This window comes from Rhipicephalus microplus, chromosome 4 (assembly GCF_043290135.1).
Source record: "Rhipicephalus microplus isolate Deutch F79 chromosome 4, USDA_Rmic, whole genome shotgun sequence".
Lineage (NCBI taxonomy): Eukaryota > Metazoa > Arthropoda > Arachnida > Ixodida > Ixodidae > Rhipicephalus > Rhipicephalus microplus.
This window is the reverse complement of record NC_134703.1, coordinates 41,924,540-42,068,718: the sequence shown is the minus strand read 5'-3', so window position 1 is coordinate 42,068,718 and position 144,179 is coordinate 41,924,540. Positions and strand designations below refer to the sequence as shown.

General features: G+C 45.1%; 6 protein-coding genes and 1 pseudogene across 12 annotated transcripts in view; 3 read left to right on the top strand and 4 right to left on the bottom strand.

Moving 5' to 3' along the window:
* Positions 1 to 9,321, bottom strand: part of LOC119171917 (uncharacterized) — a 54,009-nt gene extending 44,688 nt beyond the window's left edge. For 3 of the 4 annotated variants that reach the window (XR_012894881.1, XM_037422804.2, XM_037422807.2), the window contains exons 1-2: positions 9,009 to 9,320; positions 4,650 to 4,868 (exon numbers count right to left, since the gene is read on the bottom strand). Coding sequence is in view for 3 of the 4 variants with exons in the window: in XM_037422804.2 (XP_037278701.2) it covers positions 4,650 to 4,868; positions 9,009 to 9,059 (270 nt within the window). In the remaining variant the exon portion in view is untranslated. Of the gene's footprint in view, positions 1 to 4,649; positions 4,869 to 9,008 lie in introns of all 4 variants that reach the window. The other variant, XM_037422805.2, reaches the window with a different exon arrangement.
* Positions 9,322 to 9,679: 358 nt separating this feature from the next.
* Pp2A-29B (Protein phosphatase PP2A regulatory subunit A) lies at positions 9,680 to 17,916 on the top strand. 3 transcript variants are annotated; one of them, XM_037422802.2, is made up of 8 exons: positions 9,680 to 9,858; positions 11,406 to 11,496; positions 12,958 to 13,058; positions 13,911 to 14,291; positions 15,023 to 16,032; positions 16,764 to 16,855; positions 17,340 to 17,367; positions 17,458 to 17,916. In XM_037422802.2, exons 1-8 carry the CDS (start codon positions 9,775 to 9,777, stop codon positions 17,519 to 17,521), a joined length of 1,851 nt encoding a protein of 616 aa, XP_037278699.1. In that variant the 5' UTR covers positions 9,680 to 9,774; the 3' UTR covers positions 17,522 to 17,916. The 3 variants fall into 3 exon arrangements, with proteins under 3 accessions (XP_037278699.1, XP_037278698.1, XP_037278700.1); XM_037422801.2 differs by having other exon boundaries at positions 17,337 to 17,367; XM_037422803.2 differs by lacking the exon at positions 17,340 to 17,367 and having other exon boundaries at positions 9,681 to 9,858.
* An 8,097-nt stretch (positions 17,917 to 26,013) lies between these two features.
* On the bottom strand, positions 26,014 to 46,849 carry LOC119171915 (vacuolar protein sorting-associated protein 26C). 2 transcript variants are annotated; one of them, XM_037422799.2, is made up of 8 exons: positions 46,692 to 46,849; positions 45,145 to 45,438; positions 43,465 to 43,545; positions 43,026 to 43,100; positions 40,519 to 40,599; positions 37,965 to 38,061; positions 36,639 to 36,764; positions 26,014 to 26,113 (listed from the first exon to the last, which is right to left on the bottom strand). In XM_037422799.2, the coding sequence occupies exons 1-8, from the start codon at positions 46,743 to 46,745 to the stop codon at positions 26,031 to 26,033; spliced, it is 891 nt and encodes a 296-aa protein (XP_037278696.2). In that variant the 5' UTR covers positions 46,746 to 46,849; the 3' UTR covers positions 26,014 to 26,030. The 2 variants fall into 2 exon arrangements, with proteins under 2 accessions (XP_037278696.2, XP_037278697.1); XM_037422800.2 differs by lacking the exon at positions 43,026 to 43,100.
* Positions 46,850 to 51,317: 4,468 nt separating this feature from the next.
* On the top strand, positions 51,318 to 63,324 carry LOC119171914 (L-asparaginase). The gene is made up of 10 exons (XM_037422798.2): positions 51,318 to 51,533; positions 52,416 to 52,533; positions 53,610 to 53,721; positions 55,659 to 55,784; positions 58,244 to 58,327; positions 59,016 to 59,142; positions 59,395 to 59,507; positions 61,244 to 61,429; positions 61,987 to 62,100; positions 63,012 to 63,324. Exons 1-10 carry the CDS (start codon positions 51,371 to 51,373, stop codon positions 63,126 to 63,128), a joined length of 1,260 nt encoding a protein of 419 aa, XP_037278695.2. The 5' UTR covers positions 51,318 to 51,370; the 3' UTR covers positions 63,129 to 63,324.
* Positions 63,325 to 65,401: 2,077 nt separating this feature from the next.
* On the bottom strand, positions 65,402 to 80,446 carry LOC119171913 (L-asparaginase). Its single transcript, XM_037422796.2, has 10 exons — positions 80,224 to 80,446; positions 76,332 to 76,449; positions 74,549 to 74,660; positions 71,624 to 71,749; positions 69,560 to 69,643; positions 69,311 to 69,437; positions 68,974 to 69,086; positions 67,030 to 67,215; positions 66,331 to 66,444; positions 65,402 to 65,664 (listed from the first exon to the last, which is right to left on the bottom strand). Exons 1-10 carry the CDS (start codon positions 80,384 to 80,386, stop codon positions 65,548 to 65,550), a joined length of 1,260 nt encoding a protein of 419 aa, XP_037278693.2. The 5' UTR covers positions 80,387 to 80,446; the 3' UTR covers positions 65,402 to 65,547.
* Positions 80,447 to 90,902: 10,456 nt separating this feature from the next.
* LOC142814347 (uncharacterized) lies at positions 90,903 to 92,214 on the bottom strand (annotated as a pseudogene).
* LOC119172619 (uridine phosphorylase 1-like) lies at positions 92,213 to 107,414 on the top strand. Its single transcript, XM_075893037.1, has 8 exons — positions 92,213 to 92,268; positions 93,108 to 93,249; positions 93,828 to 93,989; positions 95,157 to 95,274; positions 97,451 to 97,521; positions 98,478 to 98,619; positions 99,737 to 99,883; positions 106,997 to 107,414. The coding sequence occupies exons 1-8, from the start codon at positions 92,213 to 92,215 to the stop codon at positions 107,158 to 107,160; spliced, it is 1,002 nt and encodes a 333-aa protein (XP_075749152.1). The 3' UTR covers positions 107,161 to 107,414.
* The last annotated feature ends 36,765 nt before the right edge of the window (positions 107,415 to 144,179 follow it).

Genomic DNA, 144,179 nt, shown 5'->3' with positions numbered 1-144,179 from the left:
GGCGGCGCAGAAGAAATTTCAACTGATGCAGCCGGCTCTTGCACCTGCAGTGACAAGTGAGGGCGAACATTTTTCGCTCGTTCAAATGAACATCTTTAACGTCGTGCTCAGCCGCACAGTGTGCAAAGAATGTTTGAAAGATGCTATGACTGTCCGAGAGAGCACCAAGCTTGGACTTGCAACAAAACTTGAAGTCGTGTGCGCCTCTTGTGGCACCGTCGATAAGTTATGGACATCACCCCACAAAAAAGACACGCAGGCTTTCGATGTAAATGTCCGCGCCATAATGGCTATAAAGAAAATAGGCAAGGGGCAAACAGCTCTTAATGACTTTTGGGCTGCCATGAACGTCTCTTACAGAGGTCTTCACCACAAGACGTTTCAAAAGCACTTGAAAGAGACGTTCAGGAAGCCAGAGGCCACCGCTTTGGAGAAGTTTTATGCTGATTCTGCCACAGCAGTGATCAAAACATATAAAGAAATGGATCCCAGCTTCTGCAAGGACATCACCGTAGTGTACGATGGCACATGGCATAAGCGGGGTCACAGATCACACATCGGAGTGGGATCGGTAATTGACTTCTTTACAGGTCTCATCTTGGATGCTGTAGTTCTTTCAAACCACTGCCTTGGATGCCAAACAGGGCCCAAACCTGGAGATGCAGCATACGAAAGCTGGCAGAAGCACCACATTTGCCAGAAAAACACAGACGCAAAATCGGGAAGCATGGAAGTGGAGGCAGGCTTGACTCTCTTTGGGCGGTCTGTATCCAAGCATGGCCTGCGGTACACCACTCTTGTGTCCGACGGAGACAGCCGTACCTTCGCTGCCCCCACAGAAGAGAATGTGTACGGGCTAGTGCCAATTGTAAAAGAAGAATGTCTGAACCATGTTCAGAAAAGAAAAGGATTGGAAGTGCTCTTCGAAACATTGTGCAGAAAAGTGATAAGCCACTGAGTGGGAAGGGGAAGCTGACTAAAGCCCTCATTGAAAAGCTGACAGCATATTATGGTTGGGCCCTGAGAAACAATTCAACTGACCTAACAGCCATGCAGCGTGCAGTGATGGCAACATATCACCACGTCACATCGACTGACCAGGACCCTCACCATGAACTTTGCCCAGAGGGGGCTCAATCGTGGTGCCGCCATAGAGCTGCAGAGGCAAAGCGTGAGCCACAGCCAAAACATAAACACAGCCTACCTGACTATGTCGCTGCAGCTATGCTGCCCATCTACGAAAGTCGCTTCTTCAGCGCTGCCTGGGAGCGAAGACGCAAAATGCATCAGAATCATTCCACTCCATTCTGTGGTCTCTGATGCCAAAGGAACAACACTCATCCTTGATCGCGGTAGAAACAGCACTGCATGAAGCAGTGCTGCGCTACAATGCCGGCTGCTGCAAAGCAACCCAAGTGATATCGGACTCCATTGGACTTCAACCAGGTCATCTGGCCATCCAGCGAGCTCGTGAAAAAGACGCTTTACGCCTAAAAAAGGATTCGAAAAGACACCAAGAGAAGATGGAGGCCAGGCAAAAGAAGAAAAGAGTGCGCCAGGACACTTCTAGCTACTGTGCTGGAGCTTTTTGAAGAAAACACGTGTTTTGAACTTTCTCGGCCTGTTTTCTCAGAACGGATTTTTTTGCTAGTTGTGGTGCTGAGGAAAGCAAGAACTTGAAAACCGTTCATCAGATTTGTGTGCCGTTTTTTTTATTCTGTTCCTGAATGACCTTGCAAGGGCGTAACAAGCTCCTTTTTTTGAAAATTGGTGCTGTTAATTTATAATAAACAATTAATTTTTGATGAATCTGGTCATTACTGGTTACATCAAATTCAAAGTTTCGTGAAATTTTTTTTTGGGGGGGGGGGGGGGGGAATTAAAAAAAACGGCTTTGTAGCGCCCTGGGATAGCTATCAAGGAATGACCACAATGAATTTCAGCTTTCTACCATGTCCTGGGATTTCTCACGACTCTTCCTCAGGCACCCATGTGAAGCACCCAGTTAAACCTCAATAACTCTGGAACTAAAAAACACAGCTTCGTGAAACTTAGCAGTTGTGCTAGTTTTATTGTAGTGAACAACCCCTGAAAGTTTCATCCAGATATCTTAAAAAATAAAAAAGTTCGGTCTCCAGGGTAGCCTCCCCCCTTAAAGAACTGCCGTCATTTGCCGCCATCTGTTATGCCGCTGTAGGAAACGTTTATTATTGACCTGAAAACTGTTCGCAAGTTAGCCTACTTTAGCCAATGATTTTCTGTAAATGACCTTGCAGTCAATTCCGGCCTTCTAATAAACTTTGCATAGTAAACATGAAAACCTTTTATCAAAATGTCTTGGATGTTATTTAGTATCTCTGTACAATGGAGCTAAAGATAATGTAAGCCAAGGCCTGCTGTAAGTCAACATTGCAATAATACAAAGCAAGTGTAGAGGCTTATCATGCATCGTGTGTTATTGCAGCTGGTTTGAAATGCAATGTGCGCATTTATACAGGCTTCCCAAGCAGGCAAGTATAGTATTTCCTCACATAGTAAGCGAACTTTTGTTCCAGAAAATCCGGCTCCAAGTTCGGGGTGTGCCTATTATGCAGGGTAAAATTTTCCAAAATTTTATTTTCAACTACAGCATAGACAGTCATATTGCAAGTCACTGAACACACAAATATCCATGCTACAGTCGAACCAACCTTCTTCATAGGCTATGCTAGCTGCCTAGATTAAACATTATCACGGTCGAAATTTTGTGCGCTGAATGGTACCAATCATTCTTGGTACCTCATATGCAATACATTGCAGTTGAATCGCAAGTGCTACGAATCGAGGATTACAGGTGCCACTCATGCCTCCTCTCCTTCAAGTAGAGCCACCGCAACGAGTTACTTTATTCTGTACAAAATTGCAACTTTGATCACCCATGACTGCCACCATAAGGGAACAAACGCTGTTTAGGCCTAGCCTATGGTTCGGCATGTTGCTACAGGAAGTTTGTACAAGACAGCATGAAGATTGGGCGTCGAGAATATCGCACTCACCAAAAGCAGTGTGCATGATACGATGTTTAGATTGGCGGCACAGAAATCAACGACCACAAATGTCCGCTGAGCTTGTGCAAGCTCGTTTAGTGGCAGCAAAAGTGAAAGCTCGCGTAGGGAAACCAAAAAGCTTTAAAATTTGCAAACGAGGTAGCAAACGCGACAGCGCTTTTCCTGACCAGAAAATGAAAGTGTACTTGACGAGGATTTCATACCACGCTTCATTTAGAGTCACGCTGGCACCAGTGCCAAAGTTACTCCGACGTCCAGGCAACTGCTCTTCTTCCTCACTTGGCGAGCCTGCACAGCTGGTGCAGTGCTCCACAGTCTTTTTTTTTCTTTTTCCTCGCTCCATTTAACGTAAGAGAACGTCGAATTGCAACTGTGCAAGTACGGTACACAACTACTGATGATGGCCAAGTTTGGGGTGTGCATTATATAGAAACAAATCTAATATCTCACGACCAAACTGGGGATGCACCTATTATGTGAGTGCACCTATTATGCGAGTAGATACGGTAGCCCTCATTTAACTTGATTGCTCTGCATATTGCTACAAAGAACCACTTTGCTGAAGACACTACCGAGTTCAACGAGCTGTTGGGTGAGCCTCGTCAGGAAAATCGCAAAGTAATTTTTGTCTGCTTGAATGGATATAAATGAGAACAAGTTTATAACTGATTTAGATCCCAAAATTGATTAGCTTTATATAAATATAGAGCATGACTGACTTTGAAACAAGTCACCTTAAATTAAACACAAATTCACAATAATCACAGCAAAACGCACAAGTCAACATAACACCTTCACTTTCTTTCAATACAATACCTAGTGCACCAAGATGCAGTTGTAATAAATTCAGACATTTATGGACAGTCCATCACAATTCACACCCGAAGGAGACTTGGCTTACAAATTCATTGACAGGTCCCTTTAAAACTCTTACTTCTGAAACCATACGTACTAAATTAACATGAGACCAGATGAAAACAAAACAAATGTCCACTTTCAACATACTTTCTAATGCAGATCCTGAGCATATATAAACACACCTCTGAGAATGTAAGAGGAAACAGCTGGTTGAACGCTAGAAGGTAAATAAGCACGAGTGGTCTAATCTAAACAATCAAGCTATTAGCATGCAATCAGTTTTTTTTTATGCAAGAGCGAGCTTGAATGTTGTATTTTCTTTTTATCTAGGAAATAACAGGCATTTGGCTGAGACAACCCATGTCTATTCACCTTCTTTCTTTAAGCCGGTTGTTTCCCTTGCAGTTTCAGATGCATGTTTATATATGAACAGGATCTGCACTAAAACTTGCTGAAGAGTTAAAAGTAAATGCCTGTCCTGCCTTCATCTGGTCTCGTGTTCATACAGTGCACTGCACTATGGTTCTTGAAGTAAGAATTTTTAATGGACCAGTCAATGAATTTGCAAGCCAAGTATCCTTCATGTGCGAATTATGATGGAGTGCCCATAAATGTATCAAATATATGCTCAGGACCTGCAACAAAATCTTGGCTGAAAGTACGTGCTTAGTTTAGTGCACTAGGGCTTTGGATGTGTGATGAACCACCAACACGCTCGAATGTCCTCCCCATTTCAAAAGTCACCTGGGATGGAGATGGCTTCATAGGAGTCGCAGTTTCACTGTCTACTGTGGCCTCAACGGCATCGCCGCCATCCCCGCAATCCTTAAACTGGTGTTCTACTACTCCTACGATAGAAGGCAGATTGGGGGGGTTTGGAGGAGGCGCACGTCTCCGTTGCTGGATCTGGTCCAGTGCTGTGCGCAAAGTCCGGTCGCGCTCCTTCACCAAAGATGCTTCCTCCTGCGCCAAGAGCCACCAACATGAATGCCACAACTGTTACCTGTCTTGCCATCCACAAAGCCCTTACAATGGCCAAAAGGTGGCCCACAAGCATGGAAGTCAAAAACTTGCCCAGCTCTGAGGCCATAGCAAAAAAAAAAAAATGGCATGAATGTTTTATTTGTAGACTTGCAAGATTTAGCGCTAGAGACACAGAATGATCTATCTCAGGAGTCCTGAAATCACTTACGGTTACAATTTTTTCTCCTGTGAGGATTGAAGGATTGAAATATCAGCTGATGTTGTCACTCTATAATCGCCTCGCCCGTGTCTCATATATTGCTCATTTCTTAAAGGGCATTGACATATAATTTTGAGAAACATATTGATACTTATCCCCAGAATGGCTGAAATCTAAATGCAGATTCTGGGATAGAAAGTTTTCGTTCCAGTTGTTTTAACACATGGTGTCCTAATGAGAAACTTCACGAAAAAATACTTCAGACCAGCTACATCTGCGTAGCTGACAAACATACCTATTAAAAGAATAAAAAAGATATGAGTAAAAAACAGTCAAATGTGGGCCGCAGGTTTGAGGCCCCCCTGATCTATCCAATGTAGTGCTTATGTTTAAAGAAATACGCCACCTCCAGCACCAGTGCATCTGGAATGGCGGCGCATTGAACCAAAGTGGTGTATGAGCACAGTGACGTACCGCTCTTACTCCGTTTCACAGCACGGCAAGAGCGCGGTGCATTCTAGCAAATGTTGCAAAGCAACCTGTGATCCTCCATCGCTTCACTACGATGTGGCTGCTAGATGCACTGGCTGTCTATGGAGCATGGCCACATGGAGCCATGTTCCCACCAAGACTGGAAAAGCCTGTACATTATATGTTGCAAAAATATCTAGTGTTTTACATTCCAAAACCACCATATAATTATGAGAGATGCTGAAGTGGAGGACTCCAAAAATTTTGACCATCTGGTGTTCCTACAGGTGTAGTGACATCGCACAGTACACAGACCTTTTTTTGCCTCCACCGAAATGTGACCGCTGCAGTCAGGATTGAACCAGCAACCTTACACACATTATATGTTGTATCACTTGTAACCACATGAAACTATTAGCAATATTTAAATTACCCCGTATGTACACAAATTGGCGCATGGGCTGAAAAACGTAGGCTCAATGTATGGTGTCGACGTTCTTTTTTTTTTTTTCCCCCAAACATAAGGTAGGTCGCATTTGCCCGATGGTTGACATTGCACTGAGGAACAAACAGGCCAAAAGGAAGATGCGCTGTGAATCATATGAACAAGTACATCGCACGTGTAAAAAAAAGCTGTGCATTTAACTCCATTATCGTGTGGTAGGGAGTACGTGGGACAAACGCAACTTACTATGTGTGAATGTTCGTTTAAGGGAGCATGAGTTATTTCTTCAAGGGATCGCGCCACTTCATCTGCCGGAAAATTGCAGGTCATGCGGTTGTCGTCCCATTTTTGAGAGAACCACCATCATCTTCAAGCATCCTAACCAGCTAACTAGAGAAATCGCTGAGGCATATCATATAAAGCTTAGGGGTAGCAAGTGCGTTAGTGAACCATCCGTCACACTGCATGAAAAAGAATTAAGTTATTTAGGCCAAGCTTGTTTATTGCCATGAGTGTGATAACGCTACCTCGGTGCACCTCGTATTCTGCGCATGTTGTGATGTAGGCTGCCAGTACCTATATATATATATATATATATATATATATATATATATATATATATATATATATATATATATATATATATATATATACTTTTCACCCCGTTTTTTCCAATAAACAACAATTGTGAGTCAGTGCCTCTTTTCTTTCTGTTTTACTCCTTCCCTGTCCTGTATTTTTTCTGGTGTTGCGCTGTAAGTAAGTTCACAATGGATTACCCATTTCATTTTGTGTAGTTGAGTATGTGATACTGAATTGGTCTTGTATTTTCCAAAGTCGTGTACTATCTGTTTCCAGAAACAGTGCAGCAGTCCCTCATTGTGGTGTCTTGTAACTGTAGGGGGCCGATCAATCTTTCAAGTCGCAGTTGCAGCTTTTTTCCCCAGAATTTCGCAGCCCAGCTGAAATGAAACAGACCTCACATGTACTAACTCTGCAAAGAAAAGAATTTGTAAGAAAACTTGAAAAAAAGGGTCTTGGTGGTCACAGACGATTCACTACATTGTTTGATTTGTGGGGTTTAACGACCCAAAACCACGCTATGATTATGAGAGACGCTGTAGTGGAGGGCTCGGGAAATTTCGACCACCTGGGGTTTTTTAACGTGCACCCAAATCTGAGCACACGGGCCTACAACATTCCCGCCTCCATCGGAAATGCAGCCGCCACAGACGGGATTCGATCCTGCGACGTGCGGGTCAGCAGCAGAGTACCTTAGCCACTAGACCACCGCGGCAGGGCGATGATTTACTACATACCACATAGAATTGACTTGTGGTGTTTAACATCCCACAAGAGCCTACAACTTTTCAGTTGTAATTGCATACAACTTTAAATGTCAGCAGCATTTCCTCCTCATAGTCATGTGCACTCCAAAGTAAAAAATGGACTTCGTTACAAAAGTTCACGAGTGCTTTAGTCCAACTTTATTCATTTTAGTGCGTGTAATACCAACTTCAGAGAGTAAAAAGAAAAAAAAGAGACAGTAGAAGGCAGTTTTTAGAAAAACACCCTGAATAAAAGAGATCCCTTCATTTCTGCCATATACGCAGTGTGTCCGAGACTTGTTTGGGTCTTGCAAGGGATAACACTGGATTCAGGCAAAGGCCGCCAAATAGGCCTGCGATAGATATCCTCCAGAGTTGCAAGAAAATTGTTGGTTTGGAAATGCAGGTGATATCCAAAATCCAGTCGGGAGCATGTTATGGACGTCCATAGCAAGTCACTTTTGTCAGGGTGCAGTCATTTCAGAATTCTTGCTGAAATATTTCGAGAAGCCGAAAATATTAATTTCTAGGTAGTGTTTATATTGCCGGCAAAGTATATCGACCAACCGGGTGACAGAAGTTCTCTCCTAAGAGAGTTTCCAGTGACGTTCTCTGAGGAGTGTGCCGAGGCTGGTCTGGTGCTGCCAAACGGTGAGGAGCTGCCCAAGCTAGAGGAATACCGCTACCTAGGCGTGATATTGTCCACCTCACAGAAGCTCGTCTCACGACCTGAAGCACACTTGAAACGAGCGGCACTGCGAACCAGCCGCATACTGCATGGACAATGCCTGTGGGGCTCGTTAGGTTAGGCTACGTTGCCTGTGGGGCTTGTTAGGTTAGGTTAAGTTAGGTGAGGGAGCCTCATGTCCTTGACAATGGTGATCAGTGTTGCGAAATGTCGGAGAGCAAAAATAGCTAAATGACGGCTTAAAGATAAAAATACAACAAGCCAGCATGACAGGCTCACCAGAAATGTGCCAGCAGATAAGTCGCATGGTCATGGGCAACCAATAAGGAAAAACTGCCGGCAACTTGTTCTCCGGGTTAATATGCCGGCACTATAGGCGCGGCCTAATTTCTAATCTCATTTTCCGCACTTACGGCAATACGTCGTCATAACAATAACATGATTTTACATCCACTTCGTTCACCTGTAATCACATTTTGCACTGAAAATAACTTGGCCGGTAGTGCTCCGGCATAGATAAGAAGCCAATGAACACACGCAATAGGCGTTTCACTGGACTTACCCGCGGCAGAACGCACCTGTCATGACGATAGTTATAGCACGAGAACAGAACGACGACACAGAGACAAGAAGGACACGAAGGTCCTTCTTGTCTCTGTGTCGTCGTTCTGTTCTCGCGCTATAACTATCGTCATGTCATACCAACTAGCCCAAGCTGCCACACTTCTAAGTTGCACCTGTCATACTTGACGACAGACTTCAAGAGGAAGCACACTGATTACCCAATAAAAACGGCAACAGAGAGGTGGCACTAATGGCAACAAAATGACGAAAGGCACTCGGCACTCGTTACACCGTTGTAGCAGGCATGTTAGCTGTCATCGAACACTCGCACATGGCACCTTTTTAAGAACACGGTTCCTCATCTCTTTGGCCCATGCCACAAGCCTTTGCGGCTTAGTTAAGCAAAGGAGACGGCCAAACTTACGTCTTCTGAGATGTTGTCGGCGCCGAGATCCGCACGTGTTGTCTGGAACATGTTTGCGTCGGCTCATGCGGATAGTATGTTGCTGTGACTAATGCCGGCGACGGGCTACTGACCGTTACCGCCACAGCAGCGCATACACGGATATTGAACGCGGCAGACCAACTAACCTTAATAACAGACCTACTAGTTACACTAACAGACGCTCCACGCCAACCCTTCCGACAAAGAAAGGCGGTTCCAGTGTGGTAACGTTCCTACACACAGCCTCAAAATCTAAACTCTATAAAAGAACAAAAAACAAGTGTCAGCTGTGGCTTGGCTGCGGTACTTACTTTGGTAACAATGTTTAAAGCCTAAATGCTATGATTTTAAACTTGTGCTTCAACTTTGAAAATAATAAAAATGAATTGCGCTTTTAACTTGTTTTATGAAGATTAGTTCAATTTTTTTTAAATGTTGTCATGGTTAAGTAAGCGGTGCCAACGTCTTACGCGGTTACGCCACGAATATACACCATAAAAATGAAACGACAATTTTTACGCTTGTATTTCTCTTTTTAAGGCGTATTTTATTATAAACTGTATTTAAATAAAAAAATATTTTACGTAGGAAAGCGTACGGATTGAAATGTAGCAGCAGCGATTTTCGTATTTGATTTGATTTCGCGTTTGTCTCTGCGGCAGCGCTGCTGTAGCCCGTAGCCAGCCGTGTGTGTAGTTTTCATTTTGATGCGGGTCTTGCCGACCTGCCCAGTTTTTGCGTACAAATGGCAGCGAGCGATACAAATACGGAAGACTCACTCTATCCAATCGCGGTATTAATCGACGAACTAAGGAATGAAGATGTCCAGGTGAGTCTTGTCGCCTTCACGCTCGGTGCTCTCGCTCGACTACCGTGTTAGTCCTAACCGATTGTATGGCGACGGCATTGCGAAGGCGGTGAAGTTGGTACTGCCCGAATGTCATTTTTCTTCTCTTTTGTGTTCTTTAGCGTTGGAAAGTACCGTGCAACTGAACTCACGAGTATCGTTCGAGGCGTCCGTCATTGCGTGGTTTTAACGCGAGCTTTGGGTCGCGGTGCTGTGTGTGCCTGTAGGCTGTTTTGACCACGACCGGGGTTTTGACGCTTCACTGCCTCGTCGAAGCCAGGGCATGAAATTTACCCCAGCAAAACAGAAAAATTTTGCTTAGGATGAGTGTGAAGACTAAAGCTTCATTAAATCACTGCAACTAAATGCGGTATTCTTTTAATCGACTCGCTTGTTCCAGGTGTAAATACTGAGCAATACGCGCTGTGGGCTGAAATCTCATTCCGCGAATGGCGAGTTAATCGATCATTCGACTAAGTTAGGTGCTCGTGTGGTTTGGTAGTAAATTGGCACTTACATTGCTAATAAAAAAAACGGATTTAAGCACTTTCCCACAAAGTTGCTGTAGGAGCGATTTGTTGCTCAAACGGGGTCGTTTTCGTCCGGGTGGAGATGAAGCTGAAATTGAACTTACGGAGCCATGTTGTGATGCTCAGTACTTCCTCTTAAAGAACATTGCCTTTCTTTTTTGGGGGTCTTGGTCAGATAAATTTGTGGATATGCAAATGCGCGTAGTGCGAGTGCCACCACAGCAACTTTTGTAAGGTGCTGAGTAGCGACTTGGTACTGCTTAAGACAGGGAGCCCTTGTTGTTTGTAACAAAGTACGTAAATCTCGCATAAAACCCGTGCGTAAGCTATGTGCACACATCGACGAAGCACACATTTTTTCAGTCATTTGGCCTTTCGAATTGTGTCATTTTTTTTTGTATGTGCCACAAAAGACACTTTTCGGATTAGCCCAGGTGTAAACATAACCATTGTATGTTTATGCATGAAAATAAACAAGACATCTATACATTCACATGTATTGTTAGCTCTCATGAATTTGCTTCATGGAAGCCTTGCTTGACAAAATTCTTACACATGCATTAAATTCACATTACGTTTTGCTTTATGGTCACCACTGACCCTGGAAGATTTATATTTAATGTCATTTTCTTGCAGTGTACCAAGCTCCTCTACCATTGCTCAAGAGCAAACTCTGCTTTAGTAGCATGTTGCATTTGCTGGTGTGTGCTTATGCAAATCCTTCAGTTGCATTCTTTGAGTAAACAGCACTATCTGTGAAGTCAAGGAAAGAAAAAATGGGGGGGGGGGGATGACTCTCTTGAGTCAAACGTAAAAGGAATTGGGCAAGATTGTTCATTTTGGATGATGTCAATGTTTTTCACAGTCCAGTCTTTGCAGTCTTCCAAAATTGCTCAACACATTGACAATGTAGCTAGAAAATTGCTACCAATGTGTTATTTGTGACATATCTGCCTGGTATTTACAGTGGGTAAAGCAGTTCATATTTTCTCATTTCAGTTGCGTCTTAACAGCATCAAGAAGCTGTCTACTATTGCGTTGGCCCTTGGTGTGGAGCGAACTCGCAGCGAGTTGATCCCTTTCCTCACTGGTAAATGGTTTTTCCGTGTGCATTCACTTTCATGCTGCTGGTGCCATTTCACTGAGGTCTTTGCGATTGTCCTTTGCTATATAAGTCGCAACTGAACTGCACTGTTTGCCGCTTTCAAGTCTCTCCACAAGCCTGGTTTTCAGAGCTACTGTGGTGTGGCCTTTAAATGGCAGAAGAAAAGTGTAAATTTAAGGACCGTTTTTTTTTTTTTAGGCACAATATTGATGAGAACAGGCAATAATGCACAAAGAACGCTCATTAATGTCTTTTGCAACTGTTCTTGGCTGAAGCCGCAGCACCATGGCAATGCTAGTTGTCGGGCTAAATATAACTTCTACTTAAGAAGTGCTTGTTGTGCTTAACATTTCTAATTGTTCTTAGCAGATGTCTCCTTAGCTGGAGCCTCCTTTTGCTGACATCGTAATGGCGGATAATGGTTTAATCTAGAGGTCACACGAGGACAGAGACGATAGGGACAAAGGACCAGCGCAGCTGCGCTGGTCCTGTGTCCCTGTCATCTCTGTCCTCGTGTGTGTACTGAAGCTTCAGTATGCAGCAAAACCAACTAGCCTGCCTTTCCATATCACTATTGGTCAGTTTGGCTCGTGGTTACTTCAAGGTGTTGGAACGTGGTGATTGCTTGGGTAGTAGGGATCGTTACTGCTTCATATAATTTTACTCATCACACTTTGATTATCCAGGCAGGTATTCTTTGGATCTAGCCACTCATATTAAGCGCATTGAACCCTGAAACTAGTGCCAATTTACTCAAAGTGCTTCTGTGTTGATTTTACTACAAAAAAACATCCAGCAGGAATACAACAAGTGTGTGATACACGTTGTGTTTATCTTTGCAAAGAGCTGTGGACCTTCTTGCATTGTGCGTAATGTAGGCTCGAAATTTTGTATAGGTTAAAAAGCAAGGTGTGTACATAACTTGAAATAATTCAAACATAACTGGTTGTTAACAGTAATTGTACTATCACAGTCAAGGACTCGCTAGAGTCTGGTGCCACATAAATTTCGCCCGCAGTTAGGCTAGATCTGGACTAAATGCTAAGCACACTGTCTACTCTGCAGTCGCAGCTTTAGCACATTTAGTCAAGGGGCAACGAGGAATGTAGCGCTGTAGCTCTTATGAGAGGTTTTGTCCCGCTTCAATGCACCACATGTCTGTCACTGCTGCTCGCATGTGGTGGCACGAACTCGCTGTCCGCTCTGGCTGCTCTAGGCATGATCAAAGGTAAACACAATCTCTTGTGTAGACAAAATTTCATTGTAGATGCTACTGTCTGCCGCATGACTCCCTGAGAGCATTTTGTTGGTAACGCTGTCGATCCCTCGTTTAATTCTTCATTAGTTAAAACAGCAGGCACCAGCTTTAAATTAAGCTCTTTGTTTGAGATGCGGGCGATGATAGCCCCGGCCTGAGGTGAGGGTGTTTCTTTTTTGGCGACGCAGACACCATCTACGATGAAGATGAGGTGCTTCTGGCGCTTGCTGAGCAGCTGGGCAACTTCACACCACTCGTTGGTGGCCCTGAGTTTGTCCATTGCCTTCTGGTACGTATTAGCCGTAGATCTTGTTGTTTTTTGCTGTTAGGCTCTGTTAATGCCAATTTAGAACTTTACTAATAAGTATATAGAAGGTTGTAGGAATTGTGTATTAATGTAAAGTGGCATTTATTTTCAGCTTTGTTTCGTCAAAAAAGTTGAATTAGCAGGTATAGCTTCTTAATTGCTAATGTTGCAAAGAATTGTAACATTCATTCATCATAGTGCCAAATTATTAGATAGTGCAACCTTTGTCATGGCAAGTTATCTTGTCATGTGTACTGAAATAGTTTATACCTTAATTACTTCAAAGTTTAAGCATTAATATTGGCACTATATACTCAATGCAAGATTGTGCACCGATTACATTATGGCCTTAGTTTCTTCGTGTAAGTTTGAAATGAATGCATACCTTCTGCAAGATCGAAACATAGGGCATTAAATTCATTTTTTAACCATACCGACATCTTTCTTTCATGCATGACATTCTTTGGTAGCAAATGTAAAAAAAAATGGAAGAAGTATGCTTTGTAGCAAAGCAAGGGACGAGGACAAGATAACAAACGCAGCACTTTGTTGTCTCGCACTGCTCCCACCCATGAATCTTATTGGAGTCATTGCTCTTACGAAGTGTATGCCTAGATTTTCCTGTTGTATACAGAGTGAAATTCTGTATACTCTGTGAATGGAAGTATATTAAATGGAATTGTTGCTTAAACTGCCCCCATGATTATTGGTTTTGCACTTGGAATTATGCACCCATGTTCATCTATCAGTCAATGAAACTCCTGTTAAAGGAAACACACCCAGCTCGTTTGAAGAAACGAATGACAGCAGGTCCGAGCCCGTGTGTTCTTGCAGCCCCCTCTTGAGAGCCTGGCCACCGTGGAGGAGACGGTGGTGCGAGACAAGGCGGTCGAGTCTCTGCGTGCCATCTCGCAGCAGCATAGCGCGGCCGACCTGGAGCAGTATTTTGTGCCCTTGGTGAAGCGGCTCGCCTCGGGTGATTGGTTCACGTCGCGCACTTCGGCGTGCGGCCTGTTCGCCGTCTGTTATCCGCGCGTGTCGCCAAACGTCAAAGCTGAGCTGCGCAGCCACTTCCGCAACCTGTGCCAGGACGACACGCCCATGGTGCGGCGCGCGGCCGCCTCCAAGCTGGGCGAACTGGCTCAGGTCGTCGAGCCTGAGTGGCTCAAAGGAGACCTGGTTGCCATGTGGGGCTACCTTGCCCAAGATGAGCAGGTACGTACTGCCTGTTATGCTGTTTGCAGTGGAATTTTGTAGCGTAGAGAGAAGAATAAGAAAAGATGCGCGAAAACAGGACGGCAGTTTGCATTTATCTCTTCTCGTCCTTGTTCTTTCATGCTGAATACCTTTGCTATGAACGAAGTGGCCACAATACTCTTCTGTTTTTGATGGCCTGCCGTGGTTGTTTACCTTTGACAGAGTTCTTGTTCTATTGTCCACTGATATATGCATACGTATGCTTGGATTTTGTTACTTTGACTCGGGTGTTCAGGACCTTGCAGTTCATAGCCATTCGCGGTATTTGGGCATATAGCACACCATTTTAGTTGGTGGCTTTCATTTTGAACAGCAAAGACATTCGTGGTATTTGTGCATATAGCTCACCATTTTAGTGGGTGGCTTTCGTTGTGAACAGCAAAAGAATTTACTGTTTTCATATTGCACATGCTTCAAGCCGTCCAGAAATATCGTAACAGTCACCGCCACTTGTCTACTAAAGTTATAGAGTAAATCTCGTAATATGTCTATTGTGCGGCTCCTCCTGTAGCAGCTTTCTGTTCTCATGAGTAACAGCATGTTTCTGGAAGGATCAACAACCCAGGTCTATGCTTGCATTTAGTGTCACTTAACATGTCCTTTGGCATCCCCTCCTCAATAAGCTCTTTTTATTTCACTGAAAGCGGGCTGGTGACTTTCTTTAAAACTGCAATGCCTTGTGCATGTAGGACAGCGTGCGGCTGCTGGCTGTAGAAGCTTGCGTGTCACTGGCTGGCCTCCTGCCACGAGAAGATCTGGAACCGCTGTTGCTGCCAACCTTGCGTCAGGCGGCTGAAGACAAAAGCTGGCGGGTTCGCTACATGGTAGCGGACCGCTTCACCGACCTGCAGAAGGCCCTTGGCCCCGAAGTGACGCGTGCCGACCTGGTCCTAGCCTTCCAGAACCTGCTCAAGGACTGTGAGGCCGAAGTGAGGGCAGCTGCTGCCCACAAGGTCAAGGACTTCTGCCAGAATTTGCCCCCAGAAGTGCAGGAACAGGTGATCATGAGCAACATCCTGCCCTGTGTCAAGGACCTCGTCTCTGATCCTAATCAGCACGTCAAGTCGGCCCTCGCCTCTGTCATCATGGGCCTCTCTCCAATCCTGGGCAAGCAGAACACCGTGGAGCACCTCCTCCCGCTGTTCCTTTCACAGTTGAAGGACGAGTGTCCAGAAGTTCGACTCAACATCATCTCCAACCTAGACTGCGTCAACGAGGTCATCGGCATCCAACAGCTCTCGCAGTCATTGCTACCGGCCATCGTCGAGCTTGCCGAGGACTCCAAGTGGCGCGTGCGGCTTGCTATCATCGAGTACATGCCGCTGCTGGCGGGCCAGCTGGGTGTGGAGTTCTTTGATGAGAAGCTTAATGCACTTTGCATGACGTGGTTGGTGGACCACGTGTTCGCCATACGCGAGGCTGCCACGCAAAATCTGCGCAAGCTGGTTGACAAGTTTGGCAAGGACTGGGCACAGGCCACGGTCATCCCAAAAGTACTGACCATGTCACGAGACCAGAACTATCTTCACCGCATGACCTGCCTCTTTTGCATCAACGTGCTGGCTGAAGCGTGTGGCGGCGAGGTCACCAGCCGCCTGATGCTTGCTACTGTGCTCGGTCTTGCCAGCGACTCTGTTGCCAACGTCCGCTTCAATGTTGCCAAGACACTGCAGCGCATCGCACCCCTACTGGACCCACCGTGAGTGTCCTTTTCGTGTTGCTGAAAGCATTGACGTGCTGCCATGTTAGTGGGACTAGCAGTTTCTCAGGGGGCCACATAGTAAATTTGATGCAGCTCTTGTTGTATGTCGGAGGCTCTGCTTTGTTGATGTGAGTGACATCTTGCTGCTGGGTACTATTGCACTGTGCTTGTGTGGAAAAAATTCTTGATACTCGCTCATTTCAGTGACAAACAGCAAGAGAGTTATACAATTGCAGCGTTCAAACCTGCCATTGAAACATAGGCAAAGCTGATTAGTTCGCAATTTGGAGCATCTCTTCTGTTTCTATACATGGGGCTTGGCAGCATATGTAGTCAAACATGACCACTAGAATAGTTTGCAGGTGCGTTCTACCATTTTTTAACAATATAATCTGCAGCCTGGACAGTTTTTGCCCAGCTGCATGTACAATCAAAACTGCAGTGTAGACTAGAAACCAGCCTTTAGTCAAAGCAAGTAGTTGTGAATGTGTCTCATATTGTGACGTGTAGAAAATTAATGTTCAGAACTTGCAATACCCAAGTGTGATATATTTGTATGCATGTGCTCAGGAACACAGATTGAAACCTACTGAAATAACTTGTCATCGAACTCTTCCTTTCGAGCTCATATGTATGTGTCCCTCACACCATTCAGAAGACTGTAAATGTTGAGAGAAACTATCTGTGCCTGTTGTGAGTCTGTGCAGCAATTGAAATATGTTTTGCAGGACACTGCAAGGCCAAGTAAAGCCCTGCTTGGAGAAGCTGAACACAGATCCCGACGTTGATGTTCGGTACTTTTCATCTGAAGCCCTGTCAGGTGGGTGAAGTGTTTGGTCCCGTGAAGCGTAAAAACTTAGAAAATTTGTTCTGCTGATCGGAGTGACGTTGTAGGATGTGCCGGCTTTCTATAACAAATCTAAAAATGGTTGTCATCACATTCAGTTCACTTAAGGATAGAAAAGTGTTGCATTGAGAACACTGTCGGGTTGAAGTGTGTGCGAGTGGCAACAATGGTGCATTGGCTGGCTGAACTTTTTCAAAGCTAGTTTCACATGTCTTAGTGGTAAATTTGGGGAGAAAAATACAGTGAATGATAAATGCAAAATGTGCTCCATCATATGTGCAAAATGTGCTCCGTCAATAGGAAAGTGGAAGTTGATACATGCCATCAATGTAAATCCAAATAGTGAACGCTGTGCTTTTAGACCAGGGTGTAGGACATTTCTTTCGCAACTTCTTAGTTTCCCGCAAAGGCACTTAAGCATGAAATACATGCAGATATTCTGAATAACTTTCAGCAGTGAAAGAAGGTGGACAACAGACCCAAAGGTAGGCTTGGAAATGTTGCTGCGGGCTGGGGTTTGTAAGTATGCCTACTAATACACGTTACTGTCTTGCGTTTTCTCATCTTGTTTGCAGTGGTGCCGTGAACCCGCAGCCGGCCGCAACTTCACCCACTCCCGTCGTAGCCAGTAAAAATTAAAAGTTTTGACTTGCAGCACGTGTACGCATGCACACACACACTCGAGTTACCAGTGGCAATCTGATGCTGCCCTGCTGGCCAGAGCACTGCAGCCTGTTTTAATGGCATGAGTGAGGACCTCTCTTTGGAAGGGCAACAAGCAGAGGGAGGGAAGGTGTCTCAGGAGTTTTCGTCACTGAGCTTGTGACGTGGTCGTTGTAAACTAGTAAAAGAAAAAAAAAATGCTTACAAGGCTGTGCTCCTTGTTTGCTTTATTTTACTTTCTTGTCCGCACCTGTGAACAAGGAGCTCACTAGAAGACAAGTCTCGGAAGCATTAACGAAACGTGATGTGTGGTTGTTTCGAGGTTTTTATTGAGCTTGTGGCGCAATCATTAAAGGACTACTACGTACTTACAGTGTTGCATTTGTTTTCGCACATTTGCAAGTGAAAAGTATAACTGAAGTTCCAAGGGGCATGAAGGGAAACTGTGTGTAACCTACAGCAGGTGATTCACAAAGTTTTGTACAACACATACCAAATTATCAAGCAACACATTAAGTTTATTGCATTATCAAATTCAAGATTAAAAAAAAAGGCAAAGAAATGTGAATACTGCTAAGATACCCTGCCGTTATTGTTATTAAAATTTTGTTAGTGTGCAGTAATTAATGCTGCTTCACCATTACAGAATAAATTCACTGCTATATAAAGCAACTAACTTGCCTATAGTATTTAGTTTAGGAAAACATGAATGGATACAATTTCTAATTAAAATATTGTTCAAACATTGCGATGGCTACTATGGAATTCATGTTTGGTTTCCGATATTAAAAGTATTGTGAGCATTATTTATGCGTCCCATCTTTTTATCTGTACATGCTCATCATCACTACTCCAATTTCGGTTGTGGGGCTCATACTTAAGACAATAAAGAAGAGTCTTAAGGGTCCTAAACGCTGTCTTACAAGTGGTGGAGAGTGCTGCCCAGTTCCTGTGTCCTCTCGCACACCCCCAGCGTCTTCTAGAACACATCCCTGGAGCTCCGTTAAGGCCGCCGCTTAAACGACCTGGGTTCGGTAATGTTGCAAGCTGACCAGCCCAGCGCGCCAGCTTCACCGCTGCCAAGAAACCCTTCTCAACTGGTCACCAGCCCTCAAAAGGATCCTCCGCTATTTGCAGGGCTTCCGGGTGAGGACGTTGAAGACTGGCTCGAGGAGTATGACAGCGCGAGTGCCATCGACAACTAGGATGAGCCTGCAAAACTCACCCACGTTGCATTCTACTTGAGCGGCGTCACAAAAACGTGGTTTTTCAACCACGCTACAGATTTTCCGACATGGCCCGCCTTTACACATCAGCTCCGCCACATTTTTGCCAACCCGTCAGTGCGCTCGGATATCGCCAAGAAGAGGCTTGGTGCACGTGTTCAACGCCCCGGCGAGTCTTACACTTCTTACATTGAAGATGTTCTCGCCCTCTGCCGCCGCATCGACAACTATATGGCGGAATATGACCGCGTGCGCCACCTGCTAAAAGGTATTGCGACTGTCACTTTTAACGTGCTTGTGGTGCAGAATTCCCAGACCATAGCCGATGTCGCTACCTGTCAGCGCCTTGAGCTTCAGACCACTCCGGTGCAACCTGATATTTCTGATCTGAGCTCGAGTCATGACACAACCGAGCTGCGTGCATTAATCCACTCTATCATCCGCAAGGAACTTCATGCACAGGCTTCACCTCGCCACCTTGACATTCGAACGGCGCCACCTGCTACTAGTCTACGCGACGTCGTGAAGGAGGAACTGTCCTTGATGACTGGCACACCAGTTCCGAGCTCGCATCCCAGGCCCATACCAAGTTACGCTCGCGTTGCTGAAACGACACCTGCACCCCACCAAAGAAAGCCTGGCCTCGATGACTGTCACACCTGTTCCGAGCTCATATTCTGTGGCCATGCCAACTTATGCTCAGGTTGCTGCTAAGACACCTGTACCCCAGCAAAGCCCAATGCAGCTACCAGCGCCCGGAGTGCATGGTTTGCTCAACTCACTCGCACTGCGACCATCTGCCCAGCCTTACAACGCCTGGCGCACTACGCGGCCGACTTGCTTCCATTGCTTACTTTCCTGCACACAGATGTCAGCGGCCACGGAATCGGTGCTGTCCTCTAGCGCGACGACACTTCACGTGAGCGAGTAGTTGCGTAAGCCAGCCGTACACTAACACCTGCGGAGCAGAACTACTCGATAACAGAGCAGGAATGTCTCGCTGTCATTTGGGCCATTCAGAAATTTTGACCTTATCTGTATGGATGCCACTTCACTGCGATTACCGGCCACCATGCCCTATGCTGGTTGTCCTCGCTGAAGAATTTGTCTGGGCGCCTCAGTCGCTGGATACTCAGTTTGCAAGAGTACACTTTTGACGTTGTGTACAGGTCTGGCAAACAGCATCAGGATGCCGTTGCTCTCTCTCGCTGCCCTCTGCCACTTTCATCTCCAACCACACATCCTCAACGCCCCTCAGGTGATCAAGCGGCTTCCTCTGCACTCACGTTATCACCCCTGGCAGTTGCTGGGTCGCTATCTTTAAACAGCAGCGCTCAATTTGCCGCGTGCCAACATGACGACCCCTACTGTAACTGTATCATCGGAACGGCTCACCTTCTCCACCTAATGCCAGACTACGTCGTCGGCTGCGGCAGTTCAAGCTAGAGAACAATGTCCTTCAGCGGTTATACTTAAAATGCGGATGGGCATCGGTGGGTGCCAATACTTCCCCGTTCGCTGCGAAAACAAGTTCTCGAAGCATTGCACGACGACCCGTCAGCTGGACACTTAGGATTTCTAAAGACCTGCAACCGCATTATGAGCTGTTTCTTTTGGCCTGGTCTTTCTACCTTTGTAGCTCATTATGTCGCTTCTTGCGCACTTCGTCAATGCCAGAAACGACCAACTTCAGCTCCTGCTGGCCTATTACAACCCATTCCATGTCCCGATTCACCTTTTGTCGTCAGAATAGACCTCATCGGACCACTTCCCGTAACGCCAGCGGGTCACCGCGGAATCGTCACAGCCATAGGCCACCTCACACGATACGTGGAGACCGCTCCTCTACGCACTAGCTCTGCCTCGGACGTTGCCGCCTTCTTTTTAGAAGCTATTGTGTTGCGTGATGGTGCACCTCGCACATTGTTGAGTGACCGAGGCAAAGTCTTCGTGTCCACAATTCTTGACGAAATTCTAAAAACTTGTGGAACAGTTCATAAGACCACTTCCCCATACCACCTGCAGACAAATTGTCTGACAGAGCGATTCCATCAGACTCTAATTTACATGATATCCATGTACATCAGACCGAACCACGATAACTGGGACAAAATCTTGCTGTTCGTAACGTTTGCACACAACACTGCTGTCCAGTGAACCACCGGGTATTCACCCTTCTTTGTCTACGGTCGTGCGCCGATATTCACTATTGGCGCCTCTTTCTTCAATGTAACGACAAAAACGTCCACGACTACGCCAGAACATTTGGTCTCCAGGCTCGCTGACACACGGCAACGTGCTCAACTCAACACGGAGGCCAGTCAACAAGACCGCAAGCAACGCTATGACAGCTTTCGTTGAGTTGTCACCTTTTGTCCTGGAGATGAAGTACCACTTTGGATGCCTGTTCATACACCAGGATTGTGTGAAAAACTTCAATCACCCTTTCTCGGACCTTACGTTGTTTGTGAACAAACATCTCCCTGTCAATTACCTTGTCACTCCCATCGAGGGTTCCTCGGACCGTCGTTACTGTGCCTCCGAGATAGTCCACATTTCACGTCTTAAACGCTTTGTTCGCTGTAGCTTTCCCGCCCAAGTCTCAGCAGGGCCGGCCGCTCCAGTGCGCGGGGAAAATAAGTGTGACCATTATTTACACGTCACATCTTTTCATCTATACATACTCATCATCACCACTCCAGCTTAGGTTGTGGGGCTCAAACACGGGACAATAAAGAAGAGTCTAGAGGGTTCTGGACACCGTCTTAACAGTATTAGCAATTGACAACTGGTTGCTAGTGGCCCACTGGCACCAGCCACAACATTTCATAGCTACAAAACTAGACAAATTAAACTTTCTTCCTTACGAGAATTTACTTATGGAAGCCGGTGGAGGAGGGTGCTAGGGAGCAGCTGCCCCTTTCCCCTCTCTTAACAGCAAACATATTCAAAGCACAGAAATCCGAGTTTTCTGGCTCCCCTGAAGGAACTTTGTCTGGTCACCCCCAGCAAAAACGTCCTATTGCCAGCCCTGGTGGCAGTAATTAATGAGAGCAAAAGATAAGATGTGTTGCAGTTAGGCTTGTATATATATCAAGGTATTTAGGCTTGTATATATATCAAGGTATTTGATTTTAAGTTATTGGAAATTTTAAAAGATTTGAAATTAACCAATAGGCGTACAAAAGTCTGCATATAACTCCTTCCCCACGTCTTTAAAGGGGACATATAGCCTCCTCGGTCCTAGGGTACCCAATTGGGTACCACTGTTTTAAAGGCTACAGATCACCACAATTCGATATCCACGTGTCCAAATTTGTCTTGCCACAATAAGCATGCATTGCTTTCGCTAAGCCCCAAGAAGTGGTGCTGTGTGTCCAGTCCGTGTCCAAATTTGTCTTGCCACAATAAGCATGCATTGCTTTTGCTAAGCCCCAAGAAGTGGCGCTGTGTGTCCAGTCCTATTCGGAAAACAGTGAACGAAAATAGCCGAGCATTGCACAAACGCTTGGCGGCGCCCTCTTCATAAGTGAAAGCCTTTTTTTCTTTAGTTGTAGTGTGAATGGCGTTTATTGTACATTCCTTTAACTATGGATGCCCTGAAGATCATATTGAAAGCCATTTCTGTCTGATACTTTTGTCGCACGCAATCATAGAGACTTCAAAAGTTCAGGAATACCCAAATGGGCACCATCACATTTTGCGACAACTGTTCAACTTTTTTGAGTTCATAATTTTTCTACGTTTGTTTTCAACGACAGGAAGCTAAATAATACAGTTTCGCAAAAGCTCTTTCGATTAGTGCAGTCTTGGGACTGAGGAGGATATACTTTCTTAATGGAGAGGAGGATCGCCTCCTTTCTGGGATGTTGCACAGGAGTACAAAAGCTGACGTTTTGACCTCGACAGCGCACTTTCGGGGGGGTCACGCATGTTAACAGCTCGGAGAGGACTATGGCGGCGCCCAGGGAGCCTTTGCCAAAAGGTGTGACTGCACTTTTTCAAGGAAAGTTTGCATTGATTCTTCCTCTAAGTTTACAAGCTTTTTATGCCAGCTTATGTGTTCTTAGCAAATTTTAAAATGTAATTTTTTACAGGTTCACTAACCTTCCACCTAAAGTCAAATGCTGTTACTATTTAATGTTGCTTGCACCTCCTTTGAACCAAGAAGTGTGACATTTGCACATGCCTTGGCAGGTCAGTTAGGTCATGGCAAATATGCTAATTTTTTTATATCTGGTATATACTCTAAATTCGACTTGAAGTAATTTGAACCAAGTGGCTATTTGCTTCCAACCTAAAATTTACTATTCGCACAAATCTAGTTGTGGTAGAAAATGTGGCTCTAAAAGATAAAGCCTCTGGAAGATTCTGCTTTATATTCCTACTATTCGTTGGTTGCTCCTTGTACAAGTGAGCCAGAACATCAAACCATCATTCTCAGCCTATTCTCTATGTCAACTGTAGGTATTGCCCTTTAATCTTCAATTTGTCCTGTCTTATGCGAGTTGATTTCATTTTATTCCTGCAACCTTCCCAATATCCCCAGTCTAATTCTCTGCCGATTTTTTCGGTATAAAGAGCATATAGTGGAACTTCTGGCTGCCTTCTGATGCAGAAGGGGAGTCGCACAACCAGAGCAGAGAATTTCTGCATGACAATGCTGCTAGAGCAGCACATCGCTATCTATTTAGGTTCTGGCAGTAGTGATGCTGGCACAGTAGGACAGCACTGCATAGGTTACTGACCCCACAGTGACAGGGCCAACCATTGGCCCGAGCAAAATAACTGCACTTGTGCAATGCCAGGCCGAACCTCATCTTTCCTGCAAATTGGTGTGATTAAGTCATATATCTGGTTTTACTACTTATATCATGGCAACTGGCAGTTCCACTTCAGCATTGCTTAGGTCAGAGATCGTGAATTCGCTTCAGCTAGCAGGCCGCAGCAGTGAAATTAAGGCCTGCAAGGGCCAGAATGGGAAAATATCAAGACAAGCAGAGGATGGGGAGGAGGGGGGGAAAGGCTAGAATAAATGTCAGCTAACAGTGACATTTGAAAGAAGATTGCCTTTCTCATATCTCATATGTGGCACTTTTGAAGGAGACTTGATGCCAGCATGCAAGGAACATATTGGTGCCGATTTCCAGAAGACTAAAATCTGGAGATGCCGATTATGAAATATGTGGCACATCCAGGTGGTCGTTAGCACACGGAGTTTGAAAGTGGTGAATTCAGCGTTTTTAAAGCTCTAAATCAAGAACAGGCAGGCTTATGTAGGTCATGTTCCTCTTTCATGGTGATGTATTGGCCCAATTGTTTTGCAGAAATGCTTAGCTATCATTTTATGTACATTTTTAAGAGCCTTCGGAGCGCTCGAAGAGGACGAGTGAATGTACCGACAATTTTCTTTCTATGGTTGAGTTTCAGCACATGGCAACCTTGCTGCCATTCTTGGCTGCATCTCGCGACTTTAACCAACCACCCATTTTCTGCGCATTAATAAATGACCTGTCCAGGTCCATATTGTTCGCTTAATATTGACTTGGAATGTCGGCTCCTCCTGTTTCTTTCCAGATTCATTCAGCTGTCTTCAGATTCTTTATCCTGTCATTTTCAGTTTCACCACACAATGAGTGGTCCTTAACTTTTTCTTGGGCTTCCTTGCTATTTTCTAAGTTTCAGTGCCAGTCGAGTTTTACTTTGCTTTACAGTGATGCATGAAATGAAAAACTAGCCTAGAAAATCAACTCACTTAGGAGCTTCATTTCCTAGAAAATCAACTTGACAGGGAGCTTCATTTCCTCATGCTATCTGAAGAATACGCACGTAACAACGCAAGATGTCAGATGAGAACAATGTAATATTAAGAGAAAGATTTTCTATGCCAATTATCAATGATATATTCTCAACCAAATTGACCATCCATTCTTAAAGAGACGCAATGAGTTGTTTTAGATTGATAAACTGCACTCTGAAAACTCTGATGCCATAAGTTTCACTGTCATAAGTTCATTAACAGCGAAGAAAATCGAGGTCGAAATTTCATTTTTAAATTTCTGACGTTAATACTCGCGCGCAGTGTAAGAAATTTCATAATCTATTTTTCATACTTTCATGACATTTGCTCGATGAAACTTTCTGAGACTTCGTATGCTAAGTCTATGGCACCAACAGATTACAATGTACTTCAATTTTATTGATTAGAAGCTACATAGTACCCAGTAGACGCCTTCAAAAATTGATGACGTCGCAGTGTATGGTGCGGGAATCTCGAGGTAGCATCTCCACCCACAGTTTCTTTTTGTGCGTTTTCTCACTCACCAAGCGTCGTGTCGCGGTGAGAGTGACGTTTTTGAAACAGTGAAATTGGTCATTCCTAATATGCAAAAAGGCGCTTTGCTCTTTAGCGTTGCTTTAAATGATTGTGTCATATTCATTAAAGGAACCAAAGACCAATTTTTATGGTGCCCGTTTTCTTTACCGCAACAAAAAGCTGACCAGTCGGAGTGTATGGAATGGTAACACAGAATACATCAGAGAACCTTTACAATCAAATTTTTCGATCTGGTGACCACGAAGTTGTCATGCTGCAAGCAGTGGGAGTTGAGCACGAGAGTGGTCAGCGTTTGTGCGTGGGAGTTAGCTGCACATGTGTGCACTACATGCGTATACGCTCCCGTTCATAATGTCCACTAGTTTCTATGAAGAAAGCACTGTTTTTCCAGCATGCAGCTTTTTTCGTTTTCTACGTCGCAGCAGCAGCACAGAATAGAGCAGAGGTGGATAGTAGCATACATGCCCTAATTTTAAGCACTAATTCTGGTGTGAATCAAAGCAATGGGCTATGTATAGCAAAATCAAAGACTCCATAATCCAGCTTCAAGGCTGCTCCATTAAGCTGCATGACATGCCAGCCTTTGTGATGCAATTTAAGCAAACAAATCCTACTTGGATTGTAGAAAGGATGCTTGAATTTGACACAGATGACATTTCTTTTCATTTCCACTAGGATCTAATTTAACACCCTGGCCATTTAGTAAATAGCTTCGCAGGTTGACACTGCTTTATACTTCATGTTGCACATTGGTTATGTCAGAGATCTGCAGTGGGTTGCATTTGGAGACCAGGAGGGCATTCTTCAGGCAATTTGCTTTGCTCTGTGGAGCATTTCTTGGCACATCACGCTTGAACTGAAAAGGCTGTTCACAGATGACATGAGTCAGTGCAGCTTGAAAAGTGTTTAGGTAGACCTAACATTAGAATCTAGTTAGTTTTATTGGGTAGTTCTCTGTCATCAGGTGGTCATCTTCAAACACCACCACGATGTTGACTTCAAACTCTGCAAGAACAAAAAAACGGCACAGAGTTAAATAGAAAAGGCCGTGTAGTCCTTGACTAATTATGCAATCCTTCGCAGCTAATGCTTCAAGGCAACTGTTATGCAGTACATAACAGGAACAATTACAGGCTTGCAGAATCAGGTCTGCTGTTGCTGGTGTCTCATCATGCCAAGGCTTAAGTGGAACGCTTTATCTCTAAAGGGGGGGGGGAATGGCGGTAGTACATGACCAATTTTGCCACACTGCTTATTATCAGAATTGCTTGAGCACCGACTGTCTCCTGTTATCGACAATTTCAGACAAAATTAAATTTTTCTAATGGACATTTAAATACCTCGAATGTGTGCAATAATCATAAGTGTTACTTTTACTAGCCGACATTTAAAAAACTATCCCTGGTCATCTAGATTGCAAATAGATGTCTGTCAATGTGTAGTGCTATGTAAAGGTATTTCTACTTACTATGAATTCTTCTTCTAGTTGCCAGTTTGCAAAAGTAATCGAAAGCCATAGTCTCGATAAGCCAGTTTTCTTTGCCAGAAACGCTAAAGAGACAATCAGATCGGTTGTGCCAATGAAGTCCCGAAACAATTCTATGTGTTGGAACAAGAGTGGCTGAAAATTCGCCATTTCAGCACACTGCAATCGCTGACAATGTGCAAGTCTAAAACCTTACAATAATTTGCACACTTTAAGAAAAGCAGCTAAATCGGTCTATTAGTGTTCCAGGGGACCTATGCTTCCAGCTTAATAGTCCTGCATGCCAAAATCTTTGAGTAGAAATGGACCTTTCCTTCAAGAGCAGAATGTGATAGTGTAATAGGGCCTCACGCTTATCGCCTACTGAGCTGCTAGCGTGGTTTCTGTTCTCGGTGGATGCATCAACCGTGCCGCAAGGAACCAAATGTCTGAGCACAAAACGTTGCCCGTTTCAAACCATCTTGGAATGCCTTTTGCAAGTACATTTGCTGAATGCTCACTACGCTACAAGTACTACTGTTTTTGTGAATCAGTGAGGGGCCCACTACACATTGTAAGGCAGGTTGCAAAGCTACACCTGCTCACTTTCTTGATGATTTTGCTGATAATGGTTCATAAGTATGCCTGAACGCTTTGCAATGTATGGGCCTTCGAAACACTCACTTCTGCAATTCATGCGTTTTGATGCATGGTGCAATTGTATGCTTCTTCCACACAATACTACACGTGTTAACCCTTACACGCCTATAAGGTATCTGTTGTAAATATGAATGCTAAATTATTAGAAAACACTGTTGTTCACGGAACAGAATACGTTGTCAAAAGTTTGGTAATATTGTCACGTGCTTGCTCAACAAGGATGATGGCAGTTGTGAATGTGCCACGAAGGACTACAAAATGGACGAAAAAGAAGAACTCGCTTGTGCGTTCTAATTAAAAAGATCGACCTGCTTCTGGTGTCTCAATCTCTGCGGCAAGACCTCTGTTTTGACGTCGTGACACTGGTGGAGGTGCTGGAGCCTACAACAAGATGCAGGACAGTCTTGCTCGGACCCGTTCACCTAGTCCAGAGGCCCAGCCCCTCGTCACGATTCCGGTGCACCGATTCAGTCGGCACCTACTAGGCCTAAGTCCGGAGTCCGCACGTGTTCCGCCTCTAACCAGCATGGCAGCTCCTACCACATCCACGGCTACCCTTCCATCGCAGACCACTCTTCCCTCGCCGGTGACTCTTGAACATCCTCGTGTTCCTGAAGTTTTCCATGGGGAAGAGTACGAGGATGTCGAGGACTGCCTCGAACAGTTCGAACGGGTTGCTGTATCTAACCACTGGAACGAACAGCACAAACTTGGCCGTGCATATTTCGCCCTGGAAGATAGCGCTCGCACGTGGTACAAGAACCACGAGGCTACTTTCCAATCTTGGGAAGATTTCCGTCGAAAGCTCCTCGCCACATTTTCGAACACGGACCGACGGGATCGCGCACAGCAACTGATTGAGGCTCGCGTACAAAAACCCAATGAAACAGCCGCCATGTACGCAGAGGGTATGATCCGTCTGTTTCGACGAGCTGACCCTGACATGCCCGAGGCGAAGAAGGTGCGTCACCTAGTGCAGGGTGTCAAAGAACCAGTGTTTGCGGGCCTCGTACGAAATCCACCTACAACAGTAGATAAATTCATAAGAGAGGCGACTGTCATTGAGCGCGCACTACGACAACGATACCGACACTTTGACCGCCTGCCGAACCACACGGCAGTAAGTGCTGCAGCTCAGAACACTGCCGTATGTGAAAGTTCCCTGCGACAAATGATTAAGGAAATACTGCGTGAGGAACTTCGGGCCCTCTGCATCCCTCCTACCCAACCGCCCGTCGCATCTGTTGCCGAAATCGTCCGCCAGGAGTTGAGGCAAGCCGTTACACCACCTGCGCCTGTCCTGAGCCACATCCAGCGAGCTACGCTGATGCGGTCCGTCGTCCTCCACCGTCATTTGTGGCGACACCCTTCCAGCCACGACCCGCGGCCGTACCTTAGTGGCAACGGGATTTTATGAGACGACCACCAGTTCGCCGAACTGACTTGTGGCGCATGGCCGACCGTCCGCCTATTTGCTTACGCTGCGGAGAACCAGGTCACATTGCCCGTTATTGCCGTCATAGCGATTCCGGGTTCGGAAACTTTTCCCGTCCCGCTTCTCTCCACACTGAAGACCGTCGTGCTTATGATGCTGATCAACTGTCGACTGGGCAAGCAACTACACCGCGTCGCTGGCGATCTCCATCTCCTGCGCGTCACCGTGACTTCCCTCAGAGCTACGCAAACGTCACCAGAGGCCGTTCGCCGAGCCCGCGCCGGGGAAACTAACTGCTGCGACCTCCGGGGGCAAGGTTGCCAATCGTCGAGACACCGAAAAGTTCCCCTATCATCGCAAGAAGATATGACGACGAATACGACGAGCCCGCACCGGGGAAACTAACCGCTGCGACCTCCGGGGGCAAGGTTGCCAATCGTCGAGACACTGAAAAGTTCCTTCTATCAACGCATGACAACCACGACGAATACGACGACGAATACTAATGCCGGTGAAGTTGTACATGCTGATCTTGGCGCTTTCATTGACGGACATCACGTTACAGCACTGGTCGACACTGGCGTCGACTTCTCAATTTTGCAACAAGAACTTGCCGACCGCCTTAGAAAGGTCAAAACACTGTGGACAGGGCTGTACATAAGGAGTGCTGGTGATCAGCTGATGACTCCCACGGGTAAATGCGCCACTCAACTTCGCATCGGGGATTCTAGCTTCGTGGCCACTTTCGTCCTGTTGCCAGACTGCTGTAAAGAGCTAATTTTGGGCATGAATTTTCTTCGAGATCATGGCGCTGTTATCAACATCCCTCAATGTAAGGTGACATTTTGCGACGACAGGAGCGACGAACTACGCAGCCGTTTGCGAATAGCCGACAATGTGACGCTCCCACCGAGATCCTGCTGCCTTGTGTCTGTGTCTAGTGGGTGGCATTCCTATAAAGATGTGATAGTGGAGCACATAGTCGCTCTTTTGCTCACGCAAGGCATTTCCATCGCGAGAGGTATCCTAACGCTTACTGGTGGACAGGCAGAAGTGCTCCTCACAAACTTCAGCAACGAGCGCCGTCAAATCCACAAGGGTACCGCAATTGCCTACTTTGGCGATATAGACCAAGCCGGGGATTACTGTGCTTTGCAACCAGACGACGCGACAGTCCCTGCCTCGACAACTTTGTCGGTGGACATCTGCTCCAAGCTACTGCCCTCTGATAGGAAGCGCCTTCTTTAACTTATACACCAATTCGAAGACTGCTTTTCGCGTACGTCAGAGGTCCAGCGGACATCATTGACCAAGCACCGCATCATTACTGAAGACAACACGCGACTGATTCAGCAGAACCCCAATCGTGTGGCTCCGAAAGAACGCGAGGAGATTCAGAAGCAAGTACAGAAGATGCTCGTGGATGACGTCATACAACCTTCGAAAAGTCCTTGGGCGTCCCCCGTGGTTTTGGTCAAGAAAAAAGACGGCAGTTTGCGTTTCTGCATTGATTATCGCAAGTTGAACCAAGTCACGAAGAAAGACGTCTATCCACTGCCTCACATAGACGATTCACTTGATTGGCTGCGTCATGCGCGCTATTTCTCTTCAATGGACCTCCGAAGCAGCTACTGGCAGATAGAAGTCGACGAGAGAGATCATGAAAAAACAACCTTTGTGACGCCTGATGGCCTTTACAAATTTAAGGTGCTTCCTTTTGGGTTGTGCTCGGCGCCAGCCACTTTTCAGCGTCTCATGGACACCATACTATTGTGCCTGAAGTGGCAAACATGCTTGGTCTATCTGGACGATGTTGTATTCTCAGCATCATTCGAGGAACATCTCAGCCGTCTATTCACCATACTCCAAGCCATACGCTCGGCCGGCTTGACTTTAAAACCAGAAAAATGTCATTTTGGTTTCAACGAACTCGGCTTCCTAGGCCACGTCGTCAGTAACGAGGGTGTTCGACCTGACCCGGCCAAAATAAACACCGTAGCGCAATTTCCTGCACCCCATGACAAAAAGGCTGTGAGACGCTTCTTAGGGTTGTTCGCCTATTACCGGTGATTTATCGAGGACTTTTCGTCTATTGCGGCACCATTGACACGACTCACACGCGAGGACGTCCCCTTCTTTTGGGGTGAACAGGAGCAAATGACATTCAATGAACTATGACAACGCCTGCAAACACCTCCAGTCCTTGCGCACTTCGACCAGGACGCCCCTACAGTACTTCACACTGACGCCAGCAATGTAGTTCTAGGTGCCGTTCTGGTGCAGTGGCAAGATGGCTGTGAAAGAGTAATAGCCTACGCCAGCAGAACTCTCTCTCGCACGGAGCAGAACTACTCGACCACCGAGAAGGAGTGTCTCGCCCTAGTGTGGGCAGTCATCAAATTTCGCCTGTATTCGTACGGCCGCTCCTTCAAGGTTGTTAGCGACCATCACTCTTTGTGCTGGCTCACCTACCTTAAAGATTCATCTAGTCGTTTGGCGCACTGGAGCCTAAGGCTTCAAGAGTTTGACATGACCGTCGTCTATAAATCTGGGAAGAGGCACACCGACCCCGACTGCCTCTCACGGTCGCCAGTGAAAACTGTCGCTCCTGATGACGAAGACATCGACGCGGCATTCTTGGGAGTAGTCAACACGGCCACTATTGCACGAGAGCAGCGCAGTGACCCTGAGCTGTTACCACTTATTGAATATTTAGAAGGACGACGTAAAGACGTGCCGCGGTTATTTGCTAGAGGACTGCCATCTTTTTGCTAGCGAAAAGATGTTCTTTATAAGAAAAACTTCTCACCAATCGGTAACCCGTACTTGCTCGTCGTGCCTGCCTCTCTTCGAAAAGAAATTATGAAAGCATACCATGATGAAGCAACTTCTGGCCATCTAGGCTACACCCGAACATTGTGCAGACTACGATGCAAGTACTACTGGCCAAAGTTACCTGTTGCTGTTAACTATCACGTGCGAGCTTGCACCGACTGCCAAAGACGCAAAGCGCCTCCCAGCAAGCCAGCCGGTCTTTTACATCCAGTCGAAGCACCAGAAAAGCCGTTCACCCAGATTGGAATGGATTTCCTGGGTCCCTTTCCAACTTCCACAACAGGGAACAGATGGATTATTGTGGTCACTGATTACCTGTCCCGTTATGCGGAGACTAAAACTATGCAGCGCGGCACAGCTGCAGAAGCCGCTTAGTTCTTCATCAAAAACATCGTCCTTCGGCATGGCGCTCCAACAACAGTGATCACAGACAGAAGACCTGCCTTCACCGCAGAGCTTTTAGAGTCGGTTCTCAGACTCAGCCGTACAGCTCACCGAAGAACAACTGCATACCATCCGCAGACAAATGGACCAACGGAGCGCCTCAATAGGACCCTCACAGACATGATCAGCATGTACGTTGACACGGAACATAAAAACTGGGATCAGATATTGCCGTACGTGACCTTTGCTTATAACACCGCTCGACAAGAAACCACTGCAATGACACCGTTCAGTCTGATCTATGGTCGCGAAGTCACGACAACATTGGACACCATGTTGCCGCATGAGTGTGACGACATCCATGTAGACACCGAAGAATTCACCCAGCGTGCTGAAGAAGCCAGACAGCTCACGCACATGCGCATCTGTCATCAGCAGCATCAAGATGCACAACGCTACGACACCCGACACAAGTTTATTAGCTATACACCAGGCGACAAAGTGTGGGTCTGGATTCCGATACATCGACGTGGACTTTCTGAGAAACTGCTAAGATACTTTGGTCCATACAGCGTCACGCGACGCTTGAACGACGTAAACTACGAAGTTGTTCCCGACACTGATTGTAGTTCTAAGCGCCAAAAGCACTTGCCCGAAGTCGTGCACATTGTGCGTATGAAACTGTATGTATCGAGTTAATTACCTCCCGGTTACCATTTTCGTACGACCACTTCATACGCCTGGTAGAGCACCTAAGTTGCGCATCGAGACGATGCTTCTTTCGGAGGGAGGCAAATGTCACGTGCTTGCTGAAGAAAGACGATGGCAGTTGTGCATGTGCCACGAAGGACTACAAAATGGATGAAAAAGAACTCGCTTGCACGTTCTAATTAAAAAGATCGACCTGCTTCTGGTATCTCAATTTCTGCGGCAACACCTCTGTTTTGACGTCGTGACAATATGACGCAACCACCTATCATTCTGTTCATGCGAGCAGCGCCAGCAGTGTTTGAACGGCATTATAAGGTTGTTGTTTCTTGTGGAAGATGTGGTACAGGTGAAAGCTGCACTTCATCTGGTGCACCGAATGTTTTTTATGTGACCTTTGAAGGCCTTTAGGATGCGTGCTTTATCATCCACTGTGTCCGTCCAGACATTGTCTGAGGAGACAACACCTCCCATTGCAGTTGTATACAATGAATGTTACATAACCATTGGAGCGACTAATTATGGTCAATGGTTGGTCCGTGTCATTATCTTCGTCACTGTCACAAGAACTGTTTACATCATCAGTTAACGAAAAGTACAAATCCCGGGTTTCTTCAATAGTAATGCGCCTTTGTAAACTGAGGCACCCCAAGAACCAGCATCGTGGAAGGCCTATAGGAAAGTATGTTCGCACCACATAACTGCAATTTGAATGCCAATACCTTTAGTTTCTTGTTACATTAGGCTCGCAAAGTAAACCTGTTGATTTCCCTGCACTTGAGGCATCCATTGAATGCTCACCTTTCTCACTGTGGCAAATGCATCATCCCCAGAGTTATTGCAGCTGGTGAAAACGAATGCAATGAACCATTGCAAGGAGACAAAAAGTATCAGTTGCGCCAATGGAACCTCTCACGCTGGGTAGATAATCCCATCGGAGTCACTAAAATTTTTTTCAGTTGATTCTCAAGCATTACTCTAGATTTATCAGCCGTCTCGGGGCAGTGAAATCGTGCGTCTTTGAGACAGTGACATTGAAACAACATGGGAAATATGTTCGCTATGGCTGTTAAGGGGGCAGACTGGTCTTTGGAACCAAAAAGTGACAAAAAAAATTCATTTTTTTAAAATTGACATATTTAGTTTCAGAAAGTACTTTACTACCTTTCTCTGCCAATTTCGACACACCAGGAAGTGGTGATTTTTTTGTAATGTCATTCTAACTATCCAGATTCTTGGTGCTGTTAACATGCAGAACCAGCGAAAAAAAATGGGAAAGTGACTTCAAGGCTTCTTTATAATTTTCCGGGACCTATGTTAGAAGTATTGGAATGAATTTATGAGCACCTTTATGAGGATTGCATAACATGCGCACCATCATTGTTTCTTTTTGAAAAAGCTGCGTGTTTTCAGTTTTTCCATTTCTCTCAAAAAAGTAATTTTACGACTGTTCAGTTTTGAGGCCTCATTATCTCTGCAGCTAGGGCAGGTACAACAATAATTCTTGTTGCAATGGAAACCTGTATGAGTGTAGAATGCAAGTATGGGAGCAGAATTTAGAGTACAAGCTTTTTAAATTAATTACTACTCAAAATTGGAACACAATTCCAACTGCTTTGAAAATAAATAGTTCATTTTGCTGTAAAACTACCTGTAAAATAACCAAAAAAGGCCCAAAAACAAAAAAACTCTTGCATACTTTCAATCTATAGTCATTAGTCTATGTTGGCATATCTTAAATATCACTTTTAATTAAAAGCAATTTTTTCTATGGCAGCCTTAAACAATAAGGAACGAACTTAAGCTATCTCAGGAACAAGATTAGTGACAGGAAAACTAATCAAATACATGAAATTAGCAGAAAAACTGCACAATCCTGTGCAGTTTGATCAAGATCACCGAAGAAATAAACAAACATGTCTAAGACCAGTCTGCCCCCTTAAAGGTCAAGAAGACTGCTCCCAATAGATGATATTCATAATTTTTTTTTTCAAAGCAGCTTCAATAAATGAATTTTCTACATGGTAGAGCACCTGCTTGGTAAAGCAGCAGGCCTGGATTCCATTCTCAATCTAACTGAATATTTTTATTGTTTATTTGTATGTTTCTTGATTTGTTGCTCACAACTAAAGATGCCAACACCAAGTTTCCTGCAAAATGAGCTCTTTAATGCTATTGCACTAAATTAATGCTATTGCAACAGCTCAATATTTGCCATAATCTTAACACGCTTCCTTTAACATTACAGGGAAATTTCACTTCATTATACAAGGTCTGTTATATAAGTATCAGACCTTTGGTGGAAGAAAGATAACTGGCACAATTGGAGCATTGGAAACCTAATGTCCCTCAAAGTAGTCCCCTTGCAACTCCCCACAGTTTTCCCAGCTTTGCTGCCATTGTTGGAAGCATTCTGAAAAGGCCTCTATTGGAATAGAGTTTAGCTCAGCTGTCGTTGCAGCCATAATGTCTTCACTTGTCTGACATTGCTCTGCTTTCAATGTCCTCTTAAGTTTGGGAAACTGCCAGAAGTCGCAGGGCGTATCCGGAGAGTAAGGAACCTGTCGAACTACAGGAGTCTTGACTTTTCGTGAGAAAAGTCTGAACCAAGTGTAAGGAATGTGGAGGAGCATTGTGATGGTGGATGTAACTGGTTTCCTGTTGACCACAACTCAAGTCTCTTGCGCCGCACAGCATCACGTAAGCAACGGAGGACATCCCTGTAGTACTCTTTAGTGTTTGACCCTGTGGTGCGTACTCGTGGTGTACCACACCGCGGGAGTCAAAGAAAGCACTCAGTATCACTTTGACGTTGCTGCACACATGGTGGGCCTTCTCTGGTCTCGATTAGATGGAATGCTTCCACTGTGATGACTGGGATTCGGTTTCCGGATAACACCCGTACACCCAAGACTCGTCACGAGTGATAATGTTGTTCATGAAGTTAGGGTTTATACTTGTGAAATCCAGCATGTCCTGTGAGACTTCAACACAAAGTTGTTTTTGCTCCACCATGAGCAGTTTCGGCACTAATTTCCCCACAACTCTCTTGATGGTTGAATCTTCGGTCATAATGGAATGTGCAGAGAAAGTGCGAATGCTGACCTCTTCCACAATTTTTTTATAATATACTGTTTTCAATATTTCACACACTGTAAATACTGTTCAAGACAGATCTTAACTTTTTTTTTCTTTATCCCACAATGTGTATTCACCGTTCGTTACTTTTGTTTGTTTTTTTTACCTTTTTGTACGATCCGCTCCTGCTTATGGCTTGCAAAGCAAGCTGGCAGAAATAAATAAATAAATAAAAATAAATTTCCCAGATAGTCACACAATAGTCCCGCCTCACCACAGCGTTCACTTCGGCAATGACCTGGTCATTTCGGCATGTTGATGGCTGACCGGAGCATGGCTCGCTCTCCACCAATGTGCGGCCGTCTTTAAACCGATTGTACTACTCCTTAATCTGTGAGCGGCTCATAGCGTCATCACCGAAAGCCTTAACCTTCCCAATGGTTTCTACTTGACTGTCGCCCAATTTCTGACACAATTTGATTAAGTAGCGCTGCTTCAGTCACTACATAATTTTTTTGCAATGCAAAACGGACGAGAGCGCTGCGCACCACCTCACTCAAACGATGCGTCCCAGCGACTGATGCTATTGACAGGGGGGAAAAAATTCACGCATGCACACAAAGGTTCAAGGTTGGCTGATACAAGTGTGCTTGTTTCAAACCCATCAGGTGCTCGCAAAAAAAAAAAAAATGAGGTCAGATACTTTTCTGACAGCCCTCGTGTAGTAGTCACATATGCTTGTTATATCTGGTTTTGACTAGACGAAAACAACACTAGATATTAATTTCTAATATATAAAGTTAGCACGTCTTTGTTCAAGACACTAATGCATGTTGAGTGCATGGGTACCGGACCATTTGAAAAGACAAAGGCTTGCAGCTCCATCAGTAGTAGCCAAAAGGAAAGTCTGCTTACTAAATAGGGCCTTCATCTACAGTATCACACAGCAATGTGTTTTTCCTTACCTATCTTGAAGTTGTTGGTGATAAGTGTAGGGCAGGTGAAGAGCCTTGGGAAGACCATGTAGATGGGGATGTTGATGCCTCGACACACATCGCCCTCACCAATCTGGATGTTCTGGATTTCGGTTGCTGGACACGACCATGGCATAAAATTACATTGTCACATACAAGAGCAAAAAAATTTCTCACTATACAGTAGACTCTCAGCAAACGAAACATGAAGGGACCGGGAAAATGTGTTCCATTTAACAGGAGTTACGTCTGAAGAAAGGTGAACATGGGTGCAGAATACAAACCCAAAACCAAGCATTGCAGAGGCAATAGTTTCGTTTAAACAGTAGTTCCCTTTAACAAATTTCCATTTGCTGAAAGTCTACTGTACTTGACAGCAAACTGCTGCATTATACTCCAACAGTGGCAAAAAACGCTGACGGTGCTTGGATCAGAACACCATAGTCAGAACTTCTAAAAGTGGCAGCTAACTTGTAGTAGTCACAGATCAAATACTTCTGGACAGATTAGAAGACGGTCATATGATGGTACTGTTCACACTGCTAATGAAACAACAATCACGAAATGTTCAGCAGTTACGCTTCACCACCTTAATCTTCCAGGCTTACTATTTCTAATCGGGTTACGATGTTAAAAAGGGTTCATTCTTTTCTTCGAAACAAAACTGAAACCAGCAATTAAACGAAGCCGCAAGTGCGATTTGCCGCTCGCAAGTACGAAGACTAGGCAAATCTGTGTACTATCCATCATTCCCATGGTCGCTGAACGATCGCAGCACCAGAGTTTTCTCAAGTTTATTTTAGGAAACTATAAAGTGTGTACTTAAGCCAAGTATTGGCTCGACTACTAACGGCTACAATACTGTCTAGGTGGCGCTAGTTGTGCACCACTTTTCTCAATAAAATATGACACGCTTTTCAATATCCTCAAGACTAAGCCAACCCCGAAGTTTGATGCAAGAAAATTTGAAAATACTTATTGGCCTAGATTATAATAAATACAGTAGTGGAGTTCTTTCTATGAGAAGAAGAGTTTTGTGCATACAGGTATGTCGTGGTTTGAAAATGAATTTCGCTAGTTTTTTCGAGATACAAAATTTTGGGTGACACACCAATTTTCGCTCCTTCTTCATATTCATATTACCGAAATTCTACTGTAATTGGTTACAAGTTTATTGATTCATGCTTACTGGTTTACTGCTGGTTTACTACTGCTCTTTTAAACATGAATCAAGAATCCAGGGAGGAAAGAACACATTTACACGACACTAATTCAACGAAATTACTACACATTCTTGCAAAGTTCAAAGGAACATACCGTCACGGGCGTAGCCTTCAGCACAGCCGCACGTCTCTACCCTCACCAACTGGAGCTCAATGGACCGGATAGCAGAGTCGCAGCTTTCCACGGATATCTGCGACAAAAGGTGGCATTGTTACGCAGAGTAAATCCGCTATTTGGCTATTCAGGTCTTTCATTTTAGTTCAGGAGAAAGTCTTATAACGCATTGTTTAGCACTTTTAAGCAAGCTCTTGGGAATGAATTTAAGGAGAAGACACCATCACATTGTGAAGTAAAGTAAAATAAAACAGTTGAATAACAAATGCTTGCTGCTTCTTGATCAAATTTTGCTCATACATTAACTTGAGAAGACGCACACTGCTGAAGCTGGTTTAAGAGCACCGGTCAGATTCATTTCACACCATCTTCTAATACAAGCAGAGTAAAATTTAATGTACGATAACTCAGCACCAAGTGACACTTTCTCTGAGGCGCGATTTCCAAAACTAATTTTTATTAGAGTTCTGAAAATAGCAAAATTTTGGGTGTAAAGCAAAGCAAATACTTTCAAATATCTTTAGAATATTTTTTCAATGCCTCAAAGTGGAATTGCAGAAAAAGTTGGAGAGGATTCCTAAGCATATTGATGTGAGATACCAACATGAAGGCATTTTGGGGGGGGGGGGGGGCTAGGTTGAAGTGTAGGCGGGGGCTGTTTTAACACGATAGCATTAGAGAGCTCGTGTCGCAGAAATTTCGCCGTCAACGTTGGCACCGTTGGTTATGAGCGGAAAATCGAGAGAGAAGCAAATAAAATAGAGGACAAAATTTTCGGTTTCTTCCAGGATCGAACCCGGGCCGTTTGCGTGGCAAGCAGGTGTCCTACCACAAAGGCACAACATTACTTGGGACTTCTTCGGGAAAAAATACTACATAAATGCCATGTGGTGGAAGGAGTCTCCTTAAAGCAATTTGTTTGACAGGTGTCACGATGAAAACGAGCACATTCGGCAATTTGTAGGCGCATTTAAGAGGCCATCAAACTACGTTGAAAAAGGCCAGGATAATGCAGCAACCGCCCCAAAAACTACACAGGAACTTTCAAACAGCTCTAAAAATGGACAACTATGGCCATCTAGCAGAAAACATATCATGCTTTTCTAGAGGCGTTGATTAAGCATACAGCAAACGCTAGATAATGTGCTGCCATCTGTGAGGCATTGTGAGAATCTTTATGCTCTGAGCTGGCTGGGCTAGACTGCACCTGCGCGCTTCTTTATGTTCTGAGCATGGCTGGGCTAGACTGCACCGGCACGGTTCGAAGCGAGCACGCAGGTGCAGTCTAGCTAAACAGCTTCTCCGGTCTAGCCTGGCCGTGCTCCGAAATGGCAAGCACGTGGCATATATCTTGGAGACCATGGGACTCTCACTTTAGATCAAAAACCTGTATGTACCGTCCCCGCAAGCGTGTGTATGTCTGTGTGCCAACTGTGAGACATTGTGAAAAATGTGTCTAGACTACAGCGGTGCACCGTTCTAGCACAGGGAAGTGGCCACACTGCACAGTCACTGCATTACTATGGATATGTTGTGTTTGTGTGCGTGTGTGTGTAACAAAACATATTGCTACATGCATGTTGACATTTTGTGAGACGATGCGCGTGTGTGCCTGACGAAGAGGACGAAGAGTGGTCTCTGCTCGGTGTCTGGTCTACCGGTCACGCCGCTGCTGCTGGTTCGAAATATATTTTATCCACAGCCTTGTCGATACGGCGTTTCTTTTCTTTCGTAACAATATTAATAAGTATGCACTTAGCGGTTAACGGAGCACTAAGAGCCGGATTTCGCTATCATGTTCATCTCTTAAAGGCAAAGCTTAGGGGTCCCCCAATTTTTCGTAATTGTCTTATAAAGAATGAGGCGATGTAGAGGCTTAATTGTATTTATATACATGATTTGGTGCAACCAATTTCCGTGGCCAACAACACTTTACATGGGAAAGGCAAAGACGCTACTTCCTCAGTCAGCCTCCCATCTTTCAACTTTTGTGAAAGTCCAACTGATGTGGTGGACAAGGGTATGCTCCCTTTGAATCCGAATTCCAAATCAGCCCCGTAAACATTATTGTATGGCACAAGTCTTCTGCGTCCAATTTTTCGAATTTCCTGCTCAAACTACAGGTCCAAAGCAGCATTAATTGAGCACCCACCTCTGCCACATCTATAATCTCTCCACGTTGGAACCAGTTTTTTTTTTTTTTTTTTTTTTTTTTAGTCAATACTTTTGTGACCGTAGCACAGCTTGAAAGGCATGTTGTCGAAATACGAGTGTGATGATATGAAGCATATTGAAAATCTGCTGGGGCTACTGTCAATGCGACATTGACTGTAATTGTCCTCGGCGAATTTGAATATTTCAAATGGTAAAATTCCCGTGAGAATCTAATCGAACTGCAAGAACTGTTAGAAAAATATTTGAAATTTCGATTGTTTTGCACACACCAAGTATTTATCGAGACAGAGTAAACACTCTGTGTATGGTGGATAACAGCAACAGCTTGAATTAAAGCTTCTCAAGAAGGGTTTCTCACCACTCCTGTGAAGGGCTTGGTGATGCAGCAGCAAGTGCTGTCAATCCGTCCCTTGATGAGAAACCGAGGCACTCGTGAGTGCTGCAAAATAAGAATCACGAGATGTGTCATTTAAAGCCTCATTAAGCAATGCACTTCACAACTGCCCAGTCTACCTGGGTAAGAAGACACGCATGAAGATGGATCACACAAAAGGCAAGCTACAGATGTGGGTACACCACTGAAATTTTGTTCACATATAGACCTGTTCCTATGCTGAACTATTTTTTTTGAGATACAGAATTTTTTAGCAGATGAAGTAACATTACAGAATTTTACATGTCATGACTACATATCTATCGTGACTCCTTTTGATTCTTGTCATTTCTTGCAATCAGTTGCACCAAGAGAGTAATCTGAATATTACGCAACGTCGTCCGCCCCAGTACATCAATGGTTATTGTGCTCGGCAGCTGACCCGAATGTTTTGGGTTCGATCCCGGCTGTGGCGGTCCCATTTCTCATAGAGGTGATATGGTAGAGGCATGTGTAGAATGCTATCATTGCTATGTCAATGAACCTTGAACACCAGATGGTCAAAATTTTCGCAGCTCTCCTCTACAGCTTCCCCCGGAATGATATCTTGGTTTCAACATGTAAAATTATTATTATTATTATTATTATTATTATTATTATTATTATTATTATTATTATTATTATTATTATTATTATTATTATAGTGTTCTTCAGTGAGCTACAAACTTTGCAAGAAAAAAAAAGCTGTTAGCTCAAATTATGTGCCAGCACATGCTTGTCGCTGTTTCAATATCTTGGTTATGGCAGGAGTGCAAAGCCACTATAGGATTTGGAGCGATTTTTAGAGCAGAAGAATGTAGCTTTTGAGGCACAAAAATTGAAATTTGGGAGCAACTTATGGCCAAAAAACACAATTTTCTAGCATAAAATCTAACATTTGAAGCAATGCAACAAAGAAGGCTTACTTTTGGAAAAGAGTACACAAATATGTACATACAACCTATTCAATATGCCGGCTACAGTGTGCATAGTGCAAGTAAGCACTGCTATCCAATGAAAGCAGTGAGTTGAACCACACCACAGTGAAAACAGTGACAAAGTCCACATTAGCATTTGCAGCGCCTGTCAAAGCATTTGCAGGCAGTGTAAATATTGACGTGGACTTGACGATCTCAAAATTGGGAAGATTCCCTAAAGCACAAACAAGAGGGGGTGGCAAAAAAGAAAACTGGCATACATGTATCATTTGTCATAGGCACAGAGACATTAACACAGCGCTGAATGAGACATAGTACATCATTCAGTAGGCGTCTGCAATCGTAAGAGTACTTCTAATAATATAGCGCATGCATGCACGAGTAATTAAGGTAAAAAAATGTGCTGTGGCCCAAGGCAGCTAGTACAAGTAACCCTTTGTAAACCTTAATATGTTTTTCCGTAAGACAGTGGTGTACCATAACCAAAGTGCCTTAAAAAGCACTCTGCAAACGATGGAACAAGACTTGCAAATTTTAGAACTGCTGTCTTTTTTTTCTTTCATGGTGGGGCTAAGATTAAGGTCTGTGTGCCTAGGTTGGACTGGATCAGAACTTCATGTGGCCCATGCGTCCTCCATATTGCATTAAAATTAGCGTAATTAAGAAAATCTTAAGGCTGGTCAGAAACTTTGGCATCCAGCGTGGGGCGATTTCAACAAACATCAAGGTTTTAGCTCAATTTGGTGCAAAAATAGGGCACTATATCAAATTGTGGCAAATGGCACAGCTGTTGCCCCGCTGAAATGTCATGCAGTAATAGAAGTGAAAAAAAAAAAGCATTGGCTAGACCGGTGGTTTTCAAACGGGGGTCCGCAAAGCCATTACTATTATCTGCGAAATCCTCACCGTCATTTTTTTTTAAGCGTGACTGTGCCACGCATTGATGAACTGTTCAAAATTAAGTGATGTGGCACGTTTGTTTGATGTTTTTGGTAGTAATAAAAGGCATCTGTTTCACGCCCCAGTTGTGTTAATTTGCCTACGTACCCCTCTTCCTGCCCTCCACTGCAAGGGGTCATCCATCACTTCCACCAGTCCACAAGGGGTCCCCGACACATTCATAGGTGAGAACCACTAGGCTAGACACTGCAGCTGAATCAACAATATAATCCATGGAGTGTTGTGTGCCGAAACAGTGCCATATAATATGTTGTCTGGTGTGAGACTTCTAATGAATTTTTATAATATGGGGCTTTTTAACATGCATTGAAATCTAAGCCAGACATTTTTTTGCATTTGGACATAGTTATGCTAGGCAGAAATGTAGGCAATCAGTACTCTGCCCTCGTTCCCCTTTGGACCCTGCATTATCTATCTCATTAGGTGTGCTAGTTCACAGTCCTTGACAGGGTCAGATATCAAGTTTGCTGTAATCTGTTCATCTCATTGTATTTGCATGCTCTGCATTCCAGTGCATAATACATTATTTTGCCATCTCACAGCGACTAAACTTACATCTCGAACGTTCTGTAGTGACTCTGGTGTTATGTTGATGTTAACGGGAACTGACGTTGCCTTCTCAGCACCTTCCTAGAAAAAAAAGCAGTGAAAAAAGGTCACAGTTACACCCTTGACTTCTTGTGCTCGTCCATGTAAGGGTGACGTTACAGTCAACTGACTGAACTACTTAATTACAAATATTAATTTCCTCATAATGCCTTAGAGCAAATCTTAAAAAAGTAAAGATCAAGTCCACTAAATCCAACTGGGCTTTCATTAGCACCTGGGGACATATACAACACATTTATATACAAAGCTGGTCCGGAAGTGATAGCTCGCAGCAGATGCAGGATGAGACATTTCATGCTAATTTATGTGAGGAAAACTAAATTACTGAAAAAAAAAAAGAAAACTAAGGCAAGCAGTCGGATCACACAAATAACCCTATGCTTACCTGCAACTCAACAATGAACTCGAGTGTCTTCTGAACATCTTTACTCAGCAATGATCTCTTCATCTCACATCGCAAGAGGTACTGCAAAAGAAAGATTAAAGTTATTAAGCACCAAATCGATAGGTAAAAGGCACTTCTGTCACAGCACTGTTGCAGAACTTTTCATAAGCAGCAATGTATAAGCGACACCCAAGGTTCTGTGCTAGAAACTGTAAGGAAGACTCGCACATCACCTTGGAGCTTGGCCACTTAAATCTCATGTTAGTGGAAATGACGTACTTAATTTATGGTATCATAACAGTTGTACAAATCTTGTATAAGAAAGCTAAAACAACATTGTCGAGTTCTGTGTACCTGCACATTTACGGATTGTAAGTTTGTTATGTGATGCAATCATGCATGTGGGTGTTATTCCATCTCGCCCCCAAAGAAATTCAGCCACATGAATCACAAGGTAAGACCGCACAGTGGTGCACTGGACAAAGTTGGAACATAAAAAGGTGCCCAAAGTGCTTGTTGTTTGTGTGCCATGATATACCAGAACTTCAGTGGCATCTTGATGTCCAATTGAAATATAGTAAGCTGGATGACATGAGCAGGCTTAATCATGATTACACAAGGCATGAATTGTTGCACTGCATGCATGTGTGATCTGCCTATCAAGGTAAACTTGAAAGGGTCTTCATAGTACTGCAGCCTACGTATAAAAACCACAAACACACTAGCACACGTTGACATGAAAAATGGAATCTACCATCTGAGGTTATGATCGTTTTAACATCAGACTACACACAATCTATCAGCACAATGTAAAATGTGCTTGCACAAACAGATAATAATAATAATAATAATATTAATAATAATATCTGTAGTTTAACGCCCCACAACCATGATATAATTATTATAGATGCCATAAAGAAAGGCTCCATAAATTTCAACTAGCTGGGGTTCTTTAATGTCCACCTAAATCTAAGTACACGGGCCTAAAACATTTTTGCCTTTATCAAAAATGCAGCAGACTCAGCCAGGATTCGATCCCGCAACCTCCAGGTTAGCAGTCGAGTACCATAACTACTAGACCGCCACAGCGGGGAATCGCACAAACAGAAAATGAAAGGACAGATAATTAATCGACAATACATTCAGTCATGAATCAATTGTGCGCACTTTGTCGACTGCCTTAACAAGTGCACTATGAAGTGTGCCATTGTAAGTATATATATTCTGTTGCTACGATGGCAATAAATTCAGTTCGATTTCTTTGCTGAGTCTGTCAATTGAGTGGTGACATTTTTTCAAGCACAGATCAGAGTATTGTATATCCACAACTTATTAGACCCCAAAGATATTTAAGATTGGCTGCTCTACACAGGTGTGCAGGCTGCTGTTATTTAGCACTCCTGAATCATTTGTAAATTAAGAAAGAAGCTTCTTTTGTTGGGACCTAGCGTAAAAAGCTCTCCTTTACCAAAAAAAATGTGCCTAACAATATGGAACACAAAGTAGCTTCGTATAATCACCTAAGCACGAGCTGTGGTAACTTGCCCACTGAACAGTTTGCATTCAGAGGTTACACATTTAAAACAGGCATACTTTTCAGCACCTGTATAGTAGACAAGATTTCGCCATTAATTGTACCACAAATAGGCAGATATGCATGCAGTGTATGGGACAACACACCTGGATGTTAATGAAGACCCCGTGGTAAGTCTCGTACAAAGTTCGGCCTGAACGTGGTCTCAGCGGGAGCTCGAAGGGCATTTCGGTGCGACCAGCGGGAAGGCGACCAGCCTTGGCTATCTCAAGGGAGTAGCCAATAAGCTGCACGGGCTTGGCCGATGAGTAGAATGCCTCGAAGATGCCAACGTTCTTGGCACTGAGCTGCATGCTGGCAGTTCCCTCTAGCCACAATGTCAGGCCTTCATGTTTGGTCTCTGTCTTGCTTTCCACTATAATCACTCCAGCTACTGTCTCCTAGAAATAACAGAACTATAGCATGAAAGCACTGCCAAATGTGATACAAAACACAGAACTTCAAGTCTAGCATCTCATAATCCCATATCTGCATTAGTATGGCAAACTTACTTGATGCAAAGGGAAAACATTGTTACAGGGAGACAATAACGATGCTGTTATCCCCCATTTATAGCATAAAGATGCAGACCTAATCCACAAAGTATTCTCACAATCCTTCCTAACTCACAAAAAACTCATCCTGGTGCATAAGTCCCCTCTCACGAAACTTTCTCCACTTTGTGGGCTTCCACAGATATTGCTTACCACATTCAGTCAATATAACCTTGACAGGCGTTGACCTGATTTGCGTCTTTCAAATGCAGCACTTGAATCAAGCTGATAAATATGCTGTCTGAATTAATTTCACCACATACTTCTATATGGCACGGTAGCAGTGAACGATCGTCTATCAGAGCGATTTCGTGCTTTATCTACTGATTGAAAGATGCATTGTAGCAACTATAATATTGCCACAAGTTCGATACTCGATGTTTTGACGTTGACGTTAATCGGTAACTTGTCACACTCAATAAAGATTACCCGCACCTTCTCTTAGTTGAGAATAACCTCTAAAACCCTTGATATATTCCCGAACGTGGAAACATGACTGAAAGATTAAAATGACTTGTAACATCAACCCTTGTTTAAATGCTGCAATGGAGCTGTGCTTCATGCTGAAAGCGGCATGAAGCACTCCTCTTTCAAACTGTTTCGCTAGTCTAACCAAACAGAAAGCAGCTGTCACTGGACCATGTTTTAATGCACTAAAAAATTATATCATAGGTATACGCTAAGAAAGTATACCTATATATACGCACAACCTAAAGGAGCGACGCTTCCAGCGGTTTCATCAGCAGTACAACTGTCCTTAAAAGTTCCAATGACGTGCCCAGCATGCGCGTACCTTTAGCTCAGTTGCCGGAACGACGCATGCAATTTAACACACACTCAAGACACAAATGATCAGAATACGTTAGTGTTCACAAGGAGTGAATAATGATGCGGTACAGACCAAGCGCATAACACATTCGAGTAAAAAAAAAAACTGCCAATAATTGTGGTGATTTATATAGTCTCGTCCCATCACAGAATTCCCAAGGAACTTACATTGTTTAATTTTACTATCTGGGAGCAGCGAAGAAACTACAGAAAGAGGCAAATGCAATCACAGGATGGTTACTCTATCATACGTCCCGCTCAAGCACACTTACGCCTTCGTGGTAGACCTTATTCACTTTCTTTAGCCGTATATCCAGCGTAGTCATGGTCTTTGAACTTCGAAGTTTCGTTCCTGTGGGCGTAAACACGTCTTGGATCAGACTAGATCGGACGTCAACAGCTGGCTGTGTTTGGCTCGTATTAGCCTGCACTCGGTGTAATTTGGCTGATAATGTCGTTGAAAATCTTTTTTTAACACTTACAATGGCTTTCAAGCAAAAAAGTTTTGATTCGTTAGTAACGCGAGAGTATTTATTAACTTTTGCCGTTTAAAAAAAACAACCACAAACGCTCTGTCGAACCGAGCGGCAAAGCGTAGTCACGTAACTCAAGAGCGGGTGTTTTGAAAAGTGCTGAAGTTGGCTCTAGCACATTCGCGTCAAATGCATTTATAAGCGAGCCATCCATGTTTTTTTTTTTAATTGTTAGTGGTCGCAACTACATCGACCTCAAATAGTTTATGTACACAGACTCTTGGAGCTATTAGTAGTAAAATCTGCGATATGAGTTTCTCGCAGGTACGGAATCCTACGGTAAAAATAGAGTTTGACGATATATTTCAAAAACTACTAAACTTTTGCCAATCAAATATTTGAAAAGGTTGCTCGAAGACCACTTAAAAAGCCTACAGAAGAGTTCAGTTATAGCCACAGATGCTTCCGTTAATGCCGGGAAAGCAGCAGTGGGCATCTACTCAACAGCATTAGATAGGTATTATTTACAGTGGCTAGAATCCACTGTAGTCTTACTCACTGCGACTGCCCGATTTTACGTCTATATCCCAGGCAGAAATAATGGCAGTGATTGTGACCATACGCAAAGCTCCCAATGTATATTTCTTCTGTTGTTCTACTGACCGATTCTTTGTCAATTTGCACTGCTTTGACAGTACCAAAGACATCGACTTGTTTATTAGAATTTTATACATGTATACCCAATCATGTTCGTGTTGTCCGTTTGGTATGGGTGCCAGGACACACTGGACTAACACTAAATGAAGCGGTGGACACACTAGTGACAGAATCAATTCAGGGCCCCGTCCTAAATATTCTATCACCCTGTGGCCTGTATACAATCGCGCGATTTCAAATTTCTGTATATGGCAGGAATGCACCAACTCTTCTGTTCTAAATGGCACAGATTTCCAGCACCTTAAGTTTCATTGGTACAGCTCATCGCGTGCAACACTTTTTTCTACACATAAGAAACAATGCGTACTAGTACAGTCATTGGTACAAGAAGCTTCACTTAGAAGGAAACACAGGGTGTAGGCACTGAAGAGGGGGAGGGGGCTATGACCCCTCCCCTGCTCTACACATGGCTACGACTTCCACTGGTGTGCAACAAGACAATTTGAAGTGACATTTGGTAAATTACAATGCAGAATTCCACCTTTAAACTTTTATTTATGCAGACATGGTTTTCTTTCTTCTCCCCATTGTCACTATTGTAGACAAACAGAAACTATAGAGCACTTTTTTACAGAATGTCGCCGGTATCGAAATTTAAGGCAAAAATTTCTAACACCAGCCTATTGAAAACACGGGCTTAAGGGGTCTAAAACAGGACTACTCTCCCTAGGGGCTTCGGCACTAGGTCATTGCAACAGGAACATATAGGAATCGATATATAACTATATAAAAGAATCAAAATGGCTACCATGCTGATCTCACAAGTACATACTCATTACTTACTTTCAAAATTTGTCTGTTTTATATATTTTTGCTATAAATTTTATTATTTTTATTATTCTTATCACTTTATTACATTTGATTTTTTTTTCAATAATAATCCATATAGTCTGTTAGCACAACTAAGCTTTTCGTTTATCTAAAAAAATTTAAGGAATCCTCTCTTTTTATTTATCTATTTATTGGCATGGCAGGGGGCTTTTCCCCAAAATCACACTGCCGTGCGATTCATGACCGATCCCCCGTGGTGGGTTGAGCCATTCCTCTTTGGTCCAACCAACCAACCAATCAGCAGATAACTGGTGCCTCTAGACATTCATCTGACGCGAATGAACTCGTGTGGGTTTAAATTTTGTTTTTAATATTAAACTATATGCATTAAAAAGTATTTACTGCTTCAAATAACCAAACGCTAAGTTCTCACACTTTCTACGAGACATAATTTTTGGTACACTTAATTTCTTTACACGTGGCTTAGTGCTTGCGTATGTGTTACGTAAAATTTCCAGCACTGAGCCACTGGCAACAATAGGGGTCCATGGAACTCATTGTTCATTAGGGATGCTAATCGCACCAGTTAATAAGCCTCTACAGGAGCAAGGACGAAATTACGCGTTTATTAAAGGGCATAATATCTAAAAATTGAAAGCTAGGTGCATCAGTGAATCATCTATCGTACTGTTAGCAAAATATATTGCTTTTTTTCTTTGAGAGCGCTGCATGCTTATGTGAAATAGTTTCATACAGCATGTACACTGTGGCAGACAAAAGATTTTTATGAAGGTGGTGTCATTTTATGGGGTGCTTATACTTACGGCTGAGCGTGGGGCGGGAGAACACATACCTGAGTCCTGCCCATCCTTACCTTGCACATTCAGAAATTAAGTAGTGTGCGTGTGTGGGGAGGGGGAAACACTTGTACGCCCCTGTAGATGCGCCCGTGCATATTTACGGGCAGCAAGTGTATGAAAAGGCTCACGTTGTTCCGAAGTGTATTGTTGATTGTTACGCCTTGTGTGTTTCATCGCTTTGTCAAGCGTACGTGTTTCTTGTGCACAAAATTATGCCCCTAAATGTTCATTTTCACAGCTGAGTAATCTTTTTGAGTGGCACTATTCAGCTAACGTCAGCCAATCCCACTAATAATTTGTTGGGCGGAAAGCAGTGTTTCACACAAGAAAACCTAGAGCATCAGTAGCGCTACAATGGCGCTGTTGCTTGGTTGCTGACCCAATTAAAGGTGACACGTTCGATTCCGGCTTAGGCGGTTGCATTCTTCATGAGGAGAAAACGCTGGATGCCCGTGTCTTATAGATCTAGATCCACGTGAAAGAACACTAGTGTTTGCATTTTTCGGAGTCTTCCCACTACACCACGTCTCGTAGTCATATGGTTCTGGCACGTAAATCCGCATCAATTATAGGGAAAATAAGTACACTTCAGGAACAGTCACTAGCATACACCCAGGCATCTGTCCTCTTCTACACTTGGGGCAGTTTTTCGAAAAGTGTAATCGCACGACGTGAGTGAGACATACGAGAGGGAAAGTGGGGGAAACGCAAGAGGTTGACGACCTTTCAACTTGTTACCCTACATGGGGGGAACATAACAGAATAGATAGAAGGAATGAGTCGAAATGATTCACCATTCTAATTCAAACTGTACCGACATACAGTGCTGTAGAAGGGCTCGTGTGACTTTCAGACATGACGAGGAGCTAAGTAGGTCAGACGCCAAAAGCTTTTCTTTCTTTAAAAAGCCGATCACCAGGTCTGCAGGTTGTTGTTTCATAGTGCGCGAGCAGCGTCATAGGCGGGTGACAAATGGCCAGTTCCAGTGCACTCAAGTACATCGGCCTTTGCAATATGTACGAGGTTTTGAATATGCCACTCCGACGCCCAGCCTACCCATCAGTGTATCGCCACGTCATTCAAATAAATTTGGTGCTTGAAGCTGCAATGACGGAGAGGAGTAATGGGCAATCGTTTATTATTTAGTAGCATGCACACGTCTTTTACATTTTCACTCAATATCTCGGGTGGGCACTGAATATTTGTGTAAGCGTCTCATGGCTCGACTCTCTTGTGACAGCTTCGTGTGTCACACACGAGGCTGTCAATTACTTCAGTATAGAAGATAATGAGACGCCGAGTAACTTGCAACTGAAAATTTCGGTTCATTCTCGTGCCGCGGCAAGAGACCCAGCTCTACAAAACAATACCTAAGTAATGGCTCTGTGTTAGAGATTTCGAACGACATGTCCCTGTTCTACAGATTTCTGTTGTGCACGTACAGGACCATTTAAACAAAAAGGAGAATTCAACCACAACTAATACTAATACTAATAATAATAATAATAATAATAATAATAATAATAATAATAATAATAATAATAATAATAATAATAATAATAATAATAATAATAATAATAATAATAATAATAATAATAATATAAAAAGAATATATTATTATTATTATTATTATTATTATTATTATTATTATTATTATTATTATTATTATTATTATTATTATTATTATTATTATTATTATTATTATTATTATTATTATTATTATTATTATTATTATTATTATTATTATTATTATTATTTCAAAGCTGAAACAACTATAGAATAATATTCTTTGTGACACATATCCAATAATCTTGTGTGATCATACGAGAATACATGTGACTCATATTCATATGTCGAGATTACTGAAGCGTGACGCATATCATGCAAATTTTTTCCATAGTGAAAGCACATAAGATTAGTTCCCCCTTGTACACTGTATATTAAAAAAACAATTAACGTATGCTTACCCAGAGAGGGAAAATTGAAGGACGCGCCGTATCAGTACTGGTTGCAGCTCGGGGGCGGAGTCCGTGCTCGGGCACGCCAGTATAAACATAGCCGCAAGAAACCAGTCGTCATGCCATTTGCTCCCCGAGCGACCGCACTGGTGCTGGTTTTCAAATCTCCACAATGGCCGTTGTTGCTCCAATGGATGCCTCGTACGTCCCCAAGGTACTGTACTCGCTGACCGACGACGACACAGCGTGGCAGAAACATGCCACCAGCAACGAGGCCCGCGTCCTGGTCATCTACACCGGAGGTACCATCGGCATGGTCAAGGACAAGGATGGAGGTGGGTGTATCTGATGGCCATGCTATATGTGGTTTTGCTTGCATTAAAATAATCAACGATTTCCATGAACGAGAGGGAAAAGGCTTCTCTTAAATTTTGTGCGAGCATGTGCAACAGATGGCTATGTGATTTTGCCTGCGTTACGTCAAGTGACGGCATCATACGACAACTTTCCCACCAGAAGTGCTCCGCACTTCAAAAAAAAAAAAACAAAACATTATGACAGTTTTGCACTAGATGTATCTACAGCTTGAAGGAGAAGCGTAGCATGGTGGGCTTCCTTGTTTCTCTGACTTTCTTTCTTCTCTCTCTGCCTTGTATCTCACTTCTGTATCTATGTCTTCCTTTCTTTCTCTCTTTCTTTCACTTTCTAGCTTTTTCTATGCATATTTCTCTTTTTTTCCTGTTTCATATCTCTGCTCTTGTCTCTCTTTCTCTGTGTCTCTCTATTTCTCTTTCTTTCGGTCATTCTCAATGCTCTTTCTTTTTCACGTCCATTTCTTTACCTTTATCTTTATTTTACGTCTTTATTCGCTTTATTTCTCTCTTTCTCTTTTTCTTTCCTCCTACCGCTTGCTTTCTCTTTCTTTCACGCGTTTCACGCGCTCAGCGTTTTAGATGAACATTCGCACTTGCGTTACTTGGTGGTGGGTATGCGCCCGATTCCTGTGGCACATATATACCAACCTGTAGTTGCCCGTGGACGCGTAAGTTTTTACGGCCGGCATAAACATCTAATCAGTTAAGGAAATGTGATGCCCTAAGTTCAGTAACAAGGTCTGCTAGTTATTAGGCGACAGCAAACACACAATCAGCTCGTAACTGCGCTAATGCATCGCGCGATGTCAGGTAAAGCACCGATAATTCACTCGTGTCTCGTAGTTCTCAAGCCGGCGCCGGGAGTCTTGGACAAGCGCTTGCGCGAGTTTCCGCAGCTTCACGACCGGGAATACGCCAAGGAGCACTTCGGCGACTGCGAGAAGCCTCCGCTGGTCCTGCCGTGAGTAAACTGGGTTTCGTCGATTACGAAGTCATTTGCCGTTCAGTGTAGTACCGTTTTGTCTGACAACGTGAAAAAAAAAAGAGGCATGCATGTACGAATGCACGAGGACAGATGATCCGTGTAAGGGTTGCAACTAACGTCACGGAAAATACGCTAGACACGAGATGTATGCTCACGCGCTAGGAAACGTACGCGAGAGAAGATTTTAAGTATTTCATTTTTTTCATTTTTTATTTTACACACACACACACACACACACACACACACACACACACACACACATATATATATATATATATATAAGAGAAAGAGAGACAGAGAGCATAAGGGCTAGAATGCGGCTAATGTAGCTCTCGCTACAGCAGTATCTCGCTCATGTTTCTATGAGTACATTACGGCCTGTAGAATGCTACCTACTCCGTTGGTTATTAAGCTGTGATCCGTATTGAAGGAGCCGGGCGCGATATGTGTACCTCGTTGCTGCAAGAACACGCCCATACTGGTACCTAAAATTTTTACCGATTCCATTGGCCGTGTTTCATGACTCTGCCTGTGAGTAAAACCGGCAACAAAAGTTTATGGGGCGTAGGCGTTAATGATGGTTTGATTGATTGATGTGTGGGGTTTAACGTCCCGAAACCCCCTTATGATTATGAGAGACGCCGTAGTGGAGGGCTCCAGCAATTTCGACCACTTGGGGTTCTTTAACGTGCACCCAAATCTGAGCACACGGGCATACAACATTTCCGCCTCCATCGGGAATGCAGCCGCCGCAGCCGGTATTCGATCCCGCGACCTGCGGGTCAGCAGCCGAGTACCTCTGCCACTAGACCACCGCGGCGGGGACGTGGGCGTTAATGATATAGCTTCAAGTGTTTTTAGAGGAATTAACTTGATATAAATGTCTAAGCTTGCAATCTACTCTGTAAAAGCATCTACGGCTGCTCGTACTTCACCTTGGTGCTCCTATATTTTTTTTGTTATTTTCAATCGATAACTGAACAACTACATGGACTGGTCTTCGTATTTATTTTTTTGCTATGATTACCCTTGTATGTTTTCTTATCCTACAGTGACACTGGCGATTCCCTACGAGTGGTCTACACGATATCGGAGTACAATCCCCTGCTGGACTCTTCGAACGCCACCATGGACGACTGGCTCCAAATTGCCAAAGACATCAAGGTACGTTCACACCATGTCCTTGAACATGCTCGTGCAAATAAAGCTGTTCTTAGAATTGATCAATATCTGAGACCGTTGCTATCATTCCGCTCTTCATCTGATACTTCTTTTTGTTGCATTCTACAGTTCGTCCTTTTTGTAGGTGCGTCATCATCAACAATTATTTTTTCAAATAAGGCTAATTGATACCTATAAAGGTGAAGAAATCACAAATTCGAGTACAGTGCTGTAGAATCGACTGACAACAGAAAAAGTCGTGTTTTAAAAAAAAAAACATACTCTCGTTTTGTCTTTCTTTTTTTCTAAAGCAGCGAAGCTCCTTCGGCACTCACGATGTCTGTTGACGCCGTTGACATGGCATCCCGTCAGATCTAAACACAGTTGTTACATATACCATACATGCAACGTTCATAGCGCGCATATAAATTTAAAATATACCGTACTCTGTCCGTCCGTCCATTCGTGCATCAGTCCGTGCATTCGTGCGTCCATCCACCTATATTCCCTTTACACTAGTCGGCGACAACGTACATATTATAGACCTTAGCTTCATTTCATAGTTAGCATTCACTTCATGGATATACAGTAATTTGATTTAGAATTATGCTGTACAATACGTGACAGGCTGAAGTGACTCCTCAAATGCTGGCTTCCATAGACGCGGCGTGTAGTGCGAATACCCACGTGACCTTAAAACTAAAGGTTGGAACCGGAATCGAACTCAGGTGACGCAATCATGGCAGTTGAGTGTTTTACTACAGAGAAACTCCAGTACCTTTTTTTTTTTCATTTTGAAAAAAAAGGACCCTGTGCAGTCACCACGGCAGGTGAGGAATAATGTCAATAGACGCATTGTTACATGGCGCAAGCGTAGAATCTCATTAGGCGCCACACTATTTGGATTCCACGACCAGTTAGTGCGATAAGGCTAGCCACACATTACAAATGGGGCTGCAGGAATTGTTCGTCATCAGCCACGGTATCAAATAAGTGTTCAGCTACGTAGTTAAGCGTGTCGGGTGCTTTATTGAGGTCTTAACCAACGTTGGTCTTAACGACGTTCCCAAATACGTACAAAGACAAAAATGCTCGCAGGAGGCGTTCAAAGGCTTGAGCCAATGTAAAACATATGTACTTGCTCGTTGCGGCTTACTTGTCTATACATGAGTGCAGCCGAGCTTTCGACTGCTTGTATTTCAAGTTTGCAGTCTAGTAGAGCAGGTTCAGGGGCTGATTGGTAGATTTTTTTTTTCGGCAACGAATGATTGCGCAAAAACACAGCACACAAAAGGCAGAGACGACGACACGTGCGCAGGTGCCGTCGTCTCTGTCTTTCATGTGCCGTTTTATTTTGCACAATCCTCCGTTTCGAGAATGCAACACGAGCCAAAATTTATTCAGCGATGCATTCGGCCAAATAAGCACGCTAACTTTTATCATGGCATGTATGTACGTCTCTATACTAGCCTCATCATGTGTGCCTCTGTGATCATGAGTGCTTTTTTTCCTCGACCAGCTTACTTAAATTGGTTGCCACATACCTTGATACTCCGTTGTGAATAAGCGAAAAAAACACAAGCCCGTTATAATATTGTACGGAGCACCTATAGCAGTCCTCCGTGTCCTAAGGCTTTAGGCGTGCTGCTGTTCCTTACGACACCAATATCTTTATTGTTATGTTTGTTTTTACTCCCCGTTTTCTATGTGAAGACAAGCAGTTAAAAGTGGAGGTGGTCAGTATTTTTCAAAATAATACTGTAATACTCGGACGCTATTTACGAACGCTGGCTCTCGCGGCACAACAGTATTGTACGTGTGCTCCGGCTCGTGTCTTGGGGGACATACAACTTTTGGAAATGACACGTTACAGTTTGCGCATTTGCTCTGTTTTCTCCACACCTCTACTCCGCGTTCTTTCTTTTTTTTCTTGCCTGCAGAAGTACTACGACTCCTACCATGGCTTCATCGTGCTACACGGGACAGACACTATGGCCTACACATCTTCTGCGCTCTCCTTCCTGCTGGAGAACCTCGGGAAGTCGGTAGTCGTCACTGGTTCTCAGGTACTCTTTCAGCTGCATTCACACGACGGACGTGATCGCGGCCGGATCAGTCAGGTGACATGTGACGTAATTCGGATCCCTCCGCAGCCAGCATTCACACGACAGGGGAAAAGTCAAGCTACAAGCGACGATTTCGGTATTGGTCCCCGAGGATCCCAACAGCGATTTGGGCTTCCGTCGTTATATGAATTGGTCCGCGCGGAGTTAAGCGGAAACGCGGGAAAGGGTGACGTATGGTGACTTAGTACGCAATCCGCAAGCTTAAATATCAATTTAGCCCGACGTGTGAATACAGACTTAAGCACATCTTTTTTTATTTTATTTGCTCGTTTAATGGTTATAGTCATGCACTTGAAAAGACATCTAGCTAGAAATCTCGCGATATGTTCTCGTGCGTTTGAAAACTGACACCTCGTAGCATTGAGGCCAATCTCGCACTGCTTGGGTTTTGAAATGGTGCTGCTTGATTTTCATTCAGCTCCCTCCACATGTTTATATTTTCGCCGGTATTAGTGAAGAATCTCACCCTTTCAGGTTCCAGTAAGGAAAGAAATGAGCAGAAGGACAGGGAGGTTAGCCAGTTCTTAATAAAATCTTCAGAACACTATTGAATCTATTTAGCATCGTTCGCTAGTAAGCTTATCAAGTTGTCTGACCTGTCGAAATGCACGGCATGACTTGCACAAAAAAGCAGCGTGGTGTACGCTGTAGTTCTTCAGTAAAAGGATCACGCGAACGCGTGGCCTGCGCTCTGCGGCGGCTGCCTACAGCCCCACGAACCGACAAGCAAAGAAAGCACGTTCGCTTTTTGCGTAATCTATGGCCGAGAAAGATAACGAGTTATGACCCGTAGACAAGCGCTGCTATATTACGTTCCCTGATCGCTCGCGCGGCGAGCGATATCGGGCGATTACTGCAGCTTGCGCCATGGCATGTTGGCAGTGGACTACGCATTGCAGGCGTGAGCAGAGAGAGGGTGCAACCTAGCAGCGCTTGTTTACCGGCCAAAACACGTTACTATTTTTTGGGACAACAGATGACGCTGAAAGCGAACGTGTTTCCTTTTACTGTCGGTTGATGGTGCTGTAGGCAGCCGCCGCAGAGCGCAGGCCACGCGTTCGCGTGTTCCCTTTCATAAAGGCCGCCAGTGAACGTAGATTCTACAACGATTCGATGTCATCGCTGTAAGGGCCACTTCATCTGCACATATCATCCAGCAGATTAATCGCTGTAGTCGTGTGTACTATACAACAGACTCGACAAAGAAGTGGTGAAAAAGTGCAAACACTTAGACCACATAGCGACATCTCATAGGTTACATTACTAATAACTGAGTTTGGGATTGATTGATTAATTTACTGATTGACTGATTGATTGTAAATATTAAAATATTGCAGCACTTTGCATGAATGTATGCGCGTACACTATATACGGTTATAGTTTTGTTTTTCACTGATTACCAAGACTTTCCTCTATAGCGAGAAAGCTTAAGCTTCGCTAAGGAATTATTCGCAAGACCAATGTGCATCCCATGTTTCCATGGGATACCTGCAGGCCGTACGAACAGCTTGTTTTCGAAAATCGATGCCTTCTCCACACTTCAAATGAGAAAGGGCATCATGTGACGTTTCAGTGGCTGCCAAGTCACTGCGGCGTCATAGGGAACGAACATGTCGATACTTCTGCGCGGGCAGCTCTTGAAGGAACACGAGAAGAAGCCATACCACTTTCGCGGACTGATGCTGCCAGGAATCTTCGACGACTTGCGCGTGAAATCACGTTTTCACTGTGGTGCCCACCAAGCAATGCGACGAATCGTCAACACCACCTGTCCTCTTTGATGGCTCTCCGCATGCCCACTGGGCTCGACCGAAGAGAAGCCACCCTTCTTCATCGGTTATGGCTAAGGGTGGCATTTACAAAATCTTATTCATTTGTCATAGGAATGGCCGACAACGCTCTCTGCGATGCCTGTCGTTGCGAAGAGACGCTACACCACTTCCTGTGCGACTGTCCGTTGTATGACATCCAGAGACAGTCACTGGCGCACGTTTTTGCGCGCATCGACAACAGCCAAATGTCTGTGGACACTATTTTTTCAAGTGCCCGAGAGAAGAAATTGCAACAGAAGGCGACAAAAACACTGTTGAAATTTCTACGTGACACGGACTTGAACAAGTGGCTGTAACAGCAATGTCACACACCACGAAAGACAAGAATGATTGAGTGTGTGCGCGTATGCTGCCTAATGTGCTGTCTTTATCTCCCTTCCCTCTCTCCTCTCCATCTTTCATATCCCCCATCCCCCTCCCATGCGCAGGGTAGCAAACCGGCTGTCTATAGGCTGGTTAACCTCCCTGCCGTTCTTCTCCTCCTATTTTCCTTTCTTCCTTTGTTCCACGTGCTTTAATTTCAGCTCTGGTCTATACATTTCTTTGTCTGTGCTTTTTCCGGTGCAGATACCAGTGTTTGAACCCCGAAGCGATGGAAGAGAGAACCTCTTGAATGCCCTCATCATAGCTGGAAACTACGTAGTACCAGAAGTGAGTCCACATCATCACAAAAATATTTATTAATGTACTAACGCTCGCAGTTGCCGGCAATGCTTGAAATAAGTCTGGTGCCAGAGACCATCACTGGTAAAAGTTAAACTGTAAGGTCTTCCGCAGTAGCTAAAAAAGAAAGCAAGAGGATCGCGTGTGCTTTCTCTTGATGCTAAGGATAATGCTACCTCAATGTATCGTATGCTGCAACATGTAGAGACTGCGACAGGTATTTGTTCGCGATTAGAAATTAAACGGACGAGAGAGCTTTCTGGTCAGTTGCTGTTTTGTGATACCGATTGCAGGATTTACTCACAGTTCCACTAGTCAAAATGAAAAGCTTGTATTTATTGAGGTTATAGCTATTCGAGTGAAACGTTTGGCAACATTATGCGGCTCTTGGAAAAAGTGTTCATTTCCATTCCCCAAAAGCCTTGTTTACACCAAACTTGCACGACCCAGATATAAATGCTTACAAGGTATATTGTGAATATGGGCCCTACTAAATAGCAATGATAGGTTTTCATTATTGGTATAGAGATGAAATCAAACTGTGCTCCACGCCACCACGTCCTCTCGTGTATGGTTCTCTGGAATTAGCTCGGTGTATTTTCATAGTAACAATACTGGCTATGTTATTATGCATCGAACAACTGCTTTTTATCCTCGTTTCACTTACCTCCAACAGGTGACACTGATGTTCCACAATCAACTCTTCCGCGGGAATCGCGTGAGCAAGTTCAGCATATCCCACCTCGATGCGTTCGCGTCGTTCAACATGGCGCCTCTCGTGACCATCGGCATCAACGTCGAGAGTAAGTCCTCTTCGTGTCATTTACAGTTACTGAAAAAGTTTTGCTTTGGTTAAGATGCGCATCGTTGTGTCAGACCGATATTGACGAACACGGATAAAGCTATGTCGGACAAATCTTTCAGCAACAAGTGAGTCTAACGTCGCGAAAAAAGTCGTTCATTCATTTATATTCTCGGTAAGACATTATTAATACTTCAAATATAAGAGCGTGAGCAGAGCATTTCGTGCATTCTATCCGCTTTTTTTTTCTCAGTTAATGGAACTTTGATTCTTGCTGAACCAATGGGAGAGAAGTTTCGTGCCCACGACAAGCTGAACCGTGATGTCGGCCTTCTCCGCCTCTTCCCCAGCATCACTGCCGAACTGGTGAGCAGAAATGGCTTTCACCATTTAATTTACAGGAAGCAACTGGGGGATTTATACTGTAAAAAAATTACACATGAAAAAGAAACATCATAGTATTAATATACAAAATACACGCAAAATGAAGATAACAAAAATTTTAAATAATAATAGAAGGAAGTAAAACTAATCAGAAGCGCTATACATAAGAGTATTGTCATCGCAACAACAACGGCCGCCACCGCCGCCTTGCAAGTGCTCGTGAAATGCAAAGATTTTCTTATGAGAACCGTTCAAATGATCTGAGTTGCATGCGCTGCACTTGGGGAAATCAAATACTAGTGACAATACAGAAAGCGGAAGTTTCTTATCATCTCAATTTTTTAATTATAGTTGCTTGAGATAGGCGAGATAGACAAACAGACAGACACAGAACTTTATTGGGCCCTGAGAAACGGTATACTCCTTTAGAGCAACGCCGCAGGCTGATCCGACGTGGGGACGGGGAAGCCTAGCCTCACCGCCGCATCGTGAGCTCTCTGGACAGCCCGTAGTTGTGGAGTCTCAACTGATTGACTCTGAACTTCGCAAGGCAAAGTCCTAATCCTGTTTTGTGAGCCGACTTGGGCCCCGAAACGAGGGGCACCGTCAGAGCATATATGTTGAAAGTTACTAACGTCACCACAGTTATTGCAAATAGACTCAAAAGCCTCTATATGGGAGACCATTGGGAGAAAAAATAGACTTGAATAGGACCTGGTCTGGAGCATTCTAAACGCGGCAGCCATGAGGTCTTCCTGTGCGGATGAGTAAATGACCACCTTCTCAACTGGTATATTGTTTAGACTCTTCATTGAATATGCTTGTAACACAACACCCACACACAAAAAAATTATCACTGTTTTCTAAGCTGGATCCGTCAGAACATCTAGATACGATTAGCTTGGCAGAACTGCTTGCATCTTACATGGTCTTTTTTAAGTGTCTGAGTTTCAGAAAACTCGTACTCACATATGAATGGGACATCTGAGAGCGCGCAGCGTAGTAATCCTTCTTTACCGCATTAGAAGTTAAATTCTGTACCTTTTCATTGTTGTATGACATCGTATATCGTTGTCGAGCTGGAAGTACATTTTCTGTACAAGTAGTCATTTTGCCGAAGAAAATACGTTAAACAAAGCCTGCCTTTTAAATTTCACCAACTCCACCAAATGCAGCGCAGTGGTTACTTGCAGGCACAAAGTTGTCCCTGTTTTCATGTGGTTAGATGTGGTACACTTAGATAAAGCTCGACCTTACCCTTCAAGTTGCTGATGTTGATTATCTAGAGTGAATTAATCCTTAGGTGCTTTATATAGTTTCTTTTTTCCATAGTTGTTGGATTTTTATTGCACTGAAGTTGCGAGGCCTCATGCACCAATAAGGTAATGGAAACATTTTGTCACCGCGAAATCTCAAAATGAGTAAGCGTGTGCATTACAGCGTACACAGCTGCAGAGGGCATTAGAAATGTTTTTCTAGAATATTCGCAGTGCTCCAGTAGCTGCAAAAGACGCTCGGAGCCAGAATCTAAAAATATTTGACAAATAAAAAGAACCTTTCTCTTCAAGACATCGCAGCTGACTGGCACTTGTTTTGCAGCAGCGTAATGTATGCTTAGTGGCAGAAGGCGTGACTCCTTTTTGGCATTGTTGAAGTATGGCAACATCATGGCAAATGAGGGCATACAACAAGCCATATCCCGCTATATGCTATCTCAGGTGGAGTCTTTCCTGAAGCCCCCCGTTGAAGGCGTCGTTCTTCAAACCTACGGAGCTGGCAACGCTCCCACTGCCCGCAAGGACATCATGGAAGCTCTCCGAAGCGCTACCAAACGCGGAGTCCTTATCCTCAACTGTTCCCAGTGCCAGCATGGAGCGGTGGATCCCGCCTACGAGACTGGAAATGTGAGTTGGCTGCCGCCAGTTTCCACGTCACGAGGTGTTGCCCTCAGCTCTGTACGACACTGAGCAATAATTGATATCACAGTTATTTACTTATTTTGCAGTTACTATGTGAAATAATAAGTACGAGTAAACTGGACTATAACAAAACAACATCCGAGATCTGAGTGTCGCTTGATGGAGTGAGAATATACAAAAAGCAAGGATGACCAACAGGTCAAAGTTTAATCGGTCACTCAACACCTGAGGAGGAAGGCAGAAGAGAATTGGCAATGAGACGAAGAATTCAGGAGTGTAGAGCCAGATCGAGTGCAGAGAATGACAATACGAATTAAATCCTCTTCAGTTCTCGTTCATGGACGGCTAACGTGTCTCGCTGCGTTATAGAGAGAAAGAGAGAGAGAACAAAATGAGGGAAAGGCGACGAAAGAGGGCACATGGGCGTGTCTATACACAAGAATTAGTTTGCATCAGCGCAAAGTGTTGTCATTGCCTGAATGTTTGCTTTCAACAGTCCGAGTGGTTAAGCATCTTACGCTCAGTAATTCGACCAACTGCAGGAACTGATCGAGGTGGGAGTCATTCCCGGCGGCGACATGACTCCAGAGGCGGGACTGACGAAGTTGGCTTACGTTCTCTCAAAGAGCGAGTGGTCTCTGGACGAAAAGAAAAAGGTGAGGTCACAGAGTTACATGCGCGTGCACGAAGTTTACATACAAAAATAAGCATTGAAAGTTCCTTTTCGCAGAACAACTCAGGAGAAAAAGAAAGAAAGAAAAATGGTACAGCGACTACATGGGACACCGCGCATACTATCATTTTAGGTTATTGTGAGAGCTAGCTGTATCCTGTGTGTTGACTGTCTCGTTTTTCTTAGAGGTTTAGCCGAATATTTAGGAACCGACTATCCCACTTAAGGATATTTGTGTTCAAAGACGTTTCTTTTACGCACACAAAAGAAAAGGCAACAAGTGGGAACACGTGATCAAATTTGCTGAGCTATATCTTTATATCCCTAATTTTTCATCAAACCCCTTGTCAGTTGTCCTGCAAGCTTCCGAAAAAATGAAAGAATGTCTAAACTTCAATAAAAACATAGAAAGTGGCGAAAGGCCATCCCCCGAAGGGGTGGTCGATGTGTAAGCGCTCCATCTACTTGAAAAAGAAATCGGTGATTTCATGTCATGCATGTGACTAAAAATTGTGATCTAAACACTTTTTTTTCATTCTTTCGTGTATCTACATATTGTTGGTTTCGTCAATGAAAAAATCTATTTTTGTCCTCGTGTCACCTTCTTTTTTTGCACTGCTTTTTGAAGTTTAAACTTAAAAAGTGGTAACATTCAGCTGCCTTCTGCGGGCTTTGTGCCGTTTTCAGTTGAACATGAAGTCCTCTGTGTACGGAGGTGCTGAAACGCGCACGCGCAAGACACTTCAGCACAAGAAAAATAAAAGTAGATGATAGATTCAGTACGTTACTGCATACTTTACGCATGCAAGAGTGTCGACGGGCACTGCCACTTCTTTTTGTTTGTGGGAACGAATTTCAATACTACATTTTTCTTTGCTGTTGTCGTTATTTCAGAAGCTGCAGGAGAACCTCCGCGGTGAGTTGACAACAAAACTAGATGACGACGGCATGAAGGACCAATATAACATAGTCAACCTAATGGGACCCTGGAAGGCACTCTTCATTCGCTGATGATCGTTTGTTGTCACAGTTTAGTAACTTGAACTTGTGTAGCGAATAATGCACTTAGTTTAAAGCGTGTTCCTTTTATTGCAACGTGTTGTGAAACAAATCCGTCCAATTTATTGATAGTTCACATTTTTTACTCCAACGTTATTTGTATTTTGGTTATTTCAAAATGAATAAAAGAAGAAGGATGCTTTGCGTACGCGTGCGTCAGTGTGGTCAGCCAGCGTTCCTTGTATTGTTATTTAGCTGTCGGTAGCACATGCTACGAATTACTAGCTCGAACCATTCTCATCGTAATTAAGTCATGGTTAGATAGATTTCTAATACTTATACATAACGTATCTATAACTGCAGTTTCCTGCTGACGCAGTGTAATGGCTTTAAATCACCGGTGTGCTACGAAGGAAAGGCACTGTCACACTTCCTTCAAGTGTAGCGTATAACATGACCCCACCTTCTCTTGAACTCGTAGAAGTCTAAGCAGATACACCAAAATAAACACCATTGTATTGCAGCGAAACACTGAATATATTTCAATGCAGGAGTTATGTAAGTGCTTACCGAATGCTATTGTCAAGTTGTCGCCCCAATATAAATCAGCTAATGACAGATAATAAGTGTACAGGGTTTACAGAGTGTACAGGGTTTCGAAGTTTAAAACTATCAGACGCGCAATACATCCTTTTGATATTATCCGCGATAGCCAACACACCTTATCATGCTGCTTTAGCTCACTACAACATAGTTTATATACTGCTAACATCGATAACCTCATATTCATGCCTGCCGAAAATGGGCTTCGCACGACGAACTTTTTACGTGTACGATTCTGCAAAGTGTTTTAATTCAATAACGAGTGACCGTTCACCAATAACGAGTGACCGTACGGAGCCTCCTTGGGTGAGGCCCGTCCACGCAACGGCAAGGAAACCTTGACATTTGCGATCGGCAGAAACCATCAAAAATAGACCTTAGTGAGGTCCGCTTTATGGGTAGACAAAATAAAACTGAAGTCTGTTTTATGATCTGGTCCACTGAATGAAGCGTTAGTTTAAACCGGAACTTACCCCACTCCGTATTTCCTAAATAAAATTCACCCTGAAAGGGAAATTATAAAAGAATGTACTGCATGCGGCGGCATCATTGAAATCAGACATGCTGGCGGGCTGTCCCACGACTCTCACCGACCCCGAAGAAAAATGGCTTTACTGACAAAACATTGTCTCCAGCTTTTCTTATCAAGATCATGCTATGGGCTGTCCAGAGGGACCACGATGGTGCCTCAAGGCTCGGCCTGACGATACCGACGTGAATTCAGTCCACCTCGCTCTGAGAAGACCGAGATTTAGGACTCGTAATAAAGCCTTGTGAATAAATCAATTCCGTGACCTGATCTACAGAACATACTCTGCGCGAACACTGCACGCCAAAAGCTGGCTTGAAATAGCGTGGTTTGGCTGACAAAAAACGCTTGCCTTCAAACGTACCTTTGACATACATGCACTTCGTCTCTTAAGTGTCCGCAAAAAAAGCAAACAAATAAATGGCGTAATTTTACAACTGTGTACCCCATGCCATGCGGACGTACTTCTATTTTTCTGATAGACGTTAATCATTTTCTTCCGCCAAATATCTGTATCGTTGTCGTAGTCTCTGAAGTTTCATTTCTTTAGGGGTAAACGCCAAAGCGATTCGGTGTAGCACCCCGCCATCGAATATTTGCCGATACTTGCAGCTATAATGTTGTGAATCTTTGTGAAAGACGGTTGAGTTTCGTAAGGAGGCTAATCGAAAGTTATCCTGTCTGGCTAACTTTCGCGTCGAGAGCGAGGTATGGTAATAAAATGAAGTAAGTCATCGGGAAAGCGATCGTAAAGAATTGTACGAATAAAAAAAAAAGACTGCATTCTTACTGCAGATTACACGAGCTTGAACAGTGCACAAGTAGCCATTGCACGTTATTTTTATGGCAACACAGGGCTTGAATATTGAGATAATGAACGTTTTTTGCACCAATGCACGCACGCTATTTTCTTTGAGACTCGTCAGGTTGATTCAGATATCGTGCGCAAGCGTGTGACGACTATTCACAACGGCATGTGTCAGGAGAGGCTGTCGGTCATCACACTGAGGAAAACAATGGGAAGCCAAACCCTCCTGCCGATGGATCAAAGAGTCGACATCTATGTGCATTCACGCAGCTGCCTAATGTAGAACGTAGCCCTGCTCTAGAAGAAGAAGAGAGAAACAGCTCTGTTTCCTACTTGTGAGAAGTCTTGAAAAGTGCACAAGGACATTTTATTGTGAACAAAGTCGGCAGATATTTTCACGATACATTGCACTGAGGTAAATATTCATGACAAACAGGGTACAAAATTCACTGTAGCAATTGAAGTTACTGAGTTGCGAAAGGAAAGCAGTATCAGCGAATGAACAGGGCCTTCCATGGTCCCATCAGATTGAGCGTCTTGTACTGATCCTCCCAGCCGGCGTCACCTGTTCCGGTTGTCAGCTCGCCACGCAGACTCTCCTGCAGCTTCTGAAAAAGTGAATCAATAGCGTCGTAGTTTGTTTTCACAAGTCAATGCCTCTTGGAGATCATAACGCATATGCACGACGGTAGAGCACGATGATGATAATTGATTATCAATACTTTATTTTGGTCCAGAGAAGAGCAGATTTCTATTTTCTGGTAAAACTGCGTCTGCCGTCGAACTCAGCCGTTATACGACACTGAAAGCAGGTATTTGCCAAGGAGCTTTAAGTACAGCTTATTATGCAGAGCGTAGCGTGGCAAGAGGGTGAGAAAGGGAAGTGAGCAGGAAGGAATGCAAAAGGGGAGCGGCTAAAGCATGAGATAACCGTGGTCCTGTAAATACTTTAGCAAGATAATTGCTAGAGAGGGTGAGGACGAGTGATGGAAAGGAGAGTGAAAAGATAAAGCGCCCAGAACGATTATGAAGGAAAACAATACGAGTTCTTCAGTGGAGGGGCGATTGGCTGGCAGACCCACTGTTGTCTCGTATGTCACCGGCATTAAAGTGTTAAAGGATAAAGATGTTTTATGTACGCATTTTTGGTCTACCAAATTAGTTCTGCTCGTACTACTTTATGTCAAATTGAGACATTTACGTATTCATTTTGCATTAAATGGGTATGTCCTGGAGAGTTTTTGTTTAAGTAAAATATAATTCTATAAGCTCACCTTTTTCTTTTGGTCGAGAGTCCACTCGCTCTTGGCGAGAACGTAAGCCAGCTTTGTCAGCCCCGCCTCCGGAGTCATGTCGCCACCGGGAATGACTCCCACGTCGACCAGTTCCTGTATAAAGTTGGCCGAATTGCAAAATGTCGCCAAGACACATGCAATGGCATATACGAGGCTTGTGTAAGGCTTATCGAAAGAGCTTCCGCTGGGGCGCGAGTGGGATCATTCTTGTGTAAACAACCGTTTTACGTGTGCTGCGCCTCGTCTCATTCGCTCGAGGCAAGGACTGGCACAGCGAGCCACGTCAGCCCAACTTTGACGAGAACCGCATACAAGCGATCGAAGATGGTTCACCCATAATCGTATATAGGATTCTGGCTCTACTTTTTTTTATTCATCATCTTGATAACTCATTCCACCATCTCTTCTTCGGATGAAACTTTCATGAAACTGATTCGTAACCGATCAAACTGATCTACTCGTCATCCAATTGCTGTTCGTAGATTACCACTCCGTCGAGAGGCACTCAAACCTCGTGCGTTCTTTGTTGTCCAGCTCGCTCGAACGTATCATTCTACTTAGCAAATTCAAAAAGATAAGTCAAATAAACCTCAAAGCTGTTGGATCGAGTGTTGCAAAGTGCCGTCCAAAGCAGTTGACATCCACTGGTGACAAGGTAACTAGCGGCCACAAACTCACGTTTCCCGTCTCGTAGGCCGGATCCACCGCTCCGTGCTGGCACTGGGAACAGTTGAGGATGAGGACTCCGCGTTTGGTAGCGCTTCGGAGAGCTTCCATGATGTCCTTGCGGGCAGTGGGAGCGTTGCCAGCTCCGTAGGTTTGAAGAACAACGCCTTCAATGGGAGGCTTAAGGAAGGCCTCCACCTGGGCGTTGATAACAGGATATAGATTGATGAAGCCAGTAATTTGCTGCAACTTGATCGCACTGGCCACAGTGTTTGAGAGGTATCGCACCTTTAGTCGCTATACTTTAACGCGATACAATTGTGTGCAGTCCGTTTTGTAGCATTCAGTCTACATAGGCTGAAAATAAAGCTGCTAGTTGTGGAGTGACAGTCGTGCGCCCGACTAAAAACAGGTTCTGGCATTTGTCCGGCTGTGCAAAAGCTCATTGAGATCGAGCAGCTGCACTGCAAATACGAGTAATAAGTCCAGGTGCCGTGTTAATTAAGGAAACTAATAAGTTTGTTGCTCTTCATCAGTGCACTGCGCGCTATTCCAGTGAGGATATGCATTTGATGGCTACTACGGCAAATGCGGCAACACCACGCTAAAGGAGTGTTTAAATTACACAAAAAGAACGATAAGCACACGGATCTCGCAAGACATACAAGAGAATTTTACGCATAACTAGTGTGCCCCCACAATTTGTCTTTCCTCAAGGATTAAACGACAAGAAGTTGAAGAAGTCTACGATATACAAGAAAAAATGGGATGTGGTTAATCACCAATGCGTCTGTTGCCTTTCACTACAAGTTTCTTCTCTAAATGTAATTTAACCAATGACAAATTTTTTTTGTCGTGCTTGCTTAATATTGTAAACGTTTTTTTTTTGTACCATATTGTGATGATGACGCACGACTTGTTATTGTAAAGTTTCTAAGCTTTTGAATGAGCAGTCATGCAGGTGCTAGTTCAGTGATTCACTTTGGTTTAGAGTCTTTGCTTCTGTTCAAGTTTGTTACGGTGCCGAATCGGCTTTGTACGATGCAGCGTAACGCTGAATAAAAGGTGTGCACATATATATATATATATATAATTCCCAAAATGGACATGTGAAAGTGGTTATTGCGCACTGCCCTGAAGTATCAGGCTAGCATGCTAAAGAAAGGTTGTGAAGAAAGGCATGCAAGGTGTGATTTGCGGCTTCAAATTTGTCAGCTTCACATTCTGTAACGATTGTGGCTTACGGAATCACAATGACTATTTCAAGAGCAAATACTTTAACTGCTATGTTTTTAAGTACGCTATCTTCAGTCACTTTAGTAAATATAAAAGCCCTAAATTTGAATTTTGCATCGTATTGCGCTTCAGATCAGTCATGCAGCCGTCTGAAAACCATTTGTACGTTACACATGTGCTTGTATTGAAGGCGCCTATTCAGAGATATGGCGCGCACCATCACATATGAAGATAAGAACAATGAACAAAGAAACAGAAAATAAAGATAGGTTAGGCAAGGTAATCGAAAGCCGTAGCAAGATTGAATGTGTAAAGCGAGGCGCTTACAATGAATAGAAGGGCGATACGCCGGAGATTCTGCACTGTGGCAAGTACAAAAGCTTGGCATCGCAGCGCTTATCTTTAGCCAAAAGATGGACACTGCAAGCGTGCTGGTTTTATGGCGGCGTATCCGTGACACCACGTGTGTTGAAATCGTATTTATGTCGACCAGTGCCCCATATATAGCCCATCGGAGACTCGTTATACGCACACAGATGCACTGAAAGGCAATGCGTTTGCTTTACGTTACGATTGCCACAACCCCAGTGTGATCTCGCTTTCCATGCTCCCGCCTCGCAGTAAACCGTCGGAATGACGCAGGACTTCGAAGACTAATTTAAGATATGTATGGAAGATCCAAGGCACTCGGACATTCACAGTTCGTGGAATTTTGCTCACCAGTTCGGCAGTGATGCTGGGAAAGAGACGCAGAAGACCAACATCGCGGTTTAGCTTGTCGTGAGCACGTAAGTCCACACCCTTTGGATCAGGGAGAATCAGACGCCAAGTAACTGAAGAAAATAATAAGTTAATACATTATCGTAACTTGTTCATTTTGGCAATAAATGCTCTCAGACACGATGCATTTTTCGAATTGACGTTTAAGGTATGTATTTTAGATATTATCTGCATGCAGCCATTAGACGACGCTATACAAAATATGTCCACATTTCACCATGATGCAGCAAATAAAATTTCGGTCACCTCCATAACTGCAACACAGTTGAGGACTTACTCTCGATGTTGATGCCGATAGTGATGAGAGGCGCCATGTTGAACGATGCGAACGCATCAAGGTGAGAAATGCTGAACTTGCTCACACGGTTCCCACGGAAGAGTTGATTGTGGAACATAAGGGTCACCTGTTGGAGATGCGAGATCATGCAATATGCTACATCCATGGTCATCACCCTTGGTAAGCGCTGGATACAGACTTCTAAAGGGGTAGCACTATAACAAGACTTCAGTAGTTAAGGAGACTCACTTCCGGTATTACGTAGTTTCCGGCAACGATGAGGGAATTCAGAATGTTATCTCTTCCATCACTGCGGGGTTCGAACACTGGTATCTGTATACAAAAAAAAAGAGAAAATACACAGACATTTGTGCACCAAAGCTCTAATTTAGAGAACGAGGCACTGAGAAGGGCATTAAACAGAAACATAGTACGCGAATCGGTCTGGCGAATTAAACCACAGCAAAAGTTGTGGGAATTGAGGCTGGCCCGCTGCCTTTGCGCGGGCTTTCCCGCCTTTTCTGCCATTCTCATGTCCCGACATGTCTGCCCTCCTTTGCCGTCAGCCGCGCTGGGAAGGGCGGAGTGACGTTTAACTCCCTCACCCGGTAGCGGATGTTGACTGTGGCGCCGCGCGCGGGTACCCCCGAGAGGTTTTCGCGCGCTGCGTCGGGAGCGGTGAGTACAGTCCGGGACTTCAAACGGTGAGCCACGCATTCTTTTCCGTCCGTCGAGTCCCGTCGCTCGGGGCTCGTCGGACTTCGCTGACGGCGCCTCGCGCCCGATGCGAACGCTCACCTTTTGTTGCCCCGCTGCGTACTCACGGCCGAAGGGCAGTACGGTGTCCTAGTGCGTGGCCTAGCTACGCCGACCCGTCTCCCTTCGAAGCCAACGCGAGCGCCTTTGCCCTCGCTCGAGCAACCGGGCCCCTTTGTCCCGGTGTCTCCGTGGATTACCTTTACCGCGGAGACGTGCTCGTGGCACCCTGTGTAGTACTTTGTGCCCGTGGCGTGGATAAGCCTATTTGCTTTCCCGCCGCGCCTTTTTGCAACGGGCTGTACTGCGTTTGGTGTTGCCACAATAAAGTGTTGCGACTTGAGCAGTATCGTGTTTCCCGCCACGGCGACGGTTAACGCGTGCCCTGCGGCTCGCTAAGACCGGACCCACGCTGGTGGCCGTACTCCTTCGGGATATGTGTACACCACAAAGTATGCATCTTGCTATTGAGAAAAACCTTAGTTACGATCAGAAGGAAAAATGGCATACAGTTATGACCATACTGCGCTCATACATCCATAGAATGTGTTGAGATATGATCACTTGAAGTCAATCAGTACCGAATCAATTCAATTCTCGTCAAAACATGTTATGAATTCTAAGCGTTCGCAATGCCTTAATTTTCACGTCATTTTTGTCTGTTCCTTTGTACGGTGCCAATTATGACAGTGATATCTGTATGAAATAAAATTTGCACATGAAGGGGTAAACGTCGATGGTATGAAATCATCGCGAGTCGACCTGCCATGCACACATGTTTACTAAAGAAATTATGCAGTACCCTTTTACCAGCTTTTATGCTCTGTGAAAAGCTTGTTTGAAACTGACTTTAGGTGAATATAATGATTTTTAAAGGTGGTCTGATGAAAACGTAAAAGGGCGAGATTCTTTAACACCGACGAGAATCTGACATACTGAAGGATGAAAATGCAAACTAAGCAGCAGCCTTTTAGAAGCAAAGAGTGGGAGAGATCGTGAATAGCGTTTAAAGCGCACGAAAACCTACGAAGAAGACCGTTGCCATAAGGTGTTTTTTATATAGTTTTGACGTTGACAATGGTGTCCGGTAGGTAAGAGTGAAACAAACAAATCGTAATGAAGGATTCCGTTCGATATTGCCACGCATGTTTGTTTTTCATATTTTATGTAACCAGCCTAGTGCTAATGTAACCTTGTGCGAACCGGGTCCAAATGTCATATCATTATCGATATCACTAGAACCGTATCACATTAATGTGCATCCAACCTGAGAAATTGTGTTTCTTCTTAGGGAACTAACGCGGCGACTAACGATAACGTTAGAATCTTGAATACCACATGTACGCAGAAAATGTCGACGCGCTTTAGGTCTGATCAGATTATTTGACGATCGACACTGTGTGGTGAAATCTTTGCAAATAGAGTGTCACTCTTTTCCTGGACACAAGCTCATCCAATAAAGAATCGCACCTTTATCGGCTGTGACGGCGTTCTGTGCCGTCAGAACCACGTGACAATACTAATGTGCTTGACGTGAGAAACATGTTTGAAGGATACCTGGGAACCAGTGACGACGACAGATTTCCCAAGGTTTTCCAGCAGGAAGGAGAGTGCAGAGGATGTGTAGGCCATAGTGTCTGTGCCGTGTAGCACAATAAAGCCTTGATAGGAGTCGTAGTACTTCTGCAGGTAAGAAAAAAAAAGAGAAAAGGAAATATATGGTAGGAATGGCAAGATAAAACTGGAGCGCACGGAAAGCCAATGGGAGAATTTCAAAATCTACACGTCCATTGTTACCGCGAATATGAATTGAGTGTGATCACCTTAGGACGGCTAGTTTTAAGTGTGAATACACTTTATAAGCGACCCCAAACCATCCACCGCCGTCGGCGGCGTCCGCAGTCTTCTCTCTATCTTTAAAAGAAAGAGGACTTGGCGGACCGCAGCGCGACGCTCTACCAAATAAGCCACGGACGCGACGCTGATATCGGTGTCAGTAACGTGCCTTATACCCCCTCCCCCTTCGCTCGCTGCAGCTGCGCGCGCACCCCTCTCTCTCGCGCGCCCGCCTTCTCTCTCAGTCTCCCGTCGAGAGCGGGTCGTGAGGGGGAGTAAAGTTAAAATCCGTTGGCATTCGCCAGTGAGTTAACGTAAACTCCCCCGTGTGATCAAATTGCGATTCCCAGGAACCATTACACCATCAAGGCACCATAGTGTGATTAATAAATATAATAGTGCGAATTAATAAATACCCCTCATAGCATCACCCCGTGTATTCGCACTTAACCATGTTCACCCTCGAGGAAATGCTTGGGAGTTTTTTCCTACTACCTTTCTGGTTTCTGCATGTGAGAGTTCGCTAAAGAGAATGAAAACTATTGCACAGTCTGCCAACCAGTCTGCAACTGCACAATGCGGCCGTAATGGTGCATTCAGACGACGGATCGAATCCCGATGTGGCGGGACGGACGGTGCGTCACGTGACCTCACATCAGCGATTCCCCTCGTCCGCGCGGCTCGCGGACGGATGAACCCAACCTGTTTCTCACATCGGGATTCTGGCGGGGGAGAGCCGGTACTTCAGCGGAATAGCTTGGGGTCGGTGGCAACCAATACACTTTTCGTCTGCTCGCGGCATGTCCTCCATGGCTCGCGGACAGCTGCATGACTGGTCGGCATCATCTACGCTTGAGCATTGTTTACTTAGTTTCCGGAGACTTTGTTCTCAGGTGATTAAATATGCAGAAATCACTTTTGGTGGTTCGGGAAATGTCGCCACCGTCGCTTAACACGCGAGATTCTTAGCCGTCATGGTGGTGAAATATTCCAACTTCTGCAACCGGCGACGTGCCCCTTCTAAAAAAAAAAAAAAGAGGCGGGAGACACGTTTAGAAGTTCTACAAGTTGGGAATAATGTAGTTGAAAGAATATCCTGCTAGCAACTCCCTTTTCTCCTGAAAGAATAACACTACTCGTTCATTTGTCACAACACGACAGACATCGCAGCCAAGCTTCGCTTCTTGCGGGCATCCATGTTGAATACTCTCAAACCGGTCTGCTGCTCGCGGGTGCAGGTGAGCGCCGAATCTGCTGACGAGGGTAATCCGGCTGTTTTCCCCTAGAACACCGTCCGTCGTGTGGATGCGCCTGCAGGCGGACCATCCGCGGATTAGCTGTCCGCGTCCACGACAAATCCGGATTCGGTCCGTCGTCTGAATGCACCATAAGCGTTTTGGCAGCGATTCCTACATGCCTCGCCGCGGTGGCCTAGTGACTAAGGTACTGGGCTGCTGATCAGCAGGTTGCGGGATCGTATCCCGGCTGCGGCGGCTGCATTTCCGACGGAGGCGGAAATGTTGTAGGCCCGTGTGCTCAGATTTGGGTGCACGTTAAAGAACCCCAGGTGGTCTAAATCTCCGGAGCCTTCTACTACGGCGTCTCTCGTAATCATATGGTCGTTTTGGGACGTTAAACCCCACATATCAATCGAAGCGATTCCTACATGTACGTTTTATGTCACAAAGATTAAAGAAACTCGGGAGGCATTCCTGGGGTGACATTTTTCTCCCCGAGTAGAAATAAACTGAGCTTATGGGGCATGATTGAAAGACACGTAAGGGGTGGGATGTAAGGGCTATTGATAGCGATTGCTCAATGAAGCGCATTAATAAGTACGCCACGGGCTCTACCGGGGTGGTATATAGATTACCTTGCATGTGCAGCAGTGTCTACATTGGTCAGACTGTCAGATGTGTTGACGTCAAGTGGTGAGAGGATGACCATTCTCTAAAGGGAGAGGAGAGTTTGTGTTTACCTCGCAAGTAATTGAGGTGATTTCACGCCTGTGTTTGCGCAGATGTTGACTGGCATCATAATCAACGGACACGCGAGATGGCCGAGGCAAAGCACACGGCGAAGTGTGTTGGCAATCTGGCAATTGTACTAGTCAGCCACCAGCTTGATTATGAGAACAAGGAACCCGTGTCATTGATCGGGTGTAATGTTGCGTGGGACATGTCCACACACACACACACACATTTCTATATATATATATATATATATATATATATATATATATATATATATATATATATATATATATATATATATATATATATATATATATATATATATATATATATATATATATATATATATATATATGCGCATTTTTTGCAACTATATTTCAGTTGTTCGACCAGCATTTCTCACGTTCTCTTCAGAGTGTTGTCAATTTTCGCGCTACCCAACGATGGTTAAAATTTTATAGCATTTTAGACAAATTAGGTATTGTGTTAGCTTTGTTATCTTTAATCAGTCTGAAATGCAACCTTAGAGCTTCGATGTTAACCGATATTCAATGAAATACCGGAAGAACAGAAGAACGATCCTTGTGACTGACAATCACACATGCAGGACAATTAGCAGAACGATAGTTTCAAATACACTAGCATCTTTTATGGACATAAAGTGTAAACATGCCTTGATGTCTGCAGCGATTTGCAGCCAGTCGTCCATGGTGGCGTTGGAAGAGTCCAGCAAGGGATCATATTCGGCTATTGTGTATATTACTCGTCGTGGATCGCCGGTCACACTGGAGAATAAGAAAAAGGTAAGCATAATAGTTGAAAAAAAAGCAACTACAAAGGAACTACATAGTTATATATCGAGTTATTTATTGCAAAGAGAATTATTGAATTTAACTGCAAATGACAGTGTGAACTTGTGCCAGGTCAAGATAGTTGCTTGTTGTCAAGTTTGCACATTGCTACAATAAATTTATGTTGTAAAAAAGCAGACATAGAAAACGGTGCTGGCTCTAAGCTAATGCGGCACCGTTTGTGCCTGTCAGTTTTCCTCTAATTTGACATATCAGTGGCTTTGACTAAATGCGCCGAGTAAATTTCGAAATTCGCCTTGGATATCAAGTGTCGCCATCTAGCATCCGCTAAAAACTGACCTGTACAAATCTCGTCCATGTCGGCTGTGCTCGTAGCGCACATAGTGAAACAGGAACATTCGAGATTTGAGCTCGCAGTTTGCTGATCTTCAAGACGGATCTTGATGACGCACCTTCAAGACGGATGGCGATCGTATGACCGCTTTCCGTCTTGAGGGTACGTTACCTCGCAAAAAGAAAACGACGTGTCTAAAAATTTCTCACGCGGTCTCATGCGCCTCATTGACGGGTGGTACTGCCACTCAGAAATATGAACCAACACAACAAAATAAAATTTTTGAGCGACACGCAAGCACAAGCGCCGAGTTTGCCTCGTCTGTTGTGGTTTGCCCAATTCCGTGGCGCAATTTCTTCATGCACTGTCATGCAGGGGCGTAGCCAGAACGTTATTTCAGGGGGGCTATTGAACTGTGCGCGCGTATATACCTATACGGAAGCAAAACCGAAAAATTTCATGGGAAGAGTTTACACCAACACTCCCCCCCCCTCTCTCCTTAACTACGCCCCCCCCCCTTTGACTTTCTCTAGCATGTCATTATCATCATCATCATCATCGTCAGCCTGACTACGTCCACTGCAGGACAAAGGCCTCTCCCATGTTCCACCAGTTAACCCGGTCCTGTGCTTGCTGCTGCCAATTTATACCCGCAAACTTCTTAATCTCATCTGCCCTCCTAACCTTCTGTCTCCCCCTAACCCGTTTCCCTTCTCTGGGAATCCAGTTTGTTACCCTTAATGACCAGCGGTTATCCTGTCTACGCGCTACATGCCCGGCCCATGTCCATTTCCTCTTCTTTATTTCAACTATGATATCCTTAACCCCCGTTTGACCCCTAATCCACTCTGCTCTCTTCTCGTTTCTTAAGGTCACACCTGCCATTTTTTTTTCCATTGCTCGCTGCGTCGTCCTCAATTTAAGCTGAACCATCTTTGTAAGTCTCCTGGTTTCTGCTCCGTAGCCAAGTACCGGCAAGATACTTTATGGCGCGCTTACAAATATCTGCCAGAGTTCGGCTATTCGGGGTCAGTCTTGACGTCACGAGTGGTGCGAGAATTTTTTTCACTGGTCGGAGGTAGGGGGGGGGGGGGGGGGCACCCGAGATTTTTGGTGAAAGGGGAGGATAAAAGGGGGCACACCAGCCATCTTGGGTCAGTTTTCCGGCGCCGGCTAAACAGAATAATGAAACAGTGTGGGAAGGGACGAGTGTTTTCTTGTCTCCATATCAGCGAGCCTTTACTTTCTCCAACGATATGAGACAGAACTGATACTGAACTGTACATGCATAATTACGAGGCACAACTCACGGCAGGACCAGAGGAGGCTTCTCGCAGTCTCCGAAGTGCTCCTTGGCGTATTCCTGGTCGTGAAGCTGTGGGAACTCGCGAAGCCGCTTGTCCAGGATTCCTGGCGCCGGCCTGAGAACTGCGACGCATGAGCTAATTAACGAGAGCTAATCAATTTAGCTCATATATGTAGTGCGTTTACATGTTAGTGGGTTTGCTGCTTCCTAGAACCTAACATATCTTGTTATGGAATTCGCAATTGAGATAATTACTTATATTCACGCTTTATTGCAAAAATATGAGGGCAAAAAGCTCACAAAAAGGAGTGTTAAAGGAAAGGCACTGAGCGGCATGGTAAGCTGGAATGCTAAGAGAAGTTTGAGCTTGCACCGAAAACTACAGGACTAAGTGGTAAACGCGAGGAACCCATTTCCACCTCAATGACCGTGCAACAGCCCGGTAAGCGCGTCCACCCAACAACACACGCTTCCAGTACTAAAGAAATGACAGAAGAGAGTTGGAAGCTGCGCATTCCAAAGAATGTGACACATGTCTCATACTGTAAGGCGAGTAAAAAAAACGCAAAATAAAAAAATGACGTATGTTTGTGCAGCCCTTGGCCCTCGCTACAGAGGTTTCTCTTCCTCTACTTTAGCCTTGCAGAGCAATAGGCAGCTAATACGGACACTAGACAAGCCTTTGTTTACAAACAATTGTTTTTTTTTCCTTCCTCTATTCTCTGCATTACCAGGAAGTGCTGAAGAGTTAACATATTTAGATATTTAAATGATAAGCATAACTGGACGACTCATCGTAGTCTAGAGCTCATAACGTGCAAAGGTATATAGGTTTGCACATGGACTGTCTGTCGAGCTTAAATACAGTAGAGTTCGAGAACGGTAGGAGAAGCTAGCCTAATAGCGTGTAGACATAACGGACCAGCGTCCGATGCACTAGAAAGCTGGTTAATTAGTACATCTTAGAACAACACGTGAGCGAACATCACAAGGGGATCGCACAATCCGAGAGCCGTATTGCCACACAGTAGACACAAGTTACTTTCATTACCACTGAGCCAACCGATATTCGAGCGTTCCTATGAGACGCGATATCAAGACAGAAGTTGAGGGGAAAGACATCAAAATGGCAAGAGTCATGCATTGAATGTCACTCAGCTTTCTTTTTTTTCTTCTCTTTTGCAGAGTGTGCACGTGGCTTTGCTAAAGACGCCCACCAGTAGTTTCTTTTTTGTATGTTTTGCAGTGTGTGCACGTGGCCTTGCTACAGACGCCCACAAGCAGTTCACCCAGTATGCGCAAGCCTCAAGTGACCGGAGCAGACTATTTGTGGATGACGTTATCGCCTGTTACCGCCCCGTATGACGCTGCCGAAGGCTGCGTTGTCTCAAGCCAACAGAGGTCAACAAAGAGGCTATATGAGGTTATCGGCTAGACTCGACAAGTGGCTCACGACGCATTTTGGACAGAAAAGACTTGCCTCTTTCGCGAGTCGTCAAGAAAGCTAGATTTAGAAAAATCGAACAGTGGAAGTGGAAATGAAAGCACGCCTATGAAAACTACATAGTTCAATGTAACAATACTAAATATTATTCTGGTTTAGGAACTTGAAATACCGATACGTCATTAGGGATGGCGTAGTGTACGGCTCTAGAAATCTTGATAATCTGGAGTATGTTAACGTGCACTGGACATTGCAAAGTTCACGTGCCTCTTGCACATCGCCGCCATCGAAATGGGATCGAATCAGAGACCTTCGGTTCAGCAGCCGAGCACCGTAACTGCCGTACCATCGCCGAGGAAGTTCAACCTAACTATGATGTTGCATCCTATGGTGTTTGCACGAACAGTGTACTTCATGCCTTCCCTATGGAAACTCGTGCGCGATTAAATGCAACTTAAATAACGTAAATGAAAAATCCTGAGTGTCAACCATAACCTCTGCACCACCGCGGAGGAGGGTTAGTGTCGTGTGGTGAGATTGCCAACATTGGCTAAGTAATGGTAAGTGCTGGCTAACATTTATTGCATCTTTGGCAGGTCATCTGCTGTGAATAACTACATCAACAGAAAAAGTTAATGGGTCCTAAATAATTGCTTGCTGTAGTAAATACCTTCACCCAAGTTGTTCAGCAGAGGGGAGTAGCCAAGAGGGGGTTCGAACTCTTGGAACGCCCCTGGTTCAGCACCTGTTTTCCTAATGCATTTTATGTGTGTTGGCTTCCTTCCTAAACTAACACAACCTTCGATGTGTCATGAGCGAAAAACACCGCGCGCTCATGGTCCTGTTTCTGAAATGTGCCTTACGAAGCACAAGGCTGGGTTCTAGTAAAGCTAGATGAATTGTTCCCACTGAAGCCACTTATCGGCCGGCGTGCTCGGTAGTTGAAACAGACCGGACGATGGCGGGCCGAGATAGTCAGGGCACCACCCCGCACGGGGAACGCATCACTCTGCGACGAGTCCCGACGACCGGAAGCAGACAAAGGGAGGACGAAGGGGCCGGTCGATCGAGTACCGCATTTTCTGCTGCCTTCGCAGTTTGACGAGGCGAGCAGCTGCAGCAAGTAACGAACGAAGCCAGTGTGGACTCCGAAAAAACGTAATAAACTGAGGGGAAACGAGTTCTCCTTTTGTGTAGTGTTGTTGGTACCGACAAGTGTAAGCAACCATTGAGGGTCTGCGTTGAATAGGGGAACCCATGTATACAATCGTCAACGATGGTTAACTTAGCAGAATGGAATGTTTGGCAACTTGACACACCTTTCGGAGAAAAGGTTGTCAGGAAAATTGGGGGAACACACGAGAAAAAGGTGACGGCGCGAGCGCTAACAATTTATCAAAACCATGGCACACAAAGTAAATGGTATTTAGATCACGTAGCAAGCCCTTACACTCGTCTACGACGCGGCGACGTTACATAATCATTAGGATGCTTAATGTCCACTTTAGGTGCTAGTTTTTTTGTGTGTGTGAGCGCGCTTTTTCTATTCATAGCATTAAGGATTCAAGCGAAAACAATGAGATGATTAAAATGTGTCAGGTGTGCTGAAAAAGCACAGACTAAAATGACTGCATCTATCCCAATTCACAAGGTATGGACCCCGGAACGTTGAGAAAAATGCAAAACAAAGCTGATCAGTTTACAGAAGCCCGACTCGCCAAGCGAGTAGATAAACAAGCTAACAATGCCCGAAACGAGAGGCAGCAATGAATTGCATTAACAGGCTGCCATGAGGGAGAGATTTGTGCACAAGAAGAAACAAATTCACAGTACCTTTAGCTAACGCCAAAGCGTAGCCCCTCATGGAATGCTATAAGCGAGTTACTCTGGCATTTCCAGTCAATTGCAATTACTGCAGTTTTGTAAGGAGCACATCCCCGTCGCGTTCTTTATCTGTCTGTTCGTGCACTTAACAGCAAGTCACACGGAAGGTAACACGATAATTACTAGAAATTGTTGGCTTGGGCATTTTGCACAATGTTGAATGTTACTGTCAAGCGCGTCAACTTGCGCAGTTTGGTAAAGATGCACAGCATCAAATGGGGAGCACACAAGAAAAGGAGACAAATGAAGACGATATCTGTGCGATATATATATATATATATATATATATATATATATATATATATATATATATATCGTGTGTTCCCATGTAAACATGGTTCGAAGCAGCGCTTGTGCTGTCTGCGTCTCCGTTTTTCACCTCCATTTCTTTTTTTGATGCGCTACTTATTTGAAGATTGCTTTCGTCGCAGTGGGAGTGAGTAAACCTATGCTCCTCAGCCGAACAACATTGACAGCTCGACAAACGCGCAAGCGGAAACGCAGGAAGAGCGCCCTGGTCGCGCCATCTACTCAATTGCACAGCGGCGGGCTGTGCGCACCCACCCACCTCCGTCATCGTCCTTGACCATGCCGATGGTGCCTCCGGTGTAAATGACCAGGACGCAGGCCTCGTCATTGGTGGCATACTTGCGCCACGCTTCGTCCTCGTCGGTCAGCGAGTGCAGTACCTTGGGCACGTACGAGGCATCCATCGGAGCAACAACAGCCATGGCGGATAGACGAGGGGAAGCAATGCGGCGGCGGTGGCACGGTGGGGCAAGTGGCGTGACGACTGGCTTGCTGCTGCTATGTATACTTTCGGCCACGTGCAAGGCTCCGCCCCCATCGGTGGCAGCGATACGGCGCGTTGTTCACTTTGCCCCCAGTGCGTGTAAAGATACACACATGACCGATATATGTTTTTCGCACGTGTAAGCAACAACAAGCCGGTTTAGCCTTTGTTTAAGTGATCTATTGTATGTGCTACAAAATGCAGGGATGCATTACTGTCGCATGTTCGAGGTGCCGAAAGTACACGAGAACTAGAGTGCACAATACTAGCGAACACGTGTGCTCGTAACATCTTTCATTGCGTACATCCTCTTACAATGAAATGACACGCTTGGCCTCGTGGAAGGTGAATGATGGTGACAAGTGACGTACAACTATATCTTGTCGATCTGGTCGACGCTATCCTGATATGAGTCACAGCATCCCAGTCTTTTTTCCCTCCACTTTTCACATTTCCTGACTTTATCTTCTCGCACCTCTCTTGTCTTTCTCTCCCACGTCCCCTTTCCCACGCACAGCATCTAGTTCATTATTTCTACATGCAGGCCAAGTTATTTACATTTCATTAAATAATTCTTTATCTCTCTCGAGCGAACACATGGTACCGATACTGCACAGAACAACACAGGACGATCCACTGTAGTCTGAATGCTCTGTGTTTTTTCTGCCTTCTTTCGTATTATATGAATCCATTAAGCCAGTACGAACTATCCCAGCTAAATACATCAGCACACAGATTTGTACGCCTTGTAGAAGCTGCGTCATTTGACAACTTGCGACTTCGCTGTGCATACGTTGTTGATTGATACTTCATAGCTGATCAATAGTTGTGCGGAGCACAGACATGCACACGAAAAGGGCAGGGGTGGCGACCAATCCTCACCCCCCTGGTCACTTAAGGGGGAGGGGGGCAAAGTCAGCGCAATACTTTGTCATAATAAAGGGACGGGGTGCTGCAAGGAATCCCCCCCCACCCCCCACCCCCCCTGATGGAGAACCCTGCTCACACGTATGGTGCGGACTACACCTTGTGAGATGGGAAAAGTTGAAGCCGATGAAATCACATCTCATCTGCATCAGAAGCTAAAGAGTCAACTGTCTTACCCTAAATTTTGGAATGGGTGTGTAACAATCTTTTCTGCAGGTTGCCTTTCAAAACTAGTTAGCGCAGACATTAGGTGCCCACCTAGATACACTGAAATGATGCAGTACAAATGTTCAACTGTACGCCAGCTGGGCTGATGCATGAGGTCTTATAATACAATAACCTATTTTTTTACAGAGAAGAAAATTAATCCGCAGGCTGCGATAAAGTTTCTAACGTATCTAAGTTAAAGAGTTCTGCCAGCTTATTTCTTTCCGCTTGCACGGAAAATTACTAAGAATGAGCAAGAATAAAACAACAACAACAATGTGCCATCAATTTTAATGTTTTAGATGGTGGAACTGGCGACGTGACAGCACGCAGGCTTGTTATGAAACCTCGAGTGCATTTGTCACATCGCTAGAGGCTTTGAGCAGTAAAAGCGAGCTTTGGCCGAGGACACTTAAAAAACATGTTTTTTTTTTTTTTGCATGTGTGTAGTGCTAGGCACCGAAGCTCATTTCTGGCAAATATTTACCGACATACTGCGTCGTTTATTTTAATTATTTAGTTTTTTTAAAAAGAGGAAGAAACTTTATAGGGGCGCTTTAATTCACTTGTTGTTCAGCGACATCTTTTTAGCCTGATCTGCACTCTGGCTCCCTTTCATCTTTTGTTAAATACAGCATGAGCTGCAAGCAAAAAGAACGAAAACAAAGAGAAGAGAAAAGAAAACTGAATACAACGACAAGAACGTATTTATATTGTCACCACTGCTCGTAACAGCACAAACATCACTCCTCATTACAACCTGCTTAAATATTTACAGGCAAACGTATCGATGTCCGGATCAATCTTGATCAAGAGACGCTTCGCCATTACGAAATGAACGACTTTGAACACACTTCTGTTTTAAAGTGTGTGCAAGCAAGTTCTGTATGTTCAGCGCAGCACGTCAAAATGAGAAGGTTGAGTCTATGTGACGGTTGTCCCATGGCAGGCTCCCTTTCACCTATAGGAAGAGACATATGGAACGTATTGCAGTACAAAATATGATCCTTTTTCAAGTAACATTTAAGCGCACAAGAGCAGAATAACCGAGAGAAATAAAGGAAATAAATAAATAAAAACGAAGGGTGACCTCAACTTCAGGTATACGGCAGTCCGATGCTGCCGATTTCCCATAAGCTGAGTGCCCTTTAAAGCGATTGTGAACTTCTTTCTGGCAAGCACCAGGCCGGAAGTGCGCCTGTACCCATTTAACCACTAGGTGCCTGGCGGCAGCGATTCTCTGCTTCCCCCAGCAGCAGCGGAAGCTCAACAATTTCATCAAGGCTATGGTGGGTACCAAGGGGCCTTCACAAAACACTATGGGGCTACCTTCCGACATGGTTACCCAAAAACATCCTAGTGCCAGGTCGTTGTACTCCTCTACCCATAGGGAAAAACCAGTGTGCCCCCGTTCGGCAATGGGAATCGATCGAACCCAGTACCTCCCGCTTTAGAAGAGAACACCCTAGCCATATATATATATATATATATATATATATATATATATATATATATATATATATATATATATATATATATATATATATATATATATATATATATATATATATATATATATATATATATATATATGTATATATATGTGTGTGTGTGTGTGTGTGTGTGTGTGCGCTTCATTCTCTCGCTTTTGCACAATTAAGAACGGGCCACCAACCACTTTCACTGTAACATGACGGAAGTTGTCGATTTACGCCACACTGCCAATTGGCTCGTCCGATTTCTTTCGCTCTCTAAAGCTCGAACATGTTTGCAGCCCACGCTAGCGGCCAAACTCCGGTGTCGCGACATTAAAGTGATGGAAACGGACCGACAGATTTATTTCCCAGAAACATAGCGTCGGGCATGACGATGACTACAGGTGCCCCAAGTGCACTTACATTAAGCTGTACGTGAATTCGACAAGTATGAGCAGTCCTTGACTGTTTACTTTGTAGTATCTACTGTCTCGTTATTATTGTTAGTAATATGACCTCATTCCCCATCTGCTTGTTTTATTCTTGTACAGGGCAGTGCTTAGCCATTTCGCTGTTGTGGGCATATGCCAGTGTCCACAGTGATGTCCGTTACATGCACAACAGACCACGAAGCAAGGAAGCAAGCGATGGCTTCGAAAACTGACCACAAATCGTGCATATTTCGGAGGAGAGCCTTGAATAAGGGTGGCACAATACTCTCGTATGTGTACTGCCACCTAAATGGATCAAGTGAAGTGCACGATATAAGGTAGTCCGCACAAGCTACAGATTTTAGGAACATCCACTGTCGTAGTAGCAGGTCTGATGTTTGTCTTAAACGATAGTCAGTTGCTCTGGCCTGGAACATTAGTAGCGGCAAGTTCGACTTATCCACGCTACTTCAAAAAAGCTCTTTTTGAGCAGTTGTTTCATGGTAGGTGTCTCTTCTTTACCTTTGAGCTACTAAATGGGCAACAGATTATTATTCCGAGTCACAGGTAACAAGGAAGATGCGCGAAGGGGCTTTCAACATAAAAAAATCACTGCTGTATGAATGACGTTAGAGTAGGTTGTTTGGAGATGATAGCTTAACCTGCGAATTTTGCGTATATATATATCCTACCATCATATAACGAAGTGACGACGTTGTAATGTATATACATTGCATAACATTTATAAATTTACATTCATGTGCACTATAAACATTTTAATGATCTCAAAATTATGGACCATCTCTTTGAAGGGAACCCCGATGGGATACGAAGCAGCAGCGGTGCGCACGACGTTGACCCTGTCGAAACGGGTGTCGACGTGTGTGCTGGAAAAAACGGTTTGAAGCGAAAATTGGTGTAGCGTTTACTTGAGCAAACGGTTGTTTCAAACGCAAAGACACGGGAGTGAGTTGGGTTTCGTGTAAGTTTCACCACAGATAAACGAGCCGCAGAGTGTTACCACTCGACGTGTGGTCGAGCGTTACGGGTGGTGGAGAGGTTGAAGCGAGAGAGAAGTATGATGCGAGTGGGCGGAGGAGCCAGCAGCTGCTGTGGGTAAGGGAGAAAGTGACGTCCACGCGCAGCCGCTATTGACCAACTTGACACAGTTCCAGCACCTGCGGCGAGGGGGATCATATAAACGCAGGGTATAGCATTACACAGACTAGACAAAGAGGTGCTTCGCTTCTAATATACACTTTAATACACAAGATATGTTCTTTTGCAAAGTACAAAAGGGCGTCGCTAGATGAGATCAGTGACCCGTAACCGTTTGAAGATTATTGTTTTATGCATGTGCTATTTAGAGTACATATATACGAAAGGTTCGATGGGGGCTCCGACGACCCATGACCCTTGAGCCATAAAATCGCACTATTCATCATCATAAAGTACAAGAAGGGCGTTCCTCCATGAGCTTGGGGACTCGTTTGCCTTTAAAGATCATTACTTTATGAACATGAAAGTATGTTGCCAAAGGATCTTCGATGATAGGACGCAGTGGAAAGTTCGAGAAGGCGACATTGATACAGGTGGCCCTCAATATGGTCAAAGAGGAAATGGACATGTGCCGGGCACGTAGCGCGTAGGCAGGATAACCGCTGGTCATTTGGGGTAACTGACTGGATTCACAGAGAAGGCAAGTGGGTTAGGGGGGACATAAAGTTAGGTGGGCAGATGAGATTACGAAGTTTGCGGGTATAAAGTGGCAGCAGCAAGCACAGGACCGTGTTGACTGGTGGCACATGGGAGAGGCCTTTGTCCTGGAGTGGACGTAGTCAGGCTAATGATGATGAAGGTGATGGTGGTGGGACGTTTGTAATCGTACGACACGCATCGAGGAGCGTAACGTGACATCATGTGTTGGACTAGCCAATCGCTTTGCATGAGGTCAACGTTCCAATCTCCGACGAGCACGAAGGAACCGTGTGTGAGTGAACTAAGTCCTGTATCGATGCATTGCCTTCTCGATGTACTGATGACGTCTCCTTCTGGCAAGCTTGGCGCCAAGTAATTGGTCATGAATGCTATCCTGGATGAGAGCTTGGCAGCGGCATGCTTCCCGTTATGGCTCTGGCTGGTGATTGACAGCGCAAGATCATCAACCACATGAGGTGGCCTGGCATAGATCCCAACACCACCTACAGGACACTCCGCTTCTTTGGTTCAGACGACTGGAACGAATCCATTGATGTGAATGTTTCCGGCGTTCGATCTCTGCGTGAAGCAGAGTACGTCGGCTGTGGTCAGGACGGGATGACGTTCGTTGTCATGAACGCGTGCTTTGAAGAACCACACATTGAGAAGAGCAAGGGTGAACTCGAGCGGGAAACCGACGATGGATGAATGGGTTGGATGGATTCATAAGGCTGCACCCTTTATATCGGGCGGTGCCTAACGCCACCAAGCCGCAGTGCTTAGTGAATCAAAAACTAGATTTTTTCCCTTCAAATAGTGAGGCCGAGGACTCGCATCCCGCAGTAAAGAGTCCAATCCTCACTCGCGCCTTGACTTTAGCCACCAATCAGATAACCTCCTTCTAGGTAATTCTATCCCCTTGAAGTCTATTTTTCCCTCCCTGTCCCTGAACCCCAGTGCTTTGAAAAACTCTGCGCCATCATTCTGAACTATAGGGTGAAGCTCTTTACAGAACATTATCAAGTGTTCGGCAGTTTCCTATTCCTCTCCACACACACTGCATACTGTGTGTACCCCTTTCATATTTGGCCCGATATGTCCTTGTTCGCAATATTCCCGTCCTGGCCTCAAACAGTAGAGAACTACCCCGAGTATTATCGTAGATCCTTTCCTTGGCAATTTACTGCTTAAAAGTTCGATAGATCTCTAGTGCGGACTTCTTAATCATGCCAATTCTCCACATATCGGTCTCAGCTTCCTTCACCTTATACTTAACCGATAATTCTCTTTGGTTTGGCCCCCTGCTGTTATCTAACTATTTACCAGTCAATTTTCTGGTTCGCTTCCTCCATTTTGTATCGGCCTTCTTCATGTACAAGTAGCTGAATACCTTCCTAGCCCAACGCTCCTCCCCCATTTCTCTCAATCGCTTCTCAAATTTTATCTTGCTGCTAGCTTCCCTGCCCTCAAATGATGTCCATCCCATATCATCTTGTACTCCCTGATTTGGTGTATTCCCGTGAGCTCCTAAGGCAAGCCTTCCTATTCCACGTCGCTTAATTTGTAATCTTGCTTGAACTTCTGATCTCATGCACAAGACCGCATTGCCGAACGTCAAACCAGGAACCATGACACCTTTCCATATTCCTCTCACAACATCATACCTATCAAACTCCACAGTGCCCTGTTTTTTATTACCGTTGCATTCCTGTTACCTTCAGTCGTTCCGTATATTTCGTGTTCCCTTAGGTACTCGGCCCCATTGCTTATCTATACGCCCAGATATTTGTATTTGTCTATTATATCTAGCGTGACCTTCTGTAGTCTAAGCTTACTACCTTCATTATTATTAAAAATCACGACTGCCGATTTTTCCTTACTGAATCTGAAATCTAACCTATCTCCCTCATTACCACAGATGTTCATCAATCTCTGCAAATCTTCCTTGTTGTCAGCCATTAGCACCATATCATCTGCGTACATCAATGCTGGTAGTGCCTGTTTAATAAGTTTTCCTTGTGCGACGAAAGAGAGGTTGAAGCCCAGTCCACTTCACTCTAACTAGGCCTCTAATCCTTGTAGGTGCATCATGAATAACAAAGGTGACAGAGGACACCCCTGCCCATGCCACCGTTTTACCTCAGCAGGCTTTGATACCTGTTTTTCCCACTTTATAGCTGCCTTGTTACCTTTAGAGATATCCTTTATAAGATTAGTGACTCTATCTTCCACACCTAGTGTGTCCAGTATTGAAGTCCTCTTGAACCACGCTATCGTATGCTCCATTGATATCCTGATATCCAAAAATGCTAGCCACAGGGACCTGTGTTCCTTTTCTGCTATTTTGATGCACTGCGTCAGTGAGAACAGATTGTCTTGCAACCTCCTGTGTTTCCGAAACCCATTCTGCAGTTCCGCCAGCACCTCCTCATCCTCTATCCATGCCTGCACTCTTTCCTTTATAATCTGCATCGCCAGCCTGTAGAATACTGATGTCACTGTTATAGGACGGTAGTTGTTTATGTCAGCTTTGTCCCCCTTTATAGATCATGCTCATCCTGCTAAGTTTCCATCCATCGGGGACTTCACCACCGATTATTATTTTGCTTACTGCCTCTCTCAAAGCGTGCTTAGACTTCGGACGTAATGTCTTTATCAGCATAATTGTAATGCCATCTGGGCCTGTTGATGTACTACTAAGACCCTGTTCTTAGCCCAGACTTCCAGGGAGGGTAGAGAGGGCGAAGCGTTGGAGAGGAGAAAGAAGGTGGAGGTGCTCCTGTGCAGTGGTGAGTGGACGCCGCGGGAAGGACTAAGGAGTGACGGACATGACCGCCGCCACAAGCTGCTTCGCATCTAAAAATCTATTCGAGCCTTATAATACGCTGACCTTGCCACGGGCTGGGCACTGGCTCCTAAACGTATTTGCTTCTGTCTTCGTGTTACGCAAATTAACACGTCACAAACGTATAACGTGGGTTTTTTGCATAAGCAGCACAACGTTGCACTGACAACATGTCACGTTTGGTTACTAGGTATTTTTTAGGCGGAAGTATGAGATGCTATTCAAACGTGAACTTTGACCGTAGGCGTTGGCATGAATCTGATTGGTGTAAAAATTATCTTGTGATGACGTCACCATATGACGTCCTTATGAGGTCACAGAACTTCACTCGGCGAGACGACTACACCCTTGACATCGTCGTTTGGTCAAAATCTTTGAGGCACTGCCATAATCGGTCAGTTGAAGCTGGCAATACGGAGGTCGTGCAAAACAACATATAGTGCAGAAACCTTTAGAGGAAGGGGATCACTACAACCGACCTAAATGAAAAAGATAGCTTTCGCCTTCAGGTCTTCTTAAGCTAATACACATGCAAGCGCTATAATTTCCGTGTTTGATGCCTGCACGTCTTCTACTCTTGTTTTATCGACAGTTCGCAATAATCAGAGAGAAAATATGCGAGAAGAGAGAACCTAGAACCATACAACCGGTTGTTAGCGTCCTCTATTCCGCTTTTGGTAAAATTTAGGGTGTCGCCAGTATGGCCGTAAAAAGGAGAAAATTGATAGAAGACACAACACACGACTCACGCACTGTTAAGAAAATGTAAACAAAAGAAGGCTGTATTTAATTAAAAAACTAGGTTACAATTATTACTCGCGCATCCGTTCAATTCCGCACATCGCACAACGCACAACCGCTCAAGTCGCTCGCAATTCGCAGACTCCTGTTCGCTCGCCGTTCTCGCTGCGTCTCTGGCTCTTCCCGCGCTTTCTCGCTCTCCTCTGTCGACCACAGATCCGAGTACACATACGCGCACGCTGACACAAAACGCGCACGCACCACACACACACACACACACACGCACATGCACAAATTGTTCCACGAAGTCAGTGGTAGAGGTCCGTCGCTTAGCCATTCGGGGAAACAGAGTCGAACGTCCCACAGGCCACGGATGCACAAAGGGACATGTTTCTCTCTTCTTGCACCCGAACTGGCAAGGTGCATTAAAGCGGGCCGCCGCCTTTGTGCTGACCCGGCGCCCGCAGGTCTGGAAGGCTCGCCGATCGCTGCTGCCCGTAAACAAGGAGGACGGCCCCCTCGAGTGACCAACGGACACTCGCACGGCACAACACACGCAAAAAGAAAGAAATAAAACAAAAATTAGAAGATTTGAGGCAGTCGCGTACACTCGGTCGTCCTGACAGTCATTAACGTCCTCGTTAATGGAAAAAAAATCATAAACAAACCCACACGCCAATACACAAACAGAATTGTTTCTTCGTCGAAGAAGACAAGAAAAAAAACAACTGTTTCAGTACGCACAGTTCACTCGGTAAATCCCGGCACGCACTGAAGTTCTCAACAGACGCCAACGCAACTATGGCGCACTCGCATAGGGATGGGTCTTGGCGCAGCTACGGGCCGAACGTCTCAGTCGCTGCACCTCACATTCGGGGGCGTCCGACTCCTCCGCAGACTCTCCGTCGTCATCAAGGTGTGAATGCGGATTGGTCGTTGTCCAGCACTTCAACTGCGACACGTGCGCAGTTGTCGCGAAGCGGCTCGCCCTTGTTTCGTCAAGGTCGGCAACTCGATACGTGTCAGCTGGCAACACTGCCGTGATTACAAGGGGGCCCCTATATTTTGGCTGGGCTTTGGCAGGCTTTCCCGTCTGTTCTGGAGCCCTCGTCATGAAGACCACGTCACCGACACCGTACATTTTAGCCGGGAAGTGGCGCCTGTCGTAAGCGACCTTCATCTTCTTCTGCTCGCTCATGAGGCGCTGCCGTACACGTTCGCGCAACCCGCCGGGCTCCTCCCACTCTGACGCTTTAGATTCAACCAAGCGCTTCAGTGCCACGCTGTGAAATTCCGGTCGATAACCATGTAACATCTCGAAGGGTGTCTTCCCAGTCGTCTTGTTTATAGCGTTGTTCAAGGTGCAATCTGCCTCACTGAGCTTTTCGTCCCAATCTCGCTGCTCTGTATCGACCATCGATGTAGTAATGACTGGGCTCGCATACTCGGAATGTGTCTCAGTTCCGATTCCCTCTCTTTTGCACTCTCCGACGATGTCACGTATAGCCTCTCGCTTTGCTGCATTCGTGCGGTAGGGCCGAACAGCCATGGGTGCACTACCAGGTATCTCCTGTATGTCCATCGAAAGGGCAGGTGCGCAACCAAGTTTGCTGAGATTGGCGGCGAAAATATCCCGGTACTCATTTAGGAGGCACGTGAGCTCACGACGCTGCTCCTCTGTTACGGAGGGGCCCATTTTAATTTCCTCGCACCCAATCGGCCGTCGCACCTCCGTAACCAGAATTTGTTCTCGCTTCGCCGCGCTGCACTTCACTCTGCACTCATTTATTTCCTTCATCTCGCAACCCGGGATGTCCACCTCTGTCGCGTGGCCAAGTCTTTGTCCTTTACGTAGAACCACGTCGTCATTTCCGCTCGCAAACACCGGCACAGTAACCTCTCTGTCCTCCATGTCAACAAGAATTTCGCGCCCACAGTTGTTGAACAGCACTGCACCAGTGACGTTAAAGTGCGATGACAGTCTCACCCAATTTATAAAATTGGCCTGCAGTGGGGTCTCTTCGGCAGTTTTCGAACGTAATTTCGGACATGAAACGAAGGGTTCGAGATGTGAGAATGGGCACTCGTCTCTATGCCAGAATTGCAAGCTGCCGCCCAGCTTAGCGTAGGTCACATATGGCAGCTCGGTAAACGTGCGATCGACAAGCAAATCGACCGACTGGGCCTCGTCGGGTACAACAAGTATCGGTATGTTCTTGCCAATGACGCCATCTATCAGCAAGTCGGCCCGGCACCTGCCAATCGCACGAGCAGCTGGAACTCCCCGGCTGCCGAAACCATACAGAGCTGTCGCATCTTCCAGCACTTCCGCTCCGCACCGCACCACCGCTGATTCGCGCACTAAGCAACCGGAACTGCCTGTGTCTATCATGCCAATCAAAGCCTCATTGCCATTCCATTTAACGTGCTTCAAAAGCACGCCAGGGTCAATTTTCTCTCCAGAGACAGCGTTGGTCTCATTTCTGGGGCCTTTTGCTTGGCAGTGTTTTTGGGTATGCCCAGTCTTCCCACATTTTAGACATTTTTCAATTCGTCTTTCCTCTGGGCAATCCCGCGAAATATGTCCAAATTTGAAACAATTATAACATTTTCGCTCACCGTTCTGATTTGTGATAGGTGGTCGCTGGTCCCGCCTGTCGCACCCGGACGCACCCTGCAGCGGTGCCTTGGGTGCAGGCTGCATACTAGGTGCATCGCTCGTCGCTCTTCGCTCAGCCGCTGTCCCGAAGCGTTCTCGTCGCTCACGGTCGATCCTCTCAAATTCCTGAATGTCGTGCAACAGGTCATCCGCGTCTTCGTGCTACCTTCCAAGAAGCATCGTGCATAACTCCCGCGATCGGAGACCGATCAGCACCTGCTCCCTCGTATCACAGAAATCTAAGTGCGCCTCTCTGCAAAGGCGCACCTTCTCGTGGAAGTACGCAGCCGTGTTCTCATTTCGCTGCTGCATTCGCTCTTGCATACGCCTCCATCGCTCCGCCGCCCGTGTCTGGCTGTAGAAAGTCCGCCCGAACATCCGCTCGAAATCGTCCCACGATGAAATTTCGGCAGCTCTCGAACGGTACCAATCTTTTGCGGCGCCGACCAGGTGACACTTGGCAGTTTCGAGCAGGAATGGCGTTGGCCACCGGTGAAGCGTAGCCGTCTGGCGCAAACTTTCCATTTATTCCCGGGCTGCTGACGTGCAACCATCACCGGAAAAGTCTGCAATATTCCTGCTCAAATCGGGCATCACCTGAAACGTGTTGATGGCCGCCTGGTGTGGAGCCCCCGACGACTCCGGCTGAGGCTGCCGCCGCAGGAGGTCCGCCAACAAGCGGTCTTTCTCGCGCAAAGCGTCGAAAAGTTCCCGCTTGGTGAGCCCAGCACAGTCGTCGTCATCACGGTGACCACTCTCCTCCGGCGATGATCCGTCCAGCATGGCTGATGTTAGCTCTCTGGAAGTGCCCACTCACTGGAAGTCCACCATTGCTTTGTTCTCGCACTGACGTAATCGCACTCCTCGCTAAGATTTTCCAAACTCGTTCCGAATGTTTTCTAAAATTGGTCAAATCCCACTTCTGATGAATGTTAGCGTCCTCTATTCCGCTTTTGGTAAAATTTAGGGTGTCGCCAGTATGGCCGTAAAAAGGAGAAAATTGATAGAAGACACAACACACGACTCACGCACTGTTAAGAAAATGTAAACAAAAGAAGGCTGTATTTAATTAAAAAACTAGGTTACAATTATTACTCGCGCATCCGTTCAATTCCGCACATCGCACAACGCACAACCGCTCAAGTCGCTCGCAATTCGCAGACTCCTGTTTGCTCGCCGTTCTCGCTGCGTCTCTGGCTCTTCCCGCGCTTTCTCGCTCTCCTCTGTCGACCACAGATCCGAGTACACATACGCGCACGCTGACACAAAACGCGCACGCACCACACACACACACACACACACACACACACGCACGTGCACAAATTGTTCCACGAAGTCAGTGGTAGAGGTCCGTCGCTTAGCCATTCGGGGAAACAGAGTCGAACGTCCCACAGGCCACGGATGCACAAAGGGACATGTTTCTCTCTTCTTGCACCCGAACTGGCAAGGTGCATTAAAGCGGGCCGCCGCCTTTGTGCTGACCCGGCGCCCGCAGGTCTGGAAGGCTCGCCGATCACTGCTGCCCGTAAGCAAGGAGGACGGCCCCCTCGAGTGACCAACGGACACTCGCACGGCACAACACACGCAAAAAGAAAGAAATAAAACAAAACTTAGAAGATTTGAGGCAGTCGCGTACACGGTATATTAGGATAAGTTCGTTGGTTCCTGTGTGACAGGCCTCAGAGGAGTGACCAGGACTCGAACAACATTGTGAAGCTGCAAAACCCCAACTTGAAGAACATCAAAGGGGACAACTTGTACCACCTGGCGCTGTCCACAGCCACACATAACCATAAGGAGATGTTCGGCGACGTCAAGGTATGCACTTCCGTTGGAAATAGAAACTTCTCATCACATCGTATTACCATTATATTTAAATGGCGCTGACGGACATCGTACAAAGACAAGACAACGGCAAGTACTGCACGTGAAAGTTTCGTGGAGCTAGATACTGCAGTGTAGAATTTTTTTCTTTTTGGGGTAAGGGTGGAAGGTTTAGAGGCGTTAATTTTTACTGGTCTTTAAAGCCTAAATGACAAGAACAAATATTTTACTGCATAAAGCGAATCTTTACTTTATTGCAAGACACGCACCGAAGTCAAAGATAGAGGTGGCTTGTGTGTATATTTCACGGGATATAGAAGAGAAATAGCGAAGGAGATAATTTTTGCTTTTTTCTCCAAAATTTTGCAGTGTATACCAGACGATTTCGAACGGATTCACTATTGTAACTCGTTTTTGTATCTGTATCAATTACCTGAAGTGCCATCGGTCGACGTTATGACTGTTTCGCATGCGCATATCACTAATGTCGTATCTTCGTACTATCCCGCTTCAGGCGTACAGAGGCCGTGATGCATTTTCTATAAAGCACGACAAATAATTCACGTTCGCAGTTTGTGTGCATGGGCGGCACGCCGTCACGCATGCAACGCTTCACCCAGTTCGTCAAGAAGGGTCTGGGCATCCATTTGCCGACTGGCGCTGAACTTTACGACATCAGCGAAGCCTCGCACCGCTACTGTATGTACAAAATCGGACCTGTGCTTTCTGTCAGCGTGAGTTCCGAGCTCTCTCTTTCTCTCTTTCTTTCTGTCTTTTCACCACTCTAGTAACTACCATGGGGTGATGTCGTGTATGAATCGTAATCCCTGGTCTGCACAGAACGTAACTCGAAGCAGTTATGCAACACTCGGTCTTTTTTTATCAATTTTTTTAGCCCGAATAGTGAAACAATGCATGGTTACAGAAAGCAGGCTAATAATTTCTGGGTTTCGACGTCCCAAAACCACGACATGATTATGTGAGACGCCGTTGGGAAGGGCTGCGGAACTTTTTTGGTAATCTGGTGTTCTAACATGAATCTAAAACTAAGTGTACGGGCCTCAAGCATTTTTGCCTCAATCGAAAGTGCAGCCACTGTGGACGAGATTCAAGCCCGCGACCTGCGAGTTAGTCGAACATTGCACCGACTATAGACCACCGCGATGGGTGCATTATTAGAGAATAACCAACATTTCGGCAAAATAGTATTTGTCGAACACATATTTATAGGGCAGCTTAGTCATGTTCCTTCCTGATTCGTGTCTTCGTCTTTGCGTTACCCCATCAATATATTTAAGCGATTGTTATTACAATGTCAATCAATCAATCAATCAATCAATCAATCAATCAATCAATCAATCAATCAATCAATCAATCAATCAATCAATCAATCAATCAATCAATCAATCAATCAAATTGGCATCTCCTATCAATTCTGTGAACATTTTCGCCGTTACGCTGCTCGATATAAAGTAAACGTGCTCAAGCGGGAAGTTCTATCGACTTGCAATCAGCAGGTGACGTAACACGGCTTATTGTTGACTGAGACTGCGCTAAATTGTTTCCTGCGTTAGCTTCGTGCTTATTGCCTGACTTTGTTTTGTTTCGATAAGCCCTCACTTGTCAGATGAATGAATTTTATTTGAATGTCATTGGACTTCTCTGCGACGGCAAATATCGAAATGGGCCCAAGAAGGTGCGCATTGTGACGTCAAAAGACGTCGTTGACGCTGAGGCCAGCATGGACGAGAGACCGAAGAAACGACTTCATATTCTGATCAAACGGGGAACTATTTGCCGCCTGTCTTGTACATAGATTGACTTCTAAGTGTAATACGGCCCTCTGTTGCAATTTAGTGCCTCTCTGCAGAGCTTGTACAGAACTCTGGCCTTCGATGCAGCACGGCATGGGCTCTCCTTCTCTCTCCATTGTGATGCACGAGCTCTTGAAGCTGCTGCATTACTCCCAGTGCACACAGGACGTGGTCATGCTGCGCCTTGGCACTTGCGGAGGCATTGGTACGGTTCTCAATGTGTTTTGTTTATACTACTTAAAAGTGCCTTCAAAAGAACTTTGGACGACCGTACTGCGAAAAGATTAAGCAAAAAATGAAGGGCCTTTAAATTTCGTGACGGCGGATGACCAATGAAGCTGCCTTGCATACGTCACAAAGGTGATATGTGATTTCGAGCTTTAGCCGATTGTAAATTCTTCAACTAAACCTGGAATCTCTGTCCAGAAAAGTCCTCTTTGAATTTAGTGAGCACTTATTTATATTTTTGCCACGGCATGCGTCGTCTTGTACGGCTTGTCGTAGGCTATTGGCCCTATTTGCACAATTTTAAACGGTGTTTGCCTCTCGCGTTTCTTCATTTTTAGTGGATCAGTGTTGAGCAGTTCAGTTTGCCCAAGTTCTGTGGCATATATGTTTTAGCCTGCGGTCGATGGATGGACGCGCCTGAGCCGTATACAAGTTCACTGTGAAAACAAAAAGAAAAGAAAGAAAGAAAACGTCAGAACTGGGTGGAAAGCACAGCGCACTTACAGCGAAAGCTGGAAGAGAAGCATTTCTGGAACCATAAACATAAACATTGTTTATTTGCAGAACAAATTTGTCCTGCGCAACTCGTTGTAAACTCTTGTTGTTGTTGACCTGTTGCCCGTTTATTTAGACTGATTTATCAGCGCAAAAAGGACGGGACTTCTTGAAAAGACGCACACACGCAGCACTTTCACAAAAGACACACGCACGCAGCGCTGTGTGTTTTTTTTTGTCTTTTCTAAAAGTCCCGTCCTTTTTGCGTTGATAAATAAGTCTAAATAATCATAAACCAACACACCCAAGCATAAGGTTTAGCCAAGTTTATTGCCCGTGGCGCATAGCCACTGTCGATGGTTGGCCAATAATGGAGTGATTTTATAAAATAATGTGCAGTTTTAGAATAAATCGGATTATCTTGGGGCTACCAATACAAGTACTCTTGCAAGGTACCCACTACGCCACAAATAAGTGTTTTTGTCAAGTCAGGGGAAGCACCACTGCGCCATTACTCGTCATCCTGCGGAGAAGTGAGGTACTCGCTGCTCATTTGCGAGGCATTAAATGCACTCTTGTTGATGCGGTAGCTTATCGTTGTGTCCTTTGTAATGAGTACGAAGCGATCGATGCCCCACTCACAACACAGTTCGTACTGCGTGAAGCCTGGTTACACAATTCACAATATGTTGCGCCGTCGTTGTTATTTTACTCTTCTACCTCGCCATATTGCACATGTTAACGCGGTTCTGTCCCGAGATAATGCCTGTATAGGGTCTTTTGTGAAGGTATTTTGAGCACTGGCTCGGCTTTGTCGTATAGAATACTGTGACCATGGAGAGGGCTCAGGTTCGAATCCATTTCTATTCTGGATATTTTTTTCTCTTATTTTCGCACGATAGCAGTTACGGGCACCGGCGACAGCGGCGGCGGAAAACTGCGGCGCGAAAAACGACTCTAGTTGTGATCTCATGACAGCTTTCTCTGTAAACGCGGGTGGTCGGCCAGGAAAGGTGTACAGTGAAGGTTTACCACGTACAGTGGTACCACTGTACGTGGTACCACTGTACCACGTACAGTGGTACGTGGCAATTACCACGTACAGTGGTACCACGTACCAAATTCACCACGAACAGTGGTACCACGTACCAAATTCACCACGTACAGTGTTACGCGGCAAATTTCACCATGTGTCACCGACTATTCTCACGTAGAGGACGTTGGTCTCCTAGCTTCGCCAGCCAGGCTATGGAACCAAAAAGGTTTTTTTTTTCAATGATCTTGTATAACATGTTGAAAGCAACAATAAAAAAAAGTGGGGAGAAAATTTTAGTTACTGACTGCTATGAAAACGACGTAAATGCTGTTTCGCTGACAAGCTTGTCGTGTCGTAGTAGGATTCGATGGCTGAGGAGATATCAATGCCATTGATCATCTCCACTTACGAGTATGTTACGACTGACGCGTTAATATAAGGCTTTATCAAATGATAAGGAAAGCGCCAGCGTGAGTAACTGCGCTGGTTCAAATGCATACAGATGACATATCGAAAGTGTCGCACAGTTCCTATCCTCGCAATGTCTGCAATTTGCATGCTTGTGGACAAGAAAGCTGGACTTTGCGAACATTTTGAGCTAGCCCACTGCCAAATTTTCCAGGGGTTCCATCTGGGTCGGTCGTTGTCAGCACTGCTGTCATGAACGGTTTGTTGCAAGAGGAGCTGGAAGTCGTGAGCACAAATCTTTTTTTTTTTCTCGCGTTGTTGCTTTTATGCAGCCTCACTGGCGTGCACGCGCACACACAGATGCTGTAGACATTTTTTCCATCTTTAGATGTCTTTGATGTAGTGATAGCCTAGTGACACTGTAGTCTCTCTTCTAAAGGGTTTTCTGGATAATAGGAACATGCGTTTTAAGAAATAATATTGGTATGAAATCGACGTTTCTGGTTCAAGGTGACAGGTGTATTGAACACTTGCATTATTAGAGGAAACGTTTAATAATAATAAACACCGATAAGCTCTCAAAAGAATGAAAAGATAATAACTGAACGTGTTCTTTGAAAGAATCTGGCTTTCTTGTGAGCAGCTGTAATCATTGTGGCACATGGTGGAGAGGATCTCAGCCACGCACTTCTTCGTGGCCTCTGAGATCAGCTTCGGTGGCGTGGTGAAACACCAGTAAACACAAGAAATACACCCTAGCCCATGAAAGTGCTAGGGCCACTTCCATACTCTTACTCCAACTTGCTGGAACCCTTACCTTTCACACCTACACCATATTTGTAAACAGGAGTAGGTTCCGTCGACATACTGAGACGCTTGTAGCAACGTCACGGCGTGTAGGCTCCGCCCAGCCCAAAGCTCGCCACTGCCCTCTATGGCTACGTGATAACTATATATAGCACAACGCGTCAGGGAGCCTCCCGCGTGATGCCAGTTGTCACGTGATCTTAGAAGGTGGTGGTGATCTTTGGGCTTGGCGGAGCCTAGTCGCCGCGATGTCGCTACAAGCACCTCAGCAAGTAGACGGCGCCTACCCCTGGTTACGAACAAGAACTAGGCCTACAGGGCGACATCCATTCTCCTTGAATACAAGTTTGACATATTTACAGAGCATTACCTACTGCTCGTGACTATGCGACCTCTTATGGGTATATTTCATACCAGTTTTCCACGAATTTCAGTTCGTTCTAGGAGAGTGCGTGAGGCGCTTCTGCGTTCTGGACGGTGATCTAGTACGCGAGCTTGTGGACGTGGGCAACCGTTTTTTGCCTGCTATGAATATCGTGCGTGGCAAGACGCTGTCCACTGATGATTTTTACGAAGGTGAGCGCTTCCACTTCAAATCGCAACGTCTCGCTGTAAAGGGCAGACCACACTTAGGGAGAGCACCTGACAAATTATTCGAGTGGGACCGATTACAAAATCCATTCTATTTTGTTAAGAATGTGTAACCTAAATGACACCTGATAGTTATCTTGACCAAAGAATGCGTAACCTGCTATGAGCTCCTAAATACTAAGTAGGTATTTAACCTGAGTTTGCGTGACGTTGTATACATGGCAGCATGATCGAGCGTATCACTGCTGCTGCAAATATCAATGATGTCATCTCTATCATGCTTCTATAAATCGCATTGCAAATCTCATCATGTCAGACCAATGCCTTGAAACGTTGATATGTGAGATCTAACGTCCCAAAACCCACACATGATTATAAGAGACGGCGTAGTGGAGGGCTCCAGAAATTTCGACTACCTATAGGGTTATTTAACGCGCACCCAAATATGAGCACACGGGCCTACAGCATTTTTATCTCAATCGAAAATGCAGCCGCCACAGCCAGGGGCCTTGAAAAAGCCCAGTGGATAACAAGGCACGACGTTGTCCACACTGCGGAACGACTTAGCGTGCGAGCGGTTTATAGCATGCCACCCGATGAACGGCTTATCACAACTTTTCAATTTCGCCCTCGTTTGAATGCGGTCAGTACGACCAGGATTGTATCATTGGGACCCCAAGCTAAGAAAAGCAAAGCAACATCCAAACACACTAAGATGAAACATTGCACCTGTCGTAACGCGCCGATTTCCGGCAAGATATGTCGTTTTGTATATAAGCTGTGATTCATCAAGGCGCGATGTTTTCTAGAAAGAACAATGTTACGTTTAAGGCGACGACACGCACACTAGTGACACTTTTTGCTTGACGACGTTCGCCCGGCCTACAACCACAGTATTCTTCTACGGACACACACGTTTTTAAGGAGTAAAGCTAGGTGAACACTTGAGTTGTTTTAATGATCTTTGTTGCCTCGCCGGCTGGCGTATGAGTGCCGACAAGTTAAGCGCGTCATTCGTTAAAGGACATAATCACGAAGTTCTCCCTCATGTTTATTGATGTCCGCGTCGCAAAAACAGTCCGCTTTCTGTGACCGCATGCAGGCCAAGGCCGACTGGACGGCGCGTTTTGCACTTACACGGAGAAGTCCAAGCACCAGTTCATGGAAAAGCTCCGGTCTATGGGCGTTCGCAACATCGAGATGGAGGCTGCCCAGTTTGCAGCCATGTGTCACTTCGCCGGCCTCAAAGGTTCGTGCACCGCCTGCATACATACATACATACATACATACATACATACATACATACATACATACATACATACATACATACATACATACATACATACATACATACATACATACATACATGCATACACACACACACATACATACATGCATGCATACACACACACACATACATACACGCTGTGAGGGATAAGGTTCGTGTAATCACGGCAACTTAAATAATCGTTGTCGAGACTGACGAAGACATTTGCAACTTGAGTTATAAGGCTTTAATGCCACAAAAAAAAGAAAAAAACGCTAATGAAGCTTGGCGTGTTACATGGCAACAGCGAAGAACTGCCTTAGGTACGAGCACGACACACGTTCTCGAAAGACAAGGTCTGACGCTTAGCGTAGTCCCCCACTGCACTACACAAGGTTTGAAACACTTCACCGTGTGACGTCGAAGGCAGATGAGTCGATGCGTAGCGTTGCGTCTTACGCCGACATCAGCGATGACTCAGGCATGGTCGGAGCGGAGCGTGAGGCAGAGTCGATGTGTGGCAAGCACGTCCCGGACAGCCAGTAGTAGGCCCAGGTCTGGAAAATGCCCGGATCCGAGTACAACGGACCGGCGCCGGCTGCTGGATCACACGGTAGAAGGGAGCCAGGCTCGTGCGGACCACAGGCACAGGTAGGCTTCGGGACCACGACCCGACGAGCGCTTCAGCCTGCCACTGTTTCGTTCGGATCCTCCTTCTCCAACGCCCCGTCGTCGTCTTCTTCCTCTCTCTCCCCATGGCTTGGCTTGACTTTGACGACACGATTCCGCCTTTTCCTTGTCTCATCGTCATCTTCGTCGGCGTATGGCACAGCACAAACTCACAAACATCGCGCACCAGATGAACCTACCGCGCATATCATGACAAAAGTCCCCCCTTTCAAAAAGTTTTTTAAAAAAAAAAACTGTCCAAAGTGCGCGGGAGACAAGACTTACGACAAACAAATGTACAGAACTGTTGCACCAAGAGAATAGTCTGTATGTGAGAGTCCCTAGGCATATGGTACATTATTACATTAATGTTGTATAGCTAGCATCTACACCTGTAGCCTGCTCATATAATCAGCACCTACGTTCTCTGATCCTTTGATATGCTCAACGCGAAAGGTGTACTCTTGCAATGCGAGACTCCAGCGCAAGATCCGGCTGTTCAAATGCTTGGCTTGAGAGAGGTATCGTAGCGGCTGATGGTCAGTCTGAACGACGAAGGAGGTTCCATAAAGGAAGATATGAAATTTCGCGATCGCCCAAACTAACGCTAAACACTCTCTTTCAATTGCAGAGTATCTCTCTTCCCGGGGCATAAGTTGGCGGCTGGCATATGACACCGGGTGAAGAAGACCCTCGTGTTCCTGCATAAGCACAGCGCCTATACACCTATCAGATGCATGTGTACGTAATACGAAGGGTTTCTTTATGTCAACAGCCTTGACTACTGGCATAGATGCTAGAGCTTGTTTGAGGGTTTCAAATGCCTCTTCTCTTTCGGTATTCCACGCTAACTTGTTCTTTTCCATCTTTCTTGTCATTTCAGTCAGTGGTTTCGCTTTCTGGGCATAGTGAGGTATGAGGTCTCGGTAATATCCCGCCAAGCCGAGAAAAGAGCGAAGCTGCTTCTTCGTTTCCGGTCTTGGGGCTTTAGCGATCTTCGCTATCGTGCTTTCTACTGGGCGGATTGTACCATCGCCGAGGTGATGCCCAAGGAAGATGACAGAAGTCATTCCGATCTCACATTTTTGAGGTTTGATCCGTAGGCCTGCTTCTCGGATCCTCTGAAACAACTGTTTCAATGTCACTAGATGCTCCTCCCACGTAGCTGTGGCAATTAGAACATCGTCTATGTAATGCACTGTGTTTGGAATGCCGTGCAGTAATGTCCTCATCAATCGTGTGAATATGGCCGAGGCTGTCTTAATCCCAAAAGGCATATAGAGAAAATGGTAGTGTCCAGATTGCGTTGAAAAAGCTGTTTTCGGACGAGAACTTTCCTCTAAGGGTACTTGCCAATAGCCCTTTGTAAGATCTAACTTAGAGAAAACCGACTTCGTGCCGACTTCAGCAAACATAATGTCAGTTCTGGGTATGGGTTCAGAATCGGACACCAGAACCTCATTAATGTGACGGAAGTCAATGCACGCGCGAAAGCTGTTGTCCGGTTTCTTAACCAGGACCAAGGGTGAGTTATACGGCGAATGGGATCGTTCAATAACTCCCAACTTCAGCATATCTTGAACCTCCTTCTCTACTATTTCCTTCATTGCAAACGGCAACGGATACTGTGACGTGCTGATTGGTTTTGTTGTAGTAAGCTCTAGCCGGCACTCTAGGAGGTTCGTCTTCCCAGGAACTTCGGAAAATATGTCTCGGAATTCCTCCAAGAGATTGCACATATCATCGCGTTGTGCTTCGTCTAAATTACTTCCGAGTGTGACCGACTCAATACCTTTCCCTTCATTTACTTTAAATGTAGGGAGGGGTGAATCCAACTCTCCTTCTTCGACTACAACGAACGATGAAGCTTGACTAGTGACTTCTGGTTGACGTTCTTCGTAGCGCTTGAGCATGTTTATGTGAAACATTTTCGTGGTGTGCCCAAGGTCCAACCAATAGTCGTGGTCATTCTTTTTTCCTGTAACCGGAAATGGCCCCTTCCAGTGCCTAAGAAGCTTGTTTTCCCTGGTTGGGAGCAATATAAGAGCCCGGTCACCAACTTTGAGCTGTCGGGTTTTGGAGGTTCGGTCATAATACTTCTTTTGCGAGTGTTGAGCTCGGGAGAGATTCTCTTGAGCCAGCTTCAAGGTGCGTTCAAGACGTTCTCTCAGATCAAGCACGTATCCGTAAGTAGTCTTGATATCTTCCTCTAGGTCTTCCCCTGTCCAGAGTTCCTTCAATATATCCAGGGGTCCTCGGACGTGCCGGCCGTAGATCAGTTCAAACGGCGAGAAGCCCATACTGGCCTGAGGTACTTCTCGATAGGCGAATAACAGAGGCGCAAGAAATCGGTCCCATGACTTCAGCTTCTCTTGGCACAACTTGCGCAACATCTGTTTCAAAGTGCCGTTGAACCTTTCGACCAAGCCATTGCATATCGGGTGGTAAGGCGTCGAGCTCAAATGTCGAATAGCAAGCAAAGCATTCACCTCTTCCATCAGGTCTGACGTGAAGCAGGAGGCTTGATCACAGAGGATCTCCCGTGGAAATCCTATTCGAGAGAACATCTCCAGTAGTCCATCTGCTACTGTTGCCGAATCAATTGCGGGCAAAGCCACCGCGTCCGGGTACCGAGTGGCGAAATCCACAAGGGTAAGAATGTACCGATTACCCTTTTTTGAAATTGGCGTCAGAGGTCCAATGACATCAACGGCCACACGTTCGAATGGCGTGTCAATCAAAGGCATCCGTCCAAGAGGCGCCTTGCCTACTTTGCCTTTGGGATATGTCCTTTGGCATGCGTCGCATGATTTTACGAATCTTCGTACCTCCTCCTGTACACCGGGCCAATAAAACGACTCCAAAACTCGGTCCTTCGTCTTCTTGATACCCTGGTGACCAGATATCGGTGATTCATGTGCCAAGTGCAACACATGGACACGCAACGCCTTTGGAACCACCGCTTGTTGAACTGATTTACCCGGAGTCAAGTGGTAAACGCGGTACAAGATTCCTTTCTCGAACATAAATGAGTGGTATGTGGCTCCTTTACCGCGGATGAGGGTGTCGACTTTCGCCCTACAAACATCCAGCGACCGGTCTTCCTCTTGTTTTTGGCGAAATGACTCCTGTGTCACCTCTAAGTTTCCAAATTTAGCAGTCGTGAGCTTCCGGCGATGTCCTTTGCTTGAAACACCAACCATGACTGTGCTATTCGTCCCGCATCCATCCTTGGATTTCTCTTCAGAATTCAATGCCTGATTAGTTTCCGACTTCAGGCTCGCTGACTCCTTCCACGTTGAGTCGGGGTCATTAGCGTCACGGGCGCCGGGAACATTTCCTACGATGACATCGTAAAGTGGCGACGTCATGCATTTGACTATCGCATTTCCGGTGAAATAGGGCGATAGAATCCGTACTTCTGCTTCCGGTACCTCGATGCAACTACCATCGGCCAATAAAATAGTGGCGGTAGTACCCGTCAGCGCATCATCGGGAACGAGGGAACGTCGCTCGACCAGGGTGTTGCTTCCAGTATCCCTCAAGACTGATACAGTATGTCCAAACACTTCTCCCTGTAACACCGGCAAGTTTCGTGTAGCTGTTGCGGTGCGCGTTCGGAGTGCACTAGCAACATATTCATCTTGTGATGAATCATCGGCACATCGGGGCGTCTCGGACTTCTGGTCAGTAGACACGATGCAAGATGTCATTTTCTTTGACCCGCCGTTGCTTGGGCATGCTCTTGCATCGTGGCCGGGCTTCCGACAGTGCCCACAGAAGACTCGTTGGGGTTTCGTGCGGCAATCAGATGCTCTGTGGCCGGGTCGATCACAGACGAAACATCTAAGAGGAGGCTGGGTATAAGTAAATCCTTCTTGCTCCTTGGGAATGTTGTTTGCAGACTTGGTACGAAATACCAACAAGTTTGTTTGCCGCTGGGCTTCCAAGAAGGTATCAGCTGCTTCTGCCATTTCTTTTACCGTCCTGCATTTCTTCTCCCTTAGAAAAAGTGCCAGGCGATCGTGGCAGTTATTCAGAAACTGCTCAGCTACAATGAGGTTGCGCACGGATGCAAAGTCCTCGTCCGTTTCCGACATTTCCAGCCATCTATCGAAGTAACTCTGTAATCTCGTGGCGTACTGTTTACCAGTTTCGCCGTCTTCAGGCTTGCTTTGCCGAAACTTTTCGCGATAGCCTTCGGCTGTGAAACGAAACCTCTGGAGCAAGGCCATTTTCGTACTCTGGTAATCCATTGAGTCTTCTGGCGACAGACGACCGAAGACTTTCAACGCTTCCCCACTGAGGCATAAACTAAGCGCTGTCGCCCACTTCTCCTCAGGCCACTCTTGACCAACTGCTACGCGTTCGAACCTCTTGAGATACGCATCGAGATCGTCACGCCCCTCGTCAAACACTGGAATCAGGTTGTGAGGATTGATCAAGCACGGGCGGCTTTGACTCCTCTCAGGTTCGCGGTCCCGCGCTGTTGGCTCTCGGCTACCTTCAACCTCAGCTAGTCGAATTCGCAGTTGAAGAGTTCTCTCTTCTATCTCCAAACGTTCCTTCGCCGCCTGCCTTTCCGCGGAACGCTCTTCACGCGCTTGCACAGATTCCTCATGAGCCCGCTCTAACCGCGCGTCTACCCACGTCTTTAGCTCGGCTCCTTGAAGCCCCATGCGTTCCGCTAGCGTTATAAGCTCTTGCTCACTCATCTTCCCTACAGATTTCAACCCAGTGCAAACGGCTTCGTCCTGTCGCGCGGACGCCAATTGTGAGGGATAAGGTTCGTGTAATCACGGCAACTTAAATAATCGTTGTCGAGACTGACGAAGACATTTGCAACTTGAGTTATAAGGCTTTAATGCCACAAAAAAAGAAAAAAAACGCTAATGAAGCTTGGCGTGTTACATGGCAACAGCGAAGAACTGCCTTAGGTACGAGCACGACACACGTTCTCGAAAGACAAGGTCTGACGCTTAGCGTAGTCCCCCACTGCACTACACAAGGTTTGAAACACTTCACCGTGTGACGTCGAAGGCAGATGAGTCGATGCGTAGCGTTGCGTCTTACGCCGACATCAGCGATGACTCAGGCATGGTCGGAGCGGAGCGTGAGGCAGAGTCGATGTGTGGCAAGCACGTCCCGGACAGCCAGTAGTAGGCCCAGGTCTGGAAAATGCCCGGATCCGAGTACAACGGACCGGCGCCGGCTGCTGGATCACACGGTAGAAGGGAGCCAGGCTCGTGCGGACCACAGGCACAGGTAGGCTTCGGGACCACGACCCGACGAGCGCTTCAGCCTGCCACTGTTTCGTTCGGATCCTCCTTCTCCAACGCCCCGTCGTCGTCTTCTTCCTCTCTCTCCCCATGGCTTGGCTTGACTTTGACGACACGATTCCGCCTTTTCCTTGTCTCATCGTCATCTTCGTCGGCGTATGGCACAGCACAAACTCACAAACATCGCGCACCAGATGAACCTACCGCGCATATCATGACACACGCATACATACATACATGCATACATGCATACATGCATACATACATACATACATACATACATACATACATACATACATACATACATACAAACCTACATACAAACCTACATACATACATACATGCATACATACATGCATACATACATACATGCATACATACATACATACATACATACATACATACATACATACATACATGCATACATACATACATACATACATACATACATACATACATACATACATACATACATACATACATACATACATCGAAGCAAACAAAGGACTTAACACCTTCTTAAACGAATAATAGCGCGACGATGAAAGAACTCAACACATACTTCGAAATGTGCCCGTAAAGGACGATAGGGCGGTGTTGGTTGTATTTGGCGATGGCCGAAAGCCTTGCTTTCATATTTATAGTGTGTACCACGACATCACAGTGGACTCCTGGTGATGCCGCGAGTGTGTCAACGCAATTGATGTCCACTAAATACAGGTTTTCAAATCCCACCACGGCGTTAAAAAAAGTCTCACAATCAATATTTGTACAGAGACGCAAACAGCGTGCTAATAAAACGCTAAAAAGTGTTTTGGAAGTTTCTTGAGCCGTACATAATTTTAGTCCCTTTCAAAGATATCGTTTTACATTCTATTACCCTTCGCGAATGCATAGTACCTTGAGGGAAGCCGTACGCATAAGAAATGAGAACAAATGCTTTATTCAAAGATGTATACTTTGTTTGTGGCTTCGGATCTCTTGGGGAAACCTTATGCATAAGAAATGATGTTTGGCGCATTGTTCAAAGACGTTTACTTTTTTTATGACTTCGAATGCGTAGAACCTTCTGGAAACCTTATGTTTAACAAATGAGCTTGAACGCGTTATGACTTTGGCTCCTACCGCTCTTACGCCGCTCGTGCAGGAGGCGTGGTTTGCGTAGCGCTCCTGGACCGTCTCGAGGGGGATCAGGTAGACGTGCCCGACTACGACATGATAGAGTGGCAGGAACGGCCGCAGGAGCTCGCCCTCCAGTTCATCCGCAACAGGTTGGGCCTTCCTCCGAAGACGAATAAATACTTGGTCTGAGTCGGCACGCGATGAGCCTACAAGGAGACGTCTGCGGAAGGCATGTGCTGCCGAGTCACATGCACCGTCAGCACTTAACTACTCCGTTGGTGCGCCAGAAGGCCAATCGAAACTGTGAGGACAGTGGATCATTTTGTGCTTTCAGATGATACTGACCCCATATAATACACTATCACGTATCACAGTTTTGGTAATTTGATTTCATATTATATCGCTATCGTCTTTAGGCGTACTTATAAGGTATCGTAAATGTATGGGCTGAAAAACGGCAAAAACGAAAAGGAAATTACAGGATCGCTGCTGTTTTTTTTTTTTCGCGCATACATATACAATATGTTGCAATAACTGGCCCAGCACACCGCAATCTTTTTTGTTTACTGGTTGAGGTCTGTCCAGATTACTAATGTCATTGCTTTAAGTAATAATCTCAATGAAAATTAAGAAAAAATAAAGCCAATGAATGTATAGGAGACGATAGAGACGTTGTAAAGAAAACTAGTCATCTTCGAAGGAACCAGTCCGACAGCTGTTGATCATTCCCACTTCTTTTTTTTTGTTGTTGTTCCATGCTTACCTTTCCGCGTTTATTCTTTTTTTAACACATGTTATTTGTGGCATTTTTATTGGTATTGTAGTAATTATGGTGCAAATTTGGTTTATTGCGATATCAATTATATGGACACACTCCGCTGATTTTTGCCGTTGCCATCTTGTCCCGGATATGCATATGTATATATGTGTGTAAAAGGCACAAAAGAAAATAAATCAGAAGATAAAAAGTTGCAAGGCACCCACTGGGTATTCAAACCAGCGCCCAGCGCACTGCATTAACCAAATAGGCCACACAGGCCATACTGTCCATCTTACTAACGACGAGCTATATATGTACACCATTTGCCACTGGCGTACTGTCAATGGACTTAAAAGAAACATTCTTGGACAAAGCATGTACATGGTTTGGACAAGACCTACATGTTTTCTATAAACATTGACTTGTCTGACGGCTTCATCATAGAGAGGTGGGTTCACTGAAGCACATTCGGATGAAAAGGGCATTCAGAAACGTCTCTGGCTCCATTTTCACTGTGAAGCAACAGGAAAAACTGCTCGCATCAAGTCCAGGACTATTGGGTAAGTTGCTGGTCCTGTAGTGCCTGTGAATTTGGTTGCCATCGAAAATGCGCCCTGCCATTATCACCATAGGCGGACTAAATGAGCTCGCCGCCCCAGAAGAGTTATGACGATTGCGCCGTTAAAACATAGCACAGATTCGTCGTCGCTACAGTGTAAATCTCACGAAGTACCTTGCAGACTGACGTCATGAACATCTTGCTGCACAACTTCCGTGCGTAGTGCTCACAGGATGTGCCGGTGATAGTCACTAGAGACTTCAACGTTAGTGTACTTCATCAAAAAAAACCAGTGGATCGTCTTTTTTTTCGATGCCGAACTTGGACTTCACATCATTTCAGATGTCACACAGCTAACTATACACAACGCCTGTTTAGCTGTAGTCATTACTTCATCACTGTCAATTAAAGTACAATCAACCGTTTTGACTACATTTCATACGGTTCCTAAATATCCTAGCCTTACTTCGTATAACAGCCGGTTGTGTTACTATCGCATTCATTGCTTCGGCCTTGTGCCCCAGCTGTGACTTTTTCTAGAAGCGAAGCTCCTTTGTGAGTCGTTCCCTCCTCGGTGGTGGTGGTGGTGGTCGACGCTTCGCCCCACTGATCTTCAATCACTCCGCGGATATGCTGTGAATTTTTTACTTGCAATAGTCATGAGTGAAACAAATAAGTAAGCTTTTGCTTCTGGTGGAACCATAGCAAGAAATTGTGCTTAAACTGTGACTTTTTATAGAGGCGAAGCTCCTTAGGGTGTGAGTCGTTCCCTCCTCGGTGGTGGTGGTAGCGGTCGTCGTCGTCGTCGTCGTCGTCGTCGTCGTAGTAGTAGTAGTAGTAGTAGTAGTAGTAGTAGTAGTAGTAGTAGTAGTAGTAGTAGTAGTGGTAGTAGTAGTAGTAGTAGTAGTAGTAGTAGTAGTAGTAGTAGTAGTAGTAGTACATTATGTAGCCACTTGTCGTTTGTTTTCAAACTTGTTCACTAGATGGCGTTGTGTGTATATGACCTTGGAAATATCATTAGATGACGTTAGCATATTTCGTGTAGTTGAAGGACAGACAAACAGACGGATGGACGAACGAGCGATTTCGTATAAACAAACATACAGGCGGATGGACGCTTCGCCCCACCCATCTTCATTCACTCCGTGGATATGCTGTAACTTTTTCACTTGTAATAGTCATGAGTGAAACAAATACACAAGCTTTTGCTTCTGGTTGAACCATAGCGATAAATTTCTAGCCTTGCTCCTGATATGCTTCTCGTCGGATGGTAAAATGCGTTGCTCAAGGTGGTCGAGCACACGCGGCTCATATCGTGTTGCAGGTATGTAAAACAGCGTACGTAGTTTAATTTGATACAAATCAAGAACTACCCGGATGCGAATGGTGAAATTGATGTGAATACAACAGCGAACCATTGACGACATTGTGCATTGATTGCTCCACGTAGGCGTGCCATTTAGAAGCTTTACACCTTTATTTAAGAAATTTAGCACACATCTGAAAAGCTCTAGGAGCCGCAAGAATAGTGTTCAACTTGTAACGAGTTAAGCTGTGTATTGTAAAACGAAAGCTTTCCTACAGCAACATCTGCTTTGATTGTCAAAGCTTCCAAAGTAAGCACAAACCATGATCTCAATATTTAAAATGAGAGTCACACAAAAATTTCGCATTTATACCAAAATTAGATGACAAAAAATCGAGCTTGTTTTGCCCAATTCAAACCTAGTTCGCCGCAGAGTGGACGAGAGGATTCTCTTCATAGATACGCGGTGGCTTTGACAAATGGCACAGTTGCTTCTAACTTTTAAAAGAAAATGATCGCTATACGCGGGATTCTGTGGTTGGGAGTAACAATGGAGCCAGAGGTCAAAGCTTGCGCACTGCTTGAGGCGTGGTTGCTGTGCTATGGCAAAGCTTTTCTGAAAGCATAACAACACGTACTGGAAAGAGAGAGAGGAACAAAAATGAAGGGAATGAGTTATGCTGACAGCCCACGCCTTCTCTAGGCGCATCGAGCCCAGACGCTTCCCTGCCGTTTTCTGAGAAACCCTTTCTTCTGTTGAAGTTCATTGCACCCCATTTCATGCCTTGGAGTGAGTCCAGTGCCCAAATGCAAAGAAGGACACAGTGCAATGAAGGAACAGACGACCGGGAATGGAGCCTGCGAAGCGTGAAAGTGCAGTGCTTTGGGCTTCACTGTATACGCGCAAAAAATATATATGTATTACGCGGCGACGCATTTATTACTTTTCTTTTTATTTCGAAAGTCTGCCCTTAAGGGTGGTCTATTTATCTTTTCCTGACATTGCATCAAGATGGCAGAGTTTATAGATAGATGCCTAGATGCAAGTGAGTAGAAAATAGAGACATTGTTTACGAACGCATTCGCTGAAGCTTCTGTTACCAATGCACCACTATTATTTGTAAGGCACGCCTTCCTCCTTTGCCACCTTTCCAATTCGAGGATGAAAAGTCAGCATAAGGTAGGTATAAAGATCGGCAGTATTCTTCATACAGTTGTAACGTACATGGTCGCTCATTATAATAATTTAGTTTGCACGTTGTCAGGGCAGCTCCATAAAATTATCTAAATTATTAAGAAGGCAGCTTGTAGCCCCCCGCGAGGTTTCATATACAGATACTTTCTGCTTAGGCAATTTATGTATTGGTATCTGCATACAAATTATCTTAAACTGGCCATGTATGGTGGCATTGTTGTAAAAGTACTGAAGATAACATTACATGGACGTTGACGTATCTCGGACAAGGAAGCCTGGAACTGCCGCGATCATGATAAATCTTAACCTTGACTGCTGGCAATGTTTAGACGCGAGACATGCGCAAGGTCTCGCTCAATGAGGCATCAGTGCTGCCGAATTGAAAATAATAAAAGGACGTATTATTACCAAGAGGGCGTGTGTAATAGAAAATCGTTTTACAAGTCTTGTTTCTTGTTCGTCGATAAAAAAAGCAATGAAAGTATCTTTGTACGTTGTTATAAAAGCCTGTAATGAAACAAAGTAAATATTAAACTTTGCAAAGCGAGCAGGCAGCATGCTAATCCAGAAATATGGGGCAACTGGACTAAATAAATATAACGGAGAAACTTAGTGCATTTTTGTGATTAGTTTGTGAAGATAATATTTCATATTTCTCTTTTTATGAGACAAATTCATTGAACATATTACAAAAAGACTTGGACCATCTCCCCGAAGGGAGCCCTGATGGGTTGTGAAGCAGCAGCGTTGCGTACGTACGGGTTGCATCATGGGTTGAACGGCGCTAACCTGGGTGCTGCGGTGAGCGCTGGGAGATTCTTTTCAGGTGATGGCTGCCATAGGTCCTGTAGGTGACACGTACAGACATGATTTAACGCGTACGTTCAGCGCAAGTCAGGTTTCTTGCGCGTGAACCAATAAGCCGGTGGTGTAGCGATTGGCGGTCGCGGCAGGTATTGCAGGCGAATGGACGAGGCGGCAGCTGCAGGCGCTGAGGCGAGCGTGCGGTAGGTGAGGGGGGGGGGGCGTGACGTCAACGTTCAGCAGTGGCGTGACCTACTTGGCACCACACCAACACCTGCAGCACGCGGCTCGTTCGTACGGAGGAACAGCATTACACAGTCTAGTCAAAGAGCTGATTGGCATCTAAAAATTGATCTCCATGTTAATCTCCATGTTCTCGTTCTGGTCTTTCGAAGCACCCGTATGCATCAGCGCCACTAGCAGCGTGTGGTTAGTAGAACTGAATAGTTCTACTAACCGCTTTATTTTTAGCTATGCTAAACGTGCGTTAACAGTTGCACTTAAACGTTCAGTTCAGTGTATGTGTATAAAAAAAGTGGTTAACAATTTAGAGTACTTGGTACACTAATATGGGAGAACTGAAAGCCGTCCCGTGGGACTCACACTTTATGTGGCCGCATCAGCAAAAATTATGCCTGTTAAGCAACATGATCCTCCAAGAGCAAAGAACTGCCCCCAAGACTCCCAAAAGAAGCTGAACCCTGTCAATGTGAGATGGAAGGGTTGCATGCATGAATATTCGCGAACCATATGACATTAGTTGTAGGATTTTAAAAATGTGGTCATTGAAATGTTAGCAAAACCTAAATGAGTGTCTAGAAAAACGGCAGAAAAATACCGGGTCATAATGCAGCTCTAGAAACCACGACATAATTTTCGTAGTAGGAACAGAGAGAGTTGTATTTAGTAATTAAAAAAAACGTTTAGAACCTTTATCGTATGCTCTGTGACATCAAGACTTTGTTATTGTAAAATTATTTTGTATACTTTCGAATTATTCCGGTTTTGTTTTCTTATTTTGTTCTGCAATTGATAGTGCGAATTTACCAAAAATGCAATTCAGCACCGCTGTGAAAGTGTTCCAGCATCGCTGCGAAAGTTTTAAAACAATTGTAACCAGATCTTTTGCGAAACGCGTCAAGCGGATAATTGGTTCATGATGCAACAAGCGTGACTTGCACGAAGTCTCGAAAAGAAAACATGGGACGGAGCGCTTCTTTCTCAGTCTTGGTGCAGGTGGCGGTTTTTTTGCCGTGAAGGTTTACGAACATGCCCAGTGGGCAGTTATCCTTCAGGATAATTGGTGCAGTACCGAAACATTAAAGCTACGTTGAAAAAAGCACAAAAACAAATAAACACAAAAGTCCAACACACTGCCCGCAGAGCAGCATTCGTGGACTTACCGAGAAACTTAGCACACCTTTGCACATACTTCAAATTTTACACACCTCTGACGCCACGATAATATCTCTATTTCTTATTTCTGCGCGCCACTTTCTCTGACCATGAAAGATCAATGATGCTTTAAAAACGTTGTGTGAAGCGCAGTGATGAAACTGAAGATATATGTCACTGGCGAAACCTTGAATAAAAAGAAAACATTCTTCCCAATCCTTGTGAAGACTAAAATACCCTTTTCTTCGCGCGGAACTGAAAGTGCAACGACAGTGTGACTTCCCCGGCAAATCTTTACCTTTAAACAAAGTCGACACGGGTATAAGAAGAAGATGTATATGCAGCTAATTTTTCATTCTCACTAAGCGTATTTATGTTCCAATACGACATTTATTATTACAATTTTATTCGGAAAACCTACTGCACTGAAAAAAAAAGGTTACAGCGGATCATCGGTTCACATTAAGCGGACTTTTGTTCTAATACAATACTTATTATTGTAAATTTTAGTGGAAGTCGCCTATCGTGACCCTGATAATTGTATTGACTTATATATAGTTGCAAAAACTTTCTGTGGGTGCCATGCACGAATAACGTCACTATCAATAAATTAATTGAGCATTAATTGCTAATTAAATATTATTTATGCTTTCGTGAGTAACTACGATAATTATAAGTTAACATCACACAACCCTATATATCTCGTAAAAAAGTATTCAACCCCTTGTAATTTATTATTATATATTTGACAAGTTAACCTTAACAGTCCATCATAATTTGTTCTTAAGGGGGAAAAATCACCATATTTTCTAAACATGACAAACAAAATTAATATAAAATGTTAAAATACAGTGTGAACACTATTTTCCAGAAAGATTCAAGGCTTCCGAAGCTTAAGGAGTTAGAAGTCTGGACGACGATAGTTAACCAAGTTAGCGAGCTTTACAGTTTGTCATCCAACACATTTTCTTTTTCTCGTTGCACGTAATGATGTCAGGCGATGCTTCCCTCCTGTTCTTGATGTGAAGAACTACAACTAAATTCAACAAAGAATTGGCGTAGATGACTCTCGCATTCGGGAGAGGTGCAATCGATTTTATCTCTGCGTCTCAGGCTATTCAGTAGGTAATGCATCAACGGCAAGAAAAAAAGGTTTGGATAACACTTGGCACTCGAAAAGTGACTGGCATCGGAAACTTCCTTTGAGACAGGTAAACAGAATTAGGTTCCACTCAGAAGTTTTGAGGGCATCTGCTTCCACTTATCCGGAAGTCAATCAATATCAATTCGATTTCACACCGCCTGCAGCCTAGTCCAAAGGCAGCTGCTGCTCTTCTAACATTCTCGAGAAGGGTCATTGTTGCGCTTACAAGTTATTGTAGTCTTGCAATATATATATGCTTTGCTTTCTTGTGCTGTTTGCAACAAAGACTTCGTAACGCACTGCAAGGTTTACAGTAAGGCTTAATTATTCACTCGTCAGATCGACACAGGAGCTTTGAGCGTTCTCTGTGAGAGTGTTGGCGCCTTACCCCCCCCCCCCCCCCTTCCCTTCACTTTTCTAGCCAAGCTTCTTCGTTTAGAATAACAGGTCAACAATTTTGAGTAAATGAGTTACGAATTTCGGTGGCGATGTTGCCGCACGTCAAAACGAAGGCACTGGCCCGGTAGATGAATGCAGCCCTTAAAGTTGCCTTGGTCGTGGGCGCATTTGTAGGCGCAGTTTTCGAATAATTCATGCTTTCTGCACCGTTCGATTGCTGGCAATCGGCTGTTTCTGACACGGCGATCTGATGTTTCATCAGGGTCACTTGTTATTTCCCGTCACTGTTATTTCTTGTTTCCTGTAGATGGTGCCTGGAGATGTCTACAGGCACCATCTCCTGGCAACATATTCAGGCGCCGTTTTAAAGCAAGCAGTCAGGGCCATCTCATTTTCGCCAGTGATAGAAAGACACCAATTAACAATAGTAGAGGGAAACGAAAAAAAAAATAAATAGTTTAGGGGTGCACACACCAGCATTTGTTTGTTCCCATTTTTCAAGTATGGCAAGGGATCCTCAATTTTAACGCGAGAGCGATAAAGAGCTCGTGTCGCAGAAATTTCGTCGTCGGCGTTGGCCCCGTTGGTTGTGAGCGAACAAATCGTCCGTGAGCGAAAAAGCTCGTTACTGAGATCGCCGCGGGAGGCAGCTACTTGTCCACGCGTGCGCGCGCGATCACACTGACAAAGCCGTGCATTCCAAGAAAAAAGAAAAAAGTGTTCAAGGTCTAGAGGCGCGGGCGGGTAATGTAGTTTCTTTGCCCCTGCCACCCCCCCCCCCATTCTTTTAACTTCCAGTGCTTTCGTCGGAACGAGATAAGAGAGAATGCAATTGCAGCATGCGACAAAGCTTTGTAACTCCACTCGCACTGGACAGATTCTTAAACTTTTGCATTGTTGAATTTGTGAGGCAATGAGCTGTTCTAGTGAATTGATTCTATCTTTACTCAAAGAAGTGTTTCAGCGTTCCTTTAACGTATTTTGTTCGACAGGTGTTACGACGAAAACGAGCCCAATCGGCGATTTGTAGGCGGATTTGGGAGGCCTCAAACTACGTCGAAAAAGGCCGGGATAGTGCAGCCATCACCGCTAAAAACACACAGAAACTTTCAAACAGCTCTAAAAATGGAAAACTATGTCCATCTAGCAGAAAACATATCATGCATTTCAGAGGCGTTGATCAAGCAAACAGCAAACGCTAGATATTGGGCTGACATCTGTGAAGCTTGTCAGACTTTTTATGGCTTCCGAGATGGCAAGCGCGCAGCGTGTATCTTGGAGGCCATGCGACTCTTGCTTCAGGTCAAAAACCTGTATGAACCACTCGCGCGCGCGCGCTGGTACAATCTACTGTGTGCGTATGTGTGTGCGTGTGTGTATGGACCAAAACATACTAACAAGTATGCACTTAAGGGTTGAAGGGCGCACTAAGGGCCGTATTTCGCTATCGCGTTCAACTCCTAAAGGTGATGCTTAAGGGCCCCCAATTTTTGTGTATGTATGTATGTATGTATGTATGTATGTATGTATGTATGTATGTATGTATGTATGTATGTATGTATGTATGTATGTATGTATGTATGTATGTATGTATGTATGTATGTATGTATGTATGTATGTATGTATGTATGTATGTATGTATGTATGTATGTATGTATGTATGTATGTATGTATGTATGTATGTATGTATGTATGTATGTATGTATGTATGTATGTATGTACGTATGTATGTATGTATGTATGTGTGTATGTATGTATGTGCGTGTGTGTTTGTGTGAATTACACGGCGCATTTTGAAAGCTACTGAAGCAAACTGAAGCAAAAGACAAGACTGGGAGAAATACATACAGCTAAAAATTCTGATGACAACAAAAAGTGTTTGTCTTGGCGAAATAACTGCACGTTTATTACGCGAAATTAACGGGAAAAGAAAAGAGATGTGTTTGAGCAAACTTACTAGCTAATTAATTTTTACATAACTAAAGGTAAGTTTTTAGAGTAAATAAAATTGCACGCAAACACACCGCTCTATTATAACAGCCTAAGTTTATAAAAATTGTTATTTGGTTAACTCTAATTGATTGATATGTGGGGTTTAACGTCCCAAAACCACCATGATTATGAGAGACGCTGTAGTGGAGGGCTCCGGAAATTTTGACCACCTGGGGTTCTTTAACGCGCACCCATATCTGAGCACACGGGCTGCAACATTTCCACCTTCATCAAAAATGCAGCCGCCGCTGCCAGGATTCGATCCCGCGACCTGTGGGTGAGCGGCCGAGTGCCTTAGCAACTAGACCACCGCGGCGGGACGTTAATTTTGTTAACATAGATATTTGAGATATTTTGATATTTGAGATATTTTGAGATTATACAGGAAGAGTGGCATGCAATTACACAACATGATCGTTTTTGTCTCCATTATAAGTTGGTTGCACAGCACTGACGAGATTTTATGAACTTTATGCAAGGATAAAAAAAAAAAACGGCAGCAATTCCGTACCAAAGAGTTTTCCTAAAATTACCTAGTGGGAACTCAGGCGCTGCTGTCGTTCAGCAACAACGGGAATGATGGCTAGTACATAAATTTGTCTAGTATTTGCGAACGCACTTGTAGTTTTGCTAAGTGCTGTGTTTTGCTTTTATTTTGCATGAAAAAACAAGTCTTGGTGAACATAATGAACCACTTTGCATGGTAAGCCTAAAGAAGTCAAGGTGGTAAAGTGTAACTCTGCTGATTGGCTGATATCGAGTGATATGTGGGGTTTAACGTCCCAAAACCAACTGTTGTTGTTGTTGTTGTTGTTCTCCTATTGTTAGTGGCGCATACCCACTGTGGGCGATTGGCCAAGAATCGAGTGGCTTTAAAATTTACTGTTCAGATTTAGAATGATGGAGGTATAACAGAAAGATTACCGATAGCCTATAGGCAAGTGTGGTGCAAATGTAATGCATACAAATATTTACATAAACAAATTTATTCTTAGAATAGAGCAATAATCTGATTTTATACGTATATAATTATGTTAACATGTTAAGATAATGAAACTGGTTAATTAGTCAACCTATTAGTTTCATCAATATAGTCCCGGACGGCCGCGCATACTGTGCCATTACAGAAACCAGAAATGGAAGCTCCAAAAGACAAAATGACAGGCAGAGATAAGTCCATACCAATGCCACGCAAAGGTATTTCTAATAGGGTTTTTCGTAATGTGTTAAACCGCCTGCAGGTGAAAAAGAAACGGTCTATTGTTTCCAGTTCATCACAGAATGCACACAGTGGCGAAGGTGCCTGAGCAGACCTGTGTTTATAGAAATTTAGATTTGGTACCCGGCAACGCAGCATTGTGATAGCTACTTCTTGTTTTCGAGTGCGGCAAAAGTCTCTTCGCCAGGGATATAATAAATGGCGATATTCTGTAGAGTTTGTTAGTGCTGAACCTTTAAAGACTTGCATAAGCGTACGTCTGCGGAATCGAGCAGCAGTCACATAAGCGGATGATGGACAGAGCAGTAGAATTGGTTCGCTGATTGACGACTTAGCTAAGGAATCTGCTATTTCATTAAGAAACAAACCTTTATGTCCAGGCACCCAAACTAATCGCACTTTCCTTAAATGCGCAGGTACTAGTGCACGGAACGTCTTTGTTACGTGATTATCAGCACCAACAGAAAGTGCCGCACAAAGAGATAGGGAATCTGTTGTTATGACAGCTGATGTAATTGCTGTATCTAACTTGCGTAAGGCGAGCACTACTGCCAGAAACTCAGCCACAAAAACGGGTATGAAATCGGGTAGTCGAAGGGAATAAATCCAATTTAAAATCGGGCTGAAAATACCAATCCCTCACTTTTCGTCGTATTGCGATGCGTCTCTAGCAATAATAACGTTCGTTGTAATACGGCGCAGGTGATCTTGGAGTAAACCATCCAAAATATTATGGGGAAGTAATTTGGCATTATTAGGAAAAATGTCGTCGAATTGAATTTCCACCGGGGCTGAATTATAACGACTCGGCATGATGTCGCATATACGTACGTTTAGAGGCTCCAGTAAATTTTGCACAAATATAATTTGTGGCGTGTGAAATCGCGGCCATCTAGCAGCAAAAAATGATTCCGGGGTGAAAATAAAGGCTGTTTCTGAATGTCGTAATGGTGATTCATAAATTCTTAAGATTGTCTGAACAGTCAGAAGGCGAATTCGACAAGAAAGCGGAGGGACCCTCGATTCGAGATATAACACCTTGTTGGTGACTGTTTTGGGAAGGCCAAGGCATAAGCGCAAAGCTTCTGTTTCCAGAAGAATCAGAGGCCGCAACTTGTAAGCTGGAACTCCAGAGAAAAGCACACAACCAAATTCCAAAATGGGACGAACATACATGCGATATATCATTAATAATGTGTCTCTTCTCATACCTATGCGGTAGTTACTTAGCCTACGTAATATGCCAATGGCCCGCACACCTTTTCCGGCGATATATTCGATATGAGATCGCCAGTTAAGCGATGTGTGATAAATTACTCCAAGGTATTTTAACAGATTCCACCTGTGGTATATCCTCATGATGGTAAGACAGAGAGATGTTCACAGGGTATTGCAGCGGGAAAACAAGGAGGGCACATTTACTCGGATTAAGTAAAAAGCTGTTGCCATCGAGCCAGCTCTCCAATATATTAAGGTAAGTCTGAAGCCGTTCATATAAGGTCTGAATGTTATCTGCCATTGCAAAAAATGCGATATCGTCTGCATAAACATAAGTTATTAAATCCTGTTTACGTGGGATGGTGCTCATTAGTAAATTAAATAGCACCGGGGAAAGCACCGAGGCTTGCGGTACTCCCCTAGTTTGGGTATGAGTAGACGATGAAAACCCATCTTTAAAACAATGAAATTTCCTGTCTGCGAGAAAATTGTGACCCCACGCTACTATGTATGATGGAAAATCAAGGTATTCTAATCAATCTATCAAAATACAGTGCTCCACGGTATCATATGCTTTAGCGATGTCTAAGGTAACTAAAGCAGCATATTTTTTATGTAGCCGAGCTAATTGAAGCCTACTTTCTAAGTCAACGTGGGCATCCCAAATTGAACAACCAGCCCTGAACCCAATTTGACAGGGACTTAGAATAGACCTCATGGTAATAAGTTCATTAATTCGTATATTGATGATTCTCTCAACCAATTTCACTAAGTTTGATGTCAGTGCGATCGGCCTTATGTTATCCAACGTGTATGCATCATTTTCATTTTTTAGCAACAATACAATTTTGGCAAGTTCCCATTCTGGAGGTATCCATGCATTCCCCAAAGAGTAATTCACTAGTTCTAGCAAAAGATTAGGCGATTCCTGGAGTAAACATTTCAACATAAAGTTCGTAATCCCATCTGGTCCGGGAGCCGTCCTCGGTAAGCATAATACTGTCTGATTCAATTCAGCTAAAGAAACTTCTGGAAATTCATGCAAGTTTACCAGAACCGACTGAAGAGCCGAAAAATTCGCAGTGAAGCGGCGTTCTAAACTTTGCGCTATGTCTTCTAGAGAGGTGTTAATTTCTACCGGCGTCAAGACACTTGACTGCAACGTTAAAAGTGCTGGTAGTACTTTTCTTGTCCGAAGATAAGCGAACAAAGCACGCTTATTCTTTGATTTAGAAAGATAATCAAAATTTCTACTCTCGTATTTTTCTTTCGCGCGGTTCACTGTACGCTTAAATACGCCAGCAAGGAATTGATAGTCTTTCCAGTTTGTTGGGCTCTGATTAAGAAGAAGTTTTTTCCAAGCGGCTTTTCGTCTTCTATAATCACGCGTACACTCATCGTTCCACCAACGAGAGGAGGATCGTTTATTGGATGGAATAGAAAATTCAGAATTTTTTCTAGATCCCTCCAGCATTGAACCTATCGTAGATGCAATCTCCTTAGTACTGGCATTTCCAAGCTTGGAAATGGCAGAACGGAGGCAGGCTTGAAATTTGTTATGGTTGATGTATGTGCGTTTTGGCTGATCTAAAGTTATTGTTGGACAAGTAATGTCAAAAACTACAGGAAGATGGTCACTGTTAGTTGCCGAATCCAGAACAGCCCATGACAAAATCTTGATTGCATTGGAGCAAACCGTTAAATCCAATACTGAGCTAGTTTGACCTCGGACAAATGTTACATGACCTTTATTCAGACAGGAGAGGTTGTGATCAATAGTCCATTCCCACAGCCGCCTACCACAAGAATCTGTCCTTATACCCCAAGACAAATGGTGTGAATTAAAGTCTCCTGTGAGTACAATTTCGTTTCTACATGCTACCAAAACGCTGTCAAGATAACGCGTGCTTTGCACACCGGAGGGGAAGTAACAATTTACGATTGAAAAAGGGTGGTATCCGGGGAGACACAAGTCTAATGCTAATAATTCGCTATCCAAGTCTAACATTCTGAAAGAAATTTTCGCCCTATGGCAAAATTTACTTAATACAAGGATCATTAAACCACACCACGTGATGGGCGATCTAATCGAAAAGAACGAAAACCTGCAAGATGGAAATTTTTATCTGGTGTAAGCCAAGTTTCTTGGAGAATAATAATATCAAGATTAAAATTATTGCAAAAGTAATGTAAGTCGGTTGAGGCTGAGAATATAGAACGGCAGTTCCACTGCAGTACCCTCAACTGACCTATGGTGTAGAGCGCACCGCAGAGGCGCATGTCGCGCCCTTGTTAGCATCTTCACGCGAAATAGCTGATTCATTCCGTTTAGATTTGGACTTGAGATCGGTGAAGATAGGGGATCTGGTACGTTTATTAGTTCGTATATCGAGTTCTATATCTGTATCAGTACTTGTACTCGGCCGAGGCGAATGTCGGTCCAAGTGCACCTGTGTTCCTGGCTGCTTAGTCTTGCCTGCAGATGCAGAAAGTTCGTCCATCACTACATTGCGTAGCTGTGTGGCGTCACTGGTAATGTGTAATACTGCAGGTTCTGTACTAGTCTGTACTGTTTGTCCAATCTGGCTTGAAAGAATTTGCACTAAACAGTCGGAAAGGTTAGATATTAGTTTATCCATTGCCTTACGCACTGCCTTTTCCACAGCAGTTTCAATAGCCTGCGATAGGGTTGAGTCCATACTGGAAGTGCAGCGCGCTGTAATACCAGAGTATCCAAAACCCCTGTCTCTAACTATGTCAATGGCTTCCCTTCGAAAACAGCGGCGGCGGTCAATTACTTATAGGATTTGAACCTCCCTGGAACGAGCGGAACAGTCAGAGTTGTCGGCGCAGTGACTGCCCCCACAGAGACAACACTTTTCTACTGTTGCAGTACAATTGCTTGAAGGATGACTCTCTCCACAGGTGCGACAATGAACGTTAGATTTACATCCTCCCGCACTGTGGCCGAATCTCCAGCAGTTCTTGCACTGAATCGGACGAGAAGTGAGGGGTTATACTCGGAGGATCAGTGGCCATAATTTTATTTCTGATGGGCATTTTGTGCCCACAAATGTCGCGATAACAGATTCGGTTGGTACCCTCTGGTTGTCGACTAGGCGATTACACCGGTAAATTGAAATTACGCCTGCTCCAGAGAGCCTGTCTAGGGTCTCAGCTGGACTCAGCTTGGAGTCGACTCCCCGTACAAGATCTTTGGTACATGCAAGGTGAGGCGGAATAAAAGCACTCACCGGGGTAGCAGCAAAGGAGGTGCATTTGAGAAGATCCTGCACGCAGGTCTGATCCGGCGACCTACACACGATACCTCCTCGCCCAAATGGGCGCACATCTGTGATGGTCTGGAAATGATTTGAAGTTGTCTTGAGTTCCTTTTGAACCACCTGAGGGTTTGAAAGTCTGATGAAGCCTCCATTTGTAGGTACCAGTGCTACGGGAATGCTGTCGATACCACTGCGGAAAAAGGAGTCTAGCGGTAATTCATTAGACGGCAGGGACGATGACCAGGCGGATCGCGCCTGGCCAGGAAAAGTAGCCGACATGAGCACTAGAGATATGGTTAGACTCAGAAACAGATAAACTATAGAGTCGGGCTCTAAGACAGAAAGTTAAAACCACTCAATCCTCAGCCAAGAACACCCCAGTAGGTTGAGCGTGGCACCAGCTACTGCAGGAACGGCAAGTCAAGAACCAACTGTCAAGAATGACAAGACGAAGAAAAGAGGAGAAAGAAGTTGTCTTGAATAGGTAATTTAAACGCTGGAATGAGAGAGAAGAAGACGGAAAAAAGGAGCGCTAATCAGGTTTGGCAAACCCAGCGGTCTGGTCGGCTTCCGAAATCAAGATATAGCTATTAGCGTTTACGTTCTTGTTGATTTTTTTTCTCACTATCTGAATCTTTGGTTTCTTTCTTTTTATTTAAATACTGTCTTCACTATACAACTCCCCCCCATTTTTTTCGTTAAGCAATAGTGCAATTATCATCCATATGAGACTTTATGTTCTCTTGGACAATCCCCCAGAGTGGGTATGAGCTATGGATTAGAGGCTACAAACAACCAAATAACAAACAAGGAGCGCGCGGGGACGCGAAATTGGAACAAGAGGGCGCGGGGCGAGTGCGGAACGTGAGAGCCAGGTCGTGGCGTTCGAGGGGCCAAGGGCTGCGGAAGTTCGGACTGGGTCTCGCCCCAGGCTCCCACCCGAGCACCTGACTCGGCGAGCAGCGCAAGGAAATACCGCTGTCCCTGGACGGCAATGGTTCTCGCCCGAGCACCTGACTCGGCGAGCAGCTCAAAGAGCAACCGCTGATCCTGGGCTGCAGTTTCCCGCCCGAGCACCTGTCTCGGCATACAGCACCGAAAACACCGCCGACCCTGGTCTGCAGTGTATCCCACCCGAGCACCTGCCTCGGCGAGAAACCACTGGAGCTACCGCTGTAGTGGTTCTTCAACATCGTCGCCACCGTTGAGCATCGATATGGCGTGTCATCACGCTTGAGAGGGACTCCCAGCGGACCGGAGGCCACGCCACAACTGTAAGCGCGAGCACTAGAAAACGCAAACGGCATCGGACGTTGAAACGCGCGTCATTAAGACATTTCCTTTTCTTTGTGTTTCACTGTGTGCGTGTTTTTGTTGTTTTTTTGTGATTTTTATGGTAATAGAAGTGGGAGTTTTGTTTGGTACCATCAGCCTCTATGGATCATTTCGCAACGCTCGATGAGTAAACCAGGCATCAGCATATACGCGTGACAATGAATGGCCCTCAATTTTTTGAGTTTTCACTCCACGAAAACTGTCGTCTCCACTAGCACCATACACTTCACTGTACCGTCTCCACTAGCACCATACACTTCTCTGTACCGCACAACACTTCCTTGCACGATACAGCACTTCACTTCATGGCACATCTCGGCACTTCCCTTCACCGCACAACACTTCACCTCACGGCACATCACGTCACTGCACGGCACAATTAAGTTCACTGCTGCACCACTAAACTTGCCTACACTAACACACACATCCGTCTTCGTGAGTCACAGTCACACTTGACTGTCATCCTACATCAGCAATAGAACAACGATACTAGGTATGTGTCCGCACGGAGTTTCCTACGTCATCATTCTACTCATAAAATCTGCGCCAACATTGTCTCTCCCTTTTATGTACTGGTCCGAGAAACTGTACTCCTGTAAGATAAGGCTCCACCGCATGACTTTAGCGTTATTATGCTTCACCCGGTTGAGGTACTCTAGCGGCTGGTGATCCGTTTGCACCACAAACTGGGTTCCATACAAATAAATGTGAAATCGTTTAACAGCCCATATTAAAGCATAACATTGCTTCTCCACCGTAGCCTATTTTCTTTCCCAGTCATTCAGCTTCCGACTTGCGTACAAGTCTGGATGCAAGATCCCATCATATTCCTGCAAAAGTACCGCTCCTACACCCCTTTCTGATGCATCCGTTCGCAAAACAAACGTCCTACTGAGATCTGGTGCCATAAAGACCGGGGGTTCAGCCATACACCTCTTCAGTTGCTCAAATGCCTGCTCATGACATTCCGACCAAGGCAATATGTTAGGCGCGTTCTTTTTGGTGAGATCGGTAAGGGGACTCACTATACCGCGTAATGAGGGATAAATTCTCTATAGTAGCCTGTAAAGCCCAAGAAGGATCTCAACTGCTTCTTGTTCAATGGCCTCGGCACAGACTGTATCTTCTCAATTGTGTCAGGATCAGCTGCGATGTGTCTCATTCCCAGGGTGTGTCCAAGGAAGGTAATCGCTTGAAACCCAATTTGGCATTTTGTCGGTTTCACTGTGATCACCGCCCCTTGAAGCCTACGAAACACTTCCTGTAATATCTTCACATGTTCCTGCCAAGAATTTTTCGCCACTAGGATATCGTCGATATAATGCTCCACGTTTTGGAGTCCATGCAGCACTATTTGCATGAGTTTAGTGAAAGTCTGTGCCACAGTTTTCAGTCCGAAGGGCATGAATCTGAACTGAAATAACCCTCGTGCACATGAGAAGGCCGTTTTCTCCTTTGATGCTTCATCCAAGGGTATCTGCCAGTACCCTTTAGTTAGATCCAGCTTTGAAAAATACTTTCTTCTCGCGACCTTCGCAAATACTGGGTCAACTCGTGGTGTGGGTCCTGAGTCATCAACCAGTACCTTATTTAGATGCCGAAAATCCACACAGACTCTGTTAGACCCGTCAGACTTCTTTACCACGACAAAAGGTGAGTTGTACGCAGATGTGAAATGCTCAATAATCCCCAGGTCTAACATCTGCTTGATTTCCATATCTATGTCTTTCTGTACAGCTAGTGGCAGAGAATACTGTTTCACATGAACTGGCCTCTCCGTGGTTAATCGCATACTGCACTTGAGCAACGTCGTCTTGCCTGGGAGGTCTGAGAAGATTTCGTCGAACTCTTGTAACACATTTTCCGCTTCTTTCCTCTGCACCTCATTGAGATCGGGGTTTATAACCACCTTCTTTCGACCCATTGTTTTGGTTATGCTGTATGTGGGTATTTCTTCTTCGTAAGGATCTCCCAACTTTGTCTCCGTAACAACTATGCCTGCGACGTCCTCTGCTTTGTTGGGTTGCCTGTCCTCGTATCTTTTCAACATGTTGACAAGCAGTACCTTTCGCCTTTCTCCAATTTCAAGCTCATAGTCGACATCAGTCACTTTCTTCGTCACCTCAAAAGGCCCCTTCCAACTGATTGTGAGCTTGTTGTTGTCACTTGGTAGGAGTACCAATGCCTTGTCCCCACCCTGCAAGACCCTTTTTCGGCTTCTTCTATTATAATACTTCTTGTATGATGCCTGGGCCTCGGCGAGGCTCTCCCGTGCGATGCGACAAGTTTCTTCAAGCTTGTCAAGTTTCACCAAAATGCAGCCACCGCAAGTGTAACTGCTGAGCATTTGCCGATTGTTGTCTCCTGACAATGCAGGTGCAAGCCACGCGAAGCTGAAAGGAGCTGAAGGTACAGAGATCAGACAAACTTGTGTATTATCAATCACTCCTATGCTCGCTGAATCCCCGTACGCTGGAGCTCTCGTAGACACTAGCCCCACAGTTTCCTCCAGTGTACTTACAGAAAACTCGATGTTCCATATTAAAAAAAAGAAGAAAATAGCCATTGATGGGTTAGACTAAACAGAAAGTTTAATGTGTGTAACTTTCACAATCTGTTTCACCAGTGGTTGGTGAATTATTCTTTTTTTTTAAATTTGTACGCTGCGATATCGCATCTCTACAGCAGCCCACTAACTAGACCTGCCTATATTAGCCCAATATTTCCTTATTATTTTTTTGAATTCACTATACATGGGCGAATGATGACAAACGCCTTCCTTTTTGTTTACTTTATTCGCGGTGAACAGTGATCCTGGCTCGTTCGCATCCAGAAGAAATAGCATTTAGAGCTTAGCAGCGCGTCCCAAATGAGGTAACGCTAGAAAAAACACAGCAAGAAAGAGTCAGACTCGTTTATGTCAGAGAAAAATACATTAGGTAGAAGAACGAGAAACGTCCAGGCTAATTTACCCAAATCCACTAATGACGGCGAGCCCTGCATGGTCTTTTGCCTCTTCGCAGGCAACGATGACTTGAGAAGCAGCACAAGGTCGCTTTCAGCAGGCAAAAAGCAATGTTGATAATAATATTATTATAGAAACACGACCAGTAAGAGCGGGAGCACGGATGCGAGAACAAGCCAGGGATCACCATTGCGCTGTCATTGCAGATCACCCAAGCTTGAAGCTACCCTTCGATTCTCTGTCTATCCTTGCCCTCATCGTCATACTTATGAAATGCCGTGCAGTAAGCAGACGTTCAGTTGTGAGAAACGCATTCGCCTGTTTTTTTTTAATTTCTGGCAAAGACCAGCACGTAATGCCCGGCTAGTGAGGGGGGGGGGGCTGACTTTATTTGAACGAATGTGACAAGTTTCCCACAGCAAGACTTCGGTGTAACCTTAGTTTAACCCGTGTTTAATGTTTTGTAAAATTAACTCATTTAAGACATCGTTTTTTATAGACTGTGACAAAAAAGTACCGGTATAAAGTTTCTACTTTGCAGAGGTATAGGCCTATATATAAAAGTACACTTGCATACATAGAGAGTGAAAACACATCAACACGCGATTATCCAGCTTGCTGCTCGAGGAGTGACCCTTGGGAAAGCCACATTTTGAATATTCAGTTTTAGCACACTCTCTCACTTTGGTTTGATGTAACATGCCTGGAATCTTAGGAGAAATTAAAGAAGCACAAAAACCATGTCCCACATTTGAGTGCACTGTTCGTTGTTACCACAGAAGCGGAGACCTACGTAGTACATTCCAAGACTGCACCCAACTTGCGCGTGGCCTCATGGACGACCTCATCGCGGTGGGAGCGCTACCGGTGTTAAGCGAGGCACTCACGCCTGACCCCGCGCAGGTTCGAGAAAAAAAGAGCTGCATATAGCAAGGGGCTACGGAAAGCTTGTACTCAGTGTGGTGCCTGTACGTGCGCAAAGCTCTTGTTGCTTTTGATGTCTCGCTTCGGGCTTCCGCGGGAGCGGACTATTCGAGCGCTGATGCGATTGGTGTTGTGGTTAATTTATCCGCCTGTTAAATAGGGTGGTAAATTAGCTAAGCAGGCTAGCTCATTTGCCTACACGATGGTGATAGCCCGCTTCGCCCGGTTCTGTGTCTCAGTAGCAATTCAAGGGATTGTGCGGACACGAAAGAAAGAAAAACCTTCTGAGCGTAATCATCGGACGGCCGTTGAGTATTTCGTCGATACCGCATGCCGTATAGTTGCTCGTAATAGGCGATACATTGACGGAAACAGGAACTGCACAAAAGAACGACACGTGAGGAAGGAACACACTGCACTTGCTGTTCCCGATCTTTCAAGCCTGTCTTGCTCCTTCTCGTTGTTGCTGCTCGAGTCGCGAACTAAAAAATATGGAAATGTGTCTTCGTTAACTAGTAAACGCGCTAACTATATCTCCAGTTAAGGACGTGGCTTTCCTTACTTTTACATTAGCGCTCAACACGTATATACAGCTTCTTGATCAGCATATTACAAGCTCGAAATCCTTTTTTTCTATTTATTTAGTTTCTGACAAAATACATTGCAAGGGTGATAGAAACTATTCCAGAAAGAGTAACTTCGGTTACTTTTCCGAATTAGCTCTTTTGTATAAGACTCGTTGAAGAAAGGCTAGATGTTTGAGGACCCCAACTATCGTGTTTAGTTTTAGTACCTTCGAGGTCCGAAATCCTTATTACAGTGAGTCGATGGATTTCGCAAATTATCGCACACGAATTTCTTGAAATTTAAAAAAAAAAATGTCTCTCCTATCCACAACCTTTTCCCACCTATGATGTGCGGAACATTTAAAGGCAACTATTAGGTCGACGTTGATTGTCGCAATATCGGCACAAAAACCTCGTAGTTTTACGTTTGCGTCAAAGAAGCGTTTGTTTTGAAATGAAATCACGCCTTAGTTGTCCGCATTGGGTTAGCGCACTTCGTATTACCCGCTTCAAACAAAATTTTTCACGTCACCGTTGTCGCCACAACATTGCCCGGCTTTACTGCGCGGCTTCGGTCACCAGCAGCAGCAGAACGAAAGTAGCGGGAGCCACAGCAGCAACAAACGCCACTGAACAATTTCCTGCCATGACCTCCGCGATGGTAGACATGCTTGGTTCAACTGGGCCTCGCTAGATGGCACGACTTGTCCAGCTTAACCGGACAAAAATTCAACTTCTGAACCACTCATGCCATTCCCCAGAGTAATGTCTGGCGGTTCTTTTTTCCATGAATGAAACAGAAACGAATAATCAGCATTTTATTACGTCTCTTAATGCACGGAAGGTTTTTTTTTTGGTGCAGCTAGTTCGATTACTAGTGATTAATTGTAGGCGATATGTCTGACGACATCGGGACCACTTTGTGAATGTCCTAGCCGCGGCGAATGTATTCTCGTGCGTTTACATTATTTCTCGTTAAATAGGGCAATGTACTGTTGATAATATCGTCGTTTTAGACGTTTCTCTACATTAAGCTTTCACTCTTACGCAAATTATTATTTGAATTTAATGTCCCTTTAAGGAGCAAAGCTAATAAGGGTTCATTTCCTCCTTCTTTTGTATGCAGCCACCTCTAATTTATTAATTGCTGACTAGAAAGTGTTGCGTGTGTATGTCCTTAAGAATAATATGACTAGGCAGTCATTAATTTGCGCATTTCATGTTGCCTAACCAGCCTGTGTCATGATGATGTCATACCTAGAGTATAGCAATGCTCAAAACTGGATTAAAAGAACGAACAAAGTTGATTGATTGATATGTGGGATTTAACATCCCAAAACCACCATATCATTATGAGAGACACCATAGTGGAGGGCGCCGGAGATCTCGACCACGTGGGGTTCCTTAACGTGCACCAAAATCTGAGCGCACGGGCCTACAACAGTTCTGCCTCCACCAAAAATGCAGCCGCCGCAGCTGCGATTCAATCCCGCGACCTGCGGGTCAGCAGCCGAATACCTTATCCCCTAGACCACCGTGGCGGGGCTACGACGAACGAAATCTAAAATATTACAAATGACTGAAACAACCAATAAGTAAACGTAGCGATTAACTAAATACTGCTAAAAACATTTCGGAATCTTGACACCGGGGCCGTGCACGAGAGGGTGCCATAGCCGCGCCAAGCGAGCATACGCCCCTCTACTTAATACTTTACCGGCGCTGCATCACTACGTACGATAAAAAAAAAAAACCTGATGGAACTCGCTTTGTTCTGATGGTATTTTACCAACCTTACAACGATGGTCGACTGCAGTTTACGTGTTATATGACAGTTCACTTACAATCTTGAATGTTCGCGAGTAACATACACTTGTGGACACTACCTACAGGAAAAAAATAAATACTTGAACTAATTCCCGCTAAAGGGAACCACGTGTATATGCGAAGCAATGGATGCTAACTTTACGCTCGTCGACGTTGCCGCTGGCGCTCATCAAGCGAAAGTCAAGTAAAGACGCCCTTGACTGAATACCGGACGCGCGACACCAGGTGTCCAGTGAACCATTTTGCAGTGCGAGCAGTCAGTATTTTACTAGCAGACGCTCCATACCTCGGTTTGCGAGGCGAGATAGGGGGAAGGGGATCGACAATTTTGGTGGGTGTCTTCCCGAGCCCGCACGAGACGCGAGCCTTTACGTCTTGGCACGGGACGCGAGCATGTGGCGCAAGACACTAGACGCGCGCGCATGCGTAGTAGAGGTGCACGGAGGGACAGCGTTACACAGGCTAGTTACGAAGCAGCGTTACACAGGCTGCTTTGCCACTAAAATGTCCGCTGTAGACTCACGCTGAAAGGACATCACGTTCATCGTGCGTTCATCGCGTGCTCTTGTCTTCGTTGTCTTGGAGGTTGGTATATTGCATGCGTCTTCACTCTCTATACATATAAAAGAACAACCTCGCGACAACTTCCTGTGGAAGCACATGCGTAACTACTCGAAGTAATCCATTTGCACGTGATAAGGGTTTCGCAAGCGCATCCTGTACGTCCGTTCTCGCAGGAGCATCAATGGCAGATGGTGCTACTTCAGAACAGTGTTTTTAAAAGATAGATTATATATAGCTGTAATCGAAAGCTATAGCAAGCCTGGAGATGCTTGTGGATGCACCAGCGAAGGAAAAATACATGGAATTATTGGTGCACACTTCTGTTCATTATAACGATAATCTACCAGTGGTTCAAGCCCGCGTGCAAAGCTCGCATCACACAGTAGCGCTTGTATTTGTTTAAAAGACGATAAGCTTTCCTGGAATACTCAACGCAAATGTTTTGGCCTTCGTGTCTGTCTGTATATTGGTCTGTCTGTCGATCAACTCAACCACCCATAGCCAAAAAGGTTTAAAAAATTGCTGGAGTGGAAATGTTCGCCCACAAGTGAGGCCGTGCCAACCGTAAGATAGAGGCTGCGGCATCCATCTTACTGGGGGCATGATGAGCTGTTGACGTTCGGCGATTGAGAAGGAGTGCTTTCCTCGCACACCCAACAAGTTAAACGTGGCAAACTTTCTATGGTCAGGTAGTGCTCAAAGTGCATTGTTGTGTTACTAGTTTTCTTTAGTAAACCTCGAATTCAAGGAAAATTTTATTGGAGATAAGTCACCAATACTAGTCTCTGCGGATTATTTCTTCGGAAACAATCATCTTTTAGTTTACAATTAACGTAGCCATTAGACCAACAAATCAAAGCCACTTGATCTTTGAGTGGGCCGGCACCAACAAAAAATAGCATGTTTTTGAGATCTTTGGAAGGCAAAAGCTGGCGTCACTACTGTTGGAAAAGCAATGCGGGAGCTTCCACTCCAACAATTTTTTAAACCTCTTTGTCTATGGCATACCGGTGACCATTTGACCCGTTGTTCAACATCAACGCATCTTGATCTGGTGACTGCGTTCACACATGTGATTAATGCCAAATAAAATGAAATATTACGCATACTTGAGGCGCAGAATCAATACCTAAGTATTAGGAAACCTGTTTCATTATTTAGAAAGTGCAGAGATGATAATTTAAAATATTGCAGTGTTTATTACGCTGCACTGGCAATGCGACACCAAGGAGCATTAAAGAAAAATTGCTGGAGTGGAAGCTCCCGCATTGCCTTGCCAGCAGAAGTGAAGCCACCTTTTGCCACTTCCAAGATGGCGGAAACATTCTCTTTTCTGATAGTGCCCACTTAAAGATCAAGTGGCTTTGATATGTTATGTAAATGCTACGTTTGCTCTATATTAAAAGATAGTTGTTCCCGACAAAATAACACACAGAAAGGAGTATGGATGACTGAATATTCAAATAACTTTGCCTCGAATTAGAGGCTAAGGAAAACTAGTAACTGTAAGACGCACTTGGAGCACTATGTGACCCGAAAAAGTTCCCACATTAAAATCGTCGGGCGTGCGAGGGAAACGCTTCGTTTCTAATCGCTGAACGGTGATAATTCATCATGCCTCTAGTAAGATGGCCGCCACAGCCGCCATCTTGCCAGAGAGAGGAACGGCTTCACTTCTGCGCAATCATTTCCAATCCAGCAATCTTTTTAATCATTCTTGTGCGACACTATAAATAAAAAAAGCAAAAAAGTGCGCGTTTCTTACGCCTCATTAAAATGGCATGGTGCTGCCGCCTACCAGTTGTTTTGCGCTCTAAATAAACTTTCATTTCATGGCATCATTGCCAGATCACGTTCCTATCTTACGCAGTGAGAGTAACTGTTGACATGTCGCCTTAGAAGACGACATTAACGAAGTGCGCGCGGGGCACTGGCGCTGTGGCACGAGCGCGAGCCTGGCGTCGAACGCTGGCCAGGAGTGACTCCAACGCCTGGGCTACGCTTTTGAACTTGTTCACGTTTCCTGTCCTTTAATAAATCGTCTACAGTCACAAGCGGCTGTACAGACGTAACAGTTGGCGACGAGGAAGACTGGATCGACGCATCGGCACTCCACCGACGTCAAGGAAATAACATGGCGACGCCCGACTTCGGTCGGCTACCCGAATTCAGCGGCAGCCCCAGCTCCTGGAGATCCTGGTATGGGAGGCTACAGTTCTTCTTCGAGGCTAACGAGATTACGGACGCATCGAAGAAACGTGCTCATCTGCTAACGCTGTGCGGGGAACAGACTTATGACATCGTCTGCGCCCTCGTTCAACCCAAGCAGCCCAACCAAGTGAGCTACGAGGACATAGTCAAGATGCTCAAGGCTCACTTCGATCCACAACCGTCTGAGGTCTTCTGCAGGGCACGATTCCAGCGACGTGACCAAAAGCACGACGAAACGGTCAGTGATTACGTCACGGCGCTCAAGAAGCTAGCAGCAGATTGCAATTTCGGGACAAGCGCAGACACTGCAGCGAATCCGACAATGCTGCCTATGGACGTCATGCTGCGTGATCGTTTCGTTTGCGGTCTTCGGAACGAGCAGGTCCAGCAACGGCTCTTCGCAGAAAAGGACTTGACGTTCAAGAAAGCTTTCGACCTTGCACTGCGAGCTGAAAACGCCATCGAAGACCAGAAACGCGTGAAAACCGAATTTAAAGAGTTTCACGAATCCTGCATAAGCACATGCAAGATAGACAACCAAGGTCACTCTAGTGCCTCTGCCCAAAAGAAGAAACAACGCTGTTGGCGTTGTAACGCGCTACATAATCCGGACACTTGCAAGTTCCAGACAGTCTCCTGCAACTACTGCAAGAAACGCGGACACATTGAAAAAGCCTGTCTGAAAAAGCGGAAAGAAGCAAAAACGAGCAACAGCATCGAATATCCCCAACAAGGAACTTCGACAGCTGCCTCAGCACCAGTGTCGACTCAGCAGGACTCATCAGACGTGGCCCTTTACGAGCTCAACACCGTAACCAACGCGTTCAGCACACAGAAGGTCATGACTCGGCTACGCGTACATGGCAAGTTCTTGGATTTTGAAGTCGACTCGGGTGCAGCCTGCACACTCATCAGTGAGGTCACGTTCAAAGCTACGTGGACAGATGATCGACCACGGCTTCAGACCGACAACATGCTCCTACGCACATGGTCAGGACAGTCTCTTCGAGTTCTCGGATGTGCAACGGTGATTGTTACGCACGGAAACAAAACCATGACACTACCACTTGTTGTCATCAAGGGAGCAGGTTGTAACCTCCTTGGACGAAACTGGTTTCCTCACCTGGGTATACAGATCACGGGCATCAATGATGTATCCGGCGATGAACTTGTTTCGAAGCTTCTCGACAAGTACCAATCTGTATTCGACGAGGACATATCAGGACACATCGGTCCAGCGGTACAACTAGACCTCGTGGAAGGAGCGAAACCAAAGTTCCTAAAAGCACGGCCGGTTCCTTTCGCGCTCCGGTCAGCTGTAGAAGCAGAATTGGATCGACTGCAAAGTCAAGGCATAATCGAGCCAGCACAGCATTCGGATTGGGCAACGCCTCTCGTACTGGTTCGAAAGAAGAATGGCTCGTTGCGAATATGCGGCGACTACCGTTGCACAGTGAACCAGGTATCAAAGAAGGCAGACTACCCACTTCCCTCAACTGATGAAGTGCTCAGCCACTTGAGGGGAGGCAAGGTCTTCAGCACCCTGGATTTAGCACAAGCGTACCAGCAACTTCACGTGACGCCAGAGACAGCAGAGATATTGACCCTGAACACGCTGAAGGGACTATACAGGGTCAAGAGGTTGCTTTTCGGAATTTCTGCAGCCCCAGCCATTTTTCAACGTTTTATGGAGACAATGCTGTCAGGCATCACAGGCGTGTGCGCATACCTAGATGACGTGATCATCAGTGGGAAAGACGCCACGGAACACGCCGAGAGACGGGAAGAAGTGCTGAAGAGGCTACGAAACTACAATCTGCGCCTCGGAAAAAACAAGTGCTGCTTTGCGGTGCGACAAGTCTTCTTTCTGGGACACCGAATCGACGAGACAGGCGTCCACACAAACGAAGAGAAAGTTCGAGCCATAACGGACGCTCCAGCACCAAACTGCAAACAAGCGCTTCAATCATTTCTCGGAATGCTGGCTTTCTACGACAGATTCTTGAAGAACAGGGCAACAGTTGCCAGCTGCCTATACCAGCTTCTTCAGAAGGACGCCACGTGGAGATGGGAGACAAAGCATCAAGAAGCCTTTGACAAGCTTAAGGCATTGCTGCTCAGTCAGACCGTACTGGCACACTACGACGAACAGAAGGAGCTTCTTGTCTCTTGTGATGCTTCACCATATGGCATAGGAGCTGTTCTGTCTCAACGTGATGACCAGAATAGAGAGGCGCCAATCGCTTTTGCATCTCGGACGCTAGGGCCGGCAGAACGCAAATATGCTCAATTGGACAGAGAAGGCCTTGCTGTGGTGTTTGCAGCCCACAAGTTCCACAAGTATATTGCGGGAAGAAAGGTGACTTTCGTCACTGACCACCAACCACTGCTCGGCATACTGGGTCCACAAAAGCCAACGGCTCAAGTCCTTTCTCCACGGATGACCAGATGGTGCATCAAGTTATCGGCGTATGACTACAGCATAATCTACAGGCGTGGCAAGAACCATCAAAACGCGGATGCGTTGAGCCGTTTGCCATTACAAGAACGTCTCGATGAACCCTGGCCTCCAGGTGACGTACTATTGTTCGAAGCGTTATCGAGACCTCCGTTGACTGCTGCCGAGATAGCACGCCTGACACAACAAGACAGCATCATGCAGAGGTTGTACAAGGCAGTGCAGGATGGTACAGTGGAGAAACTCACTGGAGATGAGTTTGCTCCTTACCGACGACGAGCGACCGCACTAGCACTACAGCGCGAGTGCATCACACTTGGATCCCGAGTGATCATACCGAGCTCAGCACGATCCCGTGTTCTGGCACTTCTGCATGCGGGTCACAGAGGCATGGTAGCCATGAAGAAGTGCGCAAGGAGCTACGTATGGTGGCCCGGAATGGACAAGGTGATCGAGGAAACGGTGCGACAGTGCCGTGAATGCCAAGCAACGCAAAAGAGCCCACCCAAAGCTCCTATTCCTACGTGGGACCGTCCCCAGACAGCATGGAACACGGTGCACGTTGACTTCGCGGGGCCACTACTCGGACGCACCTACTTAGTTGTTGTGGACGCATACACAAAGTGGGTGGAAGTCCGGCACGTGACACAAGCAACATCCGCGGCTGTAATCGACGTGCTCCGAAGCCTCTTTGCAACGTTCGGCATTCCCCGAAAGGTCATCTCCGACAACGGAAAAGCATTCATCTCCAACGAGATCAAGCAGTTCTATGCGTCGAACGGCATACAGGCTGCAACCTCACCAGCATATCATCCGGCAACAAACGGCCAGGCAGAACGCTATGTGGCGGAGCTGAAAAGAGCGCTGTTGAAAGATGCAGACAAGTCCATACAGTGCCGACTTGCAAGATTTCTGTATCGGCAGCACACGACAATACACACTACCACAGGTATGACACCGGCGAGAGCGATGTTCGGACGAGAATTGCTCTGCCCTCTCGATCTTCTTAAGCGGGAGACGGATAAGCGAAGTCCTGAGAGCCAGGAGGCATTGCAAAAATCACGCCGCTTCGCTATAGGGGATAGAGTGCTTATCCGGCAGTTTTTGAAAAAGCCAGATTGGATTGAAGGCGAAATACTGCGCCGCGTCGGACCACGATCCTGGCTTGTAAAAAGCGACCAAGGAAAGGTTCGGCGTCACCTCAATCACATGAGGAAAACGAGTCAGACCAGACAAACAACCCAATCGCGGACAGATTGGAGCACAGCTGACGATCTCTTGGACGCAACGCCAGAAGAGACGCCATCGAGCTCAGCTGCTCAACCGCCTGAATCGCCCGAGATGCAAGATCACACTCCCTCGCAACCGTCGACGTCACAGGCAGTGGCCACTCGGCAACTGCGACCACCAGAGGTTAGGCGACCTCCAGACCGCTATGGAGACTTCGTCTAAGGGAGGAAGAGTGACATGTCGCCTTAGAAGACGACATTAACGAAGTGCGCGCGGGGCACTGGCGCTGTGGCACGAGCGCGAGCCTGGCGTCGAACGCTGGCCAGGAGTGACTCCAACGCCTGGGCTACGCTTTTGAACTTGTTCACGTTTCCTGTCCTTTAATAAATCGTCTACAGTCACAAGCGGCTGTACAGACGTAACAACTGTATATGCTACAGCTGCTCTAACCCAGCGTAGGGATTTTAACGCAGTGATCTGTCCAGCTCGGATCCGAAGGCCCAAAAGACTGATCTTAGCGATGCGGATCACCACACGCCTAAAGGTCGCGATTTACGTCGGCGCCCCTTATAGGCGCCATCCCCGCCACATTAACCGCCTTGAGTGGTTAGCACTTGAATCTATTATTGATGGCTCGAAATGCTGTCCCAAAGCGTTCACGTACCCCTCAAACAACCGGGCGCCGGGTGGGGGTGGGGGGAGGTTATGCTTTCTTCTTCGGTTGGTAGGTGTCCGGCGGCAGAATTCGGCGGTAGAATTCCGTGGCCTAGTGAATAGGCGGACACCCTATCCACTAGGCCACGGCTTGGGTTCTTGAGGAGAACGTTAAATAAACGTTTTATTTTCTCTCTAAAGACATAACCGTCTTTTGACGTCTTTTGCAGGGAACCATGGAGACACGCGTCCATTTTTTGGGAAAAGCAATGTAATATTCTTAATTGTACACAGGAAACAGCTTTATGGAAGCGGTAAAATCGATTTATTAAGAAAAAGGACATGGTTGAGCAGAAACTCTGTGATATGAAATGCAACGCAATGGCAAGAAACCATGTCCTAACTTTGGGTTAGAGATGCAAGAAGTTTCTGAGACACTCACGTTATTTTGTTTGCGGACGCGAAGGCATTGGCGGGTCGCAGATATATCTTGGCCACGACTGGTCAGGAGCGGGCATGAAGCGGGCGTCTCACGTTCGTAAATGCTAGCGGGAGAAACGCACTCATCTCAGTCACGAACGCTGTTTTCACACTGTCAGCCACATAATAAACATGGACGTGCCTCCTGTTGCCCAGGCGGAGCTTAGCACTGGCGATTTCATTCTCCGAAACTCCTATCATCACAAAGCTCTAAGAATCGTTCCCACCATATGCGCTGACGGGTATGATGTTACAGCGCACGATCCTTAGGGCGATATTATCAGCAATATTAGACAACCGAAATATCGACAACGAAAAGGGTCATTGCGTTTACGTACAGTTTATAATCGAAATCTTGCTTTAAAGCAGCTGGTCTTGCCGAAGACTGACAGGTCACCAGTGTCACTTTTTTTTCAAGGTGACTGTCTCGTATAGAGACCAACTTGAGCTTATGGTATCTATCATTCGCAGATGTCTTCTTTGTCGGCGATTGTTCAGGCGGGAAACGAAGCATTCGACGAAGCACCGCTGTTTTTTTTTATATGAGCTCGATAGATAGAAGAGCACCTCATGAACACGCGCTCATGGTCGCTCACAACCTTCGACGTGAGCTTCCTGCAACCTAGCGATGCCATCGTTGTTTGCTGGGGTGGGAAAAAGGTGAAACGGTACCGGACAACCCAAAAAAAATAGAGACAGCAAAAAGCGAAAATGCCACACCAGATAAGCATTCTTGATAATAATTCAAACGATCTTGAGCATATTAAATATTTTTTTTCAATTTATGCATTTATTTCTGCTACGTAATTCAAACGTTATAGCGTTGGCAGACTACATGCAGAAGCGTAGTAAAAAAGCGTGCGTGCTTGGGCTTCGTAGCGTTGGCTGTGCTGCCACAAGAAGTCCACTTGATGCCGGCGTTCACAACGTCTGCTTTAAACATTGGTCGGTGTGCATGCGCTGCGTTTCTCAATTGTGAACAGCCAGTTACGGGCCCCAAACGGTGACTGCATCTCGACGATCGGGTGAGTGAGATGGAACGCCAACTTTGTTGACTTCTGAGTGCGCTGTTTCACTGCATGCGAAGATGGACGAAGATAGCCTGCCTTCGGAGCGAGAATGCAGCGAGCCTATAAATCAAGTTTTTTCATCACCATTCGTCACGAACGTCGCCGGCTTTGTTGTGAGCCCTTCAAGCGCACCCAATATTCGCGTCAATATCCCTGGAACCGTTGGAAACGTAACCTCATCTGATGCAGCCCGGCTACTTGAAGAAGTGGCAAATACAGACCCTACTATGCCGCGTGACGCTGACCGTGTGCCACGTGTTCAGAAGAACGCGAGTGACCGTAAGTACGAGAGGAGGTCACACGCGGATTCCCAGGTGAGCACTGCATTAGCTGAAGTTAAAATACTGATGCCAGTAACCCTTAACTCGGCCTCACTGAACCTGTTCCCGGCATGCTTTAACCCGCTTCAGACATCTACAGATTCATCTTCGCAAGAGCCCCACATTTTGGTTGCCGCACAACCATCGGCTTATCAAAGCTTTGTTCGTGTAGTTCCTTCACAGTCAACTGCAAGTGCATTGGCGAACGTACAGGTAGCTCAACCAAGCGAGCAACCAAGTTCAGTTCTTCCTATACCTGCATTTGATACTACCCGCTCGAGCCAGGTGCCAGCGGCAACAATATCGATGCCGGCACAGCCTTTGATTACAGTCATAAATACAGCTATAGCACTTACCCCGGGTTATTCATATGTCCACACTGGCCATCCCCCGTCGACAGAAAGTGCAACAAACTTGCACTCAAATACTTCAAGCCAGCAGCAGAACATGTGTTTTCCACCACCTATAATTAATGTTGCTTTCTTAAGTCCGCAGCTGTCATTAGGCTTGGCATCAAATCAGTTTGAAAATACAACACTGCCTTCAGGCATTCCTAACGTTCAAACGGTTCCTAATTCAGCCTCCAAGAGTGTACCACCAAGCGAGCGACTACTCCGGACAAACCAGCAGCTTGGCTCAGTTCGTCTAGAACGTGTGAATGCCCGGCCAGTGAGCAAGAGCAGTGAAGCCAACATGCTCCAAGGTATGGATGTCAGCAAAGTAAATGCAGTTGACGCCGATAAGCTGATGAAACCGGGTATTATTCAGGCATCTCTGCACTCCACCGTGGCTGTCCGAGCTGCGAAGCAGGGATCTACAATTCAGCAGATTAATGGGTTACCACAACTCAATGAAGCACGTGCAGTCAACGCCCCGAAAAGCAAAAAGGAGCCGCATTTGTTACCAGCCCCTCAAAAAGCAGATGTAAGTGCTAACCAAACTGCACAGCGCTTCAAGAAGATCTCTACACAAGTGTGGAAGCGTGATAAGCTTGTCACCTCATCCTCTTGGGCGAAGCAGCAGGATACAAGCCCACAAACGCAGGCACAAAAAGCTTCGTGTTTGGACAAAATCATGCGAAATGAAAAGCAGCGTCCCAATTGCTCGCATGATAGAGATGTACTGAATAGCTCGTGGGACCGTATTATAGTCAGCTCTGACGTAGTTTCCAAACTGTCGCTACAAGAAATCAGACGAGGCATTGAGGCCTTCCTTGAGAGCGGAATAAATCACCAAATGGTATTTAAGGATCGCACGCTTCGTCTGCATTGGGACGGGAAGGACCTGGGCACCTTTCAGTACAAGAAAGCTGTTACTTCCATTCCTACAAATACTACTGAAGACGCCATCAATATCAGCTCCTCTGACGACGAGGAATCTCTGGCTGTAAAAACATCAGGTGGTGTTACTCATGTCAAACATGTGACTGCGAGATTCTCCCAAAAGTCACCTTGGAAAGGTATCAAAGATACTATTGAGCCTCTTGTCATTCTGGCTGAACGCACTTCATCAGCCAGTGAAGACTTTTCTGACACGGATGACTTGTCAGATTACATAAAAGCTGTTAGAAGCTCCGATGAAGATCCCACCTACATCCCTGATGAGGAAGAGATTTCATCAGAAGATAAGGCCTCACCAGACAACTCGGACACTGAAATGTGTTCAAAGCCATCTTCAGGGTCATTTGTGAACCCTTCTGCATGCAATGGCTTTGGTGCATCTTCAACACAAGACTTGTTGATAGTGCCTCCAACAGAAAACCAGTACTTCATTAATGCACTGGGAAAGGGCCACAATGAGAAGCCTATTGGTTACTTCGAAAACCTGTCAACCAAAAAAAGACAGCTACGTGATCTGCTTTCGCGCTCAAATGCTCAAAAGCGAAAGCATGCGGTCAATAACTTTGCTTCACCTCACTCAGACACGGACATTTCATCGGATGAGAGTTTGTCTTCAAAGCAACGTAGGAGTGCGAAAAAATCAAGGGCGAGACGACCGCGAGGCCGCACTAAAATCATACCAAAGACAACATGGGCTAAAGCGATATCTGAAATTTCGGTACCAGCAAGCATTGTTTGCCCACCTTGCAGAGTAGAACTGTTGCCTCTCAAGGACAACTTGTTTCACAATGGAAGAGTGAACTTGTCGGTGATAAAAAAACAAGAACTTATTGCCACTGACAACAATGTGACCTCTTCTGACGACATTTGGGCGCGCATTGCAAACGCATTGTCTTTTGCACCTGAACTTTACATCGGCTCTCCATGGTGAAATGTGCCAAGCTGAGGAACTGTTTGGTGTATGCCGCAGTTTCTGTGATAATGTACTATCATTGTGCTTAACCCTCGTATTCAAAAAGACTCCTTGACTTGAAATTGACTTGAAACTGCCTTGAATGCAGCGCGTTCAAAACGCGTCTGTGCGCTCGTGCCGCCTTGATTGACACCGCCTAAAGACAGTGCGTTGGAAACGCGTTTCTGCTGCATTGAAGTCGGTAGCAAGTCGAGTTCAAACCAAGCAGCATTTCTGAATACGGGGATAAGTCTTGTTTTTTACCATGATCATGGTAGTTGAGTTTGTTCTTGTTGTGGCGCGCTTACTTAGTTAAGCGCATGTATGTTGGTAATACAAACTAAACGCATTTATGTTTATCAGCACTACTTCGTTTGTCTCAACAGTGTTCACATTTAGTTGGAAATGAATTGTCATGTATAATGCTCACTTTTCCACTTACTACAGCAGCGCTTCTTACATTGTAATAATTCAGCTCCCAGTTGGGGTGGAACATTCCAGCAACTTGGGTTTACAAGCGCAGTAGTTTGCATGCTATTTAAACAAGCGATGTCAGTGGTGCATGGTGGTATAGTCTGAAAAATGTTTTCTAAGTCGTCGTCACAAAACAGTGCTTTCATGTTTTTTTTTCATTTAGCTTCGATACTGGGAAATCTTAACTGCTCAGTCACTGCAGCTTTTCCCCAACACTGATATCTCCGTGAGTTCATTGGCCTCGGAGAAATTCGATCCGATTTCTTTTTGTGTTTTAAGCCGGCATGCTCGTGTCAGGATGTGCGTAAACCTAAACTCGATATAATGGTGAAAACGCTATCCTTGTTACCTGTCACATTTCTCACCTGTGTCGTGAGAGGTCGACATAATATACCTCCCCCCCCCCCCCCCCTTCTTCAGTTTGTGTCCTATTTGCGCGACTCCATCGCAATACGCTCAGCTGGAAAATGATTGAGTTGTTGCGTTTACAGATACGAAACTGTTGCCCAGACTGGACCCTGTTCATGTCAGATGTCAAACTCGAAAACCTCAAGGACCTAATTGAAAAAGAGATGAAAGTGTTACGCTGTAACTGTTCCAAAGAACAAACTCTATTCAGCCCTGCATGATGTCTTTCTTGTTAGTAGGTAAGACCACCATTCCATTGCAAGCAGCTTTTACGCCTGTAAGCGCTGCTCGCAATCGAATGGTCGTTGCAGTTTCTTGCAAGCGCTGCTTGGAAGAAACTGTGAATTTGACCATGGAAAAGTAGCGTAAAGTTCTGTGGTTAAGCGCTATAGTCATTGTCGTTGTTACGTTATCGCGCACCGCTGAGAAGACGAAGACAAAACCACACGAACACAATCGATAGGTACCAGTTTGCCCAAACTTGTTTTCTTCATGCCTATGGGCACTGCTAGAGCTTTCTTAATAGACACTGGTTACGCGACGAGACGGATTCGGCTATTCCGGTCGTTTTGCTGCCGCTAAAACCCGCTTTCCGTCACTGGCATCACGCGTATGTGGCATGACGCTGAGAGCGTGCGTCGCCGAACCGCGTCGCCAAATCCTGTGGGGCTGTCGGAAGGAGCGCTGCCCATATCGCGTAACCTAAACCACACTCGGCCTCAACCTCGCATCGACGTTCCTCTGGAAGGTTGCGCCATCACCTCGTTTTCGCCGCCGCCGCCGTATATCGCTCGCGAAGTCGTTGGAGTGACGCAAATCACAGTGCAGTGCCGCGTTCGGGTCGTCTCCATCGAATGGAGTATACACTACGCACTGCTGCGCTCCGGTCGGGGACAGCGGGAGTGAGAGGTATTTTGGGAAATGCCTTACGCACCGGCTTATTGATTTACGATTCGTCGAGCCCGTCGCTAAAACCGTGCTGCAAAGAATGCGCACTCTCTCGAGGGAGCGAATGCGGAACAGTGTTGAAGCGGAAGTAATAGTGAGTTATGGAGCGCAGACAGACGGGAAAAAGGAAACAAAAAAAAAGCGATGCATGGAAAATATTTTGCTTCTTGTTACACTCGGTTTCAACTCTCCTACATGTATACGTGTTTTTGTTTGCTTTTGCATAGCTTATAAGGGGTGGGAGAAGGAGGTGACATTTTTTACTTCCAAAGGGGCGTCTTTACTTCTGTGATGACAGCGATGTGTTTTCGTCAGTGTTGTCGCATAGTTGTTACACATGCGTCCTTATTCCTTAATATGATAACAGAAGACGCATACGCTACAAGAAATTATGAAAAGAAAAAAAAACGCGCACAAGACCAAAAAACTCAATGTTTACTGATATGATCCTGAGAACTTGGCCATAACTTATTCAGTGCATGTTTGCTCCTCCCCAGAGTGGTATCGCTTGACGCAGTTTTTTTTATTACTTTTCCTTGGTTCTTGGTTGCTTGCTTGTCTGTTTTCAACAGCTCGGTACGCCTCGTAGCACGACTGTAAATATCAACGCCACTGTAAAATGGCAGCTGCGACGCAACTTACGAAGAAAGAGAGATGCTGTTTTTTTTTTTTTACTAAAAGCTTCTGGTTCCATATTTATTGGTATTAAAATATAAACAGTGTGATTCGCAACACTGTCTGATGTGTTGTTGGTCGAAACCTCCTCCACTTAACCGTGTGCCACACTGCACAGACTACACGTAAACCCTAGCCTTATTTCTGCGTTACGCCATTTGCGGTGAGTGCGTTCACAAATGTAATTTGAAAACTGCGTCCCAACGGCATTCTACAATGAGATAAGAAAAAGTAGGAAGCTATGACCCTGTCGTTCACATGTGCACGTATCCAATGTTATCCCTTTCTGTTCTTCTTTCTTTACCTTTCTTTCCGTGTGGTAGCAAAAAACAAAGTGCAGCCTAATTAAGCTGCCTGTATTTCTCTCTCAACCTCTCTCTCTCTTTTATCACTGTAGGTGTATGTGTGATGATGTTGCCTTTGCGGTTGTTGAGAAGTTGGGTGGCTTTTAAAAGTTATATAGATATACCAATACAACAGCGATAGCGGAATTACTCTTTGTGGATCATGAGAGAGCTCTTACATTCACAGT

Excerpts from the sequence above, each read along its gene's own strand:
- Pp2A-29B (XM_037422801.2), top strand. The coding sequence starts at position 9,775 with ATGGCAGCGAGCGATACAAATACGGAAGACTCACTCTATCCAATCGCG. Across the intron at positions 13,059-13,910 it reads AGTTTGTCCATTGCCTTCTG|CCCCCTCTTGAGAGCCTGGC; the intron begins GTACGTATTAGC and ends GTGTTCTTGCAG. Across the intron at positions 17,368-17,457 it reads GGTGGACAACAGACCCAAAG|TGGTGCCGTGAACCCGCAGC; the intron begins GTAGGCTTGGAA and ends TCTTGTTTGCAG.
- LOC119172619 (XM_075893037.1), top strand. The coding sequence starts at position 92,213 with ATGGCTGATGTTAGCTCTCTGGAAGTGCCCACTCACTGGAAGTCCACC. Across the intron at positions 97,522-98,477 it reads TGCAAGAGGAGCTGGAAGTC|TTCGTTCTAGGAGAGTGCGT; the intron begins GTGAGCACAAAT and ends CACGAATTTCAG. Across the intron at positions 98,620-99,736 it reads CACTGATGATTTTTACGAAG|GCCAAGGCCGACTGGACGGC; the intron begins GTGAGCGCTTCC and ends GACCGCATGCAG.
- LOC119171915 (XM_037422799.2), bottom strand. The coding sequence starts at position 46,745 with ATGACTACGCTGGATATACGGCTAAAGAAAGTGAATAAGGTCTACCAC. Across the intron at positions 45,439-46,691 it reads ATAAGGTCTACCACGAAGGC|GAGACAGTAGCTGGAGTGAT; the intron begins GTAAGTGTGCTT and ends TGTTATTTCTAG. Across the intron at positions 43,546-45,144 it reads GGGTCTTCATTAACATCCAG|TACCTCTTGCGATGTGAGAT; the intron begins GTGTGTTGTCCC and ends TTTCTTTTGCAG.
- LOC119171914 (XM_037422798.2), top strand. The coding sequence starts at position 51,371 with ATGGCCGTTGTTGCTCCAATGGATGCCTCGTACGTCCCCAAGGTACTG. Across the intron at positions 51,534-52,415 it reads GGTCAAGGACAAGGATGGAG|TTCTCAAGCCGGCGCCGGGA; the intron begins GTGGGTGTATCT and ends CGTGTCTCGTAG. Across the intron at positions 62,101-63,011 it reads CTCTGGACGAAAAGAAAAAG|AAGCTGCAGGAGAACCTCCG; the intron begins GTGAGGTCACAG and ends TCGTTATTTCAG.
- LOC119171913 (XM_037422796.2), bottom strand. The coding sequence starts at position 80,386 with ATGGCTGTTGTTGCTCCGATGGATGCCTCGTACGTGCCCAAGGTACTG. Across the intron at positions 67,216-68,973 it reads CCAGCATCACTGCCGAACTG|GTGGAGGCCTTCCTTAAGCC; the intron begins GTGAGCAAAATT and ends ATCAACGCCCAG. Across the intron at positions 65,665-66,330 it reads CTCTCGACCAAAAGAAAAAG|AAGCTGCAGGAGAGTCTGCG; the intron begins GTGAGCTTATAG and ends TCACTTTTTCAG.